Consider the following 144,179-nt stretch of genomic DNA (forward strand, 5'->3'; position numbering starts at 1 on the left):
CATGGTTTTTTGTTCTTTTTAAAATTGAGGTGTAATTTACATGTGTTTTTTTTTTGATCTATGAGAAATCAGGAAAAGCCCAAATAATTATGTAGATAAAACAGTTTGAAAACATGAGAACTGTGGCAGGGGTGGGTGGGGTAAACGGCACCTGGCTGTGGTGAGGCTGGAAGCCACCTTAAGGAACGCTGCACCATGAGCTACTGTAACCACGTCAGAGAGTCGGGGAAAACAGGTTGACGTCCTGAAAGTGTTTATGCCTGGGGCAGTCTTTGAACAACACAGTGAAAAGCACATGAAATGGCATCACCCATCGCTTTGTTCAGCAGAGGCCTGGGCCTATTTAGGATTCTGTTATTTGAGTGTTTTCTCATCACATCTTTCCCCCATCCCAGCTCAAAAGTCTCAGATAATCAAAGACTCTAGAAATAATGGTTATTTTCAATTTTTTATTTTCTTGAGTTCTAAACGACAAGGACAGAGGAGGAAGGATAAATCTAAGGTTTTTACATCTCTAATTCCAACCCATTTCATTTGAGCAAATCCATCTTAAAGTAGAGGCAGCACAAGAGACGAGGGTATCTTCTTTGTAAGAGGGGTCTACTAGTATTGTCTACGGGTATTGTTTACTAGTATTGAGCTGCTTCTGAATTAACTCCTTGCAATCAGAGTCACTGATTAGGAAACTGCAACTTCCCAGTGATTAGAATTTCAGGTGCACCAAGTTAAAAACCTCTTATAAACCCAGTGCAGGGTCACACGATTGTTTCTCAGGTGAAGGGGCCACCACAGCTCCGGACAGAAGGCAACCATTGGAGAGCAGGGAGGGGATGGAGTGTATGTGAGGGGAGTGTGACGAGGGGTTTCATTTGTCACTCTCTGAGTCTGTCTGAAGACCTCCCCACATAGGGCCTACAACCATTTCTACAGCCCGGGCCTAAGAGCAGGTGCCTCACAGGCTTTTTCTGATTGCTCTGTTCTTGTTAACACAGGGCACAGCTGTGTGGTCCCCACTCTCTGTAAAACTAAAACCACCATCTCCCAAGGCTTCAGCCAGAAGAGTGAGCTAACAATGCACAGACCAAAAGAAAACTGGACTTGGAAAAACTAGGTCTGTTTTAATGTCTTGTCCACTTGGATTATTTAGTTCTCCTTGGCACTGAATATTTTGCAAATGCCACTGCCACAGCTACTGGAGGGGAGATAAAAATCACGCCAGAGCCAGAGTGGTCCAGAACAGCAGCACTCCCCAGAAGGCTCCAGAGCAGAGGCCTCAGGAACTGAAATGAAGGCAACAGTGTCCAGGGGCAGAGAGACCTCGGGAGCACAGATTCCCGGATTCCACTCCCCAGGCTAAGCCTTGAAGCTTTGAGACTGGTCCTTGGTTAAGGGATGAGACATTATTCGCGTTGTGATAGGATGGCATTTTTGTGTTCTAGCTTCACACAAGGCAAGGATGCAATCTGAAGCACACTTTCCAATGTCAGGAAATGATTAAAAAACCAAAAACCAACCACCTCCACTCCACAATCAGCTTTCCAAATGGCTGTTTCTCATGCACCCAATATCCAAGTAAGTATGTCAAGTTCGGGGAGGGGGGGTTCATTCAAATAACCTCCACCCCTGCTCTATTTGGTGCACATTCAGTGAATACAACCTTATTTTCACTACTGTCAGCCCAAGCCAAACATAATCACAGCTAAACCTGCTACTACTCACCCCCTAAAGGCATTCAAAAGTCAGATATTAAGATTAATGCTCCCCAACTGTTAAAATGATTTGATCTGTGCTTCAGGTTTTGTCATAGCAAGAGATGAGACTGTTCTGAGGGAATGTGAGTGATTTCTTAACCTGGACAGATGCACACTGGCAGCTTCACTCACGACACTAAGCCAGACATTTACTCTAATGATACCATCATTGCTAGCCCCCACCCACTTCCCAACCATCTGGGAACTGCATCCTTTAGAATATCCCGATTGGCACTACTCGGCCTCCTCTGAGGATACATTTGATTTGGGAAGGCAACCATGTTTGGTGAGAAAGGAGGTGAATCAAGCTAGATGATACCAACTGGCGTGAAGCACAGGTTACGACTGTATAAGGAAGGAGGTCGATCTTCTGGTATTGTATATAATTTTGTTCTGAAAGCCATTCCTAAAGGGAAGTGGCAAAAATGTTTTCAACAAAGACTTTATCATCAGAAAACACGTACTTCCCAAGGCCAACGTAAATCCTGGTAGGTTTTATTTTTGTTTTTAGATCTCTCTCGTTCCTCTTAGTTGCTGGAGTTATCTGCTACTCATCTTCTGGATGGTAGCTACATTTAATAGGTTTGGGTATCCCTTAGCACGTTTAAAAGCTTTTCTGATTTTACATAGAAGAATGGTTATTATAGTTTTTATTCTTACCTGCTTAGTAATAACGGGGGTGCTATGAAAGGTCATAGGCCACCAGTTGCCCAATAGGTTTGGCATAAGCCATTTGAGAGAAGCAGGAAGCCAACATGAAGAGTTCTGAGTGAGGGTGGATTTGCTTGTCTGGGTCCCATTCTACAGGTTCCGAGTCAGAGGGTGGCCTAGGACCACTGCTTCCCACCCCCACCCCACTTTTAAGATGATGCAATTAAGGAATTTTGTAGCCGAAGAAGGTGAAGACCAAAGGCATAAAGGAGAAGCAGCTTTGCTCTGCCCCTTCTGTTGGTGTGGAGCATCACTTGCCTGGATCAAACCATAAAGAAGTGGAGGATGGCAAGAACAGCTCATGGTGACCCTCCAGCACACATCCTTCCTTTTTTTTTTTAAGTGTATTCTTTTTTTTTTCCTCTGGGAATGGTTCTCTCTTTTTTTTTCCTCCCCAAAGCCCCAGTAACCTAGTTGTATATTCTAATTGTAAGCCCTTCTAGTTCTATGTGAGCTGCTGCCACAGCTTGGCTGCTGACAGATGAGTGGTGTGGTTCCGTGCCCAGGGAACTGAACCCAGGCTGCTGAAGTGGAGCGCACTGAACTTTAACCACCAGGCCATCAGGGCTGGCTCAGCATGCACCTTAAATCAGGTGGACTGGAGAGATCACTGCTCTGCAGCTCTGCCTCATGCTCCAGCCCCTGGTGTCCCTCAGGGGAGCTCAAAAATGGCTCTCCTTCATTGGGTGACAACTGTTAGGATGCAGGAGCTTTAGTTAACGGCTAGTCCAACCCTCTCCTAGAGGTTATCTGTCAAAGTCACAAACTAGTCAGTAGCAGGGCTGGGCTGAGGGTTCTTTTCACTAGCCACCACCACACAGAGGAAGTCTTGCCCAACTGCCAAAAATGAAGGAAGGGAGAAGATGATTTTAGACGCAGCCTGTGAGCGGATCAGCGAAGGGGCCCTGTGGCTCAAGATCACCTTGCAAAGGGCAGCAGTGAGCCTCCAGTGAAGACCTCCGAGGCAGGAGAAGAGGGAGAAAGGAGTACAGATAAATTTATTAGTTAAATACTGATTTTACAGCCATTTCACCTTAAGACAATGTTAACAGGTTTGTGGGTCAGGGAAGGTATATGAGGGTGCCCTTCATGGAAGAAAGCAATGTAAATAATGATTAAAACAGAATCTTGGTTTAAAGATATTCTCTGCTACAGCCACTAGGATTTTTGGGTGGGGGACTGGGTGTTGGGGGTAGGACACAGAAAGGCCACAGTCAGCTACAGCTCTGTTGAGAAAGAGGACACAGAAAGAGGAGTCTTTGTGAGCCCCAGCATCATGGGCAGAAACAGCAACGTGGAGAGAAGGCCAACTCTAGAACAGCATGGAGCTGGACAGCCCTCAGGGCCCAGCCTCAGTTGTCTTCTCTTATCGGTTGTCGTCTCTCTTTCCATGAGTTTTGTTTTGTTGTGTTTGTTTGCCTTGAATTTATGTTACAAAATCCTTGGCTCTTCACCCCCTGGACAAAAGACTTCTGCTGGAGAAAGGACACAGGTGCGGGCACTACGTGCTCCTTGGACGGACTTGGCCTGCTATCTGACCAAGAGGCACATCTCTGCAGAACAGCAGCGTCAGCAAGATCCAAGTGCAAGCAAGCAGAATGCATGGAAGACCCCCTGCCACCCCACAGTCCTGGCCCCAGCCCCGGGGCCAGTGTCCACCAGACATCCTCTCCAGAAGGATCTCAAGTCTTAGATGAGTGTTCGTCAAACTTGCTGTAGCAGCAGAAGCTTTTTTGTTCTTATTCAGAACCCCGTGTATGTGATGGGGTAGATGAAGGATTCTGAGAGGCAGACTTGTAGGGGCTGATGTTTGGCTAAACTGCTGAACTCTCGTTTTGCTGAGGGAGAAATGTTCAAGCTGAAGGCAGAGCTGAATCATTCAGAGCACTGGAAGGGATTTTTATTTTCAGAGGCCTTGGTGGTGCAGAGAAGGAGCAAAGGATGAGGCCATTAGCCAGGGAAAGGAACTTGAGGGAAGGCGAAGTTGCCAAGGTGCCATTTTGTCGAAGTCATACCGTGTGGCAGGTGAAGCGGCCCTCTCCTCCATCTCCCCACAAAGCAGTCAGTAACGTCAGCGCTACACCCAGTGTTTTTGGAGTCAAGATTCGGTATTGAGGGATGCAGGGGGTGCCGAGCCTGGAGGGGAGTGTTCGGCAAGGGCAGGAGCTGCCTGGGATGGGGCCTGTCACATCCAAATGCTCCTCAGTCAGATGCCCTGGTTCAGGCTGGAGCAGGGGTCCCAGCGCCCTGCCCCCTCCCCCCCGCCCTCAGCTCCCTGTGCTGGGAACACCATGGAAAGAGGAGGACATCTCCTCTCTTGTCGGGGGTGGGGTGGGGCGGGGCAGGACAGGGCGGAAAACAAGAAAGAAATCTCTAACTCCACGGAAGGGACTTATGTGTGCTCGTAGTGAAGGGTGGGCTCTTCTGGATCAGAGTCTGGGCTCTTTCCAGTTCCCCACCTTGAAAGGTCTCCAATAAAATCCAACACCCACCTCCCCTAACCAAATCGTCGACTTCAAGTTTCTTCCCAGTTGTTCTTGTGGAGTCATTCCCAGACAGAGCAGGCCGGCCCCCGGGAGCCCCGAGCCTCGTCTCTGCTCTCCTCCAAGTCCCAAGTCTGTGCAGGAATCTGAGGAGGGAAGGAGGTGTCATTACGCGGTGATTATGTCCCCATGACTGTCAGCCAAGGCCAGGCTGTTCCAAGGGTCCTGCTTGGAGCTGGCCTGCGGTGACTGGCTGACAGAAGACGCGTAGCCTTGTGGGGAGAGCTTCAGGGCTGAGAGGACCGGGTGGATGGAGGGCCCGTGGCCAGACATCGCACTGACCGAGAACGTCTGAAAGCAAAAAGCGCAAGATGAGGTCAATGGAATCATCCTAAGGGCTCTGGAGGAGAGGGCTGGGCTGGAGAGGGGAGCCCCAAAACGCAGATGTCCCCAGGCTGGCTCCCACCCAGAGGAAAGGGATGAGAGGAGAAGGCCAAAGGACAAGGGACCAAGCAGCACTTCTCTCTCTTGTTCCTAAGCCCTGGGCTATGGGAAGCAGAGGGTCTGTGTGCTTCATCAGCTGCTTCTGAGCACTATGACCCAGCAGGTTGGTGAATGCTCCACCTTCTCAGAAGGCTCTGATAGTTACATCAGACATTTTCTACAATCTTATCACCATCAGATCTCCACTTTCAAGCAGAAACCATCCTTCCTGCCCAGAAGGCACTCCTGGCTCTCCTGGTTCTATGGCACCGGCTTCTTTTCACCCTAACAGTAGAAAGCTCATTAGGACACCACCTCCCTCAAATACAGGTGGGCAAGAGATCAGAGTTCATGGGAGACTAGGCTTGGGAGCATCCTGATCCCAAATGAGGGGAACCATAGTGGGAAGGGCGGGGAGGAGCAGGGATGCCATCACATCCAAAAGAGGGAAATGAGGGCACTGCTGGCCCATCTGGACACATGTATGAAGCTGAACCTGCAGCCGACAGTCATTAAAATGGCATCCTGCTGGGGACCTCCTCACCAATCCCAACCCACCCACCCTGTCCTACGCAGTTTGCCCACACCAAGAGGGTCCTCCTCCTCTCCTTCCTCTTGTTAAAATCTACTCATCCTTCAAGGCCAAGGTCACGCTACCCCTCACTTAGGAGACAGACTAGCCTAGGAAGCCCCCGCTCTGCCTCCTACAGCCCCCTACAGTTGTACCACCCTCCCCCAATGCACGCAGTCTGATTCAGGTTGTAATTGTGTGTCATCCTGTGTGCCAGCCCTGGACTCCCCTCTCCTTGTCTCCAAAGGTCCTGGCATAAAGGAGCTGCTAAACATTTGTGTATCACAGTTATGTGTCCAAATCACGGTAGCTTGATCAGATGTGCTGAAATACATCCTTGTGCAGATAGCCCCTAGCCCTGGTGGGGCTCTGAGGGCACCAAGTGTCTCCCACTGGCCACCTGCTGGTGCCTCCAGTGCTGGCCTGGCCATCTGGTCCTCTGGAGTCTACTTCCCTGTGGGCAGTCCTGCCTCCCCACCCAGGGGCATACCTGGGACATAGAGCTGCTGTGCCCATAGTGGGACGACAGCCCGGGCTCTGTCTTAATGGGGCGCATCTCTTCACTGCTGCTGGTAGCCACGTTACTGGAGTTGTTGGACGCGCTGCTGGTGGGAGGAAGGCTCTCACTGCCCGAGGGACCTGGAACAAGGCAGAGTCAGGACACCCAGACCAGGGGCAGAGACAAACAGATGGCAGTCCTTTGAGACAGCCAGGGTAGGTCAGTACTAATGGCTTTATTTACATTTGCTGGGGAGAGGACCAATGCAGGGCAATGGTTCTCAAAATGGGGCAGAAGTCTCGGAATTTCAAGGGAACTTTTTCAAATGACAGGCTGACCACCCCTTATCCCAAACCCGTGAGGCCACATGGGTTTCAGGATTGAAAACTTTTTGAATTTTAAAAGGGGCAAATTCTCTACATGATAGAATACCTCCAGCGGGGTCTGGGACAACACCCCATTATTAAATATATTAATAGTTCCACAGCAAAACATGTGAATATTCACATATGGGATAAAGACTATAAATAGCCTATGTCTGTTTAGATTAGGTTTTGCTGCCAAATCTAGCTCCCTGGACTTGCAATTTCAGACAGGGGATTGTACACCTGCACCAAATGCTGGCTTTCCCGGTGACTGTGGCAGATAAGGAGAGGAAGTACCCAGGGGAGTGTGCTACACTGATACACAGTGTGGAAGCAGCAAGAAAGGCTGAGGACCACGGCTGTGAGACACAGAAAATTCTGATAAGACATGACTGCCAAAAGGGGTCAGCCATTGTTGAATCTAGAAAAGGAGAACTTTGGTCATGTTCTTGGTAATTCTTGGAAAGGGGAAATTTATCTGACTTTGCTGTGCCTTTGATTAGAGGGTAAACTTTCCATCAGATCAGCCGATTTATTTTCTCTGTGACTGCAGCATTTCCCAGTGAAATCTGTAATTTGGTAGCAGTACTGAGGAGGGTGCACTCTTGATAGGGGATGTAAGCCATCCTCATTCTTAATCTAGAAATTGAGAAGGCAGAGTGGTATATTGGACAGAACATGGACCCTGAAGTGTAAAAACCTGGGTTTTAATTCTAAACCTACCCATTCCCAGCTGTATGGCTCTGGTTAAGTCACTGCCCTCTCTGAGCCTCAGTTTGCTCATTAGTAAAATGGGGATAATAAATAGGGTCTCCTGGGGGGGCTTCAAGGATCACTGAGATAGCATTTGTGAAGGAGCTTTCTAAAGTACAAAGTACGACATGATGTCAGTAGTACGATGGCTTGCAAATCAATCTGTGTGAACGTGACTCTGGGACCCTGTCCTCCTCGATCCATCCCAGTTAGCCCAAAGAGAATTGAAAAGCATTGAGTTCTTAAGTGGCCACAGCACTTAAGATGGAGGGACCGAGTACTGTTCCTTTCTCCTTTAGGCCCTTGACTAGTCCAGCTGGCCCACTGCAGACTTTGCAACTGGCAATAATCAGGCCACAAACTTGAGTGGAGCCTGCTTCAAAAGCTCCCAGTATGTTCCATGGCGATGTTACTTTTTTACTAGGTTATTCATTCTGTCCTGAAAAGCCAGGATGAAAGATGCTATCGTTACCCTTCGGCAGCCTGGGCTGGCCCGCCTCACTAATACACAATCCTCACACACACACTGAGGACTACTGAGTTATTCCTATAATTACACACAGATCTTTTCCTCACCTGCTGGTGTCTTAGATTTATTAAGGTTCTTTGGCTTCCGTTTTCTGGTTTGAATCCCCTCTTTCCGCATCGCAAGAGGCCTGGGGACCTAGGAGGTCACAAGTGAATATAAATGGTTTTCCATTTGTACACGATCTGTTACAATATTTAAATACACACACACTCAAACACTGTGAGAAGGCAACATCTAAGCACTTCCTCTAAGAACCTTGGGGCTGAGACTAAGTGAATCAGCCCCTGGAACTCCTGCTGAGAAAGAAATCAATTCTAATAAAAAAAATGCATAGAGCACCTGTATTACAAGCTGGGTATTATGCTAGATCCTGGAGAAACAGCCTTAAAGACACAGTTCCTTCCCTCCAGAGTTTCACCGTTTAGTGGGAAAGACAGACAAATAGAGAACAACCAGACTCATGGGTGAAGTGGGAGAACAGAGAAGAAACTTTAGACTGTCCTGGACTGGGGAAGAGGGGAAGTGGCCCATGAGCTCATCAAGGAAGACTCTGCCAAGGAGGTGATGCCTGAGCTGTGGGAGGTCGTCAAGCAGACACGGGGCAGGCGTTTCAGGCAGCAAGAACAGTATGTGACAAAGTCTTTACTTTATCAGCCACACCAGGACACTGTGAAAGTGAAAAGGGGGCACTACTACTAATTATGCCAAGAAAACAGGCATAAACCGAGACAGTCCCACTGAGTCAAGACATAAAGTCGCTGTCTTTAGAGCAGCTCTACCCTGCGTGGAGTCTGGCTAGAGCAAACAATGGTGTTTCCAAGGGCAGTGGGAGCAGCAAGAGATTATGCTGGAGAGACTGCCCTGTGGCCAGGTCTTGAGATAAACTGTCCGTGGACAATACATTAATCACATCTGACTTCTCATAAACAAGTGGTGACTGTTGAGCGTGATGCTCTTGAGCCATTTACAGATGGCGAAATAAGTGTCTGGGGAGCAGGACTGCAGGGTCCTCTTCTACTGTTGTTAAATATGCTGCCTTCCCCACATCTGGTTTCTTTTAGGCCTGGCCAACCAAATCTTTTAGCCTCTGGTCTATGCTTGTTTCCCATATGGGACTAATAAAGGCCACACCTGCAAATACTGAAAGAAAAGCAATTACCACTTCGGAGATAGGAACATGGAATTGTTAAGAGAGAAGTGTACGTGAACTTGAACTTGCCTTCCAGTCAACTGAGAGTTAGATGAGACAGCATTCCCACCTTTGGAGGCAAGTGTCCTCCCCTCCCCCAACCTCCCCTTTCCCCACTCACGAGGGGCCCTCTTGGAGCCCATCCTGACTTCAGAAGAATCTTGCCGTCATGTCTATTCCCACCTTTTCTTAAAAATTGTGGTAAAATACACATAATATAAAATTTACCATCCTAACCATTTTTAAGCATACAGTTCAGGAATGTTAAGCAGATTCACACTGTTGTGCACCTACCACCACGATCCATCTCTAGAACACTTCTCATCTTGCGGAACTGAAACTCTGTCCCCATTAAACACTAATCCTCACTCTCTCCTCCCCCAACTCCCTGACAATCACTATTCTCCTTTCTGTCTCTATGAATTTGACTATGTTAGGTAGTTGTGGAATCATACAGTATTTGTCCTTTTGTAACTGACTCTTTCACTTAGCATAATGTCTTCAAGGTTTATCCATGTTGTAGCACGTGTCAGAATTTCCTTCCTTTTATAGGTTGAGTAATATTGTACGGATATACCACATTCTGCTTTCCCATCCATCCATCAATGGACATTTGGGTTGCGTCTGCCTTTTGGTTATTGTGAATAATGCTGCTATGAACATGGATATACAAATATCTGTTCAAGACTCTGCTTTCAATTCTTTTTGGATATATACCCAGAATTAGGGCCGCTGAATCATATGATAATTCTATTTCAAATTTTTTAAGGACACCATCTTTTTAATACCTGCATAATATGCCTCTATTGGTCTCTTTCACCATTCCTCTAGTGAAGAACAATAGTTTCTTTAACCATTTTCCTCATGAAGGTTTTTTTTCCATTTTCACTATTACAGTGATTCAACAAACATTCTTGTATACACTTCTTGCAGAAAGAAGTGTATTTCCTTATGAATATTCTTAACTATATTTTTAGCCATTTTTCTTGTTCATTATAACAAGAAAACATGAAAAGATGCATGATATTAATAACAACCCCTCCCAACCCACTACCATCAGTCCTGTCCCCATGAGGCAACTGGAGTTAACAGCCTGTTGTCTCTGCCATTTTTTAAAATTCCCAAACGTGTGCACATATACATATGTCTGTGTGTATTCATCCATCCATCTGTCCATCCAGCCATCTATATCTCTGTGTGTTTAATGCACCCTTACTCCCATGGTATGGGGTCATACTATGTATATTACTTTGCAGTGTGCTTTTGCATTACTCCAGGTCAAGATATAGGGCTCTAACTTACTATTTTTTAATTTCTGTGCAATATTCCACATTATAGGATGTGCCATAATTTAGTCAACCATTCCTGTACCAGGCTTTAAGATAGTTTCTAACTTTTGCCACTAAAAACACTGCAGCAATAAACAGTTCAAACATCATTGTGTACTGATTCTTTTATTATTTTTTAGGCTAGTTTCCCAACAATAGAGCTACTAAATCAAAAGACACATGTGTTTTTAACCTTAATAAGTAGCGCTAGGTTAATTTCCTGAAAGAATATTTGCAGTAATTCACATACGAATCAACAATACCTGAAGGTATCTATTTGCCCAAATCCATACCAGCACTGCTATTATGACACATTTTAATTTATGCCAAACACATGGGCGAAACAGGGAATCTCAAGGTTGTTTTAATTTACATTTCCTTGATTTTTAGTGAGGTCCAGCATCTCTGCACATGTTCAGTGGCTATCTTGGCTTCTCCTGTGAGTTGTCTGTTCAAATCTTTTGCCCATTCCAGGAAATAAGGGGAAGATTGTCATTTTCTTATCATTCTATAGGATCTCTTTGTTTTTGTTTTGCTTGGTTTGTTTCAGTTTAACTTATATTTGAACAAGTAAGATATGCACACGGACCATCTAAAAGGTACAAAGGGGGTACATGGTGAAAAAAGTGTCCCTCCACCTCCACTGTTCCTTTCCCAGAGGGAACCCATGCTACCCATTTCTCATGTATCCTTGCAGACGTGCTCTAAGTACACAGTATAAGCAACTATATATAAATTATGTTCTCCTTCTTTCCTTATAAAAAGGGCACCATACTATGTACACTGTTCTGTACCAACTGTTTTTTCCTTATTCCAAATTAGAACAGAAAGAGCTTTGTAAAAGCTCTCTGTATTCTGGAAATATTTTCTTTTTCTTTTTCTTTTTTTTTGAGGAAGATTAGCCCTGAGCTAACTACTGCCAATCCTCCTCTTTTTGCTGAGGAAGACTGGCCCTGAGATAACATCCATGCCCATTTTCCTCTACTTTATATGTGGCACGCCTACCACCACATGGCTTTTGCCAAGCAGTGCCATGTCTGTACCCGGGATCCGGGCCGGGGAATCCCGGGCCTCCAAGAAGCAGAACATGTGAACTTAACCGCTGCGCCACTGGCCAGCCTCTGGAAATATTTTCTGATAGCTGTGTATGTACTGGTTTTTAGTTTCCTTAGGTATCTTTTTCCACACACTAATATTAAATATTATAAAATCAAATATTTCTAACTTTTCTTTTATGACTTAAGAGTTTTGAAAATTTTCTTAAGAAGTTCTCCCATCCCCAAGTTTGGGTAAATACTTCTCTTCTACATTTTTTTTCTAGTATTTTTATTGTCCCTAAAGATGTTTTGCATTTCATATCTTTAATTCACCAAGTTTATTTCTGTCTTTCAGATTATGTCAATATAATTATTCTTAAACAAATTATCCTTTATCCATCGAATTGTTACCTTTGCTATATATCATACTACTAAATATAGAGAATATTTCTGAGTGTCCTTGTCTATAACATGGGAATTAGACTTACACAATCTTAAAGATGTTCAAGACCAGCAATGTCTCCACTATGGTCTGAATGTTGCTCCCCCCTAAATTCCTATGTTCCGAACCATAGCCGTGCAAGGTGATGGTATTAGGAGGTGGGGCCTTTGGGAGGTGATGAGGTCATGAGGGTGGAGCCCTCAGGATTGGGATTGACGCTCCTGTAACAGAGGGCTGACAGAGCTCCCCTGCCCCTTCTGCCATGTTGCGGATACAACCAGAAGTCTGCTGACCAGAAGAGGGCCCTCACTCGACCATGCTGGCACCCTGATCTCGGCCTTCCAGCCTCTAGAACTGTGGAAATAAAGTCTGTTGTTTACAAGCCACCCAGTCTGTGGTATTCTGTCACAGCAGCCCAAACGGACTCACACAGTCCCTAAGGTCTCTTCCAAATCTACTATGCATCTCCGTTAAGAAGGGAAACATGAATGACAGTCTGAAGGAAGACGACAAGGGACAGCTCAGCAGCAGGAATGAAAGGGCGTGGGCGCGGGTAGGGGCGCGGCCCCCCCTGGGGCTGGGGCTACTTACGCCGTGGAGCTTCATGTAGAGGCCGCAGGCGTTGCACACGGGCTCACCCTCGGCGTTGCGGCGCCACAGCGTGGTGGTGGTGGTCTGGCAGTTGGCACAGGAGAGGCCCACTCGGCGGGAGGCGGACTGCAACAAGGAGACAGAGCCTTCAGTCCAAGTAAAAGGCGGTGCTGCTTCTGCTCCGCAGGAGCGGAGCAAGGCAGGGGGGGCCCTCCCCCTGTCCCTCTCCCCCTCCCCCCACGGGTGGCAGGGGGAGGCCACCACAGCCCTGGGTAAGAATCTCAGAGCCACCACAGCCAGATTCCCCTCTACCCAAGCCACTCCGGGAGGTGAATGAGGACACGGACTTCTGCTGCAGGAGAAGAAGAGTGAATTCCAGTCCTAACTGTGGCGTTTGCGGCATTACTAGCCATTCGAGGTCAGACGCACAGACCAGCAAGCAGTGGGCACTCAGCAGAAAAACTTCTCCCAGAAGAATTAACACAGGCATCAGGGGCCAGGCACAGGGAGGGAGTGAGGAATTACTGTCTCCAAGTGTCATCAAAGACTGGATGGGCCTTGGGACCTCAAGAAAGAGAAGCTTCAGGGTAATCCCTTTGTTCCTCCCTCCCTAATAAATGTGAAAGCTAGCTCCTGTTGGTCAAAATCAAATTACAGTAGAAAAGCCCACGGAACCGAGAGCCAAAAACTGAGTTCCAAACTCTTCCTCAGCCACAAGGCCCACCACAGCTTAATCTCCCTGGGTTTGGGTTTTTTTCAGCTGATCAACTGAAAACAGCATAACTAACAGAATATCACAAAGGAAGAGTTAACCTTCCTCAGGGGGCTGATGTCAACACAGGAGACGTACAAGACAACACCAGATGGGGAAGCAGGAAGTCTGGACTCTGGTCCCAGGGGGAGAGTCGGTATCTATGTGACTTTGGGCAAAGGCCATTAGCTTTCTGAGCCTCACTTTTCACTTCTGCATAATTAAGGGATTGAATTAGATGGTCTGGAACATCCTTGTAGCCCAAGGTAAATCCAAAGGAGTAAGAAATTACTATGTTGTCTTACCCACCCCCTCAACCTGCACCTTCTTTTTTTTTTTTAAGATTTTATTTTTCTTTTTTCTCCCCAAAGCCCCCAGGGACATAGTTGTAGTTTTAGTTGTGGGTTCTTCTAGCTGTGGCATGTGGGATGCCGCCTCAGCATGGCCTGATGAGCAGTGCCATGTCCACACCCAGGATCTGAACTGGCGAAATCCCGGGCCACCAAAGCAGAGCACACGAACTTAACCACTCCGCCACGAGGCCAGCCCCTGCAAGTTATTTTTCAAAGTGAGGAAAATTGGCCCTGAGCCAACATCTGTTGCCCATCTTCCTCTTTTTTCCCTCCCCAAAGCCCCAGTACATAGTTGTATATCCTAGTTGTAGGTCCTTCTAGTTCTATGGGGGGGACCACCTCAGCATGGCTTGAGGAGCCGTGTGTAGGTCCGCATCCAGGATCTGAACCAGCGAAACCCAGACCACCAAAGTAGAGAGCACAAACTTACCCACTAGGCCACTGGGCCGGCCCCTGCACCTTCTTTTAAAGATGACTTGAAATCCAAAATTCAAAACCAGGGAATGTCCCACCCAGGTGGGAGCCCTGAAACCCCCTGCCCCCAGGCAGCTGGGCTTGGGCAGTCCAGGCAATTGCTTACCAGTCGGCGCTGGGGCTTGATGAGGGGCCGGTTGATCCCATTCATCTTGTGGTAGAGGCCGCAGGCATTGCACAGATAGTGCCCTGTCCCGTCCCGCCTCCAGAGTGGGGTGGACATGGCCCCACAGTTGACACACTCTCTGCCTTCTGAGAAGTCGTCAAACATATCTACTGGGTGAGAAATAATACAGAGGATTAATTCTACATTTATGCCATTCCTTGCAAGGAATGAATGATGGAGCACCTTGGGCTGCCTCGCTCTCCCTTGCTCTCTGACCTCAACCCCTGGGGGAGTGGCTCACAGGACTGTCATGGGATGTGGACGTTTTTATTCCTGGGCATCCCAGACACAGCAGGGCTCTCCCTGGTCAAGAGAAAAGGAAGAGTCGGGCAGCAACCACCAGCGGTCTGCATTTTAGTCCTTCTCTCTCCTTCAGAGTCTGTACTCTGCAGTTCTCAACTAACACTGAACACCACTCAGACCTTCTGTCTCTTTTTCCCTTTCAAAGTGGAGATTCCTTTTCCCTTTGAATAAAAATATAATAAGTATTTACTTTGGGAAAAGTAGGAAACACCAAAAAGTGTAAAGAAAATGTAAATCATATGTAATCCTGTAACTCAAAGATCACCAGTGTTATTAACATTTTGTTCTGTTCTATCCTTTGCAAGACTTTATACTATATTGACATATATTTTTGCCTAGTTGAGGTCAAGCTATAGAATTTTGAGCCTGTTTTTTCACTTAATACCAAAGCACTTTCTCACATGAGAAGTTCTTCATAAACTCATTTTAGCTCAGTACAATATCCCATTATATAAATGTGCCATCCTTTAACCATTATCATTGAACTTTTGCTTAACCATTACCCAGTTTCTGATTGTTTTGTAAAAACCGCTCATTTTCTTGTTTTGTAAATAATGCTCATTCAAACCTCAGCATCTCTCGTTATTCCTTAAGATACTCCCCTAGAAGTAGAATTACTGAACCAAAGGGACTATGTTTTTTGAAAGTTTCTGAAATTTTCAAAGTGCCCTGCAAAAAAGGCTGCAATTCATTCTTCTCATTTCAATATATTCATATGATATGCTGTATCATAGTTTGACATTTTTCCTTGCTTATTGGTACATAAAATAAAGATGCATATTATAAGCAATGGTGGCTTAGAGTCACAAATGATGGCGTTTGTCTCTCCTGCACTCACTCACACCTCTCCCTCCCCCAAACCTTCATCTTCCATGTCTGCAGATTTTTACAATGGACAGTTTCACTCATGTCCATTTCAGTTGCCCCTGAGGAGATAGGCTGGGCCAGTCTTATTCCCTGCGATCTATATAAAGCCTGGCTCAGAACTTCCAGAAGTCTCTCTGACTCTGTGTACACTGTTTCCTATTTTGAAAAATTTGTATAACCTTTCCAAATTTTCTGTCTCTAAACACTGTTACATTGGTGTCCAAATTGTTCTTGTCCTCCTACCAGAGGCAACAGTGGATTCTTCTGTAGTAAAGGGGGGAGATAATTGGAGAAGAGGGTTTTTAAGAGGTCTCCTTACGTCAGGACCCAGCACATTCTGCTAGATCTGTGGCCCAGCTACCTGTTCTGAGGGAACGTGGATGGTGGGGGTCCCTCCCCTCAACTCTGGGTACACAAATAGTCATTTGCACCTGCAAACAAGTAGCTGTGTGTCCACACCAAGTCAACAATGTGCAGGTGTGAGGAGCTGTTTGCTTAGGCCAGGAGCTGAGCACACAACGGTCACAAGAGAAGCTATTTTTGTACCTGGGTCACACTAAGAACCCTCCAGCAAGGTCACCTGCTTTCAGAGCTGTACATGAAATGGTGACTCCCGTCCACAGTTTGCTTCCCCAAGCCTGGAGGAGGCGAGGAGTGAGCAATGACATGCACGCCACCCTCAACACCATCACTGCAACTTCCACCTCCACGACCCTGTGCTCCCTTGCCCTGGGGCGGCTCAGCCCCACTCCCCCAGCCCAGGCCTTCCCATGAGGGGACCAGAAAAGCCAGCAGAGTTCACAAAAGGACCTGAGATCTAGGAGGGACACTCGCAATGTCATCATTTTGTTGCATATTTGCAGTAAACACTAGATGGCACTACAGCTTCAAAATTGAACCAAGACACCACATTCCTGGCCAAACCATGCCTGGGGATGGAGGACTTTTCAGATCATCTCTCCAGTCCAAACATAGGGCAACCCTCGTATCCGACATATTTGTTTTATTATGGACAAATTTAAACATGTTCAAAAGTGGACAGAATATAAAAATGAACTCTTGTTTAATCATCATCCAGCTTCCAACAATTTGTGGAAAATCTTGGTGCATGTATACCTCTAACCTCTTTTCCCGTTCCTATATTATTCAATAAAATCCCAGATGTTCCATCATTTTATTCATTAATATTTCAATATGTAGCTCTCACATATAGATTCACACTCCTCCTTTTAAAGATAAGCAAACCAGCTTCTTTGCTATGATCTGATTTATCTGAAGAAGGCTCCACAGGAAAAAGTCTCATAATCCTTTCCTCTTTTTTTGGAGGCGAGATTCCCTTTTCTCTTCACACATTTTGTTTTATACGCAGGCACAGACTCTCATCCAAGAGCCCCCCCCTCCAGCAATCCTAGATCTCTGCTGGTTCTGACCTTACGCTGCCTTGAGAAGCCATTGCAAAAGGTCAGCCTTAGAAACTCCTTCCCACTTGCCTCACAGAATGCGTTACACCTCAAGTAACTATTTTACTGCCAGGGAAAGGCAGGAGAGGTTGGCAAACATGTATTTGTCATCGATAAATATTTACCGAGCATCTGCTATTTAAGCGCTCTGATGTCACAGGAGCTAACAGCGAGCCTTATCCTCAGAATGCTAATGACCTAGTTGGGCAAATGGGGCCAGAAGATCCGGAACGAGTAACAACATTACTGAATTGTTTTCACAACATACCTTAAACAAGCTGGGGATCTGGGTGGCAGGTACTTCTTGTCTAGGATAGGAAGTACAGAAGTCCGACCCAGATTGAAGGGTCAGGTGTTACAACAGCAGCCAAAGGAAGAAACTGGATGTGAAGTCAAGGCCATGCTTCCTGAAGGTGCCCCGTCAGACATACCACGTCTCCCCACAACCCACTACACCTCCAAATCTGCAGAGGTTTCCCTATTTTCTGCTAGAAAATCTTCCCATCCAACCTACTTAATGAAATGTCATACAACTTTAAATGGTTATTACAAAGACAATGTAACAAAAGAGGAAAATGCTTACCCTGCATGTTAAAGGGAAAATGCAGCACACAGAAAACCGTATACACTGTGATGGGAGCTAAGCCCACCAGGAAGGAGCCTATGTGAGGCTAGTTAAATTGTGTGGACTTTTCTTTTTTAAAAAATGCCATTCTGTAATGTCATAATTGCCTATTTTTAAAAATCTGGTAAATAAAAACAAAGAGAAAAATTTTGATCACCTTAAGAAGGTCCAGTCCACTATGTGGGAAGGGACTATCTTACTCTCTTAAATCTGACATATATATATATATATAGTTTCCCCCTTGGACTGAAGAAAGGAGAGAGCGAAGTTCAAACCATGCTGCTTAGCACCCACTCTGGGGAAGTGGGAGGTGACAGGCTGTGAGCCCCAAATCAGCACGAACATCTGGCACTGTGAACCTTGCTAACAACCACCTCTTATTCCTTCATTAGAAAGGCACTGGGTGGAACTTCCCGAAGACAAGGGGGCAGCTGCCTGAAGCCAGTTTCTAAGCTTCATTTCTAACTCGGAAGGGCACAGCTATGGCCTTGACTTATGAAAGCCCCACCCCCCAGTGCTGGGCATCTTGGGAACTGGTCCAAACTCTTAGATGGCAATGGGAATCCAGCTCTCGGAAGTGGGTCAGCATTACCCTACATTCAGAGGAAAGACTTGTAATAATAGTTGTAAAGTACTTTGCAAATAAGAGGAAAAACTCACAACAATAGCTGTAAAGTGCTTTGCAAACACCAAATGAGATAACAATGATGGATTATTGTGAGGGTTGGAGCAGTTGGGAGGGAGTGGGGAAGACCAGGGACAAACCTTGGTGCTGGGTTATTTGGGGGGAGGGGAGAGATAAAAGAGCTGGGAGATTTGGGAATCTGACCTTTTCTCAAACCACCAGGCAGTGCTCCGAATTGTAAATTGTATGTCACTCTCAGACTTGGCCAAGCCTGAGATTTGCAGGCAGGGAATGAAGTGGCTGCAAGGTTGACAATGTATAGTTATGAGGACTCAAAGCTGCTGCTTATAGGAAAAATTAATTAATGATAAATGTAGCAATCAAAAGCACAAAATAAATTGTGCCCTAACCCCAAGATTGGGGATCTAACTCCTTACTTCCATCCGTGCCCCACTAAAAAAAATTTTGTTAAAGAGTGAAACAAACTCAGCCTGACTTCTTAGGCATCATTTTAGTATGGATATTCTTAGGAATTAAGGTGGATTACTCCCGTCCAAGTGCCTGAAAGAAAAATGTGGACCAGGAGGTTGAAGGATCCCACCCCTGACTTCCCCACAGAGAACTGACGCAATGAAAGCAAGCACTCCGACCTCTCCCCTGACCTCTCCATCCATCTTGGGGAACCCACCCACAGGCAGGGGTAAGCAAGTCAGGGCTGAGAGAAAGAAGGCGGAAGAGGAAGAGGGGGGCAAGTGGGAGGAAGAAGGGAGAGGAATCAAAGGCCAGGGTCATGGTTGGCAACACCCGCCAGGCATTGCCCGAAAGCTGGATTTGTCTTCCAACTGCTAGAGAGAAAGCTCAAGCTGATGGGCGCTCCCGTGGTTGTGCCAGCCCGCTGGGCCGGTGCTGAAGAGCCTGGCTCTCCTCCACTGCAGAGGTGCCCCTCAGGCCTTCCCTCGTTGGAGGGTGTCCCACTGGCTACGGAAAGCTGGGCCTTGAGTCAGAGCCCATGCTGGAGAGACCCTCCTCTCCTTCACCCTCAGGTCTGAGTCTGTCTGATCTCAGGCCTTCCACTGTTTCCATGGGTGGCACTGGAGCCCAAACATTTGCCATTTGCCTGCTTTACTTGCCCCTGTAGCAGTGCTGGACATAGAGATAAAGTAGACAAAACTGGGGCAAAATCCCTACCCAAAGTTGTTTTGGTCTAGCTGGGGGTACAAAACTCAAAACAAGTAATTCTATTAAATGTGACAAATTGCAATGGTACCTGGGCTGTACACAAGCGCCCACCCTTCCACCCAGCTGCACATCCTCAGCTGTCCTAGATCACTGTGCCATCTACTGGGGGAAGGAAGACACATAAACACAGTGGAAATTACCCATGCCCAGGGCAGCTATTCCACACTACAAAATAGAGGGCAGAGGGGCTGCAAGGCCTGGGCAAGAAGAGGGGCAGTACCTGCCCAGAGACCTCCCCCAGAGCCAAAGGGGCTTCAGGAACAAAGTCCCCAGCCCCGTCCATATGTCCTTTGCTGAACCCTAGCCCCGAGTCCCATCCAAAGTTCACCAGAGATCATGCGTGGATTTCCTGACAGACCCGGATCTGTCCCCGGGGCTGGCGCCTGAGTCTGGGGCACGAGGAGCAAACAGTCCTGAGGTTTTTCTGGCAGCCCCTGCGCCTTCGGTCTTCTGGGCTTTGTCAGGCTTGGCCTGTGACAGGAGGCTGCCGAGGGGAGGGCAGACACAGCGCAAGCAGCATCCAGGCTGGCGAGGATCACAGCACCTATTTTGGAAGCTCTGCAGCCGCTGAACAGAAGCGGTCCCGCCAGGCTGAGCTGGAGCTGTCGTGGGTCCGGGGCTCTGCTCCAAGCGCCAAGGAACCCAACGCCGCGGCTCAGACCATTACCTGCTACATGTTGACCGCGCTTTCCGGAGGTGCGTAATTTTACAAACAAGGAAATGAGAATAACCTATATGAAACATTTAGCACACTACTTTTCTTAACAGCCGCTGAATAATATGAGAGACCTTTAAACTCTTCTCCAGGTGAATACTGTAATTGTCCTGGAAAGAAATATTCACCTTCACACACACACACACAAAGAAAACACTTTCGTTCATCTAGGAGCCTGGCTTCAGGCTTGAGGTGAGAGTTAAAGAATGTGACCCAGGTTAAAAGAAAAAAATCACAAAGAAGTGAAGATATTCTGCAAGGAAGAAAAAAAACCACCAAAAACAAGAAGGAAGGGAGGTGGGGGGTGGGGGGAGAAAGACGGAAGAGGTTGAAAAACCAATGATAGACTGGAGGAAAAAATTTACGGCATGTTGCCAAGAGTTAATACCCCCTACTATGCTAAGAGAAATTACAAATTACAAAGAGAAAGATGAGATAAGGGCTCCACTAGGCACCCAGTGCCTCTCACTGAAGGAACTGTGGAAAGAATCCCCAAGCATCTGTCTTGCATTTCTGTGGACCAAAGCTCCAAGCCCCCCAATATCCACTTCCATTCCTCTGTGAGTCTGTGTTCCTAGCAGGGGCAGAGGGAGAGACGTTGGCCCAGGAGGGCAGGCAATAGAGGAATGCTAATGTGGTTCAGAAAGTTAGGTCTTGCCTAGTAACAGCAGAGGTGGGATTTGAACCCGGACTGACCAGTCTCAATAGTGGGCCCAAGGTTCCTCCAGGTCCTGCCTGCAGATAGATGACTTGACCATCCTGTTGGGGACTCAGTCTTCTTCCCAGTAGCAGAAAGTGTCAACATGAACAGTTCAAAAATCAGTACGTGAAAGAGTTTAGGGTCACGATATGACATGTTAGTAGTGAGGACAGTAAGAAGTCCAGGACGCATGCATGCTCTACTTTCCCAGCTCATCTGATCACAGAAGCATCTCAAGGCACATCTGTTTCAATGCTCTTTAGCACACCAGTTGAGGGAAATGCTTCCCAGGCTTCATCTTTGTGAAGATTAGATTTTGAGACCTCCAAGAATCCCCACATGTAGGGATATAATTAGAATATAAAGACTTCCCTGTGAAATGCAGGGTGACTCACTAGCTTCAGGAGAAATTTCTCAATGCTTTACAATTAAAAGTCCATCCTCATGCCCGTCAGAATGGCTATTATCAAAAAGCCAAGAAATAACAAGTGTTGGAGAGGATGTGGAGAAAAGAGAACCCTTACACACTGCTGATGGGAATGCAAATCGGTGCAGCCACTATGGAAAACAGCATGGAGATTCCTAAAAAAAATTAAAAATGGAACTAACACATGATGCAGCTTTTCCCCTCCTGGGTATTTATCCAAAGAACATGAAAACACTAATTTGAAAGATATGTGCACCCCTGTGTTCACTGCAGCAATATTCACAACAGCCAACAGTGGGAAACAACCTAAGTGCCCACTGACAGATGACTGGATGAGGAAGAAGTGGTATACAATGGGATACTACTCAGCCATAAGAAAAAAGATGAAATCTTGCCATTTGTGACAACATGGATGGACTTCGAGGGTATTATTCTAAGTGAACTAAGTCAGACAGAGAAAGACAAATACTACATGACTTCACTCTTAAGTGGAGGATAAACAGATAGATCCAGAGAAGAGACTGGTGGTTACTGAGGGAAAGGGAGGTGGGAGGAGGGTGAAAGGGGTAAAGGGGTGCATATGTATGGGGATGGATGGAAACTAGACCTTTGGGTGGTGAACATGATGTAGTCTATGCAGAAGTCGAACTATAATGATGTACACCTGAAATTTATGTTATAAACCAATGTTAACTCAATAAAAAAAAAGGTGATGTTCAGCGATGACTATGTCCTGGGCCTTCTGCATTGTGCAGAATTAAGTCCATGAAGGATACACATGGCCGCATTTGCTATTAAAAGTTCTGTGGTTGAGAGTATGACTTAGTTTGCCAGATCTGGAAATTTAACACACATAGACTCCCAGGAGATGGTCACCACGGCCCCTTGCCGTCTGTGACCCATGGGCTGGGATACCATCTTTAAAGTAAGCAAATGAACAAAGGAAAGAAGGGAACACTCAAAGATTGTGTTGTGTTATAATTCCTATTTCTAAAACTTTTGCTAATGTCAATATTTTGTCCTTTTAACAATAAACGTTTCACAAATGCTGTTTTGTCCCATTGTCTCCTCGTCCTCCCTGGGCTTCCCTCCCCTGCCTCCTGCCCATTACCATCCAGTGAATGAGCTGTCTGTAGCGTCTTCCTGTGGGACCTCGGGAGGAGGCCTGCACAGCGTGAACCAAGACTGGTCAGTGCGCAGCAGCCTGGGTCTCTACAGGCTGCTGTGTCCAGCAGACACCCAGTCCTATGGCCCCTCGCCCTCTCAAACCTGGAACCACTGGCTCTCCTCATTTCTGCCATGCCTCGGGGCTGACCAAGATGCCACAGAACTTATCCACAATGGAACACTTCGGAGAGAAAGGAACTTATTACTAATTATTTTGGGACAACAAGCTTAAAACCAGGATGTGTGGCCACTCTTGGCAGAACTCCAGGTGTGAGATCTATATCCCTGACACTCTTACTCCACTGGTTTCTCCCCACTGTCACCATCTGACTTACAACTGGGCGATTTACCACCTCCCGGACAAGCTGCATGCAGAATGCAAGGAAAGAGGTGCATACAATCGCTCTAAATGCCAGTTCCCTAGTTGGACACTGACATCTCACAGCTCCCTGGGTTCAGGCTGGGTTTGGCTCCCTGGGTTTGGCCTTAGGGCCAGCTACAGCCATGGGAGCCGCAACTGGCCATCAGCAATTGAAATGTTTGCCACTTCCTGGACTCTGGGTGCTGAGCCCAAACTGCACCCTTCCTTCTCTGGACCCTGCCTTGTTTGGTGGCTATGGCAATGAGTTAGCTCTGAACATCCCCTAATCATTGGTCCCTCTGTGCTAGCTTGTCCTAATTAAGGCTCTAAGGCTGCTGGAGGGCAGGGGGCATAAAGTCTTAAAAACTGGAAGTGATGTTTGGGTGCTTGTATGAACATTCAGTGGAAGAAACCAAGGTCCAGAGAAGGTGAGTGACTCACCTAAACTTCTAGAATGTTCTGTGACATGATCCTTGCCCTCCCCAGCATCACGCTGCTCTCAGGCTGGATCAGTCTATCTGCAGCGCTCTGAACAACAGAAACTCAGTGCACACTGACCGATCAGATTCCAAAAAAATCCACACTCTAAAGCATCTAATGAGGCCACAGTAATGCCAGTAGAATGGTGTAAATCTGAGGGCTCTGCCCCTGGCTTGACTCCCTGGCCCCCAAGATGCTATGTTTATGGACACATAATAATTCAGCTGAGTTATCTACGCAGGGCTCGGGGTTTTTATATAGATATTGTGTGTGTGTGTAGAATTGTATATAACACATAGATGAATGGATCGATAAAGAAAAGTACTTCGTGATGCATTAAAAACCAGCCTACTCTTGCTAGTGATAAAACTGCTCTAATAATTCATTGAACTATATCAAAAGGACCCTTCCCCCCCTGAAAGAGAGAGAGAGGAATGTTTATTTTTAAGATGTGCATGGCAAAATACTGGAAACGACCCAAATGTCCACTGATAGGGGAATGAGTAAGAAAACTAAGTTGAAATAAAAATTATGAAAATTTGAGTTGATTTTAAAAATGACGACTACATGGGACTATGTTAAGATTTTCTCTTCTTGTAACATGGTTTAAATTCGTTAAATAAGCAGTGAATTAAACAAACATGTCTGTATCTGGGGAAGAGTGTTGGAGGTGGAGGGAACAACAGTACAAAGGCTCTGCGCTCGGGTGGGAAGAGACAGTTAAAAATAACCCCATGCAACGTGAAATAATCCGGTCACAAAAGACCACTGTGTGTATGGGTCCATTTGTAGGAAATACCCAGAATGGGCAGATCCATAGAGACAGAAAGTACATTAGTGGTTGCCAGGGGCTGGGGGAGGGAGGAATGGCAGTGATTATTAATAGGCACAGGCTTCTTTTCGGAGCAATGAAAATGTTCTAAAATTGATTATGAGATGGATGCACAACTCTATGAATATACTAAGATCCACTGAATTGTGCACTTTAAAGAGCGGACTTTACAGAATGCAAATTACATATTACTAAAGCTGTTACAAAATAACTAATAAAAATTAAATTTTACAAAGCATCTCTGTCTAGGAGTTGGAGGATTCGAAACGTCTACTTTATTTCCTCAATTTCCTGGAAGTGTCTTATTCCAGAAACAAAGTGCCTTCTCCACGGTGGGCCCAGGTGCCTCTCCTCCCACAGGGGCAGCCCTCTGGGCTCAAGTATCCACTATGGCACCGACTATTCTTCTCACCCCACAGAAGAAAAAGAAAGGCCTTCTCCACAGGGTGCAAGACCAGCAAGCATGGGGCTGTACCTCATGAGCTAATCAAAAGCCGCCTGCCAAGCACACTGTGGACCAGGTCCAGCGCTGGTCCCAGTTCCTCCAAGTCACTAGGGTGAGTCATCATCATTATCCAGGCCTCCTGCCAGCCTGCCTCAGTCATCTAAATGTGCCCTGGGAGTGGGGATTTCCCTGGGACAGGGAAACAAGCAGTCTGGGCATTGATATAGAGAGCACGGTATAGTACAGCCCCAGAGGAGGGCAATTTGGCAATAACTTAGCCAAAGTATAACCACATGCACCATTTGATCCAGAAATTCCACTTCCAGGATTCATCCTGCAGATGCACTGGCACTTGTGTAAAATGGCTCACGTACAAGGATATTCGTTGTGGCGTGTTTTTTGCAATAGCAGAGGACTGGAAAAACAAGTTCTATGTTCATCAATATGGGACTGGTTAACTCAATTAGAATACATTATGTGGCCATAAAGAATGGACATCTTTTATATATTGAGAGGAAATTCTTTCCAAAATATGCTGTGAAATATTAGAAGGTACAGAACAGTACTTATGATCATCTCTTACAAAAAGGGGAGAAGACTCTCTACACAGATTTTGTTTGTATATACAATAAATATCTCTAGAAGGATAAACAAGAAACTGATGATATTGACTGTTTCCAGAGAGACATCCTGGTGGCTCAAGGATGCTTTTCACTGCATGCTTTTGTGAACCTTTCGAATACTGAGCTACGTTAATTTATTACCTATTTACGATAAATAATTATTTTATATGTTAAATAAAGTAAATAAATATGCCCTGACTAGCATCATCACTGTTTCATGTAGTATTATTTTTAATTCAGAGCAGGTTCTATTTAGGGCAGGTTCCATTTTCTGATTTCCCATAAAAGCATCTTATCTCCCACCATTTTCCAACGGGTTCTCAGTCTCACCGACCCCACGGTCATCCCTTGGAGGGCCCTAGTTCCTGTCCCAAGGGGCCCCCAGACCAGTCTCCACTGGCCAGCTCAGGCCCCAGCCCCTGGATCTGGTTTGGCTTCCAATGCTCAGTTATACGCATGTACACTGCCCATTCAGACCTTGTTCCTTTTATTAACAAGGACGACTGAGAGGGAACTTTAGCCAGGCCCTCTATCAGGCCCACTGGAAGAGACTGAAACCAGGCCAGTGGGCCCATTTTGACTCTGCAATCCCTCTCAGCTTGTTACAAACTGGCAGGATGGAAAGGAAACACTGAACAAATTGCCAGACCAGCTCCCTCAGGGACCAAGACAATGGGTCTGGAGGGAAAAGGCTTTTCCTTCCAGTCCAGCAGCCGGCTGTCAAGAAAAAACAACTTCCCTTTCACCTCCTGGAATGGCAGCAGCCAGCCAGCCAGCTGGGGAGATTTATGGAGATATAATGTGACCTCTTTATTGCCTTGAATGCTAGGGAGGCATTTCAGCGCAGATTTACGCCTTTTGGAAGGGGAGGGGAGCAAGCCTGTAGAAACATACGCATGAGGACTAATTTCCCCATTGGGGGTTTCTTGGGGATTACTTAATCAAACCAAGGTTAAATTCAGTCACTAGCACTTTACATCCTCTTCTCTTGCTAATCCATCTGGTTACCTTGCAAACTTTTTGCATGAAATGTGAGTCTCCTTAGAGTCAGGAAGATTCTGTTTAACTTTGAGTCCAGTTAACACAAAACAAAAAAATTAAGGAGAAAGACCACACACTGCAGGGCCAGGATACTGTGCCCCTCCTTAGCAACGAACTCGGGCAGTTCCCATCTTACCTACCTATGCCCAGGATCTCTGTGGAAAATGAAGGTGTCAGACCAGATGATCTAGGTCCTTCCTAGTTTGAAAATTATCCAGATTAATATCAGATCAAACACATAAGTTACTCTACAGCAGTGATTTTTCTGTCACTTATTTTTTTAAGCTGCAGAACCCTTTCTTCAAAAAACTCTTGTTTGAGAGAAGCTGACATAAAAAGACAGAGAAGTGCAGCTGATTGGGTGAAACAATGACCCGGACTCTTCCCAAATCCCCGTCTACATATCTATATCCAGAAGGTGGCCTTGAGGAAGGTCCTCCAACCACTAGAGGGCGCCAGAGCACAGTTGCAGGAGTGTTAACTCAGGACTCCAGGGAATGGGGTTCATCCATTGCTTCAATATCACAACTACATTTACCAAACTCAAAGGCTGGGAGCAATGAGACTCAATTCCAGAGGCAATCAGAGGTGGCAATGTTCAAACAGTAATTTTTCTCTCTCTTGCCCTCATTTCCACAATTCAAAAATGAAATTTTTGGAAAAGATTATGTCTTGCTCCTACTTTTGGAATCATCCGACTTGGCACTACATTGTAACTCTTCTCATTTATGTACTTTTAAATTTTTTCCCTTAATTTATGTTTAAATTGTATATTTCATAATTGCTATAAAAATTCAAATGATACAGAAGGATGTCATATGAAAAATGTCTCCACAATTACCATTACCCCACTCCCCAGAGGCAATTTTTCTATTTTTCCAGACATTTTCTATTTTATTAATTATAATTTTTATTTTAGAAATTTAGAAATTACAGAGAAGTACCAAGAATAATATGCTAATCCCTTTTATTCCCTGTCACCATTTCTTACCCGACCACTATTTTCAATTTAGTGTATATCCCTCCAATTCATTTTTATACTTTTACACATACATACAGTATATTCACCTCTGAACATCAAAAGTACGGTTTTGTGTTTTTAAAATTTACACAAATGGCTTCACACTATACATCACATTTACAAATTTACTTTTTTAAAAAATGAAATATTTTAGTAATCAAGAAAAAAAGAATAAAAATTACTTCTGAACCCACTACCTAACTTCGTCAAATCTTAACATTTTACCGTGTTTGCTTCAGATATTTTTAAAGAAATAAAACACTGCAGATACAGTTGATTCCTCTGTGTACCCCATCATGCCAATCTCCTCCTTCCCTTAGTGGAAATAACCTCTATCCTGAATTCCTGACTCGTGTGAATGTTTTCACTCTTGCAAACATACATGCATATTTTTTCAAATCAATACATAATATTTTTGCATGTTTTAAACTTCATAGAAATAGCATGCTATATATATCCTTCTGCAAGTTTTATTTTTTGCCTATTATTATGTTTCTGAGTTTTAATTTATGTTGATAAATGTGCAGCTACTTTGAGTTGCAGTACAGTTTTCCATTATATCAACATATCATACTTCATTTGTTCATTTCCTTAGTGATGTATATTCAGGTTGTTTTCAATTTTTGCTGTAATAAATGCTGCAACAGGCATCCTTCTACATATGTTTATATACATGAGAACTTTCTCTAGGGTATACTAGACATGTTCAAAAATATATTTATAAAACATTATTTTTGGTTTCGATTCTGTTTAACAATGCGTCAGTCAACTTTGCTAGGTTTTGTTGTAACAAACAATCCCTAAATCTCAGTGACTTACTATATTTAAGATGTATTTTCTGATGTTCACATTACATGTCAGCTGCAAGTTGGCTAAAGTTCTGTTATATGTACGTGCTTCACTCCAGGATCCAGGCTGAAGAAGCAACCTCTATCTGCGTCATGCCAGCCTGATGGCAGGGGGCAAAAAGTGACGTCAGAACCGCATAATGGCTCTTAAAGCCTGTGCTTGGAAGTTGCACAAGTGACTTCTAGTCACATGCCATTGATGAAAGCAAGTCTTACAGGAAAGCCTATGTTATCAGAGTAGGGGGATATAATTCTCCCCTAGGAAGGGGACCTGGGAAGAACAGTGCCATCTGCCCTGAACACAAATAGGATCATACCATACAGACTCTTCTGCAGCTTAGTACCTTCATGGAAGCACGTCTATTTGGACATTTTCCCATATCAGTGAAGATATACTTGACTCCTTTAAGAGGATTTATTTGTTTTACATTGTAAAGGTACATAACATTTACATCCTATTTCATAATTCCCACAGTTGTTTAGCTGTACTTCGATATTTGAAAGGATCCAATGCTTAATGCCAGTCTTTTCATACCAGGGCGTCCCTGTTCCTAATGCCTTTGCTGTATTTCAGCAAGTAATTTCTCACTACTATTCACAACAGGGCTGTAATGAGCATCATCATGTTAATTTCTGTGCCAGTATCTTTTTATTTTTATTTATTCTTATTCCTGATAGGGCAAGTTCTCCCTTCTTAAGACTTTTTTATAAAAAAATATCTTGGCTATTCTCGTACAATAACTCTTCCATATAAATTTTATAATCATCTTGACAAGTTGCATTTAAGAAATCCCATTGGGATCTTTACTGGGACTGCATTAAATTTATAGATTTGTTTGGGGGCATCTGGAAGGAAGAATATGCAAAGTTTTTCAATCTTAGAACATAGTATATTTTCCCATTTATTCACGTCTCCTTTTATGTCCTTTAGTAAAGTTTTATAGCTTTCTCCATAGAGATCTTACATATTTGTTTACCAAAGTTGACTATTCTTTCATCTGCAAATAATGAAAACATTGCCTCTTCCTTTCCAATCTCATTTATTTTATTACCAGGGAAATTTACACCCGGCTGGAGAAGTGAGAGAGCTATGGATCAGCACTCCAAGTCTTTCCCTCAATGTGGTCTGAATTACCATTATATTTAAGAGTATTTCTGTAGTTGGGGGTATGAGTTGTTTCCTAGTTTCCCTGGAGGTGAAATTTTCACTCTATTTTTGGGTTCTTTTCATCTGATTTGTTGGTGTTCAGGAAGGAAAGGGAGAAAGCATCCCTTTATTCTGTCATCTTTCACAGGAAGTCTCTGCCTCTTCTTCACAATACATACACCCTTCTCAAATCCTATCCCCTTCTTCCTCTTCCCACCACGAGCCTTCCCAGACTGAGCCAATGTTTCCACGGTTTATTTGGCAATTAATCACATCGATCCTCAACTACCTATTTTATCCTTGTCCTGGAGCATCATTTAGATCTTTTGGTGTTACCTCATTCTTTTCTCCCAAACTATATTTTGTCCTTAAGCCAAATTATAAGCACATAGAGATCAGGACATATTTCATACTTTGTTTATTGGGTTAGTTTTATTTTCTTTCTCCTTTTTTTCACTCTAGCCTCCGAACTCTGGAGCCAAGCATTTACACATTCCATATAAAGAAGTGGAGCTTCTCTGCAGTGGGGGCGGCAGAGAGTCCAGCTCTCAGCCTGTCCTCCTCCCACCTGAAGCACGGCTGCTGAATCCCAGTGCTCCTGGAGCACATTTGATGACAAAGGTCTGTCAGTTCAATCCATCTTTTACAACTTTGACGTACTTGGCAGACATCTTAGGAAAAACGTGAAGCTGCTACAGAAAAGCAATCTTACAGAACAAACTCAGGAGGGATAGTAATACCAACTGTTCCATTAATACAGCTGACACCTTTGGGCAGGGAAACAGAATGCGGTGTGGTGGAGAGAGGATGTTTACAGTTGACTCTTTACTTGCCAAGCTTTTACATTGTCTCTTTCTATTTTTTATTTTTAATTGTGGTAAAATACACACAACAAAATTACCATTTAACCATTTTTACATATACAATTCAGTAGGGTTAAGCATAGTCATACTGTTGTGCAACCAATCTCCAGAACTCTTTTCATCTTGCTAACTGAAACTCTGTACCCATTAAACAACAACTCTTCCCTCCTCCAGCTCCTGGCAACCACCATTCTACTCCCTGTCTCTATGAACTTGACTACTCTAGGGACCTCATCTAAGTGGAATCATACAGTATTTGTCCTTTGGTGACTGGCTTATTTCACTTAGCATAATGTCCTCGAGGTTCATCCGTGCTGTAGCATATGTCAGAATTACCTTCCTTTTTAAGGCTGAATAAATATTCCATTGTGTATATATATAGATAGATAGATAGATACATACTGCATTCTGTTTATCCATTCATCTGTCTATGGACACTTGGGTTGCTTCCACCTTTTGGCTATTGTGTCTCTTTTTAATCAATAATGTATTCATCTTCACAAAAGAATTAAAACTCAGGGAAAAAATGCAGAGCTATGCATTGAATTTAAAATAAGTCCATCAGGTTTTGACCACTATGGCTCCCATTTGCTGACCTAGCTGGGGAGATTTCTCACGGCAGGGTCTTTATAAGACTTGGTCTTCTAGAAAGAAACTCAGAGGTAGCTACAGCTGCAGAAAAGGCACGACGAAAGGAAAATCCCATGGCAGCAAAGATCCCGAGGGAATGGGGACGGTTCAAGTAGCCCAGCCCCGAAACAGCTGTTCAGGCGCATGTGCAGTGGCCTCAGCGCCCACAATTCCCTGAAATGGGAGGGTCCGTGCCATCAGCGCAGCTGACACAAGGGAATGGGAAGGGCACTGGCCCCGGAAGTCAGGCTGATCTGGGTCCTGCCAGCCTCAGCCCCGTTGTGGCCTTGGGCACCCTGTAACTTTGGTTTCTTCACCTGCCAGTGGACATTGCAACTCCTGCCTGCAGAATGGTTGTTGGGAATAAATAATAAAACAAGGCCAGAGGAGAGCAGTGAACACCGTAAGCTCTGAGCGTTTGCTGGGCCTCGATGCCACCACCAAATGTTGCAACTTCCTTCCAAACTGCTCATCAGCTGAGCAGGCTAGACGTGGCCATGGATGGGGACCCAGGCTACACTGTCCTCTTTGCTACCTGTACCTCCCGCCCAGTTGCTGTCTTCAGACCCTAATGGAAGAGCCAGACAAAGCCCCTTACTCCTGATAGTCATAGCACAAATAATCATCCATCACTTCTTCCTATTTTTCACACTCTATTCCTATTTTTGGTAGAGTCATTAAAATGCCATGCGCCCACCCCCCGCTTCCCCGACACACACACAGATGGTCAGAGCTGGAAGGGCCCATAGGTATAAGAGCCGTCTGGTTCCAATTCTTTCATTTTTACAAAGGAATCAGAGCCTGGGAAAGCCCATATGGACGATGCAGTTTCCACCAACACTCTTTTAAAAGATGGCCTGATCACTTTCTCTACGACGGACGGACACCAAATCCACATCACTGCTGCAGGAGGGACAGAGGCGCAAAGAAACCTGGATCCTGATTCCAGCCCATAAACCCAGTCAGGGGTAGGAAGTCCTAGGGAGACACATATACTGGGTTATTTAAAAAATTTTAAAAACAAACTAATAAGCAACTCCTCCTCTTCTTCATATCCTTCTCCAAACCTGCTGAGAATCCAGCAGCCACCATGGGTTAGATGCATCTCCTGGCAGAATCCACAACGCAGTCGACTTCCTTCCTGCTTTTCAACAAACACAATTTAGCACCATAATAATGTCAACCACAGTGACGCTTGATTTGGACCCTAGGAAAGACTCTGCTGATGCAACTCAAGGCGGAAGGAGGTCTCACTTATTCTCAGAAATTCCCAGAGACAGACCCTGTCTGTCTTTCTCAGAACACACAAACCCTCCACAGCTGCACCCACCATCCTTCTTCCTTTCTGAGTGCAAACCAAGTGGTTTCTTCATTTTTTTTCTTTTGTTCAGACCTCGCTGGAGGCAGACGACTTGTTCCAGCTCCCTTAGAAAGATTTTTAAAATATTTTAAAGCTATGACAAAAGTCACTCTTCAGGTCTCCATAATCCCATTTAGCCACTGAGTGTGTAACTGCGCCCTCCTATGGAGAAGGAACTATAGACATTAAGTTGGAAATGGGTTTATGTCCCCAAATGTAGATTAATACTGAGAAAGAAGACAAATTCTAATTAATACAACACCCTCATGTAACTCAACTTGACAGCCTCCTGTGCAACCTAACCTTTATTAGTAGAACTCAAAAGATCCTATTTGAAATAATATCTCCTTTAATGATAACAGCAAACATTTATTAATGGCTGACTAAATGGCTAACATTCAAAGATACTTACTGCATGTCAAGCACTATGCTTTATGAACATTATTCCCATTATACACAATAACCCCATGAAGTAGCTTCTACTCAATTTTATGGACATGAAAACTGGAGAACATTGTAAGGGGTAGAGCTGGAATTTTAAAACAGGTGTCTGACTCCAGACCCCCTCCCTTAACCACAAGACTCTCCTGCCTCTCCTTTATCAGCTGCCAAATAGTAAAAAGTTGAAGCTCTCAACGAGGAATATAAGCAAAAGTTCTGAAAATGACCAAAAAAAATCCAGCTAATGGGCTCTGCCTTCACCAGGAACAGCTGGTTGGATGGTCCATTTGGCCAGCTCTCCCCTTCCCAGCAGATGCGTCCTCTTCGTTCTTCTCCCCACACTGCCCCTTCTGCTTTGTCCTGAGGAAAGGGTCCCCTTTATTAATGCCATTCCTGGAGATGTGTTTACACAGGGCAGGAAACTTAATATCAACATTCCCCACAGGAGAGTGTCTTGTCACTTCTGTGAAGCACTTCAGGCAGGCAGAGACCAGCCTCCCAAATCAACAGGCACTTAGGCCCTTTAAACAGAGTCTGACAGGAGAGTTTGTTTCTACAGAGAATCTTTGAGTCCCTGGGCCCGTTTGTTATGATGAGGTTGAGAGGCAGTTACCACATATACAAAACTCTCCCTGGTGCCCCAAGAGGCTCTCTAAGAAAGATCTCGGGGAATCTAGTCAAAGTAAGGAAGAGGGAAAACAGTGGTGTTAGGCACTCAACAGGTGGGAAATGACAGACCTGATGAGCGAACTTCTACAAGTCTCTATAAACTGGCAGGGACAGACTGTAATACAACTGGCTCCAGGCCCAGACACTGACAGAATGTGAAGACCTCGGGGGAACTTAAGAAGCCCATGGGGGTACCATCAGGGCCTAGGAGAGCACCATAGGATCAAGGAACGAGCCCTTGCAAATGCGAAACATGGAGGGCACCTGACATCCGTTTTTTTGGCTTCCTTGCTTGGCTCCTCTTGCCCACCATCTGTTACCCTGCACTGGCCCACTCTCCCCTCCCACTTTCCTTAGAGGCCAGCTCTGCAGAGCTCCTCTGCCTCTGTCACTCTCCCCACCACCCTGGGGCCTGTCTCTCTCCTGTCCTCAAGGCTTCAAACAGAGATGATCCCACAGACTCCAGCCCATACCACCTGCCTCCTGGACATCTCCACCTGCAAGTCCCTCCCCCATGCCTCAGACCCACTGTGTCCAAAATGTTGGTCTCACCCGAATATGCTCTGTTTCCTTATTACCTTTGAGAATACACCACTGGAGTTTTCTACGTTCTCTCTCCTCCTGGCCTTCTAGATCTGGGCTGCCTTTGCATGATTCTTACAGCTCCTCAATCTCCCAGTTCACGCCCCACAAAGTCCCTCTCTCTATAAATTATTGATCATGGATGGGGACATGCTCGTCCCTGGACTTCTGAGTTTTGGGTTCCTTTTACAAGGACGGATCCTCTCCTCCCTGTCAATGTCTCAGTAGGGCCAGACTGCAGGTATGAACATGTGAGCCAAAGGGGCCATATACTTTATGATGAATTTCAGACTTTCTTTTTTCAGATAATGAACATTTATTTAGTATTTACCACGTACTTGTATCACAGACCCCAAAATGAATGAGGTATAATTCCTGCTGTGCAAGCACTTCCAGTCTTGTGGAACTATAATCCAAATAAAAGGCTAACATGATAAATTACACTGAGAACACTGGCTGTGTAGGATTCCTGGGAATTCTGCCTGGAGACATGTCAAAGGCTGCAGAGACAAGCTCACAGAGAGATTCCGATGAGAGATCTCACCCCAGCTTTTGTGCTTTCAAGACAAGATGCACCTTCTGCTCCCTCTTTGCTCCCGAGAGGCAGTGTGAACCTGTATTCTTTGATTCTTCCTCTTTTTGCTTCTAGTTTTTCCAGAGCAAGATCAGTGAGAACAAGAGACAAAAGTCATCTGCATAAAAGCCACCATAGAATTATTAGGGTGAAAAGAAAAAAATGAGACCATCAGGTACCAGACGGATTGCCAAGGCGCTGAGTAAGAATGGCTAACATCGTGAAGCACATCCTGTGTGCCAGAGTTCCAGTATCCATGCTCTTCAGTACCATGATGGACAAAAGCAAGGCTGTCCCTCTAGAGTCAAGAGCTAGGTGCAGAAGCTCCAATTATCCTGGCCCTCAACAAAAACCAAGACTCACCGAGCCTAAGCGGTAAAACACGACGGACTGTCTAGATATACAGTAGAATTTACTCTTCTCTCCATAGGAGAGCAGTCAAATAAGAGCCTCCATTCTTGCACAGTGCCCTTCTTCGAAGTGCCATTTATTTCCCAGGCTGTCCCAGCAGCCACAAGGCTGCCAGGCAGGAGGGGGAAATGATTAATCAGATTATCCAGCCCTCGGGCAAGACAGGAGGCTTAAATGGGAATGTGGGGTGAGAAATTCTACTCAACCATTCGATCAAGTCCATATTCAAAAAGTTCCTCCAGATTTTTCCAATCCAGCAAATTAAGCTGTGAAAAAATGGGTAAAAGTTCCTGATGGGTAGGGCTGGCCCCGTGGCCAAGTGGTTAAGTTCGCGCGCTCCACTGCAGGCAGCCCAGTGTTTCGTTAGTTCGAATCCTGGGCGCGGACATGGCACTGCTCATCAGACCACGCTGAGGCAGCGTCCCACATGCCACAACTAGAAGAACCCACAACGAAGAAGACACAACTATGTACCGGGGGGGCTTTGGGGAGAAAAAGGAAAAAATAAAATCTTAAAAAAAAAAAAAAAGTTCCTGATGCGTAAGTGGAATCCCACAGAAGTGAGGAAATGACATTGGCCCGGTCAACATAACTAGTCAGTGATGTGAAGCCTCAAATCCAGGATCCCTACCTTGATCCAGTGTCCCACTTGTTACTGCCTGTCTCCCTTTCCTTACCCCTACTCCCACCAGGAGGTCATCAGCTAAGCAGGAGGGCCTACACAGTGAAAGGAGTGACTCTCCATGACAACATGGACTCTCAAAAGAAATGAAGCAAATTCAAATGCCATCTCCGGGTGGGCAACTTCAGGATGACCCACCCCCAGCCCATGTAAACTGGTGGGGAGAGACGTGTGGAAGTTGTTTTACGCATACCTCCCACCGCTCCTTCTACTCAAACTGGCTTTAGGAGCTCAAGAGAAAGATAATGACCACTGTCTTTACCCATGCCCTTCCTTGGCCAGTTTGGCCTGGTGATTTCCCCTGGCTTTTCCTTCCATGTCATCTGCCATTATTCACTCATTATCCAGGCTAGAGAATGCCTCTGATAGCCTTTCAGTGAGCCGTTTTCTGTCTCCCTGCCAGCTAGCTACCTCCCTCACATACACACACACACATCTCTGTGTGTATGTATTTCCAATTTACTGAGTCAATCATGTTTGCCCTCTATTCATAAAGCCTCAAACGCCTCTGCCTGATTTTCAAGGCCCTCCATATCTAGCCCCAACTGTGTCAACCTTGCCAATTCCTAAAGGGGAACCAGGCTGCTGGAACTCTGGTAAAAGGTCTGAGACATGGGTGATGATGTCCAAGATGTGCAAGGTGGCCATCTAGGGTGGAGCACTGCATCAAGGGGCCAGAGGCAGAGAGTCTGCTGTGAGGAACTCAGCTCATGTAGTTGAAGAGCTGCCCAAGGCCAAGAGCTAGAAGCTCTGGAGGTAAACCCTAAGTCCAAAGGCAAGGAATGACCAAAACAAACAGACAAAACTGTTTTCAGTAACTGATTGTTAGTGAAAGTGTTGGTACTGTTTTTCTGAGACTCTCTGGATGTTATGGCATAAAGCAAACGAGGAATTACGTCAGGTTGTTGAGAATGGGTTTTTTGGTGTTGATGAAAAGATTTATAGATGTAGAAATGCATGAATGATGTAAACTGGTGCAGCTGCCGAGGAAAACAGTATGGTGGTTCCTCAAAACCACAAAAATTACCATATGATCCAGCACTTCCACTCCTGGGTGCAGACCCAAAAGAACTGAAATGAGAGATTCAAACAGATATTTGTACACCTCTGTACAAATAGCAGCATTTTCGCAATAGCCAAAAAGCAGAAGCAACCCAAGTGGCCATCCACAGATGAATGGATAAAACGTGGTCTATAGAGACAATAGAATATTATTCAGCCTTTAAAAGGATGAAAATTCTGACACGTGATCTAACATGGACGAACCTGGAGGACACTGTGCTAAGTGAAATAATCCAGACACAAAAAGACAACTACTGCACGATTCCACTTATATGAGGTAACTAGAGCAGTCAGATTCACAGAAACAGAAAGGAGAATGGGGGTTGCCAGGAGCCAGGGAGAGGGAATGGATACAGTTTCAGTCGAGAAAGATGAAAAAGTTCTGGAGAAGGATAGTAGTGATGGTTGGACAACAAGGTGGATGCACTTAATGCCACTGAACTGTACACTTAAAAATGATTAAAACGGTCAATTTTATGTCATGTATATTTTACCACAGTTTAAAAAAAAAGATGCATAAAGGGAAGTAAAAGCCTTTTAGCTCTAAATTTGAATTGGAAGTATTGTTCTCAACGCATATGTAATGATGTATTTTATCTTATCTCTGGGTGGGGTGGGGGAGGTATTTCCTAAGTCTCTATATTGAATGACTAATCCAATAGCAAAAAAGCACAACTAGCAGAGCTGGCTCTAAGAGTGGTGTGCAAATACCACTCCTCTCTAAAAGGAGCCAGGGCTTCTCGGAGAAATGGCCAAATCCAGATCTGGGAGGAGACAATGCATAAGAAGAGCCTGGAACATTTTGTAGTATGAAAAGCAGGAAAGGCTCACACTAAGATTTTTGTCAAAAGAATTCAGGCCAATTTGAACAAGTTCCCACTGGCAAGGATGGGACAATCTGAGCATCAACTAGGATAATAACTACATGGATTAAAACACATCATATATGTTTATATCTACGAGTTCTTAATGATACTTTAAAAATCTATTTCACTGGTAATCTTTGAAGGATGCTGGGGAACTAATTCATTATTTTGAACATTGAAAAGTAAAGTGAAAGAAGCAAGCATTTAACCTGCCTTTCCTATACAAACTGTATCTCAGGGTAACCAAATATTTGATAGACTGATTTTTTTTTTACTGTTACAGATGTATTCCAGCTAATAAATGAAGAAGGAATGAGAGCATTAAAATGTCACCATTTACAACCCTTAGTGAAACAAATAATGGATCTAGGCAATGGCCATCAATGGCTGCTGAGTGTGATCAAACCTATTTCTCTAAGCAATGATTTACATGGAAAACAGGACAGAGGAACATGTTAAATGTCATGAAGGGAATGCAATCAACAAAATCCAGGCTGTGGGAAACTCTACAAGAAAAACCTAGTTTCTTTAGCAAATGTATTGCAAGAAAAAGAAGAAACAGTGAGATGGGAACCTATAGATTAAAAGAAACTTAAGAGAGGTATCAACAGAGGATCTTATTCAGATCCTGATTTGAACAAACTGCTAAGGAAAATTAGACAAATGGGAAATCTGAACACGGAACGGATATTTAATGATATTAACCAGAGATGGTTAGTTTCTATCAGCGCAATACTGGTACTGGGGCTAGATTTTTTTTAAGTGTCCTTGTATCTTTTAGAGATACATACAGAAGTATTTATAGATGAAATGATAAATTGTCTGAAATTTCCTTCCAAATAACATAGCATGGGCCAGCCCTGTGGCCTAGTGGTTAAGTCCAGTGTGCTCCACTTCAGCGGCCCGGACCTGCACCGCTGTTCGCAGCCATGCCATGGTGGTGACCCACACACAAAACAGAGGAAGACTGGCAACAGATGTTAGCTCAGGGTGAGTCTTCAACAGGAAAAAAAAATAAAAATAAAAAATAAAATAACATAGTATGAGGGTAAGGAGGGATACGGATGTAATACAGCTGGTCATGAGTTGATATTTGTTGAAGCTGGGAGAAAAATAGCTACTCTCTACTTCTACAACGTGTTTGAAATTTAACATATTAAAAAACTTCTGTAAAAGACAATTAACTGAACTTAAAATCCTCATCTTCACCTCTAAACCTCCTGGGAGGTAGGTGCTCTGGCTAATCTATCCCATGGGGTCCAGTGATGCACACCTGCATAAACAGTATTTCCCACTGTATTTTATCTATATTCCTATTCAAGGCCACTCCTGGCACCTACCTCACCTTCAGAGACCATGCAAGAAGAGGGTAGCATTACAAAAGGTTCTGCCTCCTGGGTCAGATTAACCATGCCCCTCTTCCTTCCCAGGGCAGGGATCTGGTTGGGAACTAGAATGGGCCTGGATTTCGGCCCCTTCTGTCTGCCTCAGCCTGGACACAAACCACACAGCCACGCTGTGCCCTATGGCTAAAGCACATACACCTAACTCCTCCAAAATATCCTTGTGTAGCCTTTGGCTGGAGTCCTTTCTCTAACTGGGAATAGATGCAGAAATGCAGAGGGAAGGCAGCCATCACCTTACAAGAGTGAGGCAAAACCAAAACTAACAGCCACTGTTTTTAGCCTTTCTACTCCATAACCAAAGTGATATATCCAAAATGCCACTTGAATCCTGCCCCTCCATGTTCTACTTCCACGTCTTTTCTCACCAAGGCCAAGTCTGAACTCTTCAGATGCTTCTGCTTGCTCTCCAGCCTGATGTCCTCCCACCTACACTGCAGAATAGCCAGACTCAAGAGATGTCCTCAGCCTATCATGTCCTTCCCCCCATGCAGCAAACTCCTAATCAGCGTTTAGGAGTCCCTTCCCCAGGAAGCCTGGTCTGAACTTGTGGTGACAAGGCCAGTTTAAGCATTCTAAGGGCTCCTGTGGAACCCAGATTTACCCTGCTATAGCCCTCCACACACTGCTGAGACTGCACATCCACTTTTTATCTCCCCTTACCTGCTGGGATACAGAGACCATCTCATTCATTTCTCTCTCTTTTTTTTTTATTTGAGGAAGACTAGCCCTGAGCTAACATCTGCTGCCAATCCTCCTCTTTTTGCTGAGGAAGACTGGCCCTGAGCTAACATCCATGCCCATCTTCGTCTATTTTGTATGTGGGATGCTGCCACAGCATGGCTTGGTAACCGGTGTGTAGCTTCGTGCCCATGATCTGATCCGGTAAACTCCAGGTGCCAAAACGGATGGTGCGAACTTAACCACTATGCCACCGGGCTGGCCCTGGTCATTTCTAATCTCCAGAGCCTGGCAAGTGCCCAGTTCACAGGAAGCAGACAAAAACATTTGTTGGCTGGTTGACTGATGAAGTAAATGATGTGTCTGGTACTGGTGTTTGTAACGGAGCTCTAACCTCTAAGGATTCCCACAGCCTCCTAGAACCACAGACACTGAATGGGCTTAGTAATAACAGAAAAGCAAAACCAAAGGAACAATAAACTGAGACCAACAATAAACTGAAGTCACATAACTCATGGTTTCCCAAAGTTGTTTTTATATTTTAGTAAAGTATTTTATTATGTGTAAGAAATAAAATTAGCCCATCAAACACAAGATTTCACAGATACTGTTGCTCAAAATGAGTCAGGTAGCCATGGAAACCTACTTTACACAGACTGCATGACTTGAGTTTGATGCTCAAGGAAGCTCATGAAGGTCTCATGTTACTATGGTAGCTTTGGTATGAGGAAAGACAAAGCCAACATGAACGATTCCCACGGGGGATGCCATAAGACCCTGGATTTTAAATATCTCAAAGGGCCCTAGGGTAGCCCTTTTCACCATTTCTGTGCCTGGCCTGACTTCTTAACCTTACAAATGCAGATGCCCAAGCTAAGAGAGGCATATAAGTTGTCCAAAGTTACACAGCAGGAAAAGGAGAGCACAGGACAGCATCCCAGGGACCCTCAGTGCCAGACCAATGTGTTTCCACCTCACTGATCTCCCCTTCTAAAAAGCGGGTTGAAAGCTACTACTCACATTTCCCAGCAAACCGGAGGCTCACAAATCAACAGATCCTACAATGGGTCACTTCATTTCAAGGGGGCAACCATTTATAACTTATAAATATGCTCTAGCTTTTTTTTTCTTTAAAGATTAGCACCTGAGCTAACAACTGTTGCCAATCTTTTTTTTTTTCCTGCTTTTTCTCACCAAATCCCCCCAGTACATAGTTGTATATTTTAATTGTGGGTCCTTCTAGTTGTGGCATGTGGGATGCCGCCTCAGCATGGCCTGACAAGCAGTGCCATGTCCACGCCCAGGATCTGAACCAGCAAAAGCCTGGGCCACCAAAGCAGAGCGTGTGAACTTAACCACTAAGCCATGGGGCCAGGCCCCTGCTCCAGCTTTAAATTGGCTATACATAATATACTATCAGAGTGGAAAACTGTTTTGACACACAACTCTCCCATTTGATTGGCTATTTATTATTGGCAGTTCTTTCAGTCAATTTCCCATTTTTGCTCTCTTTAAGGGATCCATCTTCAGAAGCCAGTCTGGGTCACCAATCTTATAAGAATTTTCTTCATTGCAGAAATAACTAAACGGTAACTTTTATGACTGTTTACATATATAGAAGTACACATGCCTGTATATGTATGGTAACTAAAAGGTAAACGATTAATGCCTAACAGTGGTTATCTTTGGATGGTAAGATTATCAGCTAGTTGTGCATTGGTTTAAACGAGTTTTTCATTTTTCCATATTAAACACAAATTGTTTAATACAGAAGGGATAATTAAGTTTTACCAATACTATTTGGAAGACAAATACTGTTTGTTTTTCTGAAGCCATCTTTGACCTGGAAAACATTTCCTCTTTTCAAATAAGCAGTATTTTCCTAGTAAGTGTGCACTCCGTGAGAACCACATTCTTTATTTAGGGTCAAGTTAAGTTCTCTCTATATGCTAGGGAAAGGTTTTATTTGTTGTTTGTTTTTCCCCAGCCGACTCAATTTTGAGGGGTAACTGGTATTATTGCCTCTCTTTACCTGGTTTGATTTATGATCTTGGAAGTCAGGTCATTCTTTGCTAGGTCGAAGAAAGAGAGAAAAAAAAAGGTTTCCCCACCTAATACCTGATAAAATATCTGAAAAGGTCATTGCAGACCTTGACAGAAACACATACAATTTCAACCCAAACTGATAAAACAACAACTAGAAAACTTTTATCAGAAGAAAATGTAACTTGCCATTTCCCAGCTCAATTGACTGCACTTTTTTTTATCTGAAAGGACAGACATCATAAGATAGGAAAAGCTGTAGATAAGAAACCAAATTGAGTTGTCTTGAATCAGATCCGATTGTCTGCCCCTGGTTCAGGCTCCCACACCTGCTCTGAATGGGTCAATGAGAGTCTCTTGGCATGGTCCCTGAGGGGTTTAGAAACATTGCAAAAGTGGTGAACTTTGAGACTCCAGCGTTTATTCTGTGATTATAATTAACCTGCTCACCAGTTGCTATTGATCAATTCTGAATGGAGGTGATAAAGTTTGACTGGGTTTCTAGAAGTAGAAATGGAGATTTAAACTGGGAAGAAAAAAGGAAGATTAAAAAAGTAAGGACTGAATTCAATTTTAAGAAGCAAAAATGAATCTGTGATTGGGGAATCCCAAAGCCTATGGCTTGATAATCCTCAAAACTTCCTACTAAATTCCGTTGGTAACTCCTTGATTTCTCATCCTCCAAAATAAAGTCTATCTGTGACTATTCAACATAGAATGAAAGACAGCCTCCCATTCCACTTGCAGAGGCTTTTCAATGACTTTAAACATGGGGAATGGCTTACCTGTCTGGATTATATTCCTCCTTTGGGGGAAAAAAGATATTTAAAGACACAAAGGCAATTTTGGGGCTCCTGCAAAATGCTGAAGGCCAGAAAATCAAATTCCCTTCATTCAGATAAGCAGCTTGAATATCCTGGCTCAATTCTGATTACAGAGCAGTAATAGATAAAACCATAGGCCTCCTGCCAGAAACAAAAAAGCTTCCACTGCTGGCTTCTGTGTTCAGCTCAGACCAATTCTATGGGGCTCTTCCAACCTGGAGTTTTATTCACTGTCTTGAACCATGCCCCTATTCTCATCTTCATTAAAAACATAATTACTGTGCTTTTCTCCTCTCCTTTCTCTGCTCATACCACAAAAACACTGAATCTTCAGAGAAAAGGGAATACAGAGAAGATGGTTGTAGTTTTCTTTCAGGAAAGGGATTTTTGAGAAAGCCATATGATTTACTCTTCTTATGCAGCCAACAGTCCCCCCTGAGTAAGGAGAATCCTCTGGTTTGAAGGGTCTGAATTCTGGAAAATCTCTCTTTAATTCTCTGAATCACCAGAATCAGAATCAGGAGGCTGAAAAGGAAGTTTGTACAAGGCAGAGATTCCTAACATTGCACTCCCCAATTGCAGGTTCTGCAGTATCAGAAGAAGATGGAAGGTTACTCGGGTAGACATTGCACCTGGAGAGACATTGGTGGAAAGCAGGAAAACACAAAAGAGAAACTACGTTGGGGAGAGGGAGCAGGTGGTGAGCCAAGTAACAGACTATCCTAAAGTGTGAGTCCTTCAACCACCATGCACCTACCGGTTCTGAAGCGTAAGTGCTCTTATCTCCAACTTGGCAAATGCAAAGTGTGGTAAATGGAGGAAAAGCATGGTCCTGGAGGTTGGACTTACCTGGGATCTAAGCCATAGCTGTTATTTACCACCAGTGGGAACTCGAGCAAATTACTTAATCTTTCTGAGCATCGGTTTCCTCTCCTGTGAAATGGAGATCATAATATCTACCTCTCCAGAAGGACTTAAAAGTCTGTGTCACCTGACAACTTCCTCAAGGGTCAGCCCTTCATAAAGGATCCAACTTACTATATATAAGTTGCATATGTATAGTGCAAGATACAGGCATATACATATTGCAAGATACAGGCTACTATTCCGAAAGGGTTGTTAGTTAGTTTCCAAACATTAATGTACCCAAACTTGTAAATTTATTTTGTATAAATTAAAACAGAGATCAGAGGTAATTCCTATTAAAACCAAACTCATATTATCTTCACTACCGTCTGTAGAAGGAGACAAAGAAGCAGCTCTATAGAGAGCCAACACAATGTTTAAATAATCCTTCATGGAGTGTGTTACATGAGACCATGTCAGGGACCACAGAAGGTCAATATTACACAGTGATACCCATTCCCAATCCACGAGAGCCTTATCACCTGCAACTTATTAGGGACGTGCAGGCCAAAGAAATCACCAGCAGACAAATACTTTCAGATGTCAAAAAGGCCCCTTCAAGTTCTTAAAGCAGCAGAATCCCAGGGCCGGCAAGAATTGCCCTCTTCTAGAGCTAGGCAACAGAAAAACCAGCAGTCCTTCCTCTTTTTTATGCAAACAGAAGCAGCAACATTTGCAACTGGCTTCGGCTCTAAATTCGGTACAACTCAATTGTCTTAAAAGGACAGCCTGAAAAACATTGGTTAAAAGATTTACCTGGCCCTGGAGGAAGGTAATTTGTTTTTCCAACACAATCCCATCACTGCCCTAGGTTAGTGGTTTTCCTGTGCTGGCCTCCATATAACCGGAGGAACGGTCACCTGTGTCTGTGCCCAGGAGGGGAGCTGAGGAAGACAAGCCAGTGTGGGGGTGGGGCATCTGATGATTGCTGACTGAGATCTGCTACCCATAGACAGTATTGAGAGTAGAATAAGGGTTTTTTGTCCCCTCAGGAAAGCAATCTCCTGTTGGATAAGCAAAAATCAAAAGCCAAATTCAATACACAAAAATTTATGTTTTAAAGTACTTTTCCTGTATATAGAACCCTGATGTAAAAAAAAGAGGGAAAGAGCCTTTCAGGAAGTTAATTCATAACTAATGTATGTCTCTTTAAAAACTTAATTGGCTTAAGTTTTTTTAAGTTGGTAATAATATTCATATGGTGCAAAAGCTTTCATCTGCGCACCCATGTTCACAGCAGCAGCATTCACAAGTCAAGAGGCAGAAACAACTCAAGTGTCTGTGATGGATAAATGCATAAACAAAATGTGGCATATATGTACAGTGGAATATTAATTAGCTTTAAAAAGGAAGGAAATCATATCACATGCTCCAACATGGACGAATCTCGAGGACATTATGCTGAGTGAAACAAGCCAGTCACAGGAGGACGAATACTGTATGACTCCACTTAGATGAGGTATCTAAAGTAGTTAAATTCATAGACAGAAAGATTGGTGGCTGGGGAAATGGGGAGTCGTTATTTCATGGGCATAAAGTTTCAGTTCAAGACGAAAAAGTTCTGAAAATTTGTTTCACAACAATGAATAGACAACACGACAGAACCGTACATTTAAAAATGGTTAAGACGGTAAAAAGTAAAATAAAACTTAACTTTAACCTCCCTGTATTTTAAATGTATTTTCTTCTTATTTAATGGATTAATAAAGGAGGGCAGAAATGACTATTAAAGATGGTTAAGATGGTAAAAAAATTCAAAAAGTTCCAAGGCATATAAGGCGAAAGTCGTTTTCCTAACCTATCCCTCACTTACCAACCCAGTTATCCTCCCCATGGGCAATCAATGTTACTAATGCCTTGTGAATATTTCCAGAGATAAATTATCTTCAAATGCACGTAATCTTTTCTTCTCTTTTTTATGCAAATATCGTGCTACACACATATCCTGCACTTATAAACGTCTTGGAGAAGACTCCATACCATTACATAATGAACTTCCTCATTTTTTATAGCCGCATGATATCCTATTGTTTGTATGTACCATAAGTATACAAACAGTCCCCTAATAATGAACATTTAGGTTATTTCCAATGTTTGCTATTACGAACAGTGCTGCAACTAACATGTGCCTGTAGATTTGTGGAATACATTCCTAGAAGTTAAATTTCTGGGTCAAGGGTATCTACTTTGTAATTTGTCAGATATCACCAAGGGCTCTCCATAAAAGTTGCACCAATTTACATTCCCACCCACAGGTATCAGAGTTCCTGTTTCCCCATACCTCAGAGTATGTTTGTTTTCTTAGCTCATTTAAGTGAAAAAAAAGAAAAAAAAAAAAGAAAAAAAATGGGGAGGGATACAGAATAAAGTGTTATCTTAAAACTGTCTCCTGTGCATCATTCCACCTGAGAATGTTCCTGGCAAACGTAGCCTGACCTTTTGATGGGATACAATTGGGCAGGTGACAGATCTCACTAGAAGTAGTGACACACCCCTGGCTACCCCTCCCCCACCACCTTCCCCATTTAATTGGTTCTCAACCTAGCACCACAGACCATCCTGAGCTCTCACTGACCTGCCCAGGGTGGTAACCGGAAAATTAAACAACTTTGGTTTTGTCAAAGACTGACAAATCAATCTCTAGCCAAACAAGCTACTTCAGAGTTGATCTCACAAAGTTCCCTACAGAAATGAACCAGCTCTGAAAGCAAGTGGGTTCATTGATAATAAGTCCCCGAAAGATCCAGAGAACACTTCCGAGTTTTCCATCCACCTAACAAACTCTTAGGACGCCCAGAATGAAGCAAAGCTTTTGAAGAAACCATTTGGGGTAACACTGAGTGATGTATATCTATTTTATTGTTATTTTTTTAATCGACCCTTAAAGTGATTCAAGATTTCTGAGAGCCTTCGAAAATATAATTGCTTGTTTCCCTATTACACAAAAGAATTGTTATTCCCTAATAAAATACATTTTCATAGCTTTTCCAGTAACATCTGCCACGATGCTATTTCCTTCAAGGCACATTTACATATAATATCCATTGTCTCCTTTTCAGCCTTAAGTGTTTATAAGCATTAACTGGTACACAAATCAACTTTATTGTGGAGTAATGTACATACAATAAAATACTCCCATTTTCATTGTACATTTCCATGAGTTTTGACAAATCAATATACCTGTGTAACCACCACGACTGGGATCTTTAAGAGGAGACAGCTGTATTATCCTGCTATGGCTATTTCATATGCACACAAACATGGGCCCTCACCCTCAAAATGCAAGAATTCCCTGCACAGCTCCACTGGCAGATGCCAATACAGTCTCTCCTTACGTGCTTTCAGTGTCAGGGGTTTATTACTAAGACAAGCCATATTCCATGTTCCATTCCAACAGCTACAATCACGTGTGAGAAAGTATTCTTCTCAAACCTAATACCTGCTCACCTGGAGCAACACAAAGTTAAAAGGCCACAGACTTCCGCCTTTTAGATATTTGTACACGTCACTCTCTCCCTCTCTTATCCACCCTGTGACTTCTCCAACGTAAACAGCTCTGGCAGTTTCCCAAGGTTCCCAGAGCCCTCTGCCTCTCTGCTCACTGTTGCCCGAGGCTCTCAACTGGCCTCGGAAGCAGGCATGGTGTGTGGTTTGACCTGGGCAGAGGATGGCAGCAACTGCCTCCCAGATCTCCACCCAAATGTTTGCTGAGTGCCCAGCATGGGCCAGGCACATATATATCAGTAAGAGTCTTTACCTGCCCTCAGTAAGGTCACATTAATTCCATTAATGCAGCCTAATTAACAATTACAACAGTTGTTTCAGGGTCGTGACTCATATTGAATTCGGAATGAATTAAAGTTCATATATATTGCAGTCAAGGCAGAATAACCCCTTCCAACCTAAGTACAAGGCTTTCCAGAGGCCCCTGTTAGTAAATTTTATTACTTTGATTTTTGCCTTATTCCAATAACCAACATAAGAACTCTGGCAAGATTTTAACTACCGTTAAGACTAAGGCAGTTAATACTTCATAGAAAAATAAAGGCGTTCTCTTATTTCTCCTCGTTGAAAGTAAAAACAGTTTCTGAGTGAAGAGTGAGTTAGTCTGTGTGGTTTTACCTATGGTGATAAAAATATTATTTAAACAAAAGCCAAGCTGTGTGATACTATTTCATAGAACTACACAGTGTGATAGTAAACGAGGGCGTAACTTTTTCTTTTTTTAAAAATTGCAGCTACTTTTCCTGGCAAACTCCTACTCACCCTTCAGGACCAAATGCAGATGGCACCAATTAGGAGAAAGCTTCCCGCTTCTCAGACAGAGGAAGACCCATCTCTGTCTTCTTCCTTTTGTCTCAGTTCATCACTGTAGCACGCTGCTGGGTCATTTACCCATTTTCACGTCTGTTTAGGGTGACCAAACGTCCCTATTTTGGGGGGAACTGTCCTAGGTTTAGCAGTAAAAATCCTAAAGCCTGGAAAACCCCTCAGTCCTGAGCAAATCAAAAAAACTGTTTACATGACAGTGACTGTTTAATAAAATAGCCGTCACTTATGAAAGGTCAAAGCCAAGTACTTCACATACATTACCTCATTCTTATAATTTAAGACAGAACTAAAAGTAGTTATGATACCCCGTTTTACAGAAAAAGAGAGGAGACCGAGAAAGGTAAAGAACTTGCCCAAGATCACAGAGGCACCTGGAATTGAATCTAGGCTGGCTGAGTCACCTTAGGGCCCGGTGGCAACTCCCCATAGCAAGCTCTTGATAAATATCATAGAATCAGAAATCATTTACAGCATCCTTCTGTCACTCAGCGGCGGCTAATATGCCGGTGCTGGTCCTCCATAAAGCTACCAGGCACTTACAGGAGGGTTCACGTGATGGGAGGAACACATAAAGGCATATTGACATGCACTGCTTTTAACTTCTTGCATGTCAGTGCCACCTGAGAACATGCTGATGATGGGAATGCCAATAAATTCAACATCTCATGTTCCCTCACAAAGATAACACGGACCCTATCATGACTTGACCATTTAAAACACTTGACTACATGCAGAAGAGCAAGTCCAACTGCTGGGCCAGGTCCAAACGCTGTCTTCAGGTGGGTCTTCCCCAACTGGTGGGAGACAGCTCAGAGTGCCTGAAAGGCCACAATTCTTGGCAAAGAGGTGCCCCTTGGAGGTCAGCTTGCCTTTTGCTGACACTGGAATTTGCAAAACATTATTTCAGCGCCATCCTGCCGTGGTATGAGTTACATTTGAGAATCTAAACACTCACGGTGTGCACTCGCACAGTATCTTTTTTTTTTTTACCTAGTTGTAACTGTAACTCTGATGACCAAAAGGTATCCTCCATCTTTGAATTTTGAACTTCTCTTTTTTCCCCTAACCAAACATCGAATTCTCAACTCCAGAATTGCAGGGGTTACGAAGCAACCTCTCCACCCCCAAGTGAAAAGGAGTGGAACTATGGGGACCATTCCTCCCTATTTTAAATCAGAAGTTCTAGAGAGAACTCAAGGGAGTTCTAAGACTGCGAGGCCAAAGCGATCCCCCCACCCAACACGCCCCCTCGAGCAGCCATTGTATGGAGATGCAGCACGCGCGCTATCTCGCGCAGGTCCTCCCACAGGCTCCAGAGCCGGTTGCCCCTCCTGCCCTGGGGGGTGCCGTCTGGCTCCCCCGTGATGGGCAGAGGGAAACTACGAGCCACAGACCCAGCCCGGCGCCACTTCCACGGTTAATCAGTTTACCTGGGATGTGTATTTGGCCCGAACCCCCTGGGGACCTCCCCTGGCCACCCAGGGTCAGAGGATAATTTAAAAGCTCTTCAAAGCCCGGACCCTTCTGGAAACCAGCCCAAGACTGGAAACCTGAGAGGGATGGGCTCTACTCTTCAAAGTGAGAACAAATGCGAAAGGATTTAGCACTTAGTAGGTAGTCAATAAATGTTAACTTTGTTTCTCAAGTCTGGACTTCCCCTCCCCCACAAAAGTCATCTCCATCCTCACTCGATCCCATCCCTTCACGAAATTCCACAAGACCAGAGGTCGTTTGCATTTTGAACTAGTAGTGGCTGTTTCCCTTTCTCTCGGAGCCCAGAGCGCCGAGGCTCTTTTTCATATTTCACTTTGTTCGTCTGTAAATCGGGCGACGGCGGCACACGTTTGCGGTCCTCTCCAGGTCTGACATTCAGAGGAAATACTAAATTGTGCCCATCATGATTGTTATTTCTAACCCCAGCCCTCGGGACAAGAGGAGACAACACGTGGATGCTACAGAAAGGCTCCATCAAGTCAGGCATTATAAAGAAGCCCCTCTGGGCTTCCTGTGTTCCCGGACACCGATGGGCGCGCGCTTGCAACGCACCCCTGGGCACATCTGCCCCGGCAGACCAGCATCACTGCACCACACGCTCTGGCCCCAGCCACCCACGAGGTGCCGGCCCCAGTTCAACCCATCGGACCCTCCTTTGTTCCCGGTGTGAAATCCCCGACAGAAAAAATCATCTGGCACCCCACCCCCCACCCCGGGATCCTCCAACTGGGCCACCAAATGGCCCAGACCTTGGGTCCAAGCCAAAGTAATCAGTTCCCTGCGGAGGGCTCTCAGGGAGGGCCGGGAGGAAATGGGAGCAGAAACCCAGAGACCGCCAGCGCTCTCCGCCGAGGGCACCCGGGGCTGCTGCTCCGGCTCCCCAGTGAGCCCGTCGGACCCCGCAGTCACCTCCAGATGGGCCCGTCCGGCGCACGGTGGGCCGGGCACACCCGGTGTCGGGCCGCGCGGAGAACGCACTCAGACAGACACCCTGCAGTCTTCTCTCTCTTTCAGAAAAGGATCTAGAGGGCAGGTCCCAGCTCATTTAACCGAATCTGGCCTCCGTGGGGCTGTGACCTTCACCGCCACCATCACCCAGAGCCACCAGCTTCTGTCTTCCAGTTTCCCTTCCTTGGAAACTCACGCAGATCCCGCTCCCCGCGCCCCCACCCCCGCACACATACTTGTGAAAAATTAAATGCCCCAAACAGGTCTTCGGACAGCCTCTGTTCCAGTCCCCAACCGGCCCCGGTCCTCGCGCTCAGTACTCACCGAGATTGGGGTGTCGGGCGGCGGGGTTGGCCCGGCCGGGCAGGCTGTGGAGGACCGGGCTGTCGAAGGGACCGGCGGAGGCGGCGGCGGCCGCGGCCCAGGACGCGCCCACGTCGGCCATGTAGGCCGGGTAGGGGCTGGAGTAGGAGCCCGCGAAGCCGGCCCGCCCGTACTGCTCGCGGCCGGCGAGGCCCGTGCCCGCCGCCCCGCCGCCACTGCTGTAGGCCGCGGCTTCCCGGGCCGCGGCGGCGGCGGCGGCAGCTGCCAGGGACCCGGTGGTTCCCGGGAAGGAGAAGCGCGGCGACACGGGCGGCGGGGTGTAGGCAGCTCCCTCGGCTCCCGCCTGGCTCCAGCCCGGGCTGCCCTGCTGGGTCCCGGGCCCGGCACCCGACGGGGCCGCACCCGAGCTGCCGCCCGAGGCGGCTCCGGACGCGGCGGCCCCGCCTCCGCCCTGGAGGTAGGAGAGGCCCAGCACCGAGGAGGGCACCCGCGGCGTGGGCACGTAGACCGGCGAGGAGGCCGCGCCCGCGCCGTGCATGAAGGCGCCCGCGCCGCCCGCCTCGTAGGCCCCGGGCGGGGGGCCGTGGTTGGCGGCCATGGCCAGGCTCTGGTACATCGCCCCTGCGAGCTCTCAGCTTCCGAGTCCTCTCGCTCACTTGCGGGGCAAGGAGCAAAGCGGGAAGAGAAAATAACAACAACAACAATAATAATGTACAGCTGAGGGGCTGTCACAAAAAACGAAGATCAAAAACCAAAGGTAGAAAAACAAATCCCTTGAAAATATATACGCATGAAATCCAGCATTGAGCAAAGACTCTAGGCTCTTGTGTACTCAGGAAAATCCCAGACTGAATTTTCGGTTGTTCCCAGAGGTGGTGGCGGAGGGGCCGTGTCCACCCCAGGGCCCGGAGGTCCCGAGCGCGCACGAGTGGCAGCAGACGCGCGTGGTGCCCGTGGGTCCCACCGGGGCGACCGGGGCGCGCCGTCTTCAGGCCCCGCGCGGCCTCGGGCGCAGGGGGCGGCGCGCTGGCTCCAGTGCCCAGGGCCGGGCCGGCTCCTTTGCTCCTCGCTGCAGCCGCGGTCCTAAAGGAGGAACGACAAAACGGGAGAGAGGTTCATCCCGAGCTTTCAGAGCCCGCTTTCCCTACGCTTGGTTTCTCCCGAACTGCAAAGGAAATCGCCACTCCCGGGGCCCGGCCTCGGAGGCCAAGCGGCTCCACGGGAAGCTGCGCTCTTTGTTTTGCGGGGGCCGTGGGGTCTGGCTGGCGGCGGGAAGCCTCGCAGACGGGCGCACAGAGACATGGGGCTCCCGGTTATTGGACATGTAATTATTGGTTGTGATCTAGGTCAATTTTTTGTATTGCTTGTCAGGAAGCACTTTAATTTTGCCTTATTTTTCAAGCATATTCTTGTCACGGTATTTCCCAAGTCCATGGGTTTCGCGTTTCCATGGAGTGCCTGGGACTCAAGAAATCTTGCTCATCTCATCTGTTCCCTCACCCATCCCCAACGGTTCCTTCCATGAAAGAACTTTAGATTGCCCATGGAAGACGACGACAAACTTTATAAAAACCAGCACCTTTACATTTCTGTTTGTAGTCTTTTTTTTTTTTTTTAAACTAGAGGTAGACTTTAAATGTTTATAAATGAGCATGGTCTGCTAAATCTCAGTGAAAAGAATTGTGGTATCTCTTAACCATACACTATACCATGGGGATGTCCAATCAGACGAGATATACGTTTCTTGTAAATAGTTGTATTTTAGAGATTTTGCAGATTGGATATTAAGACTGGAAAAGTGGGAGGAATGTACAAGGTCACTTTGCAGAACTACTGCTGGACCATTCCAACTCATGGAATGGGTTTGTCATTTAGAATCAGTGGTCCATCCAGGTATGGAATTGACACCAGTGAGGCTGTTCGGGGAAAGACCCATTTGCAGGACTTGATTATATCCTTGCATCCTGTTTTGATTTTATCAGGCAATTTTTCTGATAAAATAAGTGCAGCACAAGCACCTGCTCTGTTCCAGATCCTCTTCTCCACAACTCCACTAAGGAAACGGGTCTCTTCTCATTTTTACAAGAGGGAACTGAAGCATTGGAAAGTTCTGAAACTTAGATAAGGACAATTAATGGGGGTGGGGGGACGGGATGCATAGAGCTCTAGGGGTTTGAGGCTGTCCACCACACTCCCACTTTTCTCCTTAAGCAGCAGCAGCTCCTCCTAATAGTGGTTTATTTTTCATTGCAGTAGTAGACTTAGAAGAGTACTAACTGAACTACATACTAAATCCAGGCTCCGCCACTTAGTCAATGAATGACTTTAGACACAATACTTACCCTCTCTGTGCCTCAGTTCCCTCACTTGCAAAAATGCAAATATTAAAGGTATCTCTTCTATAGAATCATCGTGAGGATTATAAATTAATATATGTAACGCACTTATAACAAGGTCTTATAAAACTGGTACAACAGGCACAAGGAAAGTTCTACATAATTCTTGGCTATTATTATTACAGATTTCTAAGAAAGTTCCTCAGATGTAATATGTACTATAATAAATGGTCATCTTTATTATTGTAAAAAATTCTGGAAATGGACTCTCTAATACACACTATTTAATGCTTTTAACCATTTTTGCAACATCACTAGTAATAATAATGGAATAGCAATATATTATACAGTCACATGTTAACTCCTAACTGGTTTACTATTTACTTTCAAAACTACACAATAAATTATTGGTTTGGTGGACATTTCCGTCCAGTAAGAAGTTTGGTTAAAGGGTGGGTACGAAAAATTTGACCTGGTATCACTAACTTCCCCTTTGAAAGTGAAGGCAAAATATTAATACCTTATAGGAATCTCTGGGCTTCGATAAGTAAATACATAGGCTTACCTTAATAAAATATTCAGTATTTAATTTTTAAATCTGTAATACTCAACTTCTGCAGTTCTAAAAGATAATGTCATAAGTTTTTTTTCACACATAATTGCAGGAAAGGAAGATTTATAATTTTGAAATACAACTTCCAGTATACATACAGATGCTAATTTACAAGCTTTAAAATGTAAAACTCTAACAATGCCATAAACCAAACATTTGTCTTTATTACATTCTCTGCCTTTTAAATGGCTGATACATTACCTCAGAGTTGGATTACTGAACAATAGAAGGTGGAGAAAATACCCCTCTGCACCATTCTGGGAAGACAAGAAATTAACTATTCTCTTAAAGTGACTCTTGCTTGTTTCTGTAATCGAGCCTCGGTGCAGGCGTCCGCGGGCAGCAAGAATGGCCCAAGAGGTGTGGCCTCGCCAGGGGGCCCAGGCCTGCACCCCCGTTTTGCCTGGCCTCTTGATCACTCATCCCAGTTCACCCTAAATTCACAGGCCAGACAGGAAATGCTTTCTCCCTTCGTGATTTAGCCCACAGCCTGTTTCCGATCTTTTTTCTGAGAGCGGAGGACCGAGAGCACCCTAACGTTCGAGGCCATTTACAGGTCACTCCGGCCCTTGGGCTCAGCTCGCGCCTCCGCTCTCGGCCTGCTGCGCAGAAACCTATCATACACTAGCCGGTGACAATGGAGCTGGCCGCTGCCGGGGACCAGGAGACTCAGAAGTGTGGGAGACATCACCCGGTCACCTCAGTGAAACCTTTCTCTCTTTAGAAGCCTGAAACCTGCTCTTGACTGCCCGTTCCTTTTCAGAGAAACACAGGAAATGCTTCCCCAACCTTCCTGGCAGCCCCAGCCGCGCTGCCCCAACTCCCACCGGCCACGGGTCCCTCACCACCCTCCTCCCCCAACCGAAAAACCCCTCATTCCCTCAACCTGGTGGCAGTTCACCACCTGGGCATCCTCCTCTCCCCTGGGTGATCCCCCAGCCCAAAGCCAAGCGCCATAACATCGTGGACCCGGGCAGCTAACCGTGGCCCGTGGCGGCACGTCACTGCTCTCCGCCGTGGTTCCGGCCCCTAGCTACTTTCCCCCAGAAGCAGCGAGGGCCGGTGCACCTCCGTGAGGGGCGTTTAGCTCCCTGGATCCCAGTCAGGAAGGCGAGGAGGCTGGCCAGAAGGGCATAAAAAGTCCGGGCGCTCAGCAGCCGTTCCCGACTTCGGAGCGCCTCCCTGGGGCCCGAGGCCCAATTGCGCTGCCTCCCACCGCCACTCTGCGTCCCCGGAGTCGCCGACGGGAGACATTCCCCCGTCTGAGCCGCTCAGTGCTCGAGCTGCTGTGCGGCCTGTCCCGGGTCAGTTGGCCAGGGCGATTTCGCACGGCCATCACCACCACCCAGGCCCTGGCTTGCGAAGTGCAAACAAGGGCTGGAGAATCTGCACACGGGGATAAGAGGGTATTAAAAACGTTCAAGTTCACGCAAAATTCAGAAGCCAAAAGCACTTCGAATATCCCTCTCTGCTTCCCCCCCAAATCTCACTTTGATTTAAAGAAGGTGCTAAGCTAAAGTTAAAAGTAGAGCCAGCTTTGGCCAATTTTGGGGAGGGGGGAGTGACCAAGGTCTCCATTCCACCTACCGGTTACCATTCTACTCCCAAGCAAACAAGCACGGAGGAGCTCTGGGTTTCGCGGGTGGCGGGAAAAAGCAAGGAAAGGAGAGAAAAAAAGCCGTACCTGCCGGGGCTGGAGCTTCCTGGACGGCCGGCGCGCGCTCCCCTGGGCGCCCCGGGAGCTTCGGCGGCGGCAGAGCCTCTCGCGGCCACTGTGCCGGCCGCCTCCAAGTCCCCCAGCTCGCAGCGCGGGTCCCTTCGTCCCTGTGCTCTTGCTCGCCGGCGCTGACTGGCCGGTGGGAGTCACGTGCAAGGGCGGGGGGCGGGGGTGCGCCGCAGCTGCTGCACCTCCGCTGGGCGCTGGGCTGCGGGGCTGTTCGAAAAACTCCCCCAGCAGGCAAAGTCCAAGCGCAGGAATCGCCTCGGAAAACGCCAAAAGTGCTATCGCCCTCGCGCCGGGCCTCACCCACCGCCGTGCCTGAGGTCGATTCGGTTTGCAATTTTGCCCAGGGTCTGCTTTTTAATGAGGCCCCTCTCTCCCACCTCCCACCTCCTTCCTCCTGCCCCCGCCTCCTGGTGTTCTGGGTCCTGCTGAGACCCCGGACTCGGTGGGAGAGGGGCGGGCCTAACAGGGGAAGGTGACCTCTTGGGCGAGACCCCTGATCGAGTTTGGGGCACTGGGTCACCAGGGGTGCCTGCTGGCTGCAGGTCTTTGGGCGGTAGCGGCTAGTGGGGAACCTCCTAGCCGCAGACTCCGGGTAGGTGGAAGACACCACTGGGACTGCCTCCCTCAAATCTGAACGCAGAGACCGAAGCCTTCCTTTCGTCTTCCCAGCAACCCCGGGAGTCCGCAAGGCGCCGGCTCCAGCCCTCAATTTTACGTGTTTATGCAAAACGTGCACCCCTTCCTGGCGGAGCTTTCCATCTCCTGCGGCCTCCTCCCTTCAGATCTTTCCGTTTTCTCTGCAGCCTGCAGAGCCACTCCACCAATCCAAGGGTCGTGGCTGGGGCTTGGGGAGCTCGGCAGTCCCGCGGAGCTTCCCCACCGGCCGAGAAGGCTCTTCCTGCGGCCTCAGCCCCCTCCCTAAAGAGGGGGCGGGGAGGGTGGCAGGCCTGGGTTTGGACTCGGCGTCAGTGGCTAGAGGCCCCAGCTCAGCGGGGCTGCGAGCCGGAGAGTCCCTCAGACAGGTCTAAAGGTTAATAGAGCAATCACAGGGCCCTATTACCGCGTAAAAATAACCCATCGATTACCGCAGCCTTCAGCTCCAGATAACAGCCGGCCGGTGGCTCTCACTCTTTCGGTTAAACTTTTTTTCCTCTAAGGCTGCTCTCTCCCTAGCGCAGGTTTCTCATACCAGATTAGAAGGGTCGAGAAGGGGCCTGGATACCACCCTGTCCGAAACCTGTGCTCCTCCAAAGGAAGGGCAACACCTGCTTCCGCAGTTGGTAATCTGTTGTGGATTCTCGGCCTGCGCGAGGGCAACCCGGGCGCTGAGGATGAGGCTAGGACTCAGGGCTGATTGGAAGGAAACCCCCCAAAGGGATCGCGGCCAACTCGTGGGGATTCTCAGGAAAATCCCAGAGGAAGGACTGAGCGCGGCTGCGCCGGGAATTCTCTTTCCCGAGCTAAAGGTGCGGAGGTGCAGAGGGGCCCCGCAGAGCAGAGAAGACTGAGGCGCCCCGCCGAGCGGCGGAAGGTCTGCGCCCGGCTGAGCGCACCCACGCCGCCTTCCAGGCTGCTGCTCGCCGGGGCCCCTTTGCGCCACGGAAGCTGAGGGCGGCTTGCTTAGGGTCCCTTCTCCAGCTTCCCCCAACTCCTCGCCAGCGCCTCTGCAGAATTTGGCGCTGCAGGTCGCAGGGCTGGGAACTTAAGACGGAGTGGGTCCTGGGGATTCTGGAGGCTGGAGCTGGGGAAACGCGGTTTAGCGAGGCCGCTCCGACCGGTGCACTTTCAGACGCAGCCGAGGAGACGGGTACGCCACCTCTGTGCTGTTTGAAACGGGTCCTCATCCCCGTTGGGGTGCAGTGAGAGAGGCATGAAGCCAAAAGCCTGCGTCAGGGGCCTACCAGGGCCTTTTGGAGAGTTGAAAGTCTGGACTTGGACGAGCCGGAAGCTGCCCCGGCCTCTCTCTTCTCCATAGCGATTTGTGGCTCAAGCGATGCCCGAGGTCTCATAGCTGCCTCTCGCGCGCGACACTCAGAGAGCGAAAAGGGCTGAGCCTGGTGACTGGGCAGTGGATTTTCTTAGCAACAAGCCAGGGGCTTGGGGCTTAGCCTCTGGTGGAGAGGCCATCTGAGCGTCCTTACCAAAGTCAAGGACACAGGCCGCTCCCTCGCGGGCTTCTCTCAGCAGTGCGGGGTGGGCCACGGGTGCCAGCGCGTGTGTGCTAAGGTTCGCATTAGCTGGGCGCCCTACGGCGAGCCTCGCCCCACTCCACCCCCCTCCCTCCGCCAGCCTCCTGGAACTTCGGTCTCCTCTTCCGTACAGTGGTGGGGGCAATAACAGGCCCTGCTCTCTGTGGCTGTTCTGAGACCTTTGATGGAAAAGCCAGCTTTTTCTAAGCGGTTGCTTGCGAGGAACCCCGGATTCACAGGCAGGCCGCTCCTGGCCAGGCCCCTGACAGACCCCCTCTACCCACGCCCTTCGCTGGTGCTCTCTTGGTGGGCTGAAGCCTGGGAGCCCGTGATAGATTCGTTGCTTCTAGAAAGGCGCCTGGGACCGAGAAATTTGTCTGTTCCTGTGGCTTTTTTCACTGGGCCCAGGGCCCCAACTTTCTCCCCAAAGGGCTCAGCTCAAGGACGGTCCAGAGGGTGGTTGGCGAGCATCCTGCTCTTTTGGGGTATTTCATTTTCCCTCGTTCCCTCCTTCCTTCGCTCGCCCCCTCTCTCCCTTGGGCAAGACAGGAGCCGCCTGGGCCGCCTGCGTTGCCAGGAGCCGGGGGCATTTCAAGGCCTCGCTGGCCCGCCGGCTGGAGGAGGTTTATCGGCTGCCTCTTGGTTCCCAGGCTTCTCCCTCGCTCAGGAGGCCTCTGGGAAGGGGTGGGGGGTGCTTTGAGGTTCGGACTCTTGGCTATTTTTAAGATGTCCCTGGGCTGGCCTGGGATGGTAGCCCAACCCCACTCACGTCCTTTTTCCGCTTTTCTTTCCCATCGTCTACAGGGAAAATTTAATACTGTGAAAGTCTTTGACCTCTTTTTACTAAGGGCCTGGGTCTAATGAAGAGTCAAGTCGTGAGGTTTTAGACAAGTAGGAATTATTTAGATGTACTGTACGTTTAAAAAAAAAATCTCTCCAGGATACAAGAATAAGTTGCATTTCCTTGCTCCATTAGGGCCTCTGGGACTTGAGCCGGTCCGTACCCTAATAGAGACGCAGTTGTAGGCTGGACGTGATGCACAGAGGAAAGCGAACTCTAGTTCCCCGAAAAAATAGTTAATAAACAGTGGACGATGTAGCTCACAGTGACACTAGCGAGGGTCTCCCTGCGCGGGGTTCCCCTGATTTCCTAGCGGGACCCGAGCGGGTGGCTTTAAGCGCAGCGCAATGCCGGGCGCCACGACCTCAATTTCCAGCTGATGAGCGGCTGGACACGCTGTGGAAATCAGCCTCCGCGGCCGCCGGCTATGCCCCCAAACCAACGACCTCTGAAAAAACACGGGACCCCCAAAGTCTTATAATCGAGAACAAGAAGCCCCCAGAGAGAGAGAACCAGACAAGGGACTACAGAAGTCTCCCCTGGTCCTGTGTAACGAATTCCTCAGCGCTGTAGACGCTTCTCTGCGGACTGGCGCTCAAGGGCTCCAGAATAGACATGCAAAGTCACCCGCGCCGAACGTAAGCCGGCTCCTGGCGCACACAGCCCTCGAATTCCCTCCCGCGCTGGGCCTGGGGCACGATTCCTCCTCCCTCTGCGACACTCGGTCCTCGCTCTCGTGGCCCGCACTGCCCCTGCGCAGACCCCCGCGGATGGAGCTCGGAGAAACAGGGTGGAGCAGGGCAGGTCCTGCTGATGGAAAAACGGAGAACGAATTCAGCTGCAAGGCTAAGTAAACCATCTTCCCCTCCTTGATGCTGGTACCTTGGACACTGAGAATTCTTTATGGGGGCGGCGGGGGGGGGGCATAGAGACCCCTGCCCCTCCCACTGGGAACCGAGCGCTGGACCCCAGGAAGCAGTCACCAGCCTCCTGCTGGCACGTCTTCGGAGAGAAGGCAGCAACGCTTTTTGATTGAATTGCTTTTAAAAACTGTTCGGTGTTGCAAAGCAAAACCACTCTCTCGCTCACAGACCTCTGCAAGCTCTCGCTGGTGCTTCCGGCCCCAGGCACCACAGTTTTTGGCAGACTCCCTCATATTTTATGGTCATTTCCAGATTACAGAACACCCTCGAATTCCATTTTTTCTCGAGGAAACAACAACATCGCCGCTCTCGAGGGAGGGAGAGAAGACGTTACCGCCCTCATACAAAGGGGAGCACCGGAGACCCAGAGAGGTGAAGACGCTCGGTGTTGCGCTCGGCAACAGGTCTCGTATCTAGATTCCTGAGACTTAGTTCTTTTTTCCATTCTATTTAATATCGAGTTTCTATAATGAAACACTTTTTTAAACTCTCGTTTTGCTTTTCAGATATTTCTAAATTCCCTTTAATGAGTACGCCTGACATTTAAAAATTAAAATCAATTTAAAATAAAACAGTTCGCGTCCCATCCTGTAAGACCCCGTGGGAAGGGAAAGAAAAGTGAAAAGGAGTCTGCACACTTTCATTAAGTTCGGGAAGGATGCCAGAAGCTTGCAGAACCGGGAGGGCGCTCCACAGGTCCCGGGGAGGCCGAGCCAGAACTGAAACCCGGCCCGGCGCCCGCAAGTCCGGGCACTGCCGCCAGCGGGTCGGCGAGCGCCCAGCGCCGGCTGCTGCGGCCACCCTGACGCCGCTGTGCTGCCCCTCTTCCCCGTCCTAGCCTGGATCCCTGTCCCCTTCCTCATCCAAGGACCTCAAGAAAATAGCAGCAAGCGGGAGCTTCCAGCACCCACTGCCCAGACTGTGCCACACCGGCTCCGGGCCTGCAGACTCTGAACTGTCCCCCAGGACGCTTCTCTTGAAGCTGTCACCTCTGGGTGGGCCCCAACTCTTTCAGTTGTGGGTCCTCTCTCCCTCCTCCCCTGTCAGGGACTTTTAAAGTTGCAGCCCTGGCGGTACCCAGAGCAGAGCAAGAGAATGATAAATATTTGGGGGATATATAAAATATTAATTTGCTTTATTCATGGGCTTTATGTTCCCGGAGTTATAAGTCCATTTGTCTGTGGTTGGTTACACACGCCCCCTCCCCACACACACCCCAGAGGGTAAGCTCTAGGAGGGTAGGGACCACAGCTGGCACATGGTAGATGCCCAATTAGTGTTTGTTGAATGACTAAAATTACAAGAGGGATTGCTAACAGCATCTCTCAGAGTTGCTGGGAGTTGGAGAATGGAACACTGGCACACAGTCAGTGTCCAAAGTCGCCACCATTTCTCACAATAGGATGCAAGTCAGACACAGAGAGTGGCGCAGTCTGGGTCACCAGGGAGCCGACAAAGCTCCTGCCCAAATCTAATCTGCCCCTAAGGGACCCTCAGAGTCCCTGGGGTCTGCAGGAAGAAGGGATTTCTGGGTGCATTGTCAGGATTTGGGGAGTGGAGTTCAGGTAGGGAAACTCAGTTAGGCGCTGAGGCTACAGCGACTGGCCTCCTCCTGACAAAGGACCCAGGTGCCCATCTCCCATGGCATGCAAGGCCCATATCCATAAATCCTGGAAAGACGGAGGGACACAGTCAGACACTAGGATGGAGAAGAAATGAGAGGGGATGGAGAGAGACAGTAACAAGAGAAACAGGTGAGATACAGAGGACAGAGAAAAGACGGGCAATGGTGAGTGAGAGGGCCTGAGGAAGCCGGAGAGGGACGAGATTCATGAGATTCATTCATTCTTTCATTCACTTATTCATTCCACATTTAATGAGCACCTTCTCTGTGCGAGGATATTTCGGGGTGCTGGGACTCAGCATGAAACAAAATACTGAAAAATTCTGTCTCTGGGAGCTTACTTTCTATAAGAAGAAGATGTGCAATAAATAAGTCAAATATAGGGAGTGTTACATGGTGAAGTATTATGGAAAAAACAGAGCAGGGAATGGACAGGCAGAGAGAGCAGAGAGGAAACGAGAGAGGAGTGAAGACAGGAAAGAGAAACAGACCCAGAGAAAGAGGGCGACACAGGAGTCAAGAGACCTGGCGACAGAAATACAGATTGAGACCCCTAGAGAAAGGAGAAAGCAAGGGAGAGAAATGGGAACGAAAGGGCCGGGACTGGATGGGGGAGAGGGGACCAGACAGCGACGAGGTCAATCCGGAGTCTAGGGCTCCCTCCGACCCCCGCCCCGCTCCTGGGGAGGGCAGTGGTGGTGATGGGGACACCAGCGGCTGGAGCGCTGCCAGTCGCCATGCCCCAACGCGCATATCGGGGGACTTGTGGGGCCACCAGAGACATGGTGTTCCCAGCGCCAGGTCGGGCCGTTTCCGCACAGGCCGCCCCCTCCCCCGCTGGCCCGGCACCCTTCCCCTGGCCACAGAGCCCGAGGTGACCCGGAGTTGGAGAAGACGCCCAGGCAGGCGCCGCGACCTGGCGCGGCGGAGCGAGAGACAGGAAAGTGTCAAGGAAGCGCGAAGCCCAAGTGCGAAAACAGCGGCTGGCGGGGGCGGGGGGCGGGGGGCGGGGGTGCCAGCGCTGGAGGCCTTGCGATCCTTCACGCTCGTGAAGATCCACTCCCGACGGACCTGGGCTTCCCTGTGATGGACACGAACGTCGCTTCACACGCCAACACCCCAGGTGCAGCAGGTGCCCACAGAGAGCGAGCTGCTCTCTCTCTAACACCCATTGTTGCCCGGAGGTATTTATTAATTGTTTGGGAATAACGTTTCTGGCAACAGCAGGAGGAAAGGGGCGGCATGGAGCTTCCAGTAGCTAGACCTACCTATTTCTGTCAAAAAGCTATTTACTGTATTCCCACCTGAGTGAAGAAGACTGGAAGATCCTTGGCAATCCATTTCTTTTGGCTGGTTTCAACTTTCCCCCGCATTCACCGTGTATCTGTGTGTTTGATTGAAAGACAAGCGTGCTCTACTTTTACGGTTAGCTGGTTTGCTTTCTTCCGCAGCCCCAGGCGCTTTTCAGCAGAGGTGCTAATAAACAGCAAATTGACAAAGGGCAAGGAACTAAAGGGAGAAAAACCTAGAAGCAAAGGGTCTCAGTGAAATGGAATAATCAGCACCTAGATAAAGGGGAGCTGGCAGGATTTCAATTATGGAGGTGCAGAGCTCACCCCAGGAGTCTCTGCTAACTTTATCCCATCCTCCCTCCCCCATCTCATACCACCTCCTCACAGGGGCTGGGTCCTTTCCCTGTGAGGGGAAGAATCCCCCCACCCCAAGTCTCTGGAGATGCCCAGTTCCAGTAGCCCACATGCCACTGGTCGGGGGTAGGGTAGGGATGAGGCGGAGGGCTCAGAGCATATGGTATAAGACACAGCCTCAGCAGTAAACAGTGATCAATTTCGCAGTCTCTGTGAGAAATTTGTCTTTACTCCACTTTGAAAGCCCTGAGTTTTCATCCTCTCTCTCTCTCTCTCCACACACACACCCCCTCCATATTTTGTCAGGAACAGTGACATCCTCACCCCAAACTCTTTGAACAAGGCTGCTCAGCAGATATATTATTTGATATATGCCTCAGGATAAGAAAAACTAAATGTAAGTTGTGTTTTAATCTATGAAAGAGAATTGCTGGTATCTTCCAAAACCTACAGTTTTATTCATAATCACTCCAAACTGGAAACCACACAAATGATCCTCAACCAGAGAACAGATGAACAGAGCTACATCTGTACAGCAGAATACTACTCAGCAACAAAAAAGAATGAACTGCAAACACACCCCACAACATGAATGAATCTCCAACGCACCAGGGCTGCATGAAGGAGGCCAGACTCCAAAGACTAAATGAATCCATTCATATGACATTCTTACAAAAGCAAAACCCCAGGGACAGAAAACAGATCAGCGGTTGCCAGGGGCAGGGGTTTGGGAGAGAGGTAACTGCAAAGGGGGAGGAGGACACGTGGGGGAGTGTTGGAACTGTTCTGTCGCTTCATTGTGGTGCTGGGTACCCCATTTGTGTGTTTGTGAAAACTCATAGAACCGTACACTAAAAAGGGTGAATTTATTGTATGTAAATTTCACCTCAATAAATCAGACTTTTTAAAAAGCAGGGGAAAAAGAGTATTGCTGGGGTAAGATGAGATTCTTCAGCCCCTGTTCTCTCTACACACGTCCCCAGTTTTTAGTGAAATTCCACTTCCTGGTACATGTTTGACTCCCACCTAAAACACTTCAGAAGAGTGATTTATATATGAAGGAAAGCCCTGCATCTCTTTTAAAAGGATCTGGTTTCCATGGTTGGTCCTCTCTCCTGCTCATCCTTCTGCATGGTCCGTAGGAAATGCCACAGCCATCTACCCTGGACACAGCTCCAGTGCCCATTGTGCACATGTTTGACACATATGCACTCATGTTTCACGGTGAGCTGCAGGGAGGGTGACATCTGAGCAAGGGTTATTCTGTTGTCTCATCCTGAGAGTCCTGGAGCCAGGTAGCAGAAGCTAGAAAATTGCTAAGTCACTTCCAACAACACTGCCACTCCCCAGGCAACCTGCTGGTGGAGAATGGAGAGGCCAGAGACCTGGTTGGCCAGAACCCAGTCAGTCAGGGGGTCTGAGCTTTGTCTAGCCAATCCTGTGAGGCAAGACTAAGCCAAGGCCTGGCCTTGAAGGAAGGAGTTTGCCCCTGAGAGCAGGACTGTATTTCCAAATGGGCAAAGGGGAAAAGCCTTTGGTGAAACATGGCCTTTCCTGTACCTGATCATTTTCAACCCTCACAACAGTTCTGCAGGATAAGTTGTTTTGACTCTGATTCTTACATCAGTTTTCATTACACTCAGCTGTGTTCATGATGTGCCCATGGATGGGCTACCATGTGGGCAGATGGGAACTGGAAGAAAGTGTGCCCTGTGCCAGATAAAGCTACACTTTGCATCTGTATTTACAGAAATCATAGTCTAGTGGACATCTCAGGGGAGCCTGAAAGCCGCTGACTTCCTGGGCCATAGGACGGCTTTGCTACCTTTCCTTCTCCATAAAAGTGGTGTGTGTGTGTTTCTACCCCTTCCCGGAGTTGTTGATAATATCATTGTTTTTAACTCCAGTCAAAGCACCCTGGTAATGGAGGAAAAATGAATGTTAAGGTTAACACACACCCATTGGTCACTGGCTTTAATCTCATCCTTTTCACTTGAATTAAAACAACAATAATACCAACACTAACAAAACCCCACAAAATATTGCCTTTCCCGCTAGAAACAAAGCAAACAGTTTGGCTTTGTCGATTTTCCTGTTCCTCTCATCCCCATCCTTGGAGAGGTTGCTAATTAAGGAGTGGAAGAACCAAAAGGTGGGAAAGAAACGAAAGAAGTGAAGAGGATGCAGGAATCCACAACTAGGAGAGCAAGGTGGCAGGCAACATCCTGGGAAAAAAAAGGAAGGGAATCCTGGGGGCCACGATGGATCTAACCTGGGATCTAACTGACCCCCTGGGAGGCCAATCAGGGGCAGCATTGTGGGCCACTGTCTCCCTCTTATGAAATGAGATTGGACACCAAGATCTGAGAGTTCTTTCAGCCTCAATGTCCTCTGAACTTGAATCACTTGAATTCCCTTACAAGCGCTGCAATTCGTATAGCAAACATTTATTGAACGCTTACTAGGTGCCAGGCACCATGAAACTTTGGAGCTCTAGAGATGAACACAAGTCTCTACCTTCAAACTGTTCAGATGGGTGAGGAGAGTCCTGCAAACAGGCAACAGGAGAAAGTGCGGCTACAGATAAGTGCATGAAGAGGCACAGTGTTAACTCCCTGGGGGAAAAGGGTAGGTGGGAGGAGGAAGGAAATGAATTCAAAGAACTGTATTATTTTTATGTGTAGGTGTCCCTGCCCCCCATACTTTTGCCTCATTTACTGCCCTTTGTCGGGATCTCAGTGCACACTCAAACATCCACGGAGGCGGTGGCCTGATTTGGGAGCGGGAATTGTGTGGACCTTGCAAAGTTCACGCATTGACAGTCACACCCAGAACCTACAACATGCACGGCTTCGCCCATTTCACACATTTGATGCCAAACACGCATATCAGTCATGGGTGCCGCAGAGTGCCAGTGTGGCCCAGCGCAAGGGCTGGGAGTCGGAGGTCAGCGATGTGGGCACTCAGTTTCCATCACCACCCAGCTGTGTGACCTCAGGCATGCCCAGCCCCCCACTCTGTCGCTCAGTTTCCTCATCTGCGAAACGTACGGGTTGTGTAAGATCACATCTAAGCTCCCTCACAGCTCTTTAAAAACCAGTGAACACACGCTTAAAAGACACTAGGATTAAGAGGTGGAATAAAGTCAAATATTTGTTGATTGATAGAAAAATGCTGCCTCCGAGCCACGCGGGTACGTTCCGGGCTTCCCTGAAGTCGGCCCGGCTCCCCAGGGAACAAGGGTCCCGCTCCGCGGAGGGGGCGGCCGGCTCCCGCGCGGGGTGCCCCGCGCCAGGCCCGCGCCGGCGGCGTGATGGATGGCCGCGGAGCCGGCGGCCTGTCAGCCCTTATTGATGAGGTGCGCGCTGACGGCCGCCGCGTAACCCGAGGCGGCAGGAGGCGAGCGCGGGGCGGCGGGCGGGCGCAGACTCGGCGGCGCTCGGGGTCAGCCCCCGGCCGGCCGCCCCCGCCCCTCCGGCGCGCCCGGCCCGGCTCCGCGGAGGGGGCGGCGGGCGCGGAAGCGCCTCCCGGGCCTGGCGCCCGCTGCGCGGTCCCGCTTCCTCCCCGCTTCCCGCCCCCGCGCGCCTGCGCCCCTTCCCTCGGGGCCTCGGCCGCGGCCTCCTCCGGGCGCCGGCACCTTCCCTGCGGAGGCCCCCTCCAGCTCGGCCTGGCCCTCCGCTTCACCCGGGTGGCCGTGGGGGGGGGGGCGCGGGGGGTGCGTGCAGGGCCCGAGGCGCTCCCCACGAGAGGGGAGACCCCGCCAAGTGAAGGGGCCGCGCCCTTCGAGGCGGGACTCCGCGGGCAGAAGGATCAAATGCAACCCAGTTTAGAGGGAGGAGAGTCAGTTTCAACACGCCGTAGGTGAGAGGAGAAAGATCAGGACGCCGGTGACCGTTCCCTTTGAATTTATTAGAATTCTTATATAGTGATAGATAAGAAGATGGGTAGATAAAAGTAAATACACTTACATGGAAAGACGGTAAGGTACCAGCGTGGTAGTTCCCCCACCCCCATTTTTATATGTTTCTGATTTTCTAATTGAGCAGATATTCTTTTATAATAGCCAAACACTTCACTTGCGCTGCTTGAAAATTTAGTTCAGCTCAGCCTCTCGCTCAGTTTCTCCCGGTGCCCCACCTTCCTCCATCTTGCTTTTGCGTCGTTTTTCTGCCCATCACCCTTTCAGAACGCGAGGAAAGGCTGCCGGGCAGGGATCTGAGCGCCTGACAGACTGCGGAACAAGGGCAGTTTCCTTAGTCCCTCTGCCTTTCTGGTGAGAAACCCCAAGGCTGCCTTCTCTGTTGGTGACACTAATGTGAGGATCACGAGCATATTACCTACAAAGCACTTTCAGTTAATGAGAATTCAAGGAGTAAGTCAACACTGAGACAACACGGAGCCCTAAGGGGCTCAGGTTTTTCCACACCTTGAGTCAAGGGCTAGCCCTGAGAGGTCAAGGGCCCTAATTCTACATTAGATGTGACCCAAGAACTGGAAAACAGGAAGTCTTTTTCTCTGAGGCACAGTGGAGAGAGTGGAGGGAGGGAGCCCAGGTTGCTGCCATCCAAGAGACTCACTGCAGGACGCAGCTGAGGCTAGGGACCGCAGGGTCTAGGCAGCAGGTGTGCGGTGGAAGCTCACTGATCTGGAAGTCAGGAGTCTCGAGTTCTAATCCTGACTGCCCCCAAAGGCAAATCACAACTTCTCTAAGCTTTGGTTTCCTGTCTGTAAGATGAAGAGACTGGACCCCTTCTTGCATCAACATTTTGTGACTTTAAGGCTCCCCAGATGGATATCACCAAATTGTGCCATTCTGTGCCTCAAACGGTTCTATATATCACGGGGCTCCTTCTTGGTCCTGCCCCGTGAAAGGGTGGGAACACCAGGCCTCTAAGTCTGAACCCAGGCTTCGCTGCAGATGAGTGTGCTCAGCGAGGAACGCAAAATGTGAGGCCCATCTGAATGTGTATGATAAAAGGCTTAGACTGCAGATGAAAACTTCAACCTATTTCCTAGGCAAACGTTTATCAAGTAACAGCTAACCCTGGGCACTTACTATATGCCAGGCTCGGAGCCAAGTATGTTGCATGGATTAATTATCTCATTTGTATACACAATTACTCTATTCCCCCCATTTTACAGATGAAGTAACTGAGGCACAAAGCTATTAAGTAACTTGCCCAGCTTCATAGGTGGCTGAGGCAAGATTTACAAGCAAGTAGGTTGATTCTTGAACCCAAATACTGCCACTATGAGCAAAGCATAGATACTGTGAGGGACATAAAATGGAAAAAGCTTTCTTCTCACATATCCTCCTTAAAATTTTTTTTAAACTTCCATTCCCAGAATCAATCCCTTTCCCCCTCTGTTTCCAAAGCCTTTAACATATTGTATTTCAGTTTAATCTATCCACATGTCTACCTGTCTACATACCCCTCTCTCCCAAATTTCAGTCTTCTTGAGGGCAGAAATCCCATGTGTGATATCTCTGTATTTTCCATAGTTTCTAACGTGTAATAGATGTTTTTAAAAGTTTGTAGAACTGAATTCAGAAAACTCGAATTTCCAACTTGTCCTTACACAGTGTAAGTTTCTGTCTTTTATGCCTGAAGATGTAGTATAGAGAGGTGGCTGAGACACGTGCCATGGTCCCTTCTGTGGTAGGCAAACACAGAGAAGCTCACATGCGGAAGATGCCACGTGACGCCTCACCAGCACCTTAGCCCCAGTGCACCCATTGGTGGGATGACCATGGCCCCAGATACCTTCAGCCCACTTATCGGTCACAGGACAGCATTTCTCTGATGCTAACACTGACGTGGAGCACAGGAGTTGCAAGAGACCTCAAGGATTCTGATCCAATCCACTCATTTAGTAGAGGAGGCAGTTAGGACCCAGGAAGGGCTACAGACTTATCCAGAGTCACATAACTATTTAATGGCAGCGCCAGGAGTAGGTAAGCTGGGAGCCTGGTCTTACCTTGCTCTTCCATTTCAACATGCTGGTGTAGGAACTGATCTCTCCCCTCTATAAATCTGAATCCCAAGGCCAAGCTTTCCTCACCCTGATGCAATCACTAGGGTAAGAAGATTAGCGATAAGGCAGCCTGGAGCCCTGGGGTAGTCTGGGAACCTGGTTAGCACTGCTCCCCCCCTACCCTTTGCAGGAAGGTGCAAACAGTGACCCTGGCTCAGCCCTGGATTGGGGGCAGGTGGGGGCAGGAGGATGTGGTGAAGGGTCTTAAGGAACCATAGATGTTCAAAACTATAGTCATTCCATGCCCCTCTTAGTGTGAGGATAGACCAAGCTAAAGGGCATTCGATACACAATACACTTGTAGACTGAATGACTTCCAGCTATCCAGTGGACTCGTAAACATCCCAGCCTTCCAAGTAAAGGAAATAAGGCAGCGAAGTGGGGGAGCAGCATAGTGGGCAGGGTTCCGGACTTGGTCTTGTTCTGACTCTCCTTGTTTCATAGGGTGATCCGAGGTCCCAGTTTATGCCTGCCATCCTGTGTAGTTATCGGTAGTACACACATTCACTCATAATTTCACATAAACTAAGTGATCACGCCCTGTCACACGAACTCTCTGAGCCTTCATTTACCCATCTACACAGGAAAGGATTTTGAGTAAACATCTTTCAAGTTCTCTTTTCACTGGAAAATGCTTCAATTTTATGAACGTAGGGCTCCAGGAGGAGCCTCACGGCTTCTTTTGTCTGGGCAGCTGAGAGCAAAGTCACTTATGGATTGGTGACTGCTCTGTGACTGACACCGAACTTTGGGCCTCAGGTTCACCATTGCCAAACTGGAATTAAAAATAATAGTAATAAAAGAAAGCAGCCCTTCTGAATAACACGTGAGAATTCATTAGAGCTCATCTCCCAAATAAGCAAGTCATCTGTTAATTTTATTTATTTTCAGCATATGGGACAAATATCGTCACCACTGTTGGCACCCTATCAGTCGCCTTCCATCTCTCCACCAGTTTGTTTGTATTTAACATCGAGTTAAATGGAGGAAACAGGATTTTAAGATTCGGTTCTTAATTGGGGCCATCAATTCGCTGTGTCGTTTTTTTTTTCTGCCTGTGACGTTTCCCAACCCTGTTCTCATGATAAAGAAATGTTGTTGGGGACAAGTTTGTGGCAAGGCCACCTCCTCAGTGTGCTCCTTGTTGTGGCTACCCCAGCAGCCACGCAGTCTCTCCTTTCCTCCTGTTCCCACACACACATGCCCTTTACACCCGCTGACTCTGCCAGGTTCAAGAGTGTGTGTTTGTGCGTGTGTGTGAGTGTGTGCTTTATTTTGTCACTTCATTAAGTTTAAAAGGTCCTGGATGGATGGAATAGTATTTAATAATTCTCTGTATCCCTCATGGCACCCTGCACACAGTAGGTGCTCATTTTATACTCAAAAGAATGAATTAATCATTGCATAAATATGAACAAGAGATGTGCCTATTTGTGAAATGCAGATAATTTCCCCACACTTATTTACTTGCTCACGTTTCAGGAGAGCTCAGGCACAGCTGCATTGTGAATGTGTGGCTTCGTAAACCACTCCATTTGTACCATTTTGATCTCACATGTGGGGGGGCTCTTAAACTGCTATTTGCTTCACTTTGTAACTTGCATCTTGCAGCGGCTGGATGATAAATGAGAGATGAATAATTCCTTATTGCTACTTATCTGCCGAATCTGTAAACTAGTGTCAGCATTTGCTCAGTTGGGTTTAAAGCTGTGCCTGGTATACTTATTAACCTGCTTAAAATAAGCCATAAAAATGGGCTTGGTAGGCAGTTGTTTTAACTAATTTTTTAAAATGACATTGGTCATTTTCCACTAACTCATGGGGTGACCTTTGGCAAATCACTTAACCTCCCTGGGCCTCACCTGCAAAATGAAAGGGGGGGGGGCCTAGATCAGCTTTAAGAGACTTACAGCTCTGTCATTCCTTGATTCCATGATTTTCAGATGAGTAAATTAAGGGATCTTAATAAGACCTATTAGAGCGATTACAAATCAGTTCATATGGGCTATCTCCTGAGTCCTCGGCATAGCCCTGAGGGTGGGGGAGTCAACACCTGGTAGTCAGAGCAGGGCATTTTGAGTTTTATTCTGTTACTTACTAGTGGTGTAATCTTTGGCAATACAGCATCTTTGAGTCCCAGTTTCCTCATCTATAAAATGGGCATAATACTCTAATAATACCCACACTGATTACCCCAGAGGGCAATGAGATGTGAGGATCAATGTGATATATATGTGAAAGCACTTTGATAAATGTTATTCATTGTCCCCAATTTACAGATGAGGGGATCAATTGAGGTACTGTTTGCTTAACTAGTTTGTAGCAGGGCCAAGGAAAGGATTGATTTCTCTCCTTCTATTTTGATTGCATGTGGAAATTATTTAAAAACTATATAAAGACTGAGCACTTTGGATACTTCTCTGGGGTCTAAGGTGGTCAAGAAAAACCTGTCCCTGATGAGACATTTCTGGGAATGCTAAATGGCATGGTGATAAGAAAACCAGTCAGCACCTTGCTTGCCCACAGACCTAGGAACTCCTACCTAGTAGAAAATAAAGCGTTTTTTGAAGGCATTGGAACTATGCACCCTTCCCAGCCCTGGTTCTCCTCACTTCTCAGATCTCTTGCTTTGGGCTGCATCCTGGCCATGTCAAGGGTACATAGGGTCTACCCAAGGCTTTGAGTTATTCCCTTCAGAGACATATGCAGAGAAACTAGTTTTTGCTGAGAATCTTTGCTGTAGAGAATCTAGTCAGCAAAAAACCCAGTGGGTGTCTGGAACGTGCCCTTGTGATAATCATTCTTCAAGACAGTACCTATCACCATGCCTATACATTGCAGGGGGCTGGCAAATGTGGTGTGAAGATAAATATGGTGCCCTGTTTGCCTTGCAGATGGAGAAGGGTGGAGATGAACTGACTCCAGTCTAGAAAAAACTGAAGTTCTGCAGTTCTGCCCAAATTCTATTCATACACCTTTAGCAACAACCAATCGACCAACTAAACAACAAAAAACCGAAGGCTGACCTCAAAGTAAGAAGAAAAGAAGTATAGAGCTTAGACAAAGAGGATAGGAATGCTATTTCAAGTCCATATCCTTAGTGCACTCAGACTACAGGGGTTTTTTTGATGTACAAACCCTTACTTTTTTTTTTTGATGAGGAAGATTGGCACTGAGCTAGCATCTGTTGCCAATCTTCCTCCTTTTTCTTGAGGAAAATTCAGACTACAGTTTTTTATTTACTAGTTAACAACGATGAACTGGGCTTTAGCTCAATATTACTTTTATCTTTCGTTGACCAGAATGTGTTACATTAAATTAAGAATCTCACTATGAGATCTTTTGAAGTTCCCGGAGTTTACAGTGGGATTTTTTTTCTGTTTCTTTTTGTTACCACTCTCCCTCCAACCCCACCCCACACTCTTATAAAGGCAGCCTTCATCTTTATAAACTGCTACTTATTATTCCTTTACAAATTACAACAATTTCAGTTTCAAAAGTGGCAGTGACATTCATTAGTATTTGTGTTGTAGTCCATTAGGTCTTCAGGTGCATTCTTAGTGGTTAACTTTCTTGCTTTCACAGAGGTCCTCCCTTCTGAACACCCTCTCCAGCTTTTTGGCCGCCACTGAAAATCTGTCTTCCCTCCCCTGCCCAAGTGCCCTCCTCTTCTCCTAGGCTGGGAATAATCAGCTTCTATCTGCAGCTGGGCTAGCACCTGGCCTTACATTCCACCACATCCTTCTGCCAGCAAAGGGAGTTTTGAGAAGAGAAAAAGTTACAAGAATTTAGACTATTGTTTTCAATTTCAGAAACACTCAAGGTTACAAGCGAAATTCTGGGACAATCTGGGTGGCTATGAAAACAGTTTCTAATGGGGGAGGGGTAGCCTGGTTGTGGAAAAATCACTCCCGCCGATTATAAATGTCTCCAGCCAGGAATCAAGAGTTCAGAACTGTTCTTTGAGTTTGAGTCCATTGAGTTTTGGGGACTTGAAAGCTGAATTCTCTAAAACAGATAAGCATTTGTCATAAGTACAATAGTCATGAACTCTTAGGAAGTGAAACCTATCCTGGATCTGATCAATCCTCCCCACCCTTCTCAAGATATTTCTTTTTCTACTTTCAGAGAAACAAGAACTCATTGTAGTTCATTTGGAAGATACAGAAAGCTATAACAAGGAAGACAAAATCTATCCTTAACCACACCACCCAGAGAGCACCCTTGAGACCATGAGTGTTCTCTCCTCTCTCTCTCTCCCCCAGTTTCACACTGCATGGAGTGTTTTGCAATCTACTTTAATATATTTAAATAACATATATTGTATAGTTTAAATAAATCTATTTAACATGTTTAAAATATGTTATAAGACATTTCCATATTATTAAATATTTATAGAAAATGTTTCGATGGCTATGTTGTGGATTTTGCATAGCTTATGTAAGTAAACTCTTACTGTTCAGAGTTTATTTCCTATTTTTCACTACAATAAATAAATATTTGATGTGTCCTTGTCAAGTCCACATAAATTTTGGTAAGTAAAGCATCTTGTAAATCTCTGATTATTTCCTTAGGGTAAATTTCGTTACAGGAAAAAGCGGGTCAAAGAAGATAAACACTGGTAGGCTTTTGGATACATATTGCCAAATTGCCTTCCAGAAAGCTGGCATCCAGTATTCCCACTACCATCAGAAGCACTCAATTTTGGGTAAGATGATTTGAAAATACATTTATCAATTTGTCAGGTAAATTTCCACTTATTATTAGACACATTTAATTTCTGAAGCATTTTGAAGCCACAGATTAAGAAACAAAGCCAAACAAAACCAAGGGGGACATTGATGCCCTGCCAAAGGAACCACACTAAGGAGATTATCTCAGGGACCGGGAGAGGTCCTGTCTGCCCTCTAAGGTTTGTGAGGATTTCAAAACATAAGAAACGAAGCACAGACAGGTTAAGTAATTTGCGTGAGATAAAACAGCCAGTAAGTAGTAGAGATGGGATTCAAACTACATTATTCTAACACTAGAGTGTAAACTCTTACACTGACCTAGGGACAACGTACACTCGGTTCTTCATCAGATCAAAAGTTTCCAGAACGTTCTCCGCGATGAGCTTGTTGTCCACAAGTTGCCTTTTGTAGCTTTTCAGCTTTTAACTGGCAAATGAGAATAATTTCAGATTGTTTCTGAGGGGAAATTTTATCTTTGCAAAGGGTGACATCCTCAACTATTGAAAGGCACATTCATACATCTTATTCCTGGAATATGCCAGAAATAGAAGTGAAATAACTTGCTGGAGGTCACCCAGTCTGTAGGCATTTGCCTTGGGACTCGAATCCAGGCTCTGGAGAGCGTTTGGTGACGCTTGTAGCGCTTTCTTTGACCTGGCAGCAAATATCCCTGAGGCAAGCGGCAAGAGAGGAAGGCCAGCTTGACTAAGGCCCACAGTGCCTTCAAGTTTCACGGGGTTAGTGTCCCAAAGCTGGGCATCTCCATCCCCAGGGGAAGGTTGAAGAGGAGGTGTCACAGCTGGGTTGGTGGTGCACCTTGGGGTTGCAGTGGCGTGAGGGGGTTAGCACGCTGAGCTCACGGGTGCGCAGGCCAGAGACTTCTTCCCCCAGGGAAAGACCTTCCAGTCCACGGAGCTGCTTTCCAGCGGGAAACCCACGCGGGAGGGCGTTCCGAGCAAGAGGAGGGTGGAGCCTGGGGCCTCATTGCGGGCCTTCTGGAAAGGGGATTCCTGCATTGAATGGAAGGCTGGACCAGATAACCTCTAGAGCCCTTCCAACTCCCAACGTCTCCATTTGTATGTCTTACGGAGAAGAAGTGGACTCAGGGGACTGGAACGGTTGATTGAGGGTCCCGCCCTAGTCGCCAGCCAGCGTAGTCCTCATCTTGGGCAAATAATTTAACCTGTCAGTACAAGGCACAATGCCTGGCGCGGCGTAAAGCTTTGTAAATGTTTGCTGAATGAATGAATGAAAGAATGGGTGCATGGATTTAAGTCCCGAGTCCCAATGGATACTGCTGAAAATTGGAACCTTGCAGCGCCCTTTGATTGGAGTGGTTTGAATGAGACAATGTAAAATATATTAAACGTCTTAAAAGAAAACGTGACCCCCCCCCCCTCCCCCGCCCCCCCCCCCCCCCCCCGCCAAGCCCAAAGGGATTCTAATTCGTCCTTACCCTGAGAATGGGTAGAATGGTAATTTACCAGCATCAGTCAGCATACTACCCAGTGGTGAGCTTTGAGTCCACAGAAAACTGTTTCATTAATCCCCCCGCCGCCAATAGGGCAGCTCCGCGCCTCCCAGGGCCGGGTGGGGCAGGCCAGGCCGCGTCCCTCCCTCCTCCCCCGCCCCGGATAAATGCCGAGGTCTAATGGATTGTTCATGCTGCTGTCCAGATTAGATAGCGAGCCCCTCCGTTATCGCGGCTGGAGCAAACCCGAGCGGCCACCAGGCTGAGAGCTTTCTAAGACAGCCCCGCGCGAAGCCTGGGAGGCTAAGGGCAGAGAGAGCAGAGAGACGCTGAGGCCCCAGGGCTGTTTCCACCTAGCGCCTCCTCGCCGAACTTGCCCTAAACGCTAAATCCTGCCCGCACTCCCGCAGCATTTAACGCAGCAGGTATCCCATGAGATCGCTAGCGACCATCCGCTGAATTCTAGCCTTCGAGAAGCTAGAACACTTTGCCGACCCCACCCCCTTAACTGGAGAGATGCTTTTGCACCAACAGGGGCTACTGACTGGTAGGGTCGCATCTTTCCTAATTTTTTGTTGTTCTTGAATCGTTGAGGAGGAAGCAAAACTGACTTTCTGACCTCCGCTATAAATTCCCCATGGTCAAGTTTTTACCTGTTAAAGATCTTGTTTCTTAAAGAAAATTTTCTTTGAAGTTTTCTCTAAGTTTCTTAAAGAAATAAACTTTTTTTTTTCTTATGAGCTATTTTATTTTGGTCTCCAGTCATTTTCTGAAAGCAAAAAGGATCTACTATCAGCATGTTATGGAAAATAAAATTTTCACGTATGCTCTAACAACAAATTCCACATAAAACAAATAAAAAACCCTCAACATCATTGTTTATCTACAAGGAGAGACTAATTGTTCTATCATTATTACGATAGAACTACTGTGATATAACAGAAAGCAAATAAAATCTTAGCTGGTGAACAACAAAAAGTTATCTATTTATACCATATCAATTTCCTGTTAAATCTTTGGAGTTAGTGAAAAGTCCTAATAAACGGTGTAGCAGGCCAAGTTACCTGGCTCAGTGTCACACGTTTCCCCAACATCAAAAACAAAAACCCTGCACCACGATTTTGAGTGAATCAATCTTGTCAGACATCCACCTAGCTGTTGGAAAGTGGTTTTGTAGTGCACTATTTATTTAGAGGTGGAAATTTAAGAAATGTCTTAAGGGCAAGCAAAACAGCTACTATGTGGTTTAATATTCAGAAATTAAAATAATTCGCCAACAAGAAGGCTTCTGATTCATTGAACAAGACATTTTATCGAGTAACTTCTGCGTGCAAGCAGTACATCCGAGTTAATAAAAACGAATCTATTATGAGGGGTACGGGTCTTGGGTTGGGATGGAAAAAGACTAAGCTAGACGCAGAGGGAATTCAAAGGTGGGGTGTGTGTCTGGGACCATCCCGGTCACTAAAATCAGCAGGGTCTGCAGCCGGCCAAGAACCGCGGCGAAATAGAAAGGCTCACAGGTAGAAAAGAAGAGCGAGTTACACAGATAAAGGACAGAGTAAGGGGAAAGGATTTTGATTGAGCAAGAAAAGGAAACTCTGGAGCTGAATTAGAAAGAGGGGAACGAGAAACGGAGAGAGAAAGAAAGATTAACAAGGGAAAGCAGAAAACAAGTTAGGACAATACTAAACGAATAAAGAAATCCCTGAGAACGGAGAGTGGATGAGGGAGTAACAACACGTCTCAGTAGCTAAAGAAAAAGCGGCAGCCATTCCAGCTCGCGCCCAGCGCCGACCCTGGTGACGGCCGCACCCGGCGCCTGGACAGTGGCCCCCTGCTGCGGGCATTTGCGCGGGGACAGCAGCTACTGCCCCCGGGTTTAGCGACATAGGGTGTTGAAAGGGTCCGCCAGGGGTTTTTTCTAAGACCAGGAGGAGGCGTACTGTGGAATTGTCGAGTTTGGGGCGCGGGCTGAGAAGTGATTAAAGACAGCGTCCTTCCCCAGAACCTCAGCGGGCCCAGGCCTCCGAATCCTGTTGCTGCTCCGCAAGTCCCAATTCCAGAAGCTGCGCGAAATCTCTGCCTCCAGCCTCCACGCCGGCAGGGGACCATGCCTGAAATACTAAGACTCTTCCAACGGGGCTGAGGGAAACTCCCCGAATCCAGTCTCCGTGACTGCTAAGCCCGCGACCCCGGGTTGCCATCTATGCCCCTCAATAATCCTCGAAACTCGATCCAAGAAAGGATTGATCCAGCGCCTTATGGACTGGGGTCGGGGGTTGGCTGTAACCCTAGGTGTCTCTCTGTACGGGGATATTGAGGTGCAGGACAGCCTAACTGGGAGGTGGGGGGGGGGCGGCGGTGGTGTGTGCGTATATGTAAGAATAACCGCTTTGATGAAACTCCTACGGTGATTCTTGGCCTATTTAGGGACCTCACGTAGGCGGTCGCGAATGGAAAGACGCCATGGGGGACCGTGCTTCGCTACGCGCCTCGCTGGCCTGACCATGGGGCAGCGGCGCTGGCGCGAGCAGGTCCAGAGTCCCCTCTGTGCCCGTGGTGAGGGGGTCGCAGACGGCGGGCGGAAGCTCTGCCTGTCTTCTCCTTGGCACCTCCGGCCGTCCGTGCATCCAGCATCCCGCGGGTTCTGAACTCCCCAAAGAGGTCCTCAGGGTAGAGGGCGACCCTGGAAGTGTTCTGAGTAGCGCCAGGCCCAGGCCTCAGTTCGGACTCTACTGCCTGCGGCCTGGGCTTTCTCGCCCACCAGCCCTGCGCTGTGGACGCTCAGCCCCGCCAGAATCCTGAGGCCGGAGACGCGACCCTGAAGACCGAGGGCGCAACACCGGTCCGAGGTGACCTGGCCCACATAGCGCCATATTGGTTAAAATGTCATCAAACTAATCCAGCCTTGGCCTTGCCAGCAATAGAAATGATGAGAGGGAGCTCCGTGGCCTCGTGGGCCGAGGGCGGGACGTGGCAAAGACCTCAAGAGGTCTGATTGTTTATTTGCAAGGATCCTCTGGTTCTACGGTTCGTTGTCGCGCCGGTTGGCGGGGGTCCTCCGAGCCTCCGGTTGCTGAAGGAGCCCTCTCCATCACCACCACCTCGTCCCCACCTGGCCACGCGGGCTTGGCACTGACAGCTCAGCCGCAGGGACCGGAGATTCAGACGTTCAAAGGCCCAAAGCACCCTATGGGAGAGCAGCGTTGTTTCAGGCTTCCACAGCCCAGTTTCCGCGCGCGCTGCATCCATCTCACTGGGGCTCTCTCCAGGGAAGCTCTCTGATGAGGAGTTGTTTAGCAACCGGTTTGAGCCCCTGTGCGGGAGCCCCGGCGATGTAACTTCGGGCAGAGTAACCTCTCTCAATGTTTCTTTCTTCTGGTTTCGCGAGGAGTAGGAGAAGCGACACCTCGATGTAACATGAATTTGTAAACTTCTAAGCGCCTTACAAAGGGATTAAAATTGGTCACTGATTATTACTACTGTTTTCCTCTTCCTAACTTTTCTTATTTTGGGACAATTCTCTGCCTCTTTGAGGGGTCCCTGAAGCTTGTCTCCATTCCCCTTCCTCCGTGCTTTAAAAAAATGTGACTTTCGTTCTCTTCTCCAAACTCTCGGCAGGGTTAGGACTGTTCGCCCAGGACCTGGCCCATTGAGCTCTCCCCGGGACACTTTTAAGGTTGCCGTTACTCCCGCCGGGCTGCCCGCGGGGACCCCACCCAGCCTGCCCGCTCCGGCTCCCTCTCCCGGGCTGCGCGCCCGGCTCCGCCGCCCAGAGCTCAGGCCCGCGCGCCCGAGGCCGGCGCCCGGATTTGGAACTCATCCGTCCTCGGTTCCTTTTCATGTCGCCGACAGCCTTAATACTGCTCTCTTCCCTTCCCGCCCCTGTCCTTTCCGACCCTCCGCCAGAGCTTGACGCCGCCTGGTTTATTGACCTTAGATGGGCCCCGGGGCTTTATCAGACCAGCGGGGGCATCCAGCGGCGCACGCCCCCTTCCCCACTGTGGCGCGGCGGGAACCCCTTTTAAGCTTTTCCAGCAAACTCTCCTTCCTGCCGCATCCCCGACTCCGCTCGGAGAATGGACAGAAAAATCGCCAGCATTCGCATGATTGTGGAGAAAACTCAGGCAAGGCCTTCAGGGCCACGGACATTTTCCTGGGCTACTCCTTTATCTAGATAATGCAGGTGAAAGTGCCTCCCTCCCCCCCAATTATTCGGATAATTGTCTCGAATCTCCACTTGGTGCTGTGTTTAGACAGTTGAAGATTGATCGCTTCAATTTCTTCAGTCTCTAGGCTGCCGCAGCCAATCCCCTCCTCTCTGTTGTCCCGGCCCTGAAACATCTCTGGACTTACACATGCAAACTATAGTTTTCCATCCTATAAATCACTTGGCAAATATAACAAGGCATTAGAAAGTCATTTGAAATGGATATTTCATAGGGCTTGAGAAATAGGGCAGGGATAAAGAGCAACTTATTAATGTTTCCTCGATACCAGCCACGGCAAAACCTCCTTGAAGAATTCCCCCCACCCCGCCAATTGAACTGGCCAAGGCAAAATCACTAGAGGCAAATTGTTTAGAGAAAGAGGAAACCTCTATGTTGCTCAAAATGAACTCTAATGAATTCTGGAAAAAGAAATTCAAAAAGTGGGACTTTCAAATATCCTTTTACTCTAGGCTGATTTATCCAAATCAGACTAGCAGAAACAAAACACTTATGCCACTTAGTACTAACAAATAAGCCAAACCAATTCTGTGATGATAAATCATGGGAATCTAGCAGGCTTTCACAGTAAGATTTTCCCTCAGTTCAGATCAGCACTTCCCGGATTTTGTCCTGCTGAAAACTTCTCAATTTCTCTTAACTTTGGAGAACATGCAGAGGAGTGAGAACCTCGGCACTGGGAGAAAATGAGGAGGGGTACGGGAACCAAAGTTAGGCAGGGGAAAGATAGGTAAAGCAGATTCTGTAAGGTTGGAGACAATTGTGAATTCACCCCGCTGGGAGCCGGCAGGGCTGCCGGAGAGGAAACTGACCAGAGGGAACAATTTTCCATTCTCTGCTTTGCAGAGCTAATATTTGTAGTAAGTGCACAGACACTGAGACTTTGCACTAAATCCCACCCAATTCCAGAAGGGCATGCACTTAGTCCTCCTGAGGCTACAAGAGTTAAAATGTGCCATTGTCTGTTTTCAACGTTTGAGCAAGCAGAGGACGCACATACAGCCCCGCTGGGTTCAGACTCTCCCAGCCGCGGTCGTTAAGCAATGCTTCCCTCTGAGCTCAGGGTCTCATCCTTCTCTACCCGTGTCTTCTCAAAGATGCCCCTCTGTCTTCACCTTTGTCTCTCCTTTTCTTCTGGACTCAGCCCTTCTCTCAGTTACAAATAAGATTCAAAGCTCATTTGCCCAAACTCTGGATTTATAGGAAGCAGAGGTAATTTTGACCTGTGTGTAAAAGCACACGCAACCAAGCTCTTCAAACACGCAGTGGGCTCGGGGAAGGAAGGCGCAGTTACTGTGGTACACCTGCGAGACCCACCCCCACCTCCCTTCCCGTCACACGTCTGTCTCCAGAAAAAATGAACCATTAAAGGCCACACCAAGCCTGGCTGACGCTTGGCCTGTGAATAGGCCAAGAAAAGTATCAGCTCCTGGCCGCCCTGAGGCCTATTCACCGACTCACCAGTGAACCCAACAGGAAACACCGGTGAGCCTTTCTGCCTCGAGAGCATACCAGGCAGGTCTGGCATGGGTCAGGAAGGGGGTCTCTCAAGCTTTCCAAGGGGGTTCTCAAGACAGAATGCCAGCAGCAGGCACCGGGGGAAAGCCATGCGATCTGAGTGTGTTGGAGGGAGCAGAGGCAAGAGGCCCAGGGGCACCTGGTCAGATGCGTTTGTTTTTTTGTGTGGTGTGTATTTATCTGTTTTTTCTTGAGAGGCTGACCATCCCCGTTGATGTCTGATTGTTGGAGTGGGAAGCTGAACCGGGAAATACAGAAGCTATAATGTCACCCAATTGTGAGAAAGAGAAACAGAGAGAAAATGAACCAGAGAGAGGAAGTGGGAAAGGAAGGCTTGCCTGTGTGGCTTGGCCTGGGAAGAATCTCATCCTTTCTTCCTGTTCCCAAAGGTCTGAGAGCCTCTTGCACATCCTCCGTCACACACTGGCTAGTGCTTTCCCTCCCCTCTCTCCCCACCTCCCTTCTCCCGCAGTCTGATATTCAGCGCGATCCCCACCGACCTTCTATGCCTCCAGCCCTGCGGCTCCTGGACCTCCCGGCCTTCCTCCTGGGCTCCCTCAGTGCATCTCCCTCTCTGCCCTCACAGAGGGGTCACCAGGAGGGCCAGGAGGGGACTCACCCACGGTGGGAGCGATGTCCCAGTGGCTCCTCACACCGGCGCCAGGCAAACTCTCAGGGACAGTCTTAGTTCCTCAGTCCCGGGGATTCCAGGCTGTTCTCAGCGGGTGGGAGGGAGGCTTGTGAGCTGCGTCTCCCAGCTCCCTCAGAGCTCCCAGCTTTCCCCTCGGAATTAGATAACAGGAAAAATAGATAAGAGAAGTGGTTCATTAATTCAGCAAGCCCTTTTTTTTGGTATGTGTACAAGTGGAAGGAAGCCCTGCTAGGGAATGCAACCCTGTTGGACATTTTTAAAAAAAATCAACATTCACAAGCTTCCAGAGATCCGTCTGAAAGGTCACTCAGAAGGGCCTGAGGTTGACAGGAAACAAACCTAAGGAGTCATTGCTCATGGGGAGAAACGCTGACTTCACGGCGTCTTTGCCCCAAGTCTCAGGCACTAGACCTGCCTTTCTGATGAGTGAGGATGCCTGCTCTGTGGTATTTGTTTAGGTTGTGCAAGTGTCCTCTGAGGGTAGAAATAATAGTAATGGCAGTACTACTCTTCCTAGTATGGCAATAAAAAATAACTGATTTTCAAGGCACTTGCTCGTGTAGCATTTTCTGGGCTTCTCACCAGAGGAGCAGCAGGCAGATTATATAATAATAAGATATAATGGAGACAATTGAGCTCAGAGAGGTTAGGAATGTGCCTGTGGTCCAGTCACACAGCAAGGAAGGGTTGGAGCCATGTTGGGTTCCAGATAAACTGATTCCTAATCCAGGAATAAAGAAATCAATGGATTCTTAGAATTGGAAGAGACCTCAAATTCCAATCTCCTGCCCGGAGCAGGAATCCCCTGCCAGGTGATTATCCATACCCTGTTTGAATACTCCCGGTGATAGGGAGCCCATCCTTCTACATGGCATGGATGTACAGCTCTACTGGCCGCCACGCTTCCCTGCCCCCCACATGACCCAGGGTTGCGGGGCCGTGCCAGGCACACAGAAAGAAACAGGGAGCGGCAGCTGTGGCATGATTTGAGGAGCCGGGAGAAGCAGATGACTCTTGACAGGCCTGCTGAGGAATTCTCTCTTCTCATGCCTAGCACTGTTAGGGTAAGTCTTGCCTGTGGAGTCAGCATCTCCCCAAGGCAGTTCTTAATAATAAGAATAAACACAATGCTTTGATGTTTTAACCTATCTCCCACTTCCCAGTCTACCGGAATCCTTACAACAGTCTCTGCAAGGGGAGGAGACAAAGTACAAATTATTACTTATTTCCAAACATAGACCAGGAAACTGAAACAGAAAAGGTGAGTGATTACCAGAAATCAAAGAGCAAATGTATGGTGGCACAGGAACTAGAGAGATGAAGGCCTGGGAAAAAGGGGAAAACATTCGGGAAAAATGAGTATTTTTCCTTTCCAAGAATTTTTAGTTATGAATATTTTTGTAAGTGATGAATAAGGTGTCTATTATTGTTATCTGTCTTTGCACTCTTCCTCTGCCAAATAAATTGCAGAAACTATGTCACAGGAAGATTTTAGTGTAAAACTCCCCGTGGTGTCAGATCATTAAAATTCCTGAAGAGTGAGCTGAACAGTACAAGACATCGGTGTAGAAGCACGGGCCACGCCTTCGTTCTCCAGAGGGGTTTGTTGTTTTCGCCAGAGGACTGGCTTGTTCCCATGTAGCTTCCCTTTATGGAGTTTTAAAAAACTATTATGGTAAAATAGATAAAACATAAAATTTACCGTCTTAATCATTTTTAAATGTACAGTTCAGTGGCGCTAAGTACATTCACATTGCTGTGCAGCCATTGCCACAATCCATTGCTAGCACTTTTTTCATCTTCCCAACTGAAACTCTGTCCCCGTGAAGCAACAACTCCCCATTTTTCCTCCCCTCAGCCCCTGGCACCCACCATTCTATTTTCTGCCTCTGTGATTTTGACTATTCTAAGTACCCCATATAAGAGGAATCATATAGTATTTGTCCTTTTGTGACTGGCTTATTTCACTTAGCATAATGTCCTCAAGGTTCATCCATGTTGTAGCATGTGTCAGAATCTCCTTCCTTTTTATGGCTGAATAATATTCCATTGTACATGTATACCACTTTTGTTTACCATTCATCTGTGGATGGACATTTTGGTTATTGTGAGTAATGCTGCTGTGAACATAGGTGTGCAAATATCTACTCTAGTTCCTGCTTTCAGTTCTTTTGGGTATATACCTAGAAGTGGAATTGCTGGGTCATATAGACCAGTCTATGTTTAATTTTTTGAGGAACCACCATACTGTTTTCTACCCCTTATGGAGTTTTGATCTAAAATTTGGACAGGAGGTCTCCATCATTCTAAGTAACAAAGAACTGGAAGCAGCAACATCCACTTATCCCAACTGGGGTTCTATAGGAACAGATTGCCCTGCCTGCTGAAGTGTTGTAAACGAGAATGATTTTTTGATAGGGAAGAAGGTGGAAGATGAGGTTCTCTTGGAAATTACATTGGTGTAGAGAGATCACTCACTTCTTTATTATAAGATCAAGGCGATAACTCCTGGCATCAAGGTGCGGTAACCAGAGCACCTGTATTCAAATTTCAGCTCGGACATCTTGCCTCAGTCTTCTACACGTGACCACAAGAATCTGGGGGTCTCACAGCATCACTGTTGGGGCCAGCAATGTCAAGGAAAGAAACACAAGTCATAGGTAGCACATTTTGTGTTCAGAAATTGAAATGTTAAAAATAATCATGGGAACATTAAGAAACTTCACATATTTCCATTTCTCCATACATTTATGAAATTTTTTGTGAGGTAGAGGGAAGCCTGTTTTCATCTTCTGTGGTCTCAAACTTTCGAGATCTTTTACATATTTTGGGGAACCTGAAACTCTGCTGTCCTGAGGCCTAGTTTGGGGCTCTGCGGATCCAGCCCAGGCCAGTGCCAGCCTTTCCTGGGAGGGATGGGAGCCCTCGGCCCCTCACTGCCCAGGGCATCCAGGTGCACTTTGGGTGTAGTTGGCAAAGCCACCTGCCAGCTACACCTTAGTGTGCTTGTCAGCGAAGGCTGGTTGTTGTATATGCTCCACGCTTCTTCCATTTAGTCGGAGGGTATGCCCCCGAGATCATGAGGACGATGTAAGCACTGATAAAATCAGCCGGAACTCTCTAAAATTCACTCAAAATCCACGCCAGGGAGAGGGCCAGAGAGAGACTTTGTAGGACCACCTGTTTTAGGTCTGCGCTCCCTGTTCTTTAAGCAGACGTACACACACACACGCACACTTTTTATTGGTTTTTATTATTGAAGTGTTACATATTCACCGCTAAAATTCGAAGTACTGTAGAAAGTAGAAAGTGACACTCTTTCTCACCACCTGCCCCTCCCTCACCAGATAATTCTTAAACTCTGACTTTCTATCTGAAGACTGTCCTTTTTCTGGGATGTTTGCCATTAACATGTGATTAAGAGTCAATCCTCAGAAATTGCATTTCTTCCTCTTGTGTAGGCAAATTAATTAACATCTTTAAGTGTCAATGTTCAAATCTGTAAAATGGGCATTATAATAGTTCTTATCTTATAGGGTTACCGTGAAGCTTAAATGAGACGGGAATCACTAAGTGTGATGCTTGTTACTAAAAGAAATAAGTAAAGCTATTATTAATACTATTAGCCGTGGGCCGAATAGCAGCCTGGTGTTCAGTCCAGTGATCCTGCTCTGGCTACCTATGTCACCCCTGTCCAGGGCAGGAAATCTGTGGGCAGCTGCCAGATATGTTGGCCAGAGGTCCACAAACCCCTCCAGACCCAGGAGCTCATGGCTGTGCCATTCTTGGCAGGCAGCTCCTCCCATTCTGGTGACATTACTGCTTGTAAGAGCATGCCCTTGGGACCAGGAGGCCCTAAGGTGACTAACTCCTGGTGAGGGTGGGCACTTTCTTTGGGCCTGAGTCTCCAGAAGAGCTCGTTGATTCTAGAATTACCTGAAGTCCTTGTGGCTTGGGCAGAGGTGAGGACAATTTGAAAACATGTGGCCTGCTGGGCCAGATTCTGACTTAACTCTGCGTTTCAGCCTTGTTCTGACCTTTCTCTCTCCTCCAGCCTGTCAGGCTTCAATTTTTTAAAAACATTGGAATATAATTCACTCTTTTAAAATGTACAGTTCAGTGGTTTTTAGTATATTCACAAGCCTGTGCAACCATCAGCACTATCTAAATCCAGAATATTTCCATCACTTGGGCTGCAATGTGATTTGATTCCATAGATGGGGTCTTGTTAGTCTAACTCGGTTCTAGCTTGATCTTCTGGGTCTGCACCTCCAACTTGGTCACACTTGCTCCTCTTGTTCTGCGCATTGACCTTGTGAATCAGGACTGTCCCTCTGAACGGCGACTGTTGTTCAAGTTATCATTGGGGACCAGGACTACATTGAGCATTGGTGTGCATTTTCTCATATCCTTTTATCTAATTTCACAGAAGGGCTCTGAACTCAGGTCTTTTAGCTTCAACCCTGACATTCGTCTCGCTGTGCCAGCTGGCTTGGAACGCTCGTTGTGCCTCTCCTCAGGTTCCGGATATGCTCCTCATGCTCTCTGCTAAATAATGCCAACAGCCAGTTGTGTAGAGTTTACCACGTGTTCAAAGCTGTGCTCCCTTTTGACCCTCCTGTTAACCTTGTGTGTCCAAGAGGCAAAATACTCTCCCTCTTTGAAAGTGCTTCTGGGAGTCTCCCCACGCTAGATTCCTGGCCCTCCAGTCACTTCAGGGACCAGTTCAGGATTTCATTCTTCACACTTTGCTAACGTCCTGTTGAGATCAATGTCTTTTCATAAACTAGAGGTTCAATGTGTGCATATTTGCATCTCCTATCTCTTGATATTTGTATATAAATTGTGCGTTTGGGTCTGTCTTGTTTCTTCTTTTGGAACACAAGGTTTGCAGGGTCAGGGATCATGTGGCAATTTCCCTTTTAAGAGTGGAGAGGACTTTTTTGGAGGGCTGGTCCCAGCACTTGGCCTCTCTCCTACCTTCTTCAAGTGGAGGAATCTCTTTCCTTTGGTACATCTGTTCCTCATGGCTTATTGGAACGAGGGTCCCAAGTTGTCCAATTTGAAGATGCACTCGGAATTTTCCTGAGACTTTCCAGCTGGGGCTAATGATGAAAAAGCCCTCTGTCTATTGGGGTTCCAAAGTCTGTAGGATGTGTGTCTTCAGGCTTCACACGTGGGAGAGAGCCTGCTGGGTAATGAGGACCCTGATGACATATTTTGACCCTCTAAGGTCAATTATGCCTTTATTCAGCCAATCTGAATTATTTTAGACACTTCCAATGAAAGAGTAGTAACACAGGGCTGCACACACTGATTGGCCCCTATAAATGAGGAGACTGTGGACTTGAATAAACTGATTCTCCTCTCTTCTTACAGTTTGACAATTTATATCAAATTCTAAATAATCAAGCCTTCCTTTGATATCACGTGTTTTAAAAGGAAGAAGGTGCAATTACTGTTCTCATCCCTGACCATCATCCATATGTCATTAAAATGTGAGGAAAAGACTGACAACAGCCGAATTATCTCCCTTTACAGGCTTTACTCATAGGAAAGTCTCTTGGCTGCTAATTTACCACGGATTTGCATATATGTGCAAATATATATACATATACACAGGAAGATGCAAAGACAGCACAGAGATTCCATGGACTCTTTACCCAGTTTCTGTCAATGATCACACCTTACATAATTATAGTACAGTATCAAAACCAGGAAATTGGCATGATGCAGTGTGTGTATATGGTTCTATATCATTTTATCGTATATAGATTCATGTAACCACCACTGCAGTCAAAATACGGAACTATTCCTTCACCACAAAGATCCCCCTTTGTCCTTTAGAGTCACACCCATCTCTCTCCCTCCCAACATCCCTAATCCCTGGTAACCACCAATTTCCTCCATTTTTGTAATTTAGTTATTTTGAGACTGTTACATAAACAGAATCATACTGTACGTGACCTTGTGAGATTGGCTTTTTAAAAATCAGGATAACTTCCTTGAGATCCATCCAAGTTGTTGCATGCATCTTTAGACCATTTCTTTTCATTGCTGAGTAGAATCCCATGGTACGGAGGCACCACTGTATATTTAACCATTAAGCTATTGAGGGACATTTTTGTTGTTTCCATTTCTTGGCTATTACAAATGAAATTGCTAAAACTAATTGTGTACAGGTTTTTGTGTGGACATACGTTTTCATGTCTCTGGGACAAATGCTCAGGAGTGTGATTACTGGGTCATATGGTAAGTATATGTTTAGTTTTGCGAGAAACTGCCTAACCATCTTCCAGCATGGTGGTACCATTTTACATTCCGTCAGCAATGTGTGAGAGATCTAGTTTTTCTGCATCTTTGCCTGCATTTGGTATTGTCATTATTTTTTATTTTAGCTATTCTGATAGGTGTGCAGTGATATTTATCATCCTCTTAATTTGCATTTCCAGGACAGCTAGTGATGTTGAAAATCTTTTCGTATGCTTATTTGCCATTTGTATTTCCTCTTCGGTGAAATGTCTCTTCATGTCTTTTGCCCATTTTCTAAATGAGTTGTTTTTTTCACTGTTGAGCTTTGAGAGTTCTTTATATATTCTAGACATGAATCTTCTGTCAGATATGTAGTTTGCAGGTTTTGTCTCTAACTTATCTTTTAATCTTCTTAAGAAAGTCTTTCACAGAGAGAAATTTTTAATTTTTATGAAGTCCAATTTATTGGTTTTTCTTTTAAGGATCATATTTTTAAAATTTTATTGAGGTCATATTGGTTTATAGCATTGTAATAATTGTAATTTCAGGTGTACATTATTATGGATCAGTTTCTGTATAGACTGCATCGTGCTCACCACCAATAGTCTAGTTTTTATCCTTCACCAAACATTATGGATCATACTTTCAGTGTCATGTCTAAAAAAGCTTCACCAGGCCCTGGGTTCTGAAGATTTTCTCTTGTGTTTTCTCCTAAAAGTTTTATACCTATACATTTTACATTTAAATCTGTAGCCATTTTGAGTTAGTTTTGTATAAAGTATGAGTTTGGTTCAAAGTTTATTTATTTGTTTTAAATATAGATATCCGTTTTCTCCAGCACCATTTGTTGAAAAGACTGTACTTTCTCCATCGAATTGCTTTTGCACCTTTGTCAAAAATCAGCTGGCTGTACTCGTGTGAGTCCGTTTCCGGGTTCTCCATTCTAGTCCATTGATTTTTGCGTCTATTTCTCTGCTAGGCCCATACTACACAGTCTTGGTTATTATAGCTATATGTTAAATCTCGAAATCAGGTAGAGTGATTCCTCCCACTTTACTCTGCTTTTTCAGAATTATTTTAGCTATTCTACTTATTTTACCTTTCTACATAAAGTTTAAAATAATCTTATCTGCAGCTACAAAAAGTCTTACTGAGACTTTCACAGGAATTGCATTAAACCTCTATATGAATTTTGGGAGAATTGACATCTTTACTCTGTTGAGTCTCCCAATCCAAGGACATGATATGTCTCTCCATTTATTTAAATCTTCTTTGATTTCTTTCACCAATGTTTTGTAATTTTTAGTGTACAGTCGTACACATGTTTTGTTAGACTTACTCTTAAATATTTAATTTTCTTGCTCAAGTGTAAGTAGTATTGTACTTTTAATTTCAGTTTCCGCATGTTCATGGCTAGTATACAAAACTGTAGCTGACTGTTGATCTTGTATCCTGTAACCTTGCTGAATGCCAGGTTCTAGAAGTTTTTTTGGTAGATTCCTAGGGGTTGTCTATGTAGATAATCATGTCATCTGCAAATAGGTGTGCTTTTATTCTTCCTTTCTTTAGCCTATTAGTATAGTGGATTACATTGATTGATTTTCAAATATGGAACTATATTTGCATCCCTGGAAAAAAATCTCACTAGTCATGGTGTATAGTTCTTTTTATATATTGCTGTTTTCTATTTGCTAACATTTTGTTAAGGATTTTGCATCTATATAAATGAGAGATATTAGTCTGTAGTGTTATTTGGTGTATTTCTCAGTCTTGTTTTGGTATCAGAGTAATACTAGGCTCATAAAATGCATTGGGAAATATTCCCTTCATTTCTATTTTCTGGAAGAGATTGTGTAGAATTGGTCCTATTTCTTCATATTCATAACATTTGGTAGAATTCTTCAATAAAATCATCTGGGCCTGGATATTTCTTTTTTGGAAATTTGAATTACAAATTCAATTTTTTAAAGAGTTATAGCCAATTCAAGTGGTCTATTTCATATTAAGTAAGTTGCAGTAGTTTGCACTTTTTGAGGACCTCGTCCATTTCATTTACGTTGTCAAACTCGCATGTGTAGAATTGATCATAGTGTTCCCTTGTGATTCTTTGCTGTCTGCAGGGTCTGCAACGATATCTTTGTTTCATTTCTGATCTTGGTAATTTGTATTTTCTCTCTCTTTTAAATTTTCAGTTTTGATAGAGTTTTGTCAATTTTACTGACCTTTTCAAAGAACCAGCTTTTCGTTTCATTGTTTTTTTCTATTATTTTTCTATTTTTGATTTCATTGATATTTACTCTTGCTTTTATTGTTTCCTTCTTTCTACTTGATTGGATTTATTTTGCTCTTATTTTTCTACCTTCTTGAGGTGGGAGCTTAGATTTTTGGTTTGAGACTTTTCCTCTTTTCTAATATAAGCATTTAGTGTCATAAATTTCCTTCTCAGCACTTCTTTAGTATGTCCCTCAATTTTTTTTAACGTTGTACTTTTCATTTTCATTCAGTTCAATGTTTTTTGTGATTTTCCTTGAGACTTCCTCTTTGAACTGTGGATTATTTAGAAGTGCGTTGTTTAGTTTCCAAGCATGTAGAGATTTTTCCATTTATTCTTCTGCTGTTATTTCTTCTTTGATTTCATTGTGGTGGGAGAACACACTCTGGATGTTGTCAATTCGTTTAAATTTGCTGACGTTTGTCTTATAACCCAGGATATAGTCTATATTGGTTCCATGGACATTTGAAAAAAATGTGCATTTTGCTGTTGTTGGGTGGAGTGTTGTACAGCTGTTGATTATATCCTCTTGGTTGATGGTGTTCCTATGGTGTTTTTGAATGTATCTCTTTGTACAGCTTTTTTAGTGGATGCATAGATATTACATTATATGTACATAAATCATCACTGTCTACTGGTACCAACATTTTACTAGTTTGAGTGAAATATAGAAAACTTACTTCCCTTTATGTTCCTTTACTCTCTCCACATTGTATCTTACATACATTAAGTAACGTACAATGTCATGTCTACATACATTGAGAACCACATCAGTGTTATAATTGTTGCTTCAACTGCCAAGTATAATTTTAAAAACTCCAGAAGAGAAGGAAGATCTATTGTATTTACCCATATTTTCCTATTTATGTTGTTCTTTCTTCCATCCTGATGTTCTAAAATTCCTTCTTTTACCATTTCTTTTCTGTTTAGAGAACATTTTTTAGCCATTATTTTAAAATAGGTCTTTGGCAACAAATTCTCTTAGTTTTCCTTCATCTGAGAATGCATTGATTTACCCTCATTCCTCATAGATATTTTTGCTGGATATAGAATTCCGAGGAGACAATTTTTTTCCTTTATCACTTAGAAACTGTTATGCCACATTTTTTTGGCCTCCATGGTTTCTCCTGAGAAATCTACTGTCATTCCAATTGTTTCTTCCCCATAGGTGAGCTGCTGTTTTTCTCTCACTACTGTCAAGATTTTTTTCTCTGTCTTTGTTTTTCCATACTTTGACTATGATGAATTTTGTCATGAGTTTCTTTAGATTTATCCTGTTTGAGGTTCACTCAGCTTTTTGAATCTCTAAGTTTATGTCTTTTGCCAAATTTGGAAATTTTCAATCTTTTTGTGGTTGTTGTTGAATACTTTTTCAGCCTTGCCCTCTTCTCCGCTCTTTTCAAGTTCACTGAGTCTTATCTCAGTGCTCTCCATTCTGCTATTGAGCCCATCTACAGAATTTTTAATTTTTGTTACTGTATTTTATAGTCCAAAAATTTCCTGTTGGTTCTTCTTTATCTTCTCTTCTCTTTCCTTGCTAAGAGTTTCTGCTTTTTCATTTGTTTCAAGTGTGTTTGTAATTGCTTGTTGAAGCTTTTCTTTTATGGCTGCTATACAATCTTTGTCAGATAATTCTAACATCTGTGTCATCTTGTTGATTGTCTTTCCTTATCAAGTTGAGTTTTTCCTGGTTCTCAGTATAATGAGTGATTTTCAGTTGAAATCTTGACATTTTCCACACTATATTAAAAGATTGGATTTTACTTAAATCTTTTGTTATAGTAGATTTCTGACACTACTGGGAGTTCAGCCTTCCCACTACTCCTCTACTAATGCTGTCCTGTCTGGATCATCAGAGGTGTCTTGTTACAACTTTCCATGTGGCCTCCACTTACACCACAAGAAGAAGGGTGGCTTTGTTATCAATGTGTGGTGGTGAAAGTCCTGACTCCGTTGGGCTTCCTCTGACACCATCCCAGCAGACAGTATTGTTGCCTCATTACTACTGGGTGAAGTTGTGAGTCCTGGCTTCCTATGTGGTCTTCAGTGACAATGCAGAGTGGAGGCCTCATCAAAAATTTAGACTCAATTGAGGGAGAAAAAAATGGTAGAATAAAAGGAGAAGCACAGTGTTGTCTTAGATGGGAAGCTTCAATATTGAAACATACATTGATATTTTTTAGTATTTCACAAATTTACCTTAAAATTTGTTTGAAACAATGAAAGAAGAGTAATCATAGAGAACTTGACCACCAAATATTAAAATATATTATGAAGCTATAATCAAAGCAATGTGGCATTGAAGAAATAATATGTAGACGGATTAATGGAACAGGAATAGGTAGTCCAGAAATACACATAGGAATTTACTACATTATAAATGTGGCATTTCAGAAAAAACAGATTACTCAATAAATAGTGTTTGGACAACTGGCTAACCATTTGCAAACAAAGTATAATGAGAAATGTTATCTCATACTGTGTAAATAAATAAATTTTAGTTGGATCAAATATATAATTAAAAAAAAAGATTGAAAAAAAGCCAGCCCTGATGGCCTCATGGTTAAAGTTCAGTGTGTTCTGCTCCATTGGCCTGGGTTTGTTTCCCAGGCATGGAACCACACCATCCATCTGTCAGTAGCCATGCTGTGGCAGCAGCTCACATAGAAGAACTATAAGGACTTACAACTAGAATACGCAATTGTGCACTGGGGTTTTGGGAGGGAAAAAAAGAGGAAGATTGGAAACACATGTTAGCTCAGGTGAATATTTCCCAGCAAAAAAAAAAAAAGAAACCATAACATTTGTAGAAAAAATATACTGAACATTTATGTAATTTCGGGGTAGGAAAGACCATTCTATGCGTGATACTGAAGGTAAAAACTATAAGGAAAACATTTACAGATTTAACTGGATAAAAATTTAAAACTCTGTATGGCAAAAATTACTATGAGACATTGGAAGAAGTTATTTGCAACTTACATGTCAGACAAGAGTCAACATTTTTAATATATAGAAAGTTCTTACAAATCAATAAGACAAAGCTCCAGTAGAAAATTAGATGAAGGATATGAAAAGACATTTCCCACAAAAAGGAAATAAAAATTGCCAATTAACCTGAAAAAAGTTAAACTTCACTAATAATCCATGTAAATGCAAATTAAAACATAAATGAGATACCATTTTTGTTAATGGGAGTAACAAAGATGAAAGACGGTCATTGTGGCTGGAGAGCAGAGTAAAGTGGGAGAAGATTGGATCAAGATGAACCTGGAGAGATAAACACGGGCTAGTTAGTGGCTGTATCAGTCATGGTAAGGATTTTGGGTTTTATCTTCAGAAAAATGGGATATCTTTGAAGAGTTTTAATCAAGAGAATTACATGATCAGATAGCTATTTTGGAAAGCTCTCTTCAGCTAAAGTGTGGTGACTATAGAATGTGCAGAAAGAACAGTTATTTATGCATATATCTATGTTATCTATTTGTGTTGGGAAATGTCTGGAAGGAGACACAGTTAATTCCAATATTTTAACAGTGGTTGTTTTTGGTCATGATACACCTGGTGATTTACATTGTTTTCTTTTTCCTAATCCATACTTTCCAATTTTTCGGCAAAGATTATGTATTACTAACTTATTTTTTTTTATTTTTAAATCAGGGGTGTGTGGAGATGAAAAAGCACAGGATGCAGAATCAGAAGACCCTGTTTAAGACCTGGTTTCCTCGCTCACCTGCTGTGCTGCTGTTGAAAAAGACACCTAGTTCCTCTGAATCCCTCCTCGTAGGGAAAATGTCTCCGTAAATATAAATAAAATAAAGTTTTCCCATTTAAAAATGGGGATGATAATAAATGCTTAACTTCCAGGATTTTCATGAGGATTATATTCATTGCACAACAGAATTAGAAAGTATTTTATAAACTACAAACTATATAAATGTTAGTTGAGATGATGATGATTAGTGTGACCCACAGTTAAACAATGTGCGGTGGAGATATCTAAGCAGAGATATCTAAGACACCCGTGTGATTGATTGATTTCAAAGACTAAATGAAGCACCACTGCACCTTTCTGACTGAAGGTGTGAAGGAATTGTTTTGAGCCTGTACACTTTGACAAGGGTTTGTTGGATTCTTTGGGAGAAATTGGGTAGTGTCAAGATTAGGACAAATTTTGGAAGTCTCAAAAAAGATTATTTAGGGGCCGGCCCTGTGGCCAGCTGGTCAAGTTCATGTACTCCGCTTCGGCAGCCCAGGGTTTCGCTGGTTTGGATCCTGGGAAGGGACCTAGCACCACTCATCAGGCCATGCTGAGGTGGCGTCCCCCATAGCACAAGTGGAAGGACCTACAGCTAGAATATACACTGCATACTGAGGGGCTTTGGGGAGAAAGAAAAAACAGATTATTTGTCGTTTGTAGCAAATATGCCTAAGGAAGCTTCCCTGTCTGAGTTGGTGCCACCCATTCTTTAGACTATGCTTTTTGAACAAATAAAATTATCAGACAGAATTATCAAATAATCTGGCCAGTGGAGAGGATAGCATTGGATAGAGTTGCCAGATAAAACTCAGGATACCCGGTTACATTTGAACTTCAGATAAACATCCCATACAATAGTTGGGCTATACTTGGACTAAAAATATGATTTGTTGTTTAATTCAAATTTAACTGGGTATCCTTTGTTTTTGTTTGCTAAAATCTGGCAACTCGAGTGATGGAGAGCCTGTTGCAAGGGTTTTGGGTTCAGCGGATGGGGGTGTGTGTTGATGGGGATGGTGTGTAAATGGGGGGACCCTTATACTCGGGGGCTGGTGCTTGGGGCACCACATCATGAAAGTACCCTGTTCCAGAATTTGGATTAGTACATTATGAGAACACAGAGTTAGGAATAAATGAGCATTATACGAAGATTGTGTTTGAAGTGGCTCATGAAGGATGGTGAACTTCTCAGGAATATTATCCATACACATAACATAATATGTTGGACATAACGCCTGCCTGCTCCACCTACCATCCCCATAATGCTTGTTTTATGATTTGTTTTTCTCCAGTCATTTGCGATCACTGGCTCTCTGACGTCTGAGAGCCTCCCTCCAGCAAGCTGGCCTCTGACTAAGCTGGTGGTGACTGAGTCCACAGGCCAAGGCACTGGGCTGCTCTCGGATGAAGGGGAAGGAGCTGGACCACGAGGAGCCAGGATGAGTCAGCACTTTTCTGGGAGTAAAGTCTCCCCTTGGGGAGGTGAATGAACTCTGTTCTCACCCTGCTCCACAACTCACATTTTCCTGGTCACTTGGTGGAGAGTGCATCCTCCCAGCTTCAATGGCTTGTTGTCACAGAATGACTTGTTCCTGAGTGTTGAATAGTGATACCTGAGGGCTCCCCCTACTAATTAAAAAAGCACAAACACAAACATTTAGATTCATATCTATATCTAAGAAAGGTCTGGAAAGATGCTGCAAATTTAGTTAGTTTCTCTGGGAGAATGAGATTAGGAGATTCAGGAGGAAGTGGGGAGGCACTTTTACTTTTTACCTTTTATACAGTTCTGTATGGCTTGGCAAAAAAAAAAAAAAAAAAACTTTTACAAAGAGAATGTATGTAATAATTCGTTAATAGACCAGTAACAAAGCAGTAACATCACAGACCAAATTTTAAACTAAAACTCACTCCCAAACACAACTATTTTCATTTTCATTTTTTTTTCTGGTGAGGAGGATTGGCCCCAAGCTAATATCTGTTGCCAATCTTCCTCTTTTTGCTTGAGGAAGATTGTCCGTGAGCTAACGTCTGTGCCAATCTTCCTCTATTTTGTATGTGGGATGCCACCACAGCATGGCCTGATGAGTGGTGTGTAGGTCCATGCCTGGGATCCGAACCCATGAACCTGGGGCCGCCAAAGCAAAGTGCGTGAACTTAACTACTACGCCTCTGGGCCAGCCCCCATTCATTTTGAAATACTGCTTTTCCCAGGCACACATAGGGCACGCAGAATGCACGTAGTCATAGGATGTGTACTATTTTGTATTCTGCTATGTGGCTTCACATTTTATCATAGCCACTTCTCTGCAATGCTGAAAATTCTTAGTAACACTTGTTAGGGCTAGAAGGGTGGACTCAGAGTTACCAGCAACTTGCAGCATGAACTTGACTTCCCTGGGTACTGACCTGACCAGCTGAGGAAGGTGGAGGGGTTCCTCATTTTTTTTTTTTTCACCTGGAAAATGAGGCACTGAAAGTAGGTTCTCTCTGGGGTCCCCTCCACATATCATCTATTACCTCTGTGAAGCACATCATAAATAATGATCATTTGGACATAATTCTTTGTAAATCTTTATATAATCCCTCAGCCTTCCTGTTTTAAGATCACTTGGCGTAATGCAGCTCATTTATCCTCATGATGGATACGTGGTGGTAGATATAATTTTCCCTTTCAGAGATGGAGAAACTGAGTCCAGAGGTGTGGGATGATTTACCACAGCATTGGCCTCTTATCAGGGCAGCCCTGGGTTTGGGCTTCGCCATGTTCTGGGTGATGGATAGCAGAAGAGGTCTCCACGGAGTAGACAACTTGAGGCGGCTTAGGTATGATTATTAAGTAGATCCATCATTTTCCTGCCACCTCCCTTTTTATCTCCTTTGGATTCCAAGTCACTGTTTCTCTGTGGCATTTCTTTGAGACATATTCATGAATAAATCCTGGAAACCAACACATACACAGACATACACACACACACACACACACACACACACACACACACACGACAATTTGGTCACACCTATAAGGCAGATAAAGCTGAAGGGAGCCTGCAAAAGGATCTGGAGATAAAAAGTCCGGTATCTGGGCAGGTAACACCCAATTACAACAGAGCAGTGTTGACTTACACTTTTCCTTATCGGGGAATCAGGTATTCGTGTAACTCAGAAAAGGGTTTGATGGATGCTACTTCATTGGAGTTTCTAGCCAAAGGACAGGTTTGGTTAAACAAAATATATATTCTCCTTATCTACAGTGGCAACTATCATGCAACTCCCTGTCTCCCTCCTACTCCCCCAGGCCCTATAAAAACGAGGGCCTTATCTCGAGTTTGTGAGAGCCTAATGTCTAGCAGAGTCTGTGCTAAAATCACTCTGACAACGTTGCAACTCAGGCCTAGCCCAAACCATTTGGGCAGACAGATGATCTTTCCTTATCTCTAATTGTCCTGGCAATAAATGTCTTTTTCTTAAGATGCGTGTTTAGACTACCTCAGGGGAAAAGAACAGGTACCGTCTTGCTTGATGGGAGACATCTTTAAGTTCTGGAGACTTAAACACTGGCCCACTTGCTCCGTGAGGTTCGTGGGCCGTGGTGGGAAAGAACACAAATTCTAAGGAGGAGGCAGCAAATTTGTAGAGTAAAGAGAATGCCTGCCACAGTCACAAGAGACAGGGAGGCTGGGGCCGAGCAGGAAATCTGCGTTTTGGTAATAGAGAAATAAGGATGGCGACTGACACAGAGAGGTGAGGAGAGTCAAAGGAGGGAGAGTTGCTTAAATTAGTCATGAAGAAGTTGCCAAAATCTTGGCGCTGCTTCTTGAAAAAGATGGCAGCCTCTCGGGATTGTTGGTGTCAGGCTGTCGATGGCTGGGGGTGGTGCGCAGACGCAGCGCGGTGGAATCGCAGACCCAGGCGAGGCTCTGCCTCTGAACTGCTTGGAAACCTTGAACAAGCCCCCGTCCCTCTCTGGGCTCCAGAACTGGTCTTTGTTGAGTGTGCTTCATGGCGCTCTCTGCCCAGGGGCAGCAACACGCACCTGCTCTGCCTGCTTTGCCCGTGCTGGAGGTGGCTGGGAACTCCCACAGGTGGGCAGAAAGCTGGGAGGACACAAATCCCCCTTGAGCCTTTTCCACGTATCTGTCTTGAATTTACCTTTCCTCTCACTCCTATGTGCGCTTGGTTTTCAGGCACAACAAGGGAATTAGTCAGAGTGAAAACCCTGGGGGTGGCCTCCAAGTCACCCAGTTCAGCCTCCTATGAGAACTTGCACATCGTCTCCAGCTTCCCCTCTAAGAGGAGTATCTGATCTTGTGCTTCAAGCTCCCCCAGTAAAACAGGTGCCTCCCTCTTCCGGGGAAAACTGCTGCAGAATTGCAGGGATCTGTCCACATCTTCCCTTGAGCTGTTTAGCCTAAATTTATTTTCCCTTTCCTAGTTTTGATTTGCCTTTCCCTAATGATTAGAGATATTGAGCATCTTTTCAGGTGCTTATTGGCCCTTTGTGTGTCTCTGGAGAAATGTCTACTCAAATCCTTTGCCCATTTTTAATGGGGTTATTTGTTTTGTTGTTGCTCTTGTTAAATTGTAAGAATTCTTGATATATTCTGGATACTAACCCCTTATCTGATATAAGATTTGCAAGTACTTTCTCCCATTCTGTAGGATGTTTTTTCACACTTTTGCTTGTGTCCTTGCATGCACACAAGTTTTAAGTTCCATGTAGTCCCATTTATCTATTTTTTTCTTTTGTTGCCTATGCTTTTAGTGTGATCCTTTCTTAGTTTTAATCCATTCTTTTTGGTCTGTAAGGCAACCAGGGCTCAGAACATTAGCCCAGCTTGGAGAGAGTGGCCTTCTGTCATGTATCTTCATGACATTTATGGCAGTGTACATGGAGGGACCAGATGGCAACAACCTCGAAGTCCCAGGACTGTCCTCTCTCTGCAGCCAGGGGCAAAATTTGAGATTCATTCTTGGTTTTTATTTCCTCTCTGCTCAGCCAACTCAGCTTTATTTCAACAATATCCTGTCATCTTTCTTCCCAAAGCCACAATTTTCTAGATTTTGTGACCTCTTGACTTCCCGAGAAGCATACAAGTGCGGAGACCACACCCGCAGACAATTTCAGGGCCCTTCCGGTGTCAGCTGGACAGACTGTGAGACATGGGCTGGTCTTGGAGATCCGGGGACATGGGATTCCCATGAGCACAGGCAGGACCCCAGGTGGTGGGATGAGCAGGGCGTTATAGCCTGTCTTCTCCCTGGCCCCATGTCTCCTGGTGAGTGTGTGTGTGAGAGAGAGGGCGGTGGTGGGGAGAAAGAGGTTGTAGCTACTTAATCTCTTTCCCCATGGAGGAGGCAAACCCTTCTGTTCATATTTGGGTCAGAATCTACCTTTTCCCTTCAAGGCCGACTCTGGTTTCAGACTCTCCGAACCTGTCCTGTAAAGGGACCATTTTGTTCTATTTCAGACACCAGCCTGTAATTCATTTTATTTTTATTATGAAAAATTCTATTTTAATTATGAAATTAATTCATGCTCACTGGATACATTTTGGAAAATATAAACATATACCAAGAAGAGAACAGGAGCCAGCTGTAAAACTGCTGTTCAGATAAGGCCTTGCCTTACCTTCTGATGCCTTTCTCTCTAGACCTGGGGAGCGAGAGGTGGGTTGGTATGTGGACAGATACTTAGATAGACAAACAAACAGAGCTACACATATGTAGAGGTATATTTTTGTAGTTGGTATCATCCTATATTTCATTCCTTTTCTCTCCCCAGACCTCCTGCACCTCCTCCTCTTCCTCTCTCTCAGCTTCTTGTCTCATTGGGAAAACAGAAGCCACCCTGCCTCACCCACCTCCCTCTCTCTGGGCCTGCCTGCCCCTCCTTCCCACCCGAGCATGGCTGCACCGTCCTTGCTCTTCTGTAAGGCCACACCTTCCTCTCCTTGTAGGATAGACCCCATTCCTTCTGATGCTCAAGGACATGGCTCCACAGTCCTTCTCTCTCTCCTTTGACTCATCCCTTCTTTCCTTCTGGATCATTCCCACTGCCATCAGACACAGTATCATAACTTCCTTCTTTAATAGTGAAATTCTCCCTTAGTTAATTCCACATTCCCCTGAAAGAAGGAAAGAGACCACACACCTTCTACAAAGGATGAGTAGGTGCACGTGGCTGTAGTGCGAGGTAGTTAGACTGGGGTCATGGGAGGCGATTCTGGAAGGAGAGGCTGGGGTCGGCGTGCTCAGGGCTTCGAGTGCTTTATTCTATAGAAGATGGGGGATCATTTAGCGTTTTCGAGAAAGGAGGCCATGGAGGATTCTGGTGTTGCCTTGCTGAGGTTATGCTGGCAGCAGTGAGGTGGGGTGGGGAGAGCCATTGGGAGGTTGATGTCCCAGCCCAGGTGGGAGGCGACCATGTCCCCAGCGATGGAGGTATCTTGGAACAGAGAGGAAATGCTCTGCAAGAGACCTGGTCTAAGGACAAGTTTTTTAGTCAGGGGAATAGAGTGGACATGGGTGATGAGGAGGGGGAGCAAAAGATGCCTCCCGCAGTGGCACTGAACGTCTGTGAAAACGGGGTTCTTTCACTTTCTAACAATGGGCCTGAGAGGAAGATGAAAAGGCAGGGGGCTCCTAAAACGTGGAGCTGGGAAGATTGTTCAGGACGTGAGGCTTCTACCCAGCACAGAGATTGGAGACGAAGGTTTTGTTCCCTGGGTCTTTTATCCTAGAGGAGACTAGGATAACTGACAGCAGGCAAGGAAGGTCAGAAAGGCTCTCTGGGAATGGAAGAGCAGGCTGGCCCTGCCTCTCCTGGAGTAGGCCTGCTCCTGGTGGCAGCAGGGGAGTGGTCCATCCTGCCACGTGATGCTTGGAAGGAGGTAAGGGGGCTGCTTGTGGGGAAGGTCCCTTAGTTTTATTCTCCTTCATTTACAAATACAGTGAGAGAGGCCCCATAGTGGAGATTTCTTGGGAAAGCAGGTAAAGGGTTTTGGAGAAGGACTTCACTGATCTGGGATTCTGGGAAGGAAGATGGGGATGGGGTGAAGGATTACGGTGGGGCTAGGGGACGGCTCGGGATGGTTACAAGTAACAAGGCAGCCGGGAGTCAGACGGCGGGAGATGGGGTGGGAGACAGGATGAGGGGGGAGCTGTAGAGGGGTCCTGAAGGCGACTTCAACTGGGGAGGGAGTCCTTCTGGAAGCAGACAATACAGGGCTCTGAGGGGAGCCTGTCAAGCTTCTTTACAAGACCTCTTGGGTTCCTCTCCTTATTTAGGTGAAAGGTGATATTTTCACTCCTGAACTTGGAAAGTAGGACCCAACCTCTCCCCTGAAAAGGGATCACCAACGGCCAATTGGTTATTTCTTTCTTTCTAATCCTGTAGTTTTATGGGGCCCTAAACGAGGGCAGCAGGGAATTAATGAAAAAGGTGTAGCCAAGACAAATAGCAGAGTCCTTGCCCATGTGGCACTTGCAGTCTAAAGGTGTGCCTGATGCAATCCGTGGCCATGCGTGTTCTCAGGAGGCCAGGGTGGAGCTGCTCTGGGCAGTCTGGGGCAGCCAGGAGGTGGTTGGGACGGCCACGTGGCCTCGAGCCTCAAGGAGTGACTGACAGAAGGTCTCCTCTTAGAGCATTGAGGGGACAAATGGCAGGTTGGTGCATGGGGGCACAGGCAGGGAGCGGGACGGTGGAGCAGCTGGAGAGAAGCAGGGTGGGGAGGGACCTGTAGATCATCTTCATTCTGGAGAAGTAACAGGAGAGGCTGTAGTTGGGTGGATGGAGTAAGTGAGCAGAAGACTGGAATCAGACCAGCAAGTGCCCAGCTTTATGGCAGAAGCTCCTCAGGGCCCCCAGACCCAAGAGGCAGTTGGTGATTCAGGGTGCCTTCCCCGAGGGAACCACCCCGGGGGTGTGCTTGGGGATGTTTAATCCCAATGAGATTAAGGGGCCTGGGCAGCTCTCACTGGAAAGCCTCCCCCAAAACAAGTTAGTGAAAAGTAATCTGGACATTTTGGGGACTTTAGCAAGGTCTAGGAGTGTGTAGAAATGAAGAAGAGGGCTCTTCCCATGCCATGGCTTTATTGGAGGGTGGTCCATGGGGACAGAGGCCAGTGTGGGTTTGTTGGTGCTTAGCTGGTGCAGGCCAGTTGGAATCAGATCCCTCGGCAGAGATGAGTGACTCTCCAGGCCACAGCAATTTGGGCAGGGGATTCTTAGAATCCCTAAATTCAACCTTGAAGACATTATGCTAAATGGAATAAGCCAACCACAAAGGACAAGTGCTCTATGATTCCACTTACATGAGGTTCCTAGACGAGTTGAATTCATGGAGACCGAAAGCAGAATGGTGGTTGCCAGAGGCCGGTGAGGGGGAAGACGGAATGGAGAGTTTCTTGTTTAATAGGGACGGAGTTTCAGTGTGGGAAGATGAAAAAGTTCTGGAGATGGATGGTGGTGATGGTTGCACAACAATGTGAATGTACTTAGTGCCACTGAATGTGTACTTAAAAATGGTTAAGATGGTACATCTTACATTATGTGTGTTTTACGACAATAAAAAATGCATTAAAAAATCCTAAATTCCCTTTGCATGGAATTTGTGCATATCAAGCTGGCTCTGACCTTGATTTGGCTTCCTGAGGCAGTAGATGGTAGCTGATAGGGTGCCAGGCATTCTGCCACCGTCTGCTCATAATATACAGATAAACACTCCCCTGTTTTCAAGTAAGTCTCTGCTGAGTGGTGGTCAGACCTCCAGAAGCTGCTCACCTCTGCGGGAAAGTGAAAGTCCAGCCCTGAGCCTGCGCAGCAGAGGCCCAGGGTCTGAAGCGTCAGCGCCCACCACCCCTCCCCTCTGCTTCACCACAGCCAAGAGGCCAGGAAACAGCACTGATGGCACTGGGCGGCAGCAGCTGGCTGTTTGGATGAAGCATGGGTTTTGGAGGCTGACATGTCTGGGTTTGCACCGTCATCATTAATGGGAAAACGGCTAAGCCACTGTAAGCCTTAGCTTCCTATGAAATGGTTTCAATAATATTATTTATCCCTCAGGATTGTGAGAGTTCTGTAATATAAGACATATAAAACACAGAGCATGGTGATTGCACAGAGTAACTGTTCAACCAATGTGGCTTACCTTCCCTAGCCTCCCCTCTCCCCTGCTTTTTTTTAGTGCTATATGTCTCAGTGCCTTTGGGCAGCTATAACCAAATACCGTGCACTGGGTGGACTTAACAACAGACGTTTATATCTCACAGCTCTGGAAGTGGGAAGTCCAAGATCGCAGTGCCTGCAGACTCGGTGGCTGGTGAAGACCTGCTTCCTCACAGACAGCCTTGTCGCTGTGGCCTCACACGGCAGAAGGGCCTAAGAAGTTCTGTGAGGTCTCCTTTATGAGGACAGCAATCCCGTTCATCACCTCCCAAAGGGCCCATCTCCAAATACCATCACTTTGGGGGTTAGGATCCAATATATGAATTTTGGAGGGGCACAACATTCAAACTGTAGCAATGTAACCTTTTTTACTTATCTTTCTTTTTTTTAATTGAGGTATAACTGACATGCAATGTTATGTGAGTTTCAGGTGTAGAACATAATGATTTGATGTTTGTGTGCACTGAGAAATGATCATCACAGAAGTCTAGTTCCCATCTGTCAACATACATAATTACAAATCTTTTTTTCTTGTGATGAGAACTGTTAAGATTTACTGTCTTAGCAACTTTCAAATGTGGAATACAGTATTATTAACTATAGCCACCATGCTGTACATTACACCCCCATGACTTATTTATAACTGGAAATTTGTACCTTTTGACCCCCTTCGCCCATTTTACCCCCAACCCCACCCCCACCCTACACCCACCAATCTGTTCTCTGTACCTATGAGCTTTGTTATTTTGTTTTGTTTTGATTTGTTTGTTTGTTTTTTTAGATTCCATATATAAGTGAAATCATGTGGTATTTGTCTTTCTCTGTCTGACTTATTTCACTTAGCACAACATAGCATTATAATTCAAGAAATACACAGAAAGTTCTTTTCTTTCCCTTGAGATTTCTAAGAAGAGGGCAGATGTCCTTCTGTCATGCAGTTTTGGAGGCAGGACAGGAACAGACTATCTTCTGAAGTTCCTTTAACCCTAAAATCCTGATTCTTACAGAAGTGGCCTTTTTATGTGTGTGGGGTTCTTTGGGACTGTCTTTTCCAGAGTAAGCTTATGAATATCTCTGTGAAAAATCCACCTTCCGCCAATGAGCAGAGAGTCTTTTTAGCCAATCATCTGTAGAGTTGAAGACCTCTTAATAGCCCTCAGCTCACAGCTAGACCTTTGCAGAGTTGAGGCCCAGGGTTGGTGGCCATCAGGACAGGTTCCCTGACCCACCCACAGGCAGGTCGAAGTAACCTCCAAGAAGCTCCGGGCTAGAAAGTGTGAAGTCATGTGGATTTTATTTTATGTGATGCAAAACATCAGAGCACCCGTTCCCTGGCATAAGCAGAGAGAGATTGGGAGCTACAGTGAGTTAAAAAGAGCTGGGGAAACAGAAAATAACAAGTGTTGGTGAGGATGTGGAGAAGTGTGAACACTTGTGCACTGCTGGTGGGAATGTAAAATGTGGTAGTCACTATGGAAAACAGTTTTTCATCAAAAAACTAAACATAGAATTGCCATTTGATCGAGCAATACCACTTTTGGATATATAGCCAAAAGAACTGAAGACAGGGTCTTGAAGAAATATTTGTACACCCATTTCACAGCAGTGTTATTCACAATAGCCGAAAGGTGGAAGCAACCCAAGTGGCCATCAACAGATAATTGGATAAACAAAATGTGGTCCATCCAAACAATGGAGTATTTGTTCAGCCTTAAAAAGGAAGGAAATTCTGATAGATGCAACAACATAGATGATCCTTGAGGACATTATGCTAAGTGAAATAAGCCAGTCACAAAAGACAAATACTGTATGATTCCACTTATATGAGGTCCTTAGAGTAGTTAGATTCATAGAGACAGGGAGTAGAATGATGGTTGCCAGATGTTGTGGGTAGGAGAGAATGAGGAATTGTTTAATAGTTACAGAGTTTCAGTTTGGGAAGGTGAAAATACTCTGGAGATGGATGGTGGTGACGGTTGTGCAATAACGTGAATGTACTTAGTGTCGCTGACCTGCACACTTAAACATGGTTAAGATGATAAATTTTATGTTAAGTGTATTTCACCATAGTTAATAATAATAATAAAAAGAGCTAAGGACATAGATCTGGGCAGGATTTACTCAAGTGATTGAGAGGGAGGGGTGGTCTCTACTCTCAAGGAATGACTGACAGAGGGTCTTCTCCCAGAGCAGTGAGGGGACAAATGGCGGGTCGGTGGAGGTGGGCACAGGCAGGGAGCAGGATGGTGGAGTAGCTGAATTGAAGCAGGGTGAGGAGAGACCCAGAGTTCATCTCCTTGGTTTTAGAGAAGTAAAGGGAGGGGTTTGTGGTTGAGCAGAGGGAGCAAGTGGGCAGAAGCCTCAGTTTCCTCATCTGTAAAATGGGGCTAGTAAGACATCTTCTTTAACTTTGTCCCTACAACACAAGTCCTTGAGGCTTTTGGCATATGGCTAATCCCCTGGCTCTGATACTGGAAGGAGCTCCCCGGGAGAATCCTCAATAGGATTTCTGGGGATGGGAGAGGATGTGGGGAGAGTCCTGGGGCTTCTGTTGCCATCAGTCCAACTAGGTTCTCCCTGTTTTTCCTCTGAATTCTCTATCATCCTACCCTCCTGCCCTCCTCTCTGAGCTGCTATTCCATCTTACTTGTCTGCCACCCTCTTCTGCTGGACACCCTTCCTTGTCCTTCACATGCCAAAGCACCAAGGATGCCCCACTTTTGTGTTAGGCCGACTTTTACTGAAGGCCAGGATAACAGGGAGGGGACGTTCGCCTCTCAGGACAACACAGCAGACACATTTAAATGCAACATCGGGAGTTATTGTCCTGGGGTTCTGTGGCCACCTCACGAGAGAATTTTGTGGTGGCAGCCCCCTTGCACATGGTACCAACTGCCATGCTGTCCCTCGCCGTCCCAGACTCTCCACCTGCTCTTTCCTTTTCTCCTTCCCACACTCTTGTCAGGTTGCCTAGAAACTCAAAATTCCTTTCACTTTATTATGAACAAGAAGGCAGCTGTGTGTCTGGCTGCCATGGCACCCGGGAGCTGCAGTTGGGGAGGTGGGACGAGATACTCACTTTTCTCTTCGGAGAAGACTCAGTCAGGTGTCTCCTGAAAAGGAAAAGAGACAATGTAGGTGAGGACTGGAGTGTGCAGAATGCAGCTTAGATGCAAGCAACAATCATCACCATTGACCTGGACCTGTGGGTCTGCTCCAGGGATGAGCAGGGGCTGGGGCAGCAGGACAACTCCGTGGGTGAGGGGTCCAGGAGAGCCGTCATCCTCTCCCATCTGGCCTCGGCTCTGCAACAGGACAGGAGATGGGCTCTGTCCCAAAGCCTTGGGGATGGTGTTCCTAGGGGTGGAGGTTGAAGCCCCGGGTTGAGAGCTCAATGGCCAAATGTGTGGAAAGACAATGAGTTTGTATTTGTGACCTGTGGCTCTGAGATTCGAGGTGAAGAAGTGCCATAGCATTGGAGTGAAGAGGTCAGGCTCTCAAGTAGACACACACATCTTAGCTGGGTGACTGGACAAGTTATCCCTCTGTGCCTTCTGTGAAGGGTAGAGATAATAATGGTCCACTTTATTGGGTTGTTGCAAGGAGTCAATGAGATATCAGGTGCAAAAGAACTTGGTATGGTTACTGCTCAACTAAACTCAGGTGCTGGCATAATGAGGCTATCGTGGCTGTTGTGCCAAAGTCCCTGGGTTGAAGAACACAGAGCTTGGTAGGGAGGCCTGATATGTAATGGCACCAGGGAAGTCCAGCCTATCTGCTCTGCCCCACTTCTGTCCCCTTCATGATAACACTCAGGACGCAGGTCTGACCCCTTGTTCACAGTCCTGCCTCCCTCCCCTCCCCTCTGCCCTCTCCCTACAGGTGCTTGAAGTGAGTGTAGGGCGGCTAGAGGGGCTGCAGGCCTGGTTCCAGTGACACTCTGCTCAGGAGTTGGGGGCAGTGGGGCAGGGCCAGCTGGGGAGACCCTGGCAGGTGTTTGGGGTGGGTGGGCAGGGCTAGGTATCAGGCTGTCGTTTCCAGTGAGCTGGGCATAACTGAGGAGGTTGTTAGGCCCTGCAATAGGCATTTGTCAATCTTCCTTGGAAAGTCTGAAGAAAAGGAGAGAGATGTCTGTCTTTTGGGACAGGTTTAGAAATCACAGTTCCTGTCACTGGGAGGTGGCCAGGATGATGTCCCAAGTCCTCTGCTTCCGTTTAATGCTTGGCAGAAGAGTCTCTCTGCCATTGGACACCATTCCTGAGACAAGGCAGTTGGGGGAATATGGACCAAACAAGGCTTCCCAAGAGAAGTGGGTTCTGAAGGATGAATAGGAGTCAGTGTCACCAGGGTTGTTATGATGGCAGTGCTCACCAGGACAGGGGACAGACACCTTTTTTTCCTTATAATCCACAAATTTTTTTTTTTTCATATTAATCTTTCTAAACTTTATTTTTTTTGGAGTAATTATAGGCATCTGTTTTAGAAATCGGTAGAGATAAGAGTACATTTAAATCGCAGTTCACACAAATTCTAAAATCCAGTTAAAAGAGTGTTATAAGAATGTTTTACAAATATGCATTACTCTCTCTCTAAGGACAACTAAACACAATACGCTAAATTGCTAATGAGGAAATTAAATTCATGGTAATTTGCAATGAAAAGCAAAAACAGCATAAATTCCATCACCAATTCAAGGCAAAACTGATATTCCATCAGTGATAAAGCTTTTTTGATCAAGTTGTAAAATTCTCAAAATCTAAATGTGCCCCCCAGGAGATTTCGTACTTGCAAAGAACTGCATGTTAATCAAGCTTTTACAAAAATTACTGAATAGTCCTCAGGAAATTCTGACTTTTATGAGGCATTTTTACTTCTAGTATCCGTTATTAACACATTGAGTTATTTACTAGCAAATTTAAAAAAATAAATAAAGACCAGTTTTCAGCACAGGTGAATGCACCCATAGACTCAGGAATATAATAATAAAAAAATAAATAAACAGCTTCTACTTATTTAGCATTGGTTAAGTGGCAGGCACTGTTCTAAGGGCTTTGTGTGTATTCATTACTTATCACTCAATCCTTCAAACTCCTCAAGAGTATCAATGGAGTAGATACTAATATCAACTCATTTAAAGATAAGGAAACTAAGAGACTGCATAACCTAACCTGGGTTGAGAAGTTCCTGGTTTCAAATCCTGTCTCTTCCACTCTTTTTCTGACTTTCACCAGTCAAATGATTTCTCTGGCCTCTTGTTGCCACCTCTGCGAAGTATCTGGATTTTTTTTTTTATTGCGATAACATTGGTTTATAACATTATGTAAATTTCAGGTGTACATCACTATATTTTGATTTCTGCATAGATTACATCATGTTCCCCACCTAAAGACTAATTGCCATCTATCACCACACGCATGCGCCTAATCGTCCTTTTCTTCCTCCTCCCTACCCACCTCCCCTCTGGTAACCACCAATCCAATCTCTGTCTCTATGTGATTGCTTGCTGTTGTTTTTGTCTTCTACTTATGAGTGAGATCATATGGGATTTGACTCTCTCCCTCTGAGTTATTTCACTCAGCATAATAACCTCAAGGTCTATCCATGTTGTCACAAATGGCCAGATTTCATCCTTTTTTTACGGCTGAGTAGTAGTCCATTGTGTATAGATACCACATCTTCTTTATCCATTTGTCCCTTGATGTGCACTTAGGTTGCTTCCAAGTCTTGGGTATTGTGAATAATGCTGCAGTGAACATAGGGGTGAATGTATCTTTACTCATTAGTGTTTTCATGTTCTTTGTATAAATACCCAGCAGTTACAAAAATTACTGAATAGTCCTCAGGAAATTCTGACTTTTCTGAGGCATTTTTACTTCTAGTAACCATTATAAACACATTGAGTCATTTACTAGCAAATTTAAAAAAATAAATTACATATGGTAGATCTATTCTTTTTTTTTTTTAAAGGGTGTCACCTGAGCTAACAACTGGTGCTAATCTTTTTTTTTTTTCCCTGCTTTTTCTCGCCAAATCCCCCCAGTACATAGTTGTATATTTTAGTTGTGGGTCCTTCTAGTTGTCGCATGTGGGATGCCACCTCAGCATGGCCTGATGAGCAGTGCCATCTACACGCCCAGGATCCAAACCAGCGAAACCTTGGGCCACTGAAGCAGAGTACATGAACTTGACCACTTGGCCACGGGGCTGGCCCCTGGTAGATCTATTCTTAATTTTCTGAGGACTCTCCATACTGTTTTGCATAGTGGCTGCATCAGTTTGCACTCCCATTAACAGTGTATGAGGGTTCCCTTCTCTCCACATCCTTTCCAACACTTGTTTCCTGTCTTGTTAATTATAGCCATTCTGATGGGAGTGAGGTGATATCTCATTGTAGTTTTGATCTGCATTTCCCTGATAGCTAATGATTTTGAACTTCTTTTCATGTGCCTGTTGGCTGTCTGTATATCTTCTTTGGAGAAATATCTGCTCAGATATTTTGCCCATTTATTAATTGGGTTGTTAGTTTTTTTGTTGTCGAGGTGTATGAGTTATTTATATATTTTGGATATTAACCCTATATCAGATACATGGTTTGCAAATACCTTCTCCCAATTGTTATGTTGTCTGTTCGTTTTGGTGATGGTTTCCTTTGCTGTGCAGAAGCTTTTTTAGTTTGCTGTAGTCCCATTTTAAAATTTTTTTCCATTGTTTCCCTTGCTCGGTCAGACAAGGTACTTGAAAATAGGCTGCTAAGACTGATGTTGAAGAGTGTACTGCCTATGTTTTCTTCTAGAAGTTTCATGGTTTCAGGTCTTACATTCAAGTCTTTAATCCATTTTAATTTTTGTGTATGGTGTAAGGTAATGGTCTACTTTCATTCTTTTGCATGTGGCTGTCTGGTTTTCCCCACATGATTGATTTAAGAGACTTTCCTTTCTCCACTGTATGTTCTTGGCTCCCTTGTCGAAAATTAGCTGTCCATAGATGTGTGGGTTTATTTCTGGGCTTTTGATTCTGTTCCATTGATCTGTGTGTCTGTTTTTGTGCCAGTACCATGCTGTTTTAGTTACTACTGCTTTGTAGTCTATTTTGAAATCAGAGAGTGTGAGACCTCCAGCTTTGTTCTTTTTTCTCAGAGTTCCTTCGGCAATTCAGGGTCTATTGATTCTTCGTTCTATTTCTGTGAAAAGTGTTGTTGGAACTTTAATAGGGATTTCATTGAATCTGTAGATTTTAACTATGTTAATTCTTCCAATCCAAGAACATGGAATATCTTTCCATTTCTTTGTGTCTTCTTCAATTTCTTTCAACAATGTTTCAGGGTATAGATCTTTCACCCCTTTAGTTAAATTTATTCCTAGGTATTTTATTCATTTTGTCGCAATTGTAAATGGGATAGTAGTCTTAATTTCTATTTCTGCTACTTCCTTGTTAGTGTATAGAAATGCAACTGATTTTCGTATGTTGATTTTGTATCCTGCAACTTTACTGTATTCATTTATTATTTCTAAAAGTTTGATGTGGATTCTTTAGGGTTTTCCATATATAAAATCATGTCATCTGCAAATAGTGACAGTTTCATTTCTTCCTTTCCAATTTGGATCCCTTTTATTTCTTTTTCTTGCCTGATTGCTCTGGCTAGGACTTCCAATACTATGTTAAGTAAGAGTGGTGAAAGTGGGCAATCTTGTCTGACTCCTGTTCTTAGAGTGATGGCTTTCAGTTTTTCTCTATTGAGAATGAGATTAGCTGTGGGTTTGTCATATATGGCCCTTATGTTGAGGTACTTTTTTTAATCCCATTTTATTGAGTTTTTATCGCAAATGGATGCTGTATCTTCTCAAATGCTTTCTCTGCATCTATTGAGATGATCATGTGATTCTTATTCTTCATTTTGTTAGTGTGGTGTATCACGTTGATTGATTTGCAGATGTTGATCCATCCCTCCATCCCAGAAATAAATCCCGCTTGATCATGGTGTGTGATCTTTTTAATATATTGTTGTATTCCATTTGTTAGTATTTTGTTGAGGATTTTTGCATCGATGTTCATCAGTGATATTGACCTGTAATTTTCTTTTTTTGTGTTGTCCTTATCTGTCTTTGGTATCAGGGTAATGTTGGCTTCATGGAATGAGTTAGGAAGCTTCCCTCCTCTTTAATTTTTTGGAAGACTTTGGGAAGGATAGGTATTAAGTCTTCTTTGAATGTTTGGTGGAATTCACCAGGGAAGCTGTCTGTCCTGGACTTTCATTTTTGGGGAGGTTTTTGATTACTGTTTCAATCTCCTTACTGGTGATTGGTTTATTCAAATTCTCTATTTCTTCTTGATTCAGTTTTGTAAGGTTGTATGACTCTAAGCATTTATCTATTTCTTGTAGATTATCTAATTTGTTGGCATATAGCTTTTTGTAGTATTCTCTTATAATCTTTTGTATTTCTGAGGTGTTCGCTGTAATTTCTCCTCTTTCATTTCTGATTTTATTTATTGGAGCTTTCTCTATTTTTTTCTTGGTGAGTCTAGCTAAAGGTTTGTCAATTTTATTTATCTTTTCAAAGAACCAGCTCTTAATTTCCTTGACTTTTCTGTTGTGTTTTTAGTCTCCACTTCATTTATTTCTGCTTGGATTTTTATTATTTCCTTCCTTATACTGATTTTGGGCTTTGTTTGATCTTCTTTTTCCAGCTCCTGTAGGTGCAGTGTTAGATTGTTTATTTGAGATTTCTCTTGTCTGCTGTGGTAGGCCTGTATTGCTATAAACTTCCCTCTTAGAACTGCTTTTGCTGTATCCCATAAACTTTGGCATGCCATCTTTTAATTTTCATTTGTCTTCGGGTATTTTTTGATCTCTCCTTTGATTTCTTCATTGACCCAATCGTTATTCAGTAGCATTTTTGCTTAATCTCCACATATTTGTGGCTTTTCTGGTTTTCTTCCTGTAGTTAATTTCTAGTTTCATACCTTTGTGGTCAGAAAAGATGCTTGGTATTATTTCAATCTTGTTAAATCTATTGCACATTTTTTGTGGCCTAATATGTGATCTATCCTGGAGAATGTTCCATGTGCATTTATAAAGAATGTGTATTCTGCGGTTTTTGGATGGAATGTTCTGTATATATCTACTAAGTCCATCTGATCTAATGTGTCATTTAAGACAATGTTTCCTTACTGATCTTCTGTTTGGATGATCTATCCATTGGTGTAAGTAGAGTGTTAAAGTCTCCTACTATTATTGTGTTACTGTCTATTTCTTCTTTTATGTCTGTTTATAATTGCTCTATATGTTTAGGTGCTCCTATGTTGAGAGCATAGATATTTACAAGTGTTACATCCTCTTGTTGGATTGCTCCTTTTATCATTATCTAGTGCCCTTCTTTGTCTGTTGTTACAGTTTTTGTTTTAAAGTCCATTTTGTCTGATATAAGTATTGCTACCCCAACTTTCTTTTCTTTGCCATTTGCATGAATATCTTTTTCCATCCCTTCACTTTCTATTTGTGAATGTCTTTAGGTCTGAAGTGTGTCTCCTGTATGCAGCATATATATGGGTCTTGTTTTTTAAATCCAATCAGCCACCCTATGCCTTTTGATTGGAGCATTTAGTCCATTCACCTTTAAAGTAGCCATTGATAAGTATGTTCTTATTACCATTTTGTTACTTTTTTTCTGGCTGTTTTAGCAGTTCTTCTCTGTTCCTTTCTTCTTCTCTTGCTCTCTTCCCTTGTGGTTTGATGGCCTTCTTTAGTATTATGTTTGGGTTCCATTTTCTTAATTTTTTGTGTATTTATTATAGGTTTCTGGTTTGTGATCACCATGAGGTTCATATATAATAACCTATGTATATAGCAATCGGTATTAAGTTGATGGTCTCTTTAGTTTGACTTCTTTCTAAAAGCTCTACTCTTTTTCTCCTCTCCCCCACATTTTATGTTTTTGATATCATATCTAGCCTCTTTTTGTGTGTGTGTGTATCTGTTACCCTCTTATCATTGAAATAGGTAATTTTGTTACTTTTGTCTTTTGACCTTTGTGTTATCTTCATAGGTGGTTGATTGTCCACCATTACTGTATTTTTGCCTTTATCAATGATTTTATTGCCTTTGTCCTTTTTTGATAATTTTCTTATTTCCATTTATGGTCTTCTCTTTCCCACTTAAAGAAGTCCCTTTAGCATTTCTTGTAAAACTGGTTTCCTGGTGATAAACTCTAATTTTTGCTTTTCTGGGAAACTCTTCATGTTTCCTTCCGTTCTGAATGATAATCTTGCTAGGTAGAGTATTCTTGCCTGTAGGTTTTTTCCTTTCAGCTCTTTAAATATATCATGCCATTCCCTTCTAGCCTGTAAGGTTTCTGCTGAGAAGTCAGATGATAGCCTTATGAGGTTTCCTTTGTGTGTAACTTGTTTTCTTTCTCTTGTGGCTTTTAGATTCTCTCTATCTTTAATTTTTGGCATTTTAATTATAGTGTGTCTTGGTGTGGGCCTCTTTGGGTTTATCGTGTTTGGTACCCTCTCTGCTTCCTGTACCTGGATGTCTGCTTCCTTCCTTGTTAGGAAAGTTTTCAGCTATTATTTCTTCAAATAGATTCTTTGCCCCTTTGTCTCTCTCTTCTCCTTCTGGGACACTTATAATGCAGATGTTAGTGTGTTTGATGTTGTCACCAAGGTCTCTTACACTGTTCTCATTCTTTTAAATTCTTTTTTCTTTTATCTTTTCCACTTGGGTGATTTCCTCTAGTTTTTCTTCCAGCTCGCTGATCCATTCTTTTGTACCATCTACTCTGCTATCAAGTCCCCCTAGTGGATTTTTCATTTCCAGTACTGTATTCTTCATTTCTGATTCATTCTTTTTTATGTTTTCCAATTATTTGTTGGCATTCTCACTGAGTTCATCCATTTTTCTCCCAAGATCAGTGAGCATCCTTATGACTTTTTGTTTGAACTCTTTGTCGGGTAGATTGTTTATTTCTGTTTCATTTAGTTCTTTTTCTGGGGTGTTGCCCTTTTCCCTTACTTGAAACATATGCCTTTGCCTCCTCATTTTGCTTATTTTCTGTGCTTCTATCTATGTATTAGGTGAGTCAGTTATGTCTTCTGATCTTGGAGAGGTGGCCTTATGTAAGCGATACCTTATGAAGTCCAGCAGTGTGCTTCCCTCTTGTGACCAGTTCCAAATGTTCCAGGAGTGACCCCTGTGTGGACTATGTGTGCCCTTCTGTTGTGGTGGAGTTGGTCTTGCTGCAGGTGCCCAGGGAGGCTAGGCTGTCCTCCTGGCCAGCTGGCTGTAATGCTCAGCTGCATGTGGCTGCTATGGACCCTTCAGTCACTTTATTGGGTGTGGAGAGCCCCAGCAAAGTTGGCTGCAAGGTCTAGTAGCACATTCCTATTGTAGTTTTTCTGTTAAGTGAGTAGGCCCACAGCATGGCTGGCTGTGAGGCTCAGGGGCTTACAATTGTTGTAGGCCCCTGGCCTGAAAGGCTGTTGCCAGCTCTCTCAGGATTGCAACTGAGTGGGGCTGGCCCCAAGCATGGGAGCACCCAATTGTTTCAGGCTTTGGAAGGTGGGGCCGATCCCCTATGTGGCTGTTTGAGAAGCACAAGTTTTCTGCAGCTGAGAAGTCCCACCACCCACAGGAACACACTCATCATCAACACAGTCCTCCCTGTGCACACATCCTGATCCCCTGAAGCGGACCCAGTCACCCCACTGCAGAGGCCCCACACACCCCACCAATGTCCATCTACTCCACCTGCTCCTCATGCATGCCTTGCCCTGCAGAGGTTGACCCACTTGCCTGACTGCAGAGGTTCCAGGAACACAGCCTATGCAGGCCCACAAGTTGCCTGAGGGCTTGCTGTTGGGTTGGGCCAGTCCCTAGGAGAGGCTGCCTGCCTTGGCTGAGCTGGATTAAATCTGTGCTCTAGTGGGTGGGGCAGACCCTCAGCTAACAGGCCAGTGGATGAACTCCAATGGCATCTGCCAGCATCTGTGTCAGCATGCCCATACTAGATCATAGTAATGGCTGCTGCAGATGTCTTAATCCCTGGAGAGGTCTCACTTCTCAGTGAGATGCACCCAGAGTCTATCAGGTGAGTCTCTTTTCACCAAAGGACTGTGCACATGTATTTACAGTGATTTTAGGTTGCTTTCTGAATAGGTGCATTTGTACATGGGCCCTTTAAGAGCCAGCTTTTATCCCCCTTATGTCTGATATAAGTGCACGTACCTTTTCTGGGTGTATTCCCCATTGTTGTTAGTATCCAGCAAAGCCAGATATTATGAGACTCATCTTGGTTGTGCCGAGTGCAAAGGATGCTTATCAAGGTGATGCTCCCCTGATCAGGTCCCCCACTCCTCCAGGGAAGGCGGCGCATCTTAGGATTGCTTCTGGCCAGCCATGAAGCACCATGGCTTGTGAAGGTGGCTTTTTTTCTCTCCAGAAAGGAATTTCTGCTTCTTCCACCTCAGTCAGGACTGTCCCTTGTTGCAGGGTTCTTTTTATCCAGTTTTCAGTTCTCTCTCAGGGGTAATTGTTCCAAGAATAGTTGTAAATTGGTTGTGTCCATGGGATGACGTGAGTTCAGAGTCTGCCTATGCCACCATCTTAACATCTCGAATCCACAAATTCTGATGCTGAAGATCTTGGGGAGGGGTGGAGAGTGTGTGGGCAGAAGGGACAGGCGGGAAGGCATAGAATTTGAACACAGGTGCCTGTACAGAGAGACATGAGGAGGATTTTGGGGTGATGAATATGTTCATTGTTGTGACTGTGGTAATGGTTTCATGTGTCAAAACTTATCAAATTGCACAGTTAAATACGTGTTCTATTGTATATGGGTTATGCTTCCACTAAGTTGTTAAAAAGACTATAGGTGCTTCAAAATTTCTAGTTGTTTTTAAAAAATGTTTATTTTTCAGTATAAGACTAATACAAGATCACCAGAGAAGTTTGGAAATTCGTGAAAGCAGGAAAAAGAAAGTAAATCACATATTGTCCTTCCTCTTTTTTTTTTTCTTGCTGGGGGTGGAGATCATTATTACCAAAACCAAAAAGATGTGCACAGGGCTCACAAGTGAGCAAGGCTCCTGCTTCAGCTCCAGTGGCCCAAGATGCTCAGTTGCACTGAATGGAGAGTCCCCTGGGGACTTGAGTCCTGCAAATGTCCAGCTGCATTCCCATCCAAGATTCTGACTCAGCAAGTCTGAGAGGGAGAGCTGGAATCTGAATTTAAAGCCAGCTTCCCAGGTTCCTCTGATCCAGGCAGTCCACAGTCCGCTTTTTGAGAAATGCTAAAATAGAGAATGGGTCACAAAGCCATGCTGGTCCTTGATCTTTTCTCCTTTGGCCCCAACCAAGCGAATAATAGCCCAGATCCAGCGATGGGGTTGCAACTGTGTGGTGAGACAGAACCGGCTGACTCCAGTCTTGGGAAACCTTGTAGCAGCAGCAGTAGTAATAGAATGGTAGTAGCAGGAGTGGTAATATATTTTTTCTCTTTATTTATTTATTTTTTAACTGAAGTATAGTTGACATACAATATTACATTAGTTTCAGGTGTACAGCTTAATGATTCATCATTTATGTATGTTATAAAATGATCATCATGACAAATCTAGTAAGCATCTGTCGCTATACAATTAGTTATAATGTTATTGACTATATTCCCTATGCTGTATATTACATTCCTGTGAGTTATTATTTTATAACTGGAAGTTTGTGCCTCTTAATCCTCTTCACCTATTTTATCCATTCTTCCATCCCCTCCCCTGTGGTAACCACCAGCATTCTCTGTATCTATAAATTTGTTTTTGTTTTATTTTGTTTGTTTGTTTTGTTTTTTAGATTTCCACATATAAGTGAGATCATACAGTATTTGTCTGTCTTTGTCTGATTTATTTCACTTAGCATAATACCCTCAAGGTCAAGCCATGTTGTTGTAAATGGCAGGATTTCATCTTTTTTATGGCTGAGTAATGTTCCATTGTGTATATCTATCAATCTTCTTTATCCGTTCATCTATCGGTGAGCACTTAGGTTGCTTCCATATCTTGGCTATTATAAATAATGCCACAGCGAACATAAGGGTGCATATATCTTTTTGAATTAGTGTTTCCATGTTCTTCAGATAAATACCCAGTACTGTGATTGCTGGGTCGTATGGTAGTTCTATTCTAATTTTTTGAAGAAATTCCATACTGTGTTCCCATAAAGCCTGCACCAGTCTACATTCCTACCAGCAGTGTACGAGCGTATGGAGGGTTCCCTTTTCTCCACATCCTCACCAGCACCTGTTATTTGTTGTTGAGTAGTTACCACATATTAATGGTAGTTGTTGTTAACATTTACTGAGCACTTAATGTATCTGGGGCACTGTTTCAAGAGCTCTCCAGCGGTGAGCTCAGTGCTAGTAGCTGAGGGCGGGCTCCTGCAGCTACATGTTTGGGTGTGAACTTCACCCTGCCACCACCACCTTCTCAGACAAGTTACTTAAAAGTCCTAAGTTTTCACATTTCTCCAAAGAAGATATACAAATGGCCTACAAGTACGTGGAAAGACGCTCAGTATCACTAATCATTAGGGAAATGCAAATCAAAACCACAATGAGATATCATCTCACACCCAGGAGGATGGCTGCTATCAGAAAGACAGAAAATCACTGGTGAAGATGTGGAGAAATTGGAACCCGTGGGCACTGTTGGTGGGAATGGTGCAACCACTGTGGACGACAGTTTGGAGGTTGCTCAAAAAATTAAACATGAAATTACCATTTGATCCAGCAATTCCACTTCTGAGTATATACACAAAAGAATTGAAAGCAGAGACTCGAACAACTATCTGTACACCCATGTTCATAGCAGCTTTAGTCACAATAGCTAAAAGTTAAAAACGACCTGAGTGCCCATCAATGGATGAACGGATAAACAAGATGAGGTACATAACATACGATGGAATATTATTCAGGGATAGAAAAGAAGAAAAACCTGTCACATGCTCTGACACGGATGAACCTTGAGGACATTATGCTAAGTGACATGTCAGTCACAAAAGGACAAATACTGCATAATTCCACTTATATGAGGCACCCAGAGTAGTGGATTCAGAGAGAGAGGAAGTAGGATGGGGGTTGCCAGGGCCTGGGGGGAGGTGAGAATGGGGAGTTCTCGTTTAATGGGACAGAGTTTCAGTTTGGGAAGACGAAGAAGTTCTGCAGATGGGTGATGGTGATGGTTGCACAACAATGTGAATGTCTTTAATGCCACTGAACTGTGCACTGAAAAATGGTTGAGGTGGTAAATTTTACATTATGTATATTTTACCACAATTTTTGAAAAGAGAGGAAAAAAGTCCTAAGTTTCAGCTTCCTTATTTCTAAAATTGGGAAAAAAGCTTTAGCTACCTCCGAGGTTGTGAGGGGTGAATGTGTGAGTACAGCGAACACCTGAGGAATGTGGCTGGCCCGGAGTAGGCCAGTGCTTGGGGATCGTCAGCCCTTTTCCCTGCACCTTTCTGGGCCTCAGTTTCCTCACACAGAAAAGAGGAGCTGGGATCATTGTCAAGTCCCCTTTCCTCCCCTAACTATGATGCTCCGTGCGGGCTGCCCATCGGAATCACCCTCCCAAATCCTCAAACTGACATCTTAGGCTGGCTTGGCACCTCTATTCTGATGGCAGCGAGGGCTGAGGTGGCTCTGCTGAGGTGGTCCATGCTGCAGGGACATGGGGAAAACCAGTGTGAGTGACTCATGTTCCTGTACCTGGAGAAGCCAACTCTGGTGTTGGACGGACCTGTCTCCTACACCTCGAGACAAATGGTCCTGATACGTGCACGCGTGTGCCTGACTGTGTGTGTACATCCATGCGTGAATATGTGTGTCTGTATGGGGGCGGCTGGAGGTGGGAATAGCAGGAGAGGGGGTGCCATGCTGAATGCCACACGCCTTGAGGATTAGGGACGATAAAGAGTCTTTACTACATTTGTGGATGGCAGCGTTTTTGGGGTCTTAGCTGCACATTGGGAAGGCTTATAGCCCACCCCTGAGGCTCTGATTTCATTGATTTGGGGGTGGCCTGGGCCCCAGAATTTTTCAAAGTTCCCTTAGGGGGTTTACTGTGCAGCTAGGTTAGGAGCTGCTGCTCCCCGGGCCGAGGAGGGAGTCCCCAGCCCAGACGTGCTGGGGCTGAGCCCAGTCCAAGGGCCAAGGAAGCTGGTGTGGTGTGTGAGAGAGGCTACCTGTAAGCTGTTTATTGCCTGCTTGAATTACTGGGTAAATATTGACCAAGGCTCCAGTGTCCCGGGAGCTACCTGTTGTTTCCACGGGCACATCCCTGGCCCAGTGGGGGCACCTTTGTCTGGTTTGGACTCTGCCAGCGAAGAGTTGGGTGACACAGCAGCGAGATATCCCCCGCGGGACATGGTGCCAGGTCCTTCAGTGGAGACTGGGTTTTGTGTCCAGGCACCTCGATGTGCAGGAGAAGGCTGGGCAGTGGTGTCAGGCTAACTTTTGCTCCTATGAGCTAGGAGAGCTTTGGCAAATGTTCTACACTGTCTGAACCTCAGGTTCCTAACCTGTGGGGCAGGGTAACAGTAGCTGTCTGCAGGGTTACTGTGAGGATGAAATGGCATACCGCACACATACCCATCACGTAGTAGTCACTCAAAAAAATCGGCATTTTTTTTTTTTTCTGGACTAGATAACGAGCTGGCTGCCTGGTCTGTGGGAAGTTGTTTCAGTCTTGCTGTTGTCAGTGTGTATTAACCAGCGACAACCTGAAGCCTCCTGGGGAAAGGTTGGAAGAGACAGAGCTCATCCCTTTTCCAGTTAAGGGCTGAATTGTGCTCTCCTGACCCCAAATTCCTGTGTTGAAGTTCTAACCCCCAGGACCCCTTAAGAATGTGACTGTATTTGGAGATAGGGTCTTTAAAGAGACAATTAAATTAAAATGAGGTAATTGGGGTGGGCCCTAATCCAATAGGACCAGTGTCTTTATAAGAAGAGGAGGTTAGGACCCAGGCACACACAGAAGGAAGACTGTGAGGACACAGTGAGAAGATAGCTGTCTACAAGCCAAGGAGAGAGGCCTCAGGAGAAACCAACTCTCCTGATGCCTTGATTTTGGTCTTCCAGCCTCCAGACTGTGAGAAAATTAATTCTTGTTGTTTGAGCCCCCAGTCTGTGGTACTTTGTTATGGCCACAAAAGCATATTACTACAAGTCCCCGTAGCAAACCTGCTCCAGACCTGGCTCCACATCAACCACTTCAACACTCACCCTCCTCCTGAAACTTGACCTCTTCCTCTGCCCCCATACAATCAGTCACTAAGTCCTAAAATCTCCCAGCTTTTTCACTGTCATAACTCCTCAGCCACCTCCACTCTGCGTTATTTTGCTGCATCCACTCACTCATCTCCCTGCTCCAGACCATTCTCCATACAGTTAATTTTTCAAGTCCAAATCTGATCACATGACTGGGCCCCTCCCCACCTGCCCGGCCCCGCCCCTCTCCTTCACAGCAGGCGGGCTATGCTCCAGCTGAACGGAGCCCTGCTTAGTTTCTGGAATGTGCCATGTTACTCTTACCACTCTGGGCCTCTGAGGCTCTGAGCCCACTGCCTGAGAACTTGTTTTCCCTTCCTTGCCATCAAACTTCTCTTCATTCTTCACAGCCCTTTTTCAATGTTCCCTTCTTTGAAGCCTTCCTGGACCTTCTGGGAGCAGGATCACCCCTTCCTCTTCCCTCTGCCCTCCTAGCTTCGTGCACAGCCCCTATCACACAGAGTTTTGAGATGCTCTCCCTGTGTCTTCCTTCCTATCTGAAGTGTGAGCTGATCAAGTGTGAGATCAAGGACCACACTTTAATTGTCTCAATTTCAAGCATCCAGCTCACTGTCTGGCATGGTTGGTGCTTAGTAGCTGCTTCTCAAATGGAGGGATTAAATGAATAGTTTAGGCCAAGGTTCGGGACTGCCTTGCACATTGTAGGACATTTAGCAGCATCCGTGGCCTCTACCCGCTGGAGGCCAGTGGCACTGCCCCCTCTGAAGTTCTAACAACCCAAAATATCTCCAGATATTATCAGATGTCCCCGGGGAACCAAGTTGCCCCAGTTGAGAACCACTGTTGGGCTTGCAGAGATCTCTGAACCTCTGGAGAGAAACCCTGTTGGTACATCCAAGGTTAGAACGACACTGATGTTGATTTTGTTGGAGCGTGAATCAGAGATAAACAGCCATTCTGGAGGCTTTATGCTGAAGTGGGTCCTATGAGAAAATGGTGGCTGGGACAGGGGGTCCTTTTCTAGTAATAACATTGAGGAGACCCTTTTTCTGAAATTTTGGTTTGAGTTTCCTATTAGGTTGGGTGCAAACCCAATGGGAGCGTCTACACTGTTACCAAGCAGAGCTCTGATGGCAGTCAGGACTATGGTTTTCAGAAATGGGTTTGGCACCCATTCCACCTCCCTCCAAATTCGATCCCCTCTTTTCTTTTACTAGTTTTCTCCAAAATCACTTTGGCCCTGAAGCTTCCTCAACCTGCCCTCCTTCTCCACCCCATGAGCATCAGTGGCCTCAGAGCACTTTGTGAAGAACTTATTTTATTGGGTTTGTTCACTAAGCATCTGGGTGTCCCTCTGTATCCCTGCTGCTCATCTCTCTCTTCCGAGCTCAACTTGGTGGCTTGAGGAAGAGCATGTTCCCTCCCGAGTTGACCCCAACCTGCTCTGGTGGCCTCTTTCTTGGGGGTGAACTGGGGCACATTTTCTAATCTCTCTGCACTCAGTATCCTCTTTTGTAGAAATGGGATCATAATATCTACCTCACCGTGAACGTAAAGTGGTAAGTACTCAATAATGTTAGTGCTCGTTAGTCCTATGGGCCAAGGCACAGAGCCTTATTATTTAGCGACAAGGTGGAAGACTGCTGGATAAGCTGCCCTTTCTGATACAAAGCAAATTCTTGGGCAGGGAAGGCCTCTTACCTGACAAACTAGTGTAGCCCACAGATCCTCCCTTTGAACCACATCACTGTCCACTCCTGTCCCCTGTTAAAAATCAACTTCCCAGAAAGAGCCACAAGTTAGGTCTCAGCAGTGGAACTGCAAGAAAGAAGATAGGATGCCCAATTAAATTCAAGTTTCAGATAAACAACGAAGAACTTTCAGCATAAGTATGTTCCAAATATTACACGGGACATACTTATGCTAAAAATTATTCATTGTTCACCTGAAATTCAAATTTAATGGGATGTTCTGTATTTTTACTAAATAAAATAAAAATTTAAATTTATTCATATTTTTTAAAATAAAATTTGCTAATCTGGCAACCCTACTTCCCAGCCATTGACATCTTGGGTAAATAGATTTGTTGGACTCTTTTCAGAGAGCCGGTTAGATAGGAAGAGAACGTGAAGTGAATGGACCTTCCTCTTAGTGTAACCAGTGACAAAGAATCTTTGCTTAACCAAACTTTAGTCAGGCTCCTGAACCTTCTCCTAGGTCCTTCTGTGCATTGCCTTGTAAAATCCAGTTTTGGCAAGAACCCTGCTAAGTCAGTTTAACCAGAAGCTGCCACCTTTGATATCTGATCAGGTTCCACATCCCCCACCTTCCCCCAGGTGATGTCTGATCTTCCTGGCCTGCCTCTGATCATCCTGGCCTGCCTTCAGCAAGTATCCTGTTAGATCAATCTAGCCAGAATCTCCCCTGACGTCTGATGTTTCCTCTTAGTAATTTTCCATCCACTGACCTCCACCCTGCTCCTTGGCGATAAATTCCCACTTGCCCACTGTATTCAGAGTTCAGCCCGATCTCTCTCTCACTGTAAAATCTCATTGCAGTGGTCCCTACACCTATTGTGATGGTCCTGAATAAAGACGGCCTTACCATCTTTAACAAGTGTCATTGATTACTTTTTTCTTTAACACCAGTATGGTAGCCCTGATGGGTCATTTTGTGTGGATTGGTTCACCAGCTGAGTTTTATCTGTCATGAAACAGTTTAAAAAAAGAAATAAAGAAGTCTAGGTCCCATCCATCCTGTGGCTTTTACATGAAACATGCGTGTAAGGCTTCTGTGCTGGCCCTTTTCCTCAAAATTTTTGGCAAGGATGACCAAAAAATAGCTTCTGTGGAAATTATTTATTTAGTATTAATGGGGCAAAGTTAGATCTTGGCAAGACATTTCAAGTAAACAGGATCACTCTGCATAGAGCTGTTTGAAACCAGAGATTTCCTGTGACCCCCAGAGTTTTAACAAGAGTCAGAGAAGAAGTTATATTTATAAAAACCTCGTTAATTTTACCCCCACCCCCACATCTAATCCCAAATACAACAAATCCAAGAACGTCTGCAGACAGTGGCCTTTTTGATGGATGAGGCCAGGAGGCGATCCCTTGATGCAGTTGTGTTGATAAATGGAGGGGAGGATTGGGTTGAAGTTGTTACAGTGGGACCGGGGGTGGATGCCAGTGGGTATACAATATTGTCAAGAAGCTGCAAACACAACCAATTAATAAAAACATTAACCCGCAGCACACAGTGTCTTTCGGTCAAGTTTCTTGGAGGGCTTTGCAAATCCTTTCTGACCTCAGCAACTTAAAAGAGTTCCCAGGCAGAGTTGGAAGCACTGTGACATTCTCATTTTTATTCTTGAGCAATCCACCATCTCTGTCTAAATCCTCAACATTTGCTCATGTGCTTAGTGGAGGCCGACTTTGGTGGCAGTCCCTGTTGGGGGCGCTATCAGTTGGATAGACTGCTGTAATTTAGAAATTAGAAATTTCTCCTACTCAAGGACCTTCCTAGTCCAGTTAGAGGTTGAGAACTAAGAGAGATTTCCAAAGGTAGAGAGAGGGAAGAGGTGAGAGTTTCCGGAACTGGAAGAGTCCTCCAATTATAAAGGGGATCAACAAAACACTGGGTGGGGGTTGGGGGAATGTAGTGGTAGAAAGAGCATGAGAAGATCCAGTCTCAGTCCTGGCCACAGGTGACCTTGGGCAAGTCACCTAGATAGTCTGACCTTTACTTTTCTCGTCTGTTGAACAAGGGAATAACATCCCCTGTCCTGCTAGGTTGTTCTGAGGGATTTCTAGTGAGATAATGCGTGTAAGCGAAGTATCAATTGTTAATGTAGTCAAAAGCTGTATGGGGTCTGAGCTGAGGCATGTCCATTGGATCTAGTGCAGCAGAATGACCCATGGGGGCCTGGGGACCTCATCAGGTCATAATTCCAGCCTTCTCTGAAAGGCCTGATGATGACTTCCAGTCACACCTGAGAGTATGGTTCACTAGTGGCCTGCTATCCCTTCTGGGGCCCCCTTGGGGCCAGAAAGTAGCTTCAGTCACCACAGTCCTCCTTTCAGCCAGTGTATGTCTGATTACAAGCAGCATTTCTTTGCAACAATAGAGAAAAAAGACAAGAAGAGAAAATCCTGGAATGCATTGCAAATAGGGTGAATATCAGTTTGTGAAACTTTTGTTTCAGATATTTTATACCCATATACGTATGTGTATTAGATTGCAATTGAAAAGATATTTCTTACTGTGAGTTGTGCTTAAAAAAAATCAAAAGTGCTGCTTTAAGCAAAGACAAATATGATTTCATCACTTGAGCAGCTTTGAGGCCAAAATCCAGCTAAGGAAGTGAGTGCTAACAGAGTCACCGAGGCGAGGAGCCCAGAAATGCCTTCTTGATTTGAGTCACGGGACTGGTGTCATAACTCCAGCATGGTGCCATCAGACAGGTTCTAATCCCAGCTTTTAACTCGGTAGCTTGAAGCCTCTCTGAGCCTCACTGCCTAACCCTCGGCACCATGGGCTGGCTTACGTGTGCTCCAAGGCCTTTCCCAAAGCTAGCTTTCTGGGGTTCGTCACCTCTTTGTTCTTAGGGAACCATTTGGGCTTCCTCACTATGGGAAGCAGCTGAGCCACACTTCTCACACCTCAGAAACACTGCTCTGGGGATGGCTGCCTCCCACATCACCACTCTCCACTCTCTCCTGGGGCTCCCAGACTGTGCCTCCAACACCTTCGGAGTGTGTGGAGATGGAGATGTTTTCTGTTTCCCTCTGCTCCTCAGAGGAGTCAAATTCTCCCTCTATGCTGATAGTTTTCACCCATTCAGACAACGTGAAGGACATTTTGGATAGTTTTGGCTGGGTCTTTTGTCAGCAGCAGGGTTGGCAAACCCAGATGTCTCCCGGCTTTGTCCTCCAAAGAGGCTTTCCAGCCACAAGGCTGAGGGTCCTTCCATCACCCAGATGCAAGCCATGTAAAGGGACCCACTCACAGAGCTGAGAGGAGCTCTTCCCTCATTCTCTCCCTCTCTGTCTTCATCTCTCACTTTCCTTCCTACTCTTCCTTTTATTTTCCATCTAAATCCTGCTCTTTCTGAAGCAGCTTCCTACTTTGTAAATAGACTTAGCTGGTATAGTTTTATTTTAGAGAAAACATTTGCAGAGAGGTAAGTAAAGTTAATCTGTAAAAGTGTACCACTTTGACAATTTCATATTGTAAATATTATATAATTGTTGAAGTAGAGATTACATCAACCTGAGGTCCTTAGACTGTGTATTTTGACTCCTAATGATCCCTAAGTCAGAGGCTTATTCATCTGGAATAGTTTCTCACTTCTTTTGAGGATGGGGGTGGGGATGACGCTTTTCCAGTAGTTGTCTAACAAAACATTTAAAGACACAGCCACTGAACAGTACAAAAGTGATGACCACCTCAACTGTAGCAATCAGAAATCAAACAGCTTGGTGGGTTTTTTCTAGAGTGAATGCTTTATCATCTCTTCTTTTAATCCCAGTAAAGATTGTATTCCTGAAATTTCTTAACTACTAACAAAATGGTATTGAAATATCTTCCTCCCCAAACCCTTGTTGTACTCTGCACCTTCCCCTCCTTCTGTATTGCGTGGGTGTCGGCATCTCAGAGGTGGCATCAAGGAAAGGCGTTCGTGAAGCAGAACGGGACCTGCCAAAGCCGCCTAGGTTAGTCTTGGTCCTCCAAGAAGCAGATGCCGAAACAGGATTAATGCTGGTGGGAGAGAAAATGGAACCAGGAAAGCTGGGAGAGCTGTCAGTCTGCAAAGCAAGTCTAAACGGCGTGAAGGAGAGAGGGAGAGAAGTGGGTGGAAGTTTCTTGATTAACAGGCAGTCATTGGCTAGGAGCTGCCCCTGGGAAGTGGGGAGTGTGGCCTTTCTGTACACATTGCCGTGGATTTCAGAGCACTGCCTCTGGGGGCCCTGCTCAGCTAAGCCCTCTGTAGTTGGGGTCTGCCAGGTGCATTCTCATGGCCACACTGCCTGATCTGGCCATTTTTGTACCTACCTGTTAAGAATCTTCTGCCCTCTTCACAGCCTCTCTTCTCTCCTCAAAAGATACTTTTGAGTGGGCAGGACATTTTGTTGTGTTATTAGTTACTAACTGAAGGTAATCACAGATCAATTGTGCTACTTACCACACAGCAAATGGACCTCCTCCAGAGTTTGGTTAGCAGATTCTGGGAGGTGGAGAAAGCAAACAGCGCAGGGAGTGGCTGTGTGGGACCAGAGCGTTACTGAGTTCCGATGGGGTGACTTCGCAGATGCCCCCTTTATCATTCTGGTGCCAGTCGGGTGTATGTTCTCAAGGGAACTGATCGAGGTCACCTCCTTTGCAAGGAAGTAATGCACATTTTGTGTTCCATAGCACATGAGAGGGTAACCTGGCACTTGGCAATTTAGGTGAAGTTGGCTCTGATCCTGTTCCCAGCCTGGGTAAGCCCTGTGGCCTCCTGGGATTTCTGTGAATGGCCACCTTCACTTCCTTAGGGCCCTCGTCTCTGCACCTGCATCCAGGTGTGCCAGCTCCCTTGTGCCTCTTGCCAGCTGGTGCCATTTTGGGCCCTTCACTTCTTAAGCAAGAAATCTAATTACACGTGAATTTCCTAAAGGTTAGTAAATTTACTGAAGCTTTGGGTTTTATGGGTAGGTATCACCACAGGGACATCCTTCTACCATCTTGCTTCGCCCTCCCTCCTCACTCCATGTCCTTTCCAAAAAGCCGTGTTCTCTGCAGTGTCAGGTCCCTCAGCCCACACTCAGGCCCTCTGGAGAGTGTACCCTCCTCCGCAGTAAGTGTTCCTACCCTGGACGCCTCCCTCCCCTAAAGCGCCTTCCCCAGGCCCCTGGGATTCTGGGGGCAAAGACTCTCCATCTCCTTATGATCATGATTTGCAGACCTTTTTTGTTTTCAAAATACTTTCAAACTTACAAAAGAGTTGCAAGAATACTACAAAGAACTCTCACATACCCAGATTTCCCAAATGTCCACATCTTACAGAACCACAGGACAACGACCAAAATGAAGAAACTGACATGGATGCTCTTTATTACCTAATCTGCTGGTCTTCTTCAAATTTTGCCAATTGTTCCACTAACGCCCTCTTTCTGATCTAGGATTCAATTCAGACAGGCTCCCATGTTGTACGTAGTGGCCAAGTCTCCCTACCTCTTTTAATCCAGATTCTAGGTCAGAGGTCAGCTAACTTTTTCTATAAAGGATCAGATAGTATTTTAGGCTTTACAGGCTGTGCAGCCTCTCCTACAATTATTTTTATTTGTCTTAAGTGAAAACCTGCCAAATCTAGGCCAATGGATTCTGTAGATGAAACAAATGGTCCCTCAAATAGTATTTCTGCATTCCTTTTTTTTTTTTTAGGAAGATTAGCCCTGAGCTAATTGCTGCCAATCCTCCTCTTTTTGCTGAGGAAGACTGGCCCTGAGCTGACATCCATGCCCACCTTTCTTTACTTTATATGCGGGACATCTACCACAGCATGGCTTTTGCCAAGCGGTGCCATGTCCGCACCCGGGATCCGGGCCAGCGAAGCCTGGGCCGCCAAGAAGCAGAACGTGCGAACTTAACCACTGCTACACCGACACCGGGCTGGCCCCAATTTCCCCCAAGTGCCAGATAACCATCTGCATTTATTGAGTGTATTTTAAGCAAACTGCTCTGGTGAATGAGGAACGGGAGACATGTCCATGGCTGTGGCTGAGTTCTCTCCATCCTTGTTTAGGACCCAGAGGAGTAAGTATTTTCTAAGTCTGACAGCCCAGGCAGTGGGGCCAGTGCTAAGTCTGGGTCGTCTGCTGTCTGCCATCATTTAGATAGGCTGCTCAGGTCCTGCCGCCACCTGCCCAGCTGTCCTTCCCCCACCCCTCAATGAGAACGCCTGGGGAACAACTCTCCTCCAGATTTCCTCCTCCCTAAAGTGAGACACTTGGAATCCCAGACAGGCAGAGTCAGCTGAGGACGCCGGGAGAGGTCGAAGGGAGGGGGAGGAGAGGGGTGGGGGGCAGCCCTGCGCCTCCTTGGCAATCAAAGCCAGCATTGTTCTCAAAGAGTTAACCTGCATACCAGTCTTGCAATTAGCAAGGAATAATGGGGTGTGATGGGTGTAGAACAACGGCTGGAACTGATTTTCAGCCTTACAGTGAGAAACTGCCCTGCTGATTCCTCTTCCTTATTTCCTGGTAACTTGCAGGCGGCAGGCTCAGTAGAGCAGAAATCCTTGGGGGAGGGGAGGGCGCAATCTGTCTTTGAATAATTTAAACAATGCAGCACAGCCAAGCTAAATGGAGCTTATCAAATGTTACACCTCTTAAAGCTGCAATCAGAGGCGGCAGGATATTAACTGTAAAGCCCTCGTTCTGCTCAGAGGGAAACCGAGGAACAGATTTGCTACTTACTGGAAAGAAAGGGGAGTTGAGAGGTGGCGGGAGAGAGAACTGGGTCCAGTTTGAAGGCCAGATCAACAGCATGAAGGAAGAAGCAGATATCTGAGGTCAGGACAGAGGGACAGCATTTTCTGAGCACCTACTGTATACGGGGATGGCAGGCCCCTTTACATAGGATATTTTCTTTAACCTTTGCTCCAGTTCTAAAAGGCGCCTGCTATGATTCATACACACTTTTAAATAGAGAAGCAAATCACTTAAGACCTGTCTACTTCAAATGCTAGAAAACCCTGATGCCAACTGGCCCGAGCAAAGGGATTTTTTCTTCTCATGTAGCAAAGATGTCTAATGGACCCGCCTGATTTAGAGCTCAAACGATGTCACCAGGACCGTGTTTCTCTCCATCTCTTGGCCCTGCCTTCTGCTGTGTTGCCTTTGGGCTCAGGCTCCTTGAAGAGGTAAAATGGCAGCAGCAGCACCAACTGCTGTGTCCTCTGAGGTTTGTGCTCAGTGAGGAAGAAGAACTCTCTTCTCTGGAAGTTGAAGCAGGACCTCCATTTCCAGCCAAGATGCAGTGAAAGGGACCAGACTCAATTCCACCTTAAACAATTAAAACACAGGGCACTATATAAGCCAATGGTTTTTAGACGGAGAATATAACAAGCAGTGCAGGACAGGGATCCCTGAGAGAAGGGAAACGAGAGAGAGTTTCTAGACTGCAGCAGTAGAGGGGAGACCCAGGTGGAGCCTGGTAGTCTCCATGGGGAGGTCAAGGCAGCTAGAGTTCACAGGACAGGGTAGTAGGGAGGAGAGAGCTGCCCAGAGAGAGAGCTTTGGAGAGCAGCAGAGGGTCCCCCTCAAGGATTCAGCAGAGCACTGATGGATGCATTCGTGCAAGGGAACTATGGGAGGAAAGAACCCCATAAAGGCAAAGGCATAACCATCCCTAGAGTCCACACAGATCAGGAATAGTTCGTGTTCCCACGAGCCAGAGTGGAAAACCCAGTAATACCTGGGGCGTTGAGTAGAGTACTCAGAAGGTTGTGGCTTCCGTAGTGGCAATAAGTCTGATTAGCCCTAGTCTTAAGGCTGCTCTGGTCCTGACTAACAAGTCTTACACACATCCCTTGAAAGGAACAAGTAATTTAACTGAAATTACTTGTTCCTAAGCAATTTAACTGAATTTCAGAACAAAACTCAAGAATATTGAAAGGGGCCCTCGCTTTTTTTTTTGAGAAAGATTAGCCCTGAGCTAACATCTGCTGCCAATCCTCCTCTTTTTGCTGAGGAAGACTGGCCCTGAGCTAACATCTGTGCCCATCTTCCTCTACTTTATATGTGGGATGCCTGCCACAGCATGGCTTGCAAAGTGGTGCCATGTCTGCACCCGGGATCTGAACGGGTGAACCCTGGGCTGCCGAAGCAGAACTTGTGAATTTAACTGCTGCGCCATCAGGCCAGCCCCAAGAATATTGAAAGGAATACAAAAATATCCAGTACTTGAGAAGGTGAAATTCACAATATCTCTAAGCCAATTAAAACTTATCAAACGTGCAAAGAAGAAGGAAAATATGACCCATACTGAAGAGAACTATCAATCAATAGAAACAGACCAGAAATGCCAAAGGTGATAGAATTAGTAGACAAGGACACTAAAATAGTTATTGTAAGTATATTCCATACATTGAATAAGATAGAGAAAAGCATGAGCATGACATGCAAGATATAAAAAGAGATTCAAATATAACTTCTACAGATGGAGAAAACAACATCTGAGATAAAAATTAGGCTGAATGAGATTAACAGCAGATTAAACATTGCAGAAGAAAATGTTAGTGAACTTGAAAAAATAGCAATAGAAACTATTCAATATGAAACATAGAGAAAGACTGGAAAACCCCCAAGAACATCAGTGAGCTGTGGAACAAATTCAAGTGGCCTAATATACATATAATTGGAGTCCCTGAGGAGAGCAGGGACTTGTGCATGAAAGATGCTCAGCTGTTGAATAAGTGCATGACCCCCTGTTGCTTTGTGGCCTTGAATCTTTATCTTTCTGTGATGTTGGGTCTCATAATGACAGTAATAATAATGCTGATAGTGATGCAGGTGATTCATTCGTTGATCACAGATGATGTGAGAACACTTAGAATCTTTCATTTTACCCTTGCAACAACCCTGTGAAATCTGTCATTATCCTCACATTACAGATGATGAAATAGGCATATGAAGTCTGTTTCTTCCAGGAAGGTGTACCGGGGACAAATATCTTGGGCGACCCAATTTGATTGTATAAATTCACATTATTCTGTGAGAAGCTAAGACCCTGGACCTTGGATGTGATTTGAGCCAGAAGATTGGTAATTAGGGAATGTCCCTGGTGTATCTCTGAATTAACTTGTGTACATGGCAAATCATTTTCCATCTCTGGCCATCATATTTCCTTCCTATAATATGAGAAGGTTGGAACAAAGTGTTCTCTAAGAGCCCTCCCAGTGTGAACATCTGAACCATTTGTATTGGTTCCCATCACTTGTGTGTTCCTTTCCCCCAGGGCTCATATCACTTGGGTGAGAGGTATCTCTTGAGTGGTGTGGAAATCCGGAGAACAGCCTCACTTTCCCAGCTGAGGCCACATGAGAATAGTCATTGTGTTGGAAAAATTTAATTTTGTCAAGTATCTATAGATACCTACCTTGCCAACCATTGAGGCACTGGGTAATAATTCTCTTGGATAACTGTTAGGATGTGGGGGGAGACACACAGCCAGGTCAGGTGACAAATGACTGAAGAATTTTTGGCAGAAGTTTCACAAGGGACATGACCCTGGACTTAGGGTAGTTGAAGGGTTAATATGAAGAAGGAGGGTTAGATTTTGTAGGGTATGCATTTAAATCCTGTGAGATTGGAAGTCTGTTTTACTGCATATCTGGAACTGCGACCTTAGAAACAATGAACAGCCCCCTTTCCCACCCCACCCTTCTTTGGGACACTGTAGCCCAGAAAGGTGCTTTTCTGCGAAAGAAGAGTGATTTGAACTCATCCAGAACAACTGGATGGTGAGATGGAGAGAGCCACAGGGCTTTTCTTGTGCTTGGCTTTGTTTTTTTCTCCATTTCTGTCCCGAGGTCCTGGGAGAGACTCTGTACCCTTGTCATAAATTCTCCTTATGCTTTAAGTGAACTTCAGCTGACTTCTGTAATGTGTAACCTAGCTTTATCAGGAGTCCAGCTGGGATTACAGGTGGCCATTGGGAGAAATGCATTGCACCATAACCTAGAGAAGAAGTGTTAAAGACAGCTTCTCAAATCTGGAAAGGACGGCTTTCAGAGGGGGCCATCCCTCATCATAGATGCATTGGGCATTTAGGAATGGTAGGATGGACACAAAAGCTTTTTCAGTAAAATGGGATAGATGGCATCCTATGTTCCCCCACTCCTTATTCTAAGAATAATGCAGATAATACACACATATATTCTTCGCAAGAAAAATCTATTGCATTCCGTACATACAAGTTAGTTTCCAAACGTGTCTTTTAGTGGGTTCTTTTGGATGCTGACTAAATATACCTCTAGGGACTTGAGTAGTCATTAATAATTTTTGATGATGATAAAGAATATTTCTTTGTGCTTTCCCTGGTTTTCTTTGGACCCAAGAATTGTCGAGGTTTTTTTTCTTTTTTCTTTTTGATTGGTTCCTGAGCTAACATCTGTTGCCAATCTTTTATTTATTTATTTATTTTCCTCTTCTTCTCCCCAAAACCACCCAGTACAGAGTTGTATATTCTAGTTGCAGGTCATTCTGGTTGTGCTATGTGGGACACCGCCTCAGCATGGCCTGAAGAGCAGTGCTGTGTCTGCACCCAGGATCCGAACCAGTGAAACCCTGGGCCGCTGAAACGGAGTGTGTGAACTTAACCACTTGGCCACTGGGCTAGCCCCCATGAGTTTTTGAAATGTAGAAAAATAAAGAAGGTCTATTTTTTACTGCCTTGATTTATCCTGGAAATAAACTCGTTCAGGCTATTCTATGACAATCACCTTTGGTTATGTGGCATTTCTTTGTACGGTACATCTTCATAGCACTAATATTCTGCTAAATGACACTCTTGGAAACACAACTTTAAAAAATGTTTGATGACCCTAAAACTGGCACATAGTTCCCTGGTTCCCTAAATAAAGGGTACTACATGGCTTTTTCCTGATGATAAGAGTCATCAGATAAGCACCATCTCTTGTACTTTACAGTAACACACTGATGTCCTCCAAAACCATTAAGATGTGTACAGCTATTTGCCCTTAAACTAAATCACCACATTGTCTACTTTTCACGGGTTAAGTTTTAGTAAACTCACTTTTAGGCTGTCGGCCCTCAGTTTCTACTAATACTAGTGTGTTCCTCCCCTCCAGTTTGCTGTGCGCCAGACACGATGACAAGCACACATGCTTGTGCAAGCACACTTGCACACACACTCCCTCCCTCCATCATGACCACCTTTAGGTTGTAGAGTTGGTTTTGCGCCTGTGGTCCTAACTGGACGGGTGTCATGTGAGCCCCTTGCAGGGGAGGACCACAGCATACCTGCAGCATTGTTTCTGTGTGGGACCCGTCCCAGAGTCCTCCCTCCGGGCTCCTTGTCTTCTCTTCCCCGCAGGCCGCTCAAGCTTCCCTTGGTTCTGGCTCTTGAGTTTCCAGCACAGCCCAGAACCTGGTTTTGATTCTTGAGTTGTTTTCTGGGAAGGGGGCTTTGAATCTACAGGCTCTTGGCCATTGCCAAGTTCTGTTTTCATTCATTCTCACAGTCATCTCTCAGGCATTTGATCTCCCCCCGACCCCCCACGACCTCTCAGATTCCCCTTTATTGCACACATAGTCCCTGACATCCAAGGGTCTCCCTTTGTCATTAACATAATTTTGACTGGACACACTGACTTCATGTTGCTGAGATGCTGAGAGCTATGCCACTGGTATTTCAAATACCAGCAGGGTCACACAGGGTAGGCAGATTTCATTGGAGTTTCTAGACTAAGACAGACTAGGAAGAAGGAACTGGCCACCCACTTCCAAAAAATGACCGTAAAAACCCTATGAACAGCAGTGGAGTGTTGTCTGATATATAACACTGGAAGACGAGAACTTGGTGCAAAAAGACCAGGCAGGTTCCACTCTGCTGTACACAAGGTCACCAGGAGTCAGAATCTACTCAATGGCACTAACAGTAACAGACACTGACCTCACTCACACTGCCTTAGCTCTGGCTGCTAGAACAGAACACCGTAGGCTGGGTGCCTTCAACAACAAACACGTATTTCTCACAGTTCTGGAGACTGGAAGTCTGAGATCAGGGTGCCAGCATGGTTGGGTTCCAGTGAGGCCCTATTTCTTGGCCCTCCCTTGATGGAGGAAGATGGATCTTGTGTCTCTTCCTTTTCTTATAAGGACACTAATCCCACCATGAGGGCCCCACCCTCATGACCTCATCTAACCCTAATAACACCTATACACCTCTTTTTAGGATAGATTTATAAATGATTTGGCCTGTTATACATAACAAACAACATGATATGAATCTATCATCAGCATAAACAACAGTTGTAATTACTTTCATAAGGTAATTGCTATCTCATAGTGTCTCTAGCTTGCAGTTTCTCACAATAGCATTTTTCCTTTCTAAACTGATGCTTATGCTGAAGTATTGTAAAGTGAACTACAGATACCATAACACATTACCTCTAAGTATTTCAGAATGTATCTTTAAAAATTAAGATCATTTTCTTACATAGTCAAAATAACATTATAATACAAAAAAATTAATAATAATTACCTAGTATCCTCTAATACTTATTTTGGATTCAAATTTCTCCAGCTGTCCTGACTAGAATCTCATCTGCGATCATGCATTGTGCCTGGTTGTTATACCCCTTAGATCTCTTTTAATCCAGTGGCACTGACTTGCTGAAGAGACTGGAGCCAGTACTTGTGCACGACGTCCCACCTTCTGGATTTGTCTCATCACTCCCCCATGGTGTCTTTTAGCTTGTTGCTCTGTCTGCTGTTTATCCTAAAAGTGGGAAGTCCTGTGGCCCAAGGGCTCCAGATGCCTCCTCCCCTTACCCCGCAGACCTTGTGTTCTGATCTGTGGCTCGACACCTCCACGAAGGGCAAGAGAACCCTGGGGAGAAGCAGTCCCAGGGAGCAGAGGGAAGTCCACATGCCTTTCAACCTGCCTAATCTCCTACCTCAGGGATCCCTCCTGATTTCAGAAGATTTTCTCAGAGAAAGCAGGCAAATACTCATGGCTGAACTTGTTCACTGACACTCTGGCTTCTGTTCCCGGCTCCACTCCATCCTCCCTGCCTGCTGGCCACCCCTCTTCCCAAGCATCCTGCAGTTTAGTTTGGTTCTGTTTGACAAAATGTCACTCTGTGCCAGGCATGGTGCTAGGCGACAGGGTTACAAAGCCGTACAAGGCATATCCTAGCGCTTTAGCTCAGAGACTGGTGGGGAAGATGTGGCTATCATCAGAGAACATCAGTACAGTGCAGTCAATGTTTTTCATTTTTAGTTGTGGCAAAATAAATGTAACATAAAATTCGTCATCTCAACCCCTTAAGTGTACAGTACAGGAGTGTTAAGTGTACAGTACAGTGTGAGCGTTACTCACACTGTTGTGAGTAAGTGTTTCTGTGTGGGGGCATCAGGGCTCAGAGGGGGGCACTTTGGCCAGGGGGGCTCAGAAAGCTTCCTGGAGGCGTTTCCTGTGGTGCATCTTGCAGGGCAGGCAGGCATTATCCAGGCAGAGGAGGGAGGGAAGGGCATGCAGGCACAGCCGTTCCTTCAGGAAAACCACAGACTGGGTGTCTTACAAACCACAGACATTGATTTCTCACAGTTCTGGAGACTGGGAAGTCCAAGATTTGGTGTCTGGTGAGGACTTGCCTCCTGGTTCTCAGACGGCTGTCTTCTTGTCGTGTCCTCAAGTGGTGGAAAGGGCAAGGGAGCTCTCCGTGGTCTCTTTTACAAGAGACCAATCCCATTCTTGAGGGCTCACCTTCATGACCTACTCACTGCCCAAAGGCCTCGCCTCCCAATACCATCACATTGGCAGTTAGAGTTTCAACATATGAATTTCAGGGGGACACAAACAGTCAGACCATAGCACAGGGGGTGGAAACAGCCCAGGTAAAGGCATGGGGGCAGGGAACAGCATGTTGGTCTTAGGGAACCATTAGCAGGTAACGATTACTATAGCATGGACTGTGAAGTGCAAGTGGGAGAGGTAAAGGCTGGAGAAGGAAGCAGGGGCCACATCATGGAGGAGGGGATATGTTCTACGAAAGAGCCTGGACTCTTTGTTGTTATTTTGTGGGCAATGGGGACTCACTGAAAGACTTCAAGAAGCGGCATGACATGGTCATGTGTGCATGTTAGGGAGCTCATGCTAGTGGAGCGAGCATGGGTGGGAAGGGGTGAGACGCGGCCTGAGCATCTAGGTGGGGGCTGGTGCAGAGCTGGTGAGAAATGCTGGGGCCTTGACTGAGGATAGGCAGTGTGGGAGAAAAGGGGCAGAGACAGCCTGGGGGCAGGTCTGGAGGGACTCTGATTAGTAGAGGGTGGGACTAAGGGAGGGAGAAAAGGAGGACATGACAGGGACCAGATTCAACTCCACCTTAAATACTGGATCCTGGCCTGGATCGCTAGATGGATGTTAGTGCCCATTAATAGAGCAGGGGGAAAGGGTTTGAAGAAGAGACATGGGTCAGGATTAGGAATGATGACTGTTCTTGGAGACATGGAATTGAAGGTGGCTGGAGTGCCTGCATTTTGCTCCATGCATTAGGAGCTGGTCAATCCAGGTGGTGGAGCATGTGTGTCTGCAGCTCTGGGAAAGATCTGGGTGTTGGATGTGTTGTCAGCAAGTTAATGACAGTTAGAATCATGAGAAAGAATGATACCACCCAGGTCACAGAGGGAAAAGTGCAGCGGGACACGGGTGGCAGAAGGGTCAGAGAAGGTGGGAAAAACAGTGAACATGGTGGGCAGAAGCAATAGGAGAGAGTTTTAAGAACAAAAGAGAGATTCATAGCACTACACACTAGAGGTCCAGTAAGACAAAGTCTGAAAAAAACGCCTTAAATTTGGGAATAGGAAAGCCATGGGGGTTCTTTGCCGAGGCAGTTTTAGCAGAGTAGGGAGATGCAGTGAGATAACTTTCCAAAAATGGAGAATTCTGACTCTAGGAGAGGGGCAGATGGGATCAAAATGAAATTGTCAAAATATTCCGAGTCAAAAAAGGTCAAATAGGTGAGGTCAATGTCACCTCTGTTCCAACCCAACCACCTGTCATCCTGGACTGAAATCAAAGCTTCTTATCCGGGCTTCAGTGGTCCCAGGAATTCCAGATAGACTTCCCTCTGCCTCCTCACAGGCCTCCATTCTAGCAGATCAGCCCTGAACACAGCAGGTTCTCCCTCCTCTGCACTTCTGCTCACGCTGTTCCTCAGCCAGGAACTCCTGCCTCGACTTCTCTGTCCCTCCAGGTCCTGCCTACAAGGCTCAGGCCCTGCCCAGCTTTCTTTGGGAAGACCTCCCTGTCCCCTCCAGCAAAAACCATCTTATCCCCCCTGATGGGGAGGGTACATTCTGTTCCTCTCAGTAACTGAAGATCAAGTCTATTTTTTTATTGGTCAGTCTTCTCTCCCACACATTTGAGATGTCTTCCCGACCAAATTAACCCCTTTGGGACTAGTTACTGGATCTTCTGCCTTTTTTTTTTTAACACCCTCCAAATTACTTAGTTAGGACCTGGCACCTGCTGGGTGTTTAGCTGTGGAGGAAAATCTCAAAGCGAGACAGTAAGGCCATTGGGCTGGTTTCCTGGGCCTCGCACATGGATGAGTTTCCATAAAACACCACTTGCTGACTCTCCTTCCAGACCCGGACAGCAGGAGCTGTGGGCGGGGCCGGGCCCTGCCGTCAGCTGCGTGAGACCTTGCTGCACATACCGGGGGGCTCGCTTGGTCCGTCAGGCTTTACTGCCAACCTGAGAAAAGGGCACATGCTTCAGGAAGGAGCCTGGTTCTCTCCAGAGGGCGGGTCAGCAGAGGCTCCACCCAGGGAGACACAGATGCTATGCTGGCGCTTTGTCCGTTTCATCTCCTTTAATGAAACCATCACTGCTCCCATCTGTGAATGCCTGCGGTGGCAGTGAACTCTCAGGAGTGGGTAGGCTCATAGGTGCAGACCACAGAATCAGTATTAGTGAGCAGTTAAGGCAGGAGAGAATTTACTAAAGGGTGTAGGTGAGCTCCAGACTCTAGGTTGATCTTACAGGAATGACTCCCAGAGGCGTGCAGAGCTGGCCAGTTTGGAGTCGCTGCTCAGTGGCCTCTGCTGCTCCTCATGGCCCATCGCACACCTCCACCCAGCTGCTTCCCTGCGAACAACTCGAAGTCTCAGGTGGGCACATAGCTCCGTGCATCTAAGTCACAGGCCTGCGCCCTCGCAGTAAGGGAGGCTGGGAAATAGCTTTGTTTTTTGTTTTGCTTTTTAATTCTATATCGGGAAAGCAGATTTACAATGTGGGGAACTGCGAAAATACAGAGAGGAGGCTCATGAGGGTTTGGGCAGTCACGTGTGATAGTGCTGCACATGTAACAACTCATGTAAATTCAGATCAGCTTCAGATTTGACAGCTGGGGACTGAGGTGTCGACCTGAGTCACACAGCTGGTGACAGGGCAGTAGTGGGGGTTCAGGACTGTCCTCCATCACGTTCCACTCTTTCCCTGTGGCTTTGAGAATTAGACTCTCAAAGCAGGAAAGTGATGGCACCTCTGACAGCAACAGGGAAGCAGGAGAAGCTTCTGCGGGGGATGAAGATGGTTCGCAGTCAAAGATTTCAGAGAGGCTGAGGGGACTGCAGGCAGCCACATCCTGCAGGTGGAGGATGTGTATCTGCAGACAGTTAGAGACTGAGAACTGGAGCCATTTTACCCTGTCTTCTCAGCCTCAGGAGGGTTCTGGACAAAACGTTTCTATAAATTCAGCCTTGCCACCAAAGCAGATAGCTCCTCTATGCCCTTCCCAGCACACACGCACACACATACAGGCATACGTGTTAACTCATACACAAGACACATTGACACGCACACACATACACACATGCACGCACGTTGGCATATGCGTGCACATTGACACACAGACACACATGCTTCGACACACACGTGTGCATAAGCACAGGTAGCATCGGCAGCCTATGACTGCAGAAGCGCTTCTGAGTGCCTTTCTTTCTTGTCCTTGCCTGGTGTTTAGAGCACTTGGAAAATGTCAGCCGGGGGAGGCCTTTTAGTCTTGGGTTAGGTTGAAACTCCCTCTGCATATTTGGAGGGCGTCCAGGCCCTGCGAGCGCGCTCACGGAGCAGATAACAGTGACCTTGCTGGTGAGGGAGGACAGCCTAGCCGGGGCCAAGGAGCCATGCGGCCGAGCTGAGGTCACTTCCCCTCCCCCACTGCACCTGGGCTGGCTCTGATGTCAAAGACCCGGTCCGGCATTGGGCAGGAACACAATGCCCGGTTCTCAAGGAGGCGGCTGCGAGGGAGTGCTGGCCTTGCAGGTTCAGGGGGAGGCAAGCCCATCTCCCCCCGGGGGCCCACAGGCTGATGGTCAAACTTCAACTTCATTCTCTTCCCAAAGGCACAAAGTCACCTCTCCAGAATGGTAGCAGGTTTCCCGTCCTAGCTGGGGCTGCATCCTGATCCCCAGCAGCTCTGAGGCCCAGCCTGGCTGGGCCCTGACTGGGAAAGCTCAAGTCTGCACCACGACCGGTATGAGTATGTGGAGGCAGCCACAAAGTCAAACTAACCCTTAGAGTCCTAGAGCTAGAAGACTATGGAGCTCATCTCACCCAAACAGGATCCCCTCTATTGCCACCTGCTTCAGGGGGCCTCTTGTCCCACTTAATGACCACAGGTGATGGAACTCGCTATCTCTGGGAGCAGCCAGGTGAGCCCCACCAGCTTCCTGCCTCTCCGTCGCTTCCACTCCCTGGTCCTGATTGTGCCTCTTTGAGCCACTCAGGTTAGGACCAACCCTTCTTCCCATGACAGCCTTTCAAATATTTGAAACCAGCTGGCATTCATACGTTTGGCAAATACTGATAGGTGCCCGCTAGGCACAAGGCCCAGTGCTGGGAGCTGGGGGCAGACACGTGCTTGGCCACGAGTAGCTGGTGGTCTAGTGGAGGGGGCAAATGGGACAGGAGAGCAGGCCCTGTAGGTGACGAGCCTTCGGTGCTGGGGGAGCATGTGGGAGCTGCACTGTGCAAAGGAGAGGACAGCAAGCCACGTGCTGGAGGTCACACAGAGGGTACTCAGATGGGGTGCCAGGGACTATAAGTGCTCCAGACAGAGGGAGCAGGACACGCAAAGGCGTGGTCCCCAGCATAGCAGCTGTGAACAGCAGCTAATTTAGAATGTGTGGGTCACGGACAGCTTCAGGACACGCTGGGCAATTGCAGGGGGAGTGGGTGGGGGCATACCTCAGAGTTTTAAGGGGCGAAAGATAGGATCAAGTGTGGATTTTGGTGAGGCCACTCTGGCTGCAAGGAGGAAGGCACTTCCCGGGCTGTCCTCCGGCTTAGGCAGAGTCCAGGAGGGGCTGCTGGAGGTGCGTAGGCCGGAGGCGATGGGTGCCTGGGTCAAGGTGGTGGCCACAGTGTGGAGCGCAGTGGGCGGAGTTGAGAGACAGAAACTAGGGTTCCAAGGGGAACTGACAAGCTTCTCCTCTGCACATGCATCTCCAGAGTCTGCTTGTACTTCTCCTCAGACATAATTTTGAAGCTTCTCACGAGCCAGCTCACCCTCTGGGATTGGGTTCCCATTTACGATTAAAGAAAACTTCAAATGTGGTGCCCAGGTTAGAACACAGTATTTTAGACAATGTGGGGACGGTGTGAAATATCTTGGTTCTTTATCTCCTTCCTTTTAGTCTTTCTTCTTTCTGTCAGCAAGGTTGACATCAGTGATCTGGTAGCCACAGCCCACAGTTGGCTCGTGGGAAACTCATACTGTCTTCTCAAACTCATGAACCTTCTCCACATTGGCTATCTCAAAGCTACACACACCTATTTAGAACTTGGGCAGTTGGTTTCTAGAACCTATTAACAGGAACTCACACTTATTATTTTTATTTACATTTATTCCCAAGAAATTCAGTTTTCTTAGATTCAGCGCCCCTGCCTCCACCACATTGCCCCCACCCCACTGCCCTCATGAGGCAGGAGCCCTGGGTTACAAGCTGCAAGCTTTGGCCTCCAGGTAGTATGTGACTTTCCACTGTAGTTTCATCTGCTGTATAGAAGAACAAATAATGTCCTTTTTCATTCCACAAGGTATGAAAGAAGAATTTTATGTTTTTTAAAAAAGTTTTCTCTAGAAGTTACTGCCTAGGATGTTTTGCTTTCCATCTTGAGGGGACAATGCATTGCTCTTTATACGGTATAAAGAGGCAGTGGGGCGGCCGGCTGGCTCCCTTCACCTTCTTGGAAGCCCACAGCTGGACTTTGGGCTGCCTCTGGTAGGCCCACCAGGCAAACTAGGGGAAGGGCACAGCGTCCAAGCCAGTCTGCTTTCCTGAAATAGCTCCACTGGGGCCTGGCACAGCTGCCAGCTGGGCTTGGACCTCCAAAAGACCAAATAAAAGTGCAGTGTGAGTGTGAATGTGTGTGTGTGTGTGTGTGTATGGGGGGGGGGGTCAGGTTATTAGGGGTGGAGGGAAGGGAACTGTTTGATTAATGGGTGTCCTGTGAACCTGCACATTTGCCCAAGGCTGCATTCCTGGGCTTTCAAACCCAGGGCAGTTTGATAAGCTGAGACCAAAGTCCTCTTTCCTCCCAGCAAGGAGAACAAACAGGGCCACTTCTAATCCCAGCCCTGGCCTCTGGGGCCGTCTCTCAGCAACCAGTCCACCAAGTGGCCTTTCACAGGCCAATCAATGGGGCAGCCCCGGGACCTGTGGGAGGCCCCAAGCCAGCTTGCCTGAGCCGGGTGGAAGGGAGGCCAAGGCTTACCTACCCTCCAGCGTGTAGTCTGAAGGCCCATCCTTGGCCAGTGAGGCCCTCCATAATTACAGCACCTGCTGAGCTGGCCTTCTCTCCCTCTCCTTCCTGCCACCCCCTTGCCCTGCAACCATTCCCACCTGGGCAGCTTATCAGTAGGGCTTTCTCCATTCCTCCAGTGCCTGCCCAGAACATTCTTCCCAATCCCCACAGCCTTCAAACTCCTGCCCTGGTTCCTCCTCCTCCTGGAAGCTTTCCCTGATCACTCCAGCCTATACGGAATCTCTTCTGCGGATTCCTAGTGCCCTCAGTGTCATGACTCACAGCTTAGTAACTGACACTTCTCCAGTCAGCCTGTGTATGTTGGCTTGACATCACCAGCTAGATTGTCAGCACCCTGAGGGTAGGGCTTACACTTTGAGGACCCCTCCCACCTGCAGTGGAGGGCACACTGGTAGCTTTGGAAGGATCACATCAGTGGGCAGGGCTTGAGGGAACAGGGGATGGATCAGGGGAAGAGGTGGGCAGCTCTGAGGCTGAAGCACTCAATCCCAGGAAGATGTGAGGGCAGGCTCTTTCAGACGAAAGGCAGCCATGGGGTTGGGGGCAGAGAGGATGTTTATTTCTGGGGAGTCACAGTAGATACCTGGGGGGTGTCTGCCCAGTCTGTGGCCATCCTCCACCCTTCCCTGAGAACTGTTTCTTTTCTTGCCGGGGGCCGAGGCCACGGAGCTGCATCTGCCTTTGCAAAACTTGATCCCTCATTCCTGGCTGGAGAGGGTTAGGACTGCAAATCCTGGAGGGCCCTCCAGCTTCTCTTCTCCAGAGATTTGGGTTGAGGACTGTGCGAGATGCGTGTCTGTCTCTGGGGTGTTTGACCCTGAAAAGATGTAACCCAGCTATGACTTGGCTCTATGCAAGGAGGAGCCATGGAAGCCAGTGTGGGAGAGAGAAGGAACCAGCCGCGTAGAGAGAGGCCAGGACTGGGAGCACGTAGCTCGCCTAACAGCTGCTCTTGCTGCCTGCACCATCTAAGTCAGTGCTTGCTGGACTCCTGAGAGCAGGGACCGTCACTATCCTCTCTGACTGATGGGGAAAATTGGGCTTGGAGAGACACAGTAGCTAGCCCAAACACACTGAGCCAGTAAGGGGCGGACTTGAACTCTGTCCTGCCGGATTACTGAGTCCAAATGTAACCCTCCGTCTGCCTTTGTTCTCAACAGCTTTGTAGATCCAGGCCCTGCCTTTTGTGAGACCCGGCTCTCCATCCCACACTGTGGTTCCAGGAGCTAAGGGAAGAAGTGACCAAAACTGTGGCAAGGTTTTGCCCTATCATCTATTTATCTATCCATCCATTATCTATCTATCTATCAGTTATCTATCTACCTATTTATCTATCTACCTATCTATTATCTATCTATCTTCCTATCTACCTATCCATCCATCATCTATCAATCAACAATTGTTTATTGAGCCCCGCCATGAGCGAGGCACTGTGGCAGGTACTTAATGTGTTTCCGTCTTGGCAATTTGGCACGATGAGGGACAGTAGATGATCAGGTGTCAACCTGTGTGTGTCTCTTAAGATTCCCCTGTAGGGATCATTACAAATGTAGGTTTGCTGGCTGCCCCATCTCAGGGAATCTGATTCAGAATGGGACAGAGGCTCAGGAATCTGCTTTTCCAAGTTCCCTGGAGAAGTCTGGTGTAGGGGACCCTCAGACCACAACCTGACAAACAGCTGTCTGGAGAGTGCTGTTCAGAGGAGGAGAGGGTCAGCGAGGCCTAAGATGGTCAGGGAAAGCACTGGGGGTCAAAGCTAGGCACTATGACATCCCCTGAAAGGCTGGGGAACCCTAGAAGAATGTGATGTGGCAGGGGGAGGATGACCCAGGGTGGCAGGCATCCTGGACAAGGGCCCAGCATCTTCCCATGATAGTGAGGGGCACGCCCATGGGGGCAGAGGGCTTTTTGTAGGAAGTAAGGTGGCAGGAAAAGTCGGTGGTTAGCTTTTGCCCAATAACAATAATGTTGCAATAGCAACTACAAAAAAGTTTCCTCTGCTTTGCATCAGTGGAAGGGGTAAGCTCCTGCATTCATTCCTAGGGGCTGAATGGATCTTCTGTGGCCAAGAGCGGGGAGGTGGTACCTAGTACCTGATCCAGGATAAAGAAACAAAAAAACCCAAGAGCAATTAGGACTGGGGTGGAGACGGGAACAATGAGAACCCTGGAGGTCCTGAGTTGAATGAGGACTGAGGGACATCACCATCATCAAACTAACATTATCTGTTGTTCACACTCGTGTGCTTTGAACAATGCCTTGTTCAATCCTCAAGCACCCCTAATTTATGGAGGGGAAGGCGGAACAGGCTGGGAGCCATCCAACAACCTGTTCCGATGGTAGGAAGTGGAGTGAAACCAGGCCCTTAGGCTGCCTCTGGTCTTGGCTTCTCCCTACAGACGGGGCAGCCTCGAAACACACCAGAGGGTACAAATTTGTCTTCTTCCCTAGCCTCACCCACAACACAATGTCCTGGCCAACCCACCACTGAGACCACCATGAGAGACCAGATCCTGAGCTCACTCTCTTGGTCGGGGCTTCTGTCCCTGTCACTATTGCCAGCGCCAAGCAGCCTCCAAGCAGATAGTGTCCCTACCAACCCCCACCCTACCCAACTGTTTTCCCAGTTCAGGAGTCAGCTGCTCACTCCTCCTCATCCACATCCCCCAGCCTCCCTCAGTCTTCAGCAAAAACCCAACGCCCTGCCTCAGCCTCCCCAGCCTGCCCTCGGGGTGTGGGGGGGGGGCACTTTCTCCCCCTCCTTCCTTATTAGCGTGTGTGAAAAGAAAAGGAATTTTCTTTTGCCATTTATCCTTGGAACAGCCTCCAAAATGAGTTGAAGGACACACT

At 46.0% G+C, this 144,179-nt stretch overlaps 1 protein-coding gene across 7 annotated transcripts; it reads right to left on the minus strand.

The window, feature by feature from the left end:
• Positions 1-422: 422 nt before the first annotated feature.
• Positions 423-81,139, minus strand: GATA4 (GATA binding protein 4). Of its 7 annotated transcripts, none has more exons than XM_070505086.1 (9): positions 81,005-81,139; positions 55,131-59,012; positions 52,516-52,607; positions 50,498-51,580; positions 14,417-14,586; positions 12,733-12,858; positions 8,193-8,280; positions 6,490-6,638; positions 423-5,296 (listed from the first exon to the last, which is right to left on the minus strand). In XM_070505086.1, the coding sequence occupies exons 4-9, from the start codon at positions 51,111-51,113 to the stop codon at positions 5,114-5,116; spliced, it is 1,332 nt and encodes a 443-aa protein (XP_070361187.1). In that variant the 5' UTR covers positions 51,114-51,580; positions 52,516-52,607; positions 55,131-59,012; positions 81,005-81,139; the 3' UTR covers positions 423-5,113. The 7 variants fall into 7 exon arrangements, with proteins under 7 accessions (XP_070361187.1, XP_044622863.1, XP_070361186.1 ...); XM_044766928.2 differs by having other exon boundaries at positions 52,516-52,613; XM_070505085.1 differs by lacking the exon at positions 52,516-52,607 and having other exon boundaries at positions 55,131-59,009.
• Positions 81,140-144,179: the final 63,040 nt, after the last annotated feature.

Source organism: Equus asinus, chromosome 3 (assembly GCF_041296235.1).
Source record: "Equus asinus isolate D_3611 breed Donkey chromosome 3, EquAss-T2T_v2, whole genome shotgun sequence".
Classification (NCBI taxonomy): domain Eukaryota; kingdom Metazoa; phylum Chordata; class Mammalia; order Perissodactyla; family Equidae; genus Equus; species Equus asinus.

Bases quoted from the DNA above. Each gene is read 5' to 3' on its own strand.
- GATA4 (XM_044766927.2), bottom strand. From the start codon at position 51,113: ATGTACCAGAGCCTGGCCATGGCCGCCAACCACGGCCCCCCGCCCGGG. The intron at 12,859-14,416 runs GTAAGCAATTGC...TCCTTGTTGCAG, and splicing joins TCAAGCCCCAGCGCCGACTG to TCCGCCTCCCGCCGAGTGGG. The intron at 5,297-6,489 runs GTATGCCCCTGG...TTTTGCTTTCAG, and splicing joins ACAGCAGCTCTATGTCCCAG to ACGTTCTCGGTCAGTGCGAT.